The sequence below is a fragment of the Tamandua tetradactyla genome, chromosome 11 (assembly GCF_023851605.1).
Source record: "Tamandua tetradactyla isolate mTamTet1 chromosome 11, mTamTet1.pri, whole genome shotgun sequence".
NCBI lineage: Eukaryota > Metazoa > Chordata > Mammalia > Pilosa > Myrmecophagidae > Tamandua > Tamandua tetradactyla.
The window spans coordinates 44,926,051-45,070,229 of record NC_135337.1 but is presented as its reverse complement, the minus strand read 5'-3'; the positions used below and the strand labels follow the sequence as shown (position 1 = coordinate 45,070,229).

The 144,179-nt window shown below is 34.6% G+C and overlaps 2 long non-coding RNA genes and 1 other non-coding gene across 4 annotated transcripts; all 3 read left to right on the top strand.

Moving 5' to 3' along the window:
* Window positions 1-71,073: 71,073 nt before the first annotated feature.
* LOC143649498 (uncharacterized) lies at window positions 71,074-107,824 on the top strand. Of its 2 annotated transcripts, XR_013159057.1 has the most exons (4): window positions 71,074-71,460; window positions 79,015-79,099; window positions 83,858-84,143; window positions 107,209-107,824. It is a non-coding gene; the product is annotated as an uncharacterized LOC143649498 (long non-coding RNA). The 2 variants fall into 2 exon arrangements; XR_013159056.1 differs by lacking the exon at window positions 83,858-84,143.
* LOC143651133 (U2 spliceosomal RNA) lies at window positions 105,640-105,830 on the top strand. The gene has a single exon (XR_013159870.1). It is a non-coding gene; the product is annotated as a U2 spliceosomal RNA (small nuclear RNA).
* Window positions 107,825-109,706: 1,882 nt separating the features above from the next.
* Window positions 109,707-113,138, top strand: LOC143649497 (uncharacterized). Its single transcript, XR_013159055.1, has 3 exons — window positions 109,707-110,490; window positions 112,004-112,083; window positions 112,379-113,138. It is a non-coding gene; the product is annotated as an uncharacterized LOC143649497 (long non-coding RNA).
* Window positions 113,139-144,179: the final 31,041 nt, after the last annotated feature.

Here is a 144,179-nt window from a genome sequence, read left to right as displayed (position 1 = left end):
GTGCAGTTTCAATTCAACAGAAAATAACAAAAAAAAAAATATGAGTTAATTTTCTTGATGCAACTCCATATAAAATACTGGGTTGAGACCAGAATAGACATTCTATTTGGTTTGTTGACTGGTTGATGAATCAATTGATTATTATGGCAAGTGGCAAATAAATTTTGTCACTCAAAATTAAACTGAACTCTATTCCTAGGATAATCTATTACTTAGGAATAAAAAGGGGAAAATGATCTGCATATATTCAAATGCTATATATTTTGGGCCATCAGTATTTCTATTCAGCAATAACAAAAAGCAGCTTCACAGCCCAACAAGGGCAAACCAACATTTCACAAAGCAGGTCATAAGATCATTGAGACAGATGTCATGCACAGGACTCTGGGCTGTGACTACTTTTGTCCTTTCTTTAAAGAATAAAAAAGGATCTGCCATGTTTCTATAACAACTCAGTGTGGATGAGGGTGAACAGCTGGAAATGAGTCCATGAAAAAACCTCTTATCTTAACTTTTTTATTTTATTAAAAAATTTGTGGCTTTACAGAACTATCATGCATAAAATGCAGGATTCCTATATACACCCATTATTAACACCTTGCAGACATGTAATATTTGTTGCAATTGATGATAGCACATTTTTATCATTGTACTATTACTTATAGACTATGGCTTAATTTAGCATTCACTCTTTGAGTAATGTGGTTGCATGGGCTCAAAACATGTAAATTTTTGTCATATATACAATCCAAACTTTCCCCCTTTTAATCACAATCAGATATTTATTTCAGTATTATTAATTACATTCACAAGGTTATGCTACCATCCCTCCATCCATTACTAAAACATTTCCATCACTCTAAATGGGAATCCTGTTAACCTTCCAATCTTTAGCCCTACCTGGTTCCCTACTAACGTATATACCAGATTCTGACTATGAATTTTTTTTATTCAAATTGTTTCAAATTGGTGAGATCATACAATATTTGTTCTTCTGTGTCTGGTTTATTTCACTCAACAAGATGTCTTCAAGTTTCCTTTATATAGTTGCAAGTATCAGGATTTCATTCATTTTTTATGGCTGAATAATATTCCATTGTACGTATATACCACATTTTGTTTATCTCTTCGTTGGGTTAATGGACACTTGGGTTGCTTCCATCTTTTTGCAATTGTGGATAATGCTGCTAAGAACATGGATGCTCAAATATCTATTTAAGTCCCTGCTTTCAATTATTTGGGGTATATAACTAGTAGTCATTGCTGGGTCATATGGTAAGAACACTTTTCTTGAATGCTCCTTTTGCTGTTTGATCATGATGAAAACAGTTAGATATTGATGTAAAGAAGAAAATCATCCTCCCTGAAGTCATAATTTTATCTTTAACCCAGCTATCACCAGATGACCTTGATCTATACTCAGATTGCAGAACTGGGCTAATGATACTTTTAGTTTAGTGGTCCATGACAACCCCAAGGATTTTCAAATGCAGAAAACTGGACTGTGAGGCAGGAAACCTGAGCTTCATTCTTGGCTCTGTATTTTGTATATGATTTGGAGGGAGTAATTTGTATAATATATAGCTGCTATGGCTATTTAAAAATTTCTCTTATTAGCATTCGTTTTATTCCATCTACTTCCTTTATATAGAGTATGCATAATTTCAATGTAGGTTTTTAGAACACCAATAAATAAATACAATTCATGTGCTACAAAAGAAAAAAATGATATTGTATAGTGTTTCAGTACATTCATACTAGCAATTGCAGTTCTTACATTATCTTTAGTGTTTTAAAATCAGCATAATATGTTCATATCATTAAACATGTTCAATATAGGAAAAGAACAAATACTACTCATCTCATGGCTCCCTACCTCTATTCTTGTTCTTAAGAGAAATTTACTTATTAGAGTCCTATTTATAATATGATTAGTAATTAAAATATTTAAATATACTTATTATCACCATTAGATATTTTCTCTTAACTTTTTATGATCATAAATGAGGATTTAGTTTACTTACCTTATTCCATACTTACTACTTCCAATATAGGAATATCTTTCTGTTGTCACTTTTACTTACTAATCCCAGCTCACAATCATAGAGAACTTGTAAAAACTCCCACTTTTTTGAAATTGTATTATTGGCACCTCACATGTCCCTTCATATTCTCCTCCCAATTTCTATCTCTTAATCTGAGAGTTGCAGTTTTTACTTCTATACTTTCAAGGATATTTAGATTCTCTGTTATAATCATAATTACGGCATCAATGCTTTCTCTACATGTAGATTCATGACGCTAGAATACAAAAATAAAACAGTAAAAATGCAAAAATAGCACATACATTACTATGAATACATAACTATGGTTCATTGCAAAGGCAAATATTGTGATATGACTATATTAGCCTCTCTAAATTTCTAATACTATAATCCTTGCGCTACTCAAATGGGAGAGCTAAAATGGATTATCTACACTCCACTAATTGTTCAAAACCATGTCAATTTAATTTTCTCCATATTTGATTCATGCTCTTCTTGCACTGTCTAACTGTTTTTATTTGAAATAATTTTATAGTTACAGAAAATTTAAAAACATAGGTAGAGGAATCCACATACACCAGTTAGTCAGCTTTCCTAATTTTTAACAAGTTGCGTACACATAGCATGATTATCAAATCCAGGACATCACTATGATACTATTAACTAAACTATAGACCTTATTCAAATGCTACAAAGTTTTCTCCAAATGTCCTTTTTCTGTTCTAGGGGCCAATCCAGGATGCTTTATTGCATTTAACTTTTATGTCTCCTCTGTCTCTTCTAATCTATGACAATTCCTCCGTCTTTTCATCTCTTCCATGACCTTGAAACTTCTGAGGAGGACTGGTCAGTTACTTTGCAGAATACCTCTCAGACTGGGTTTGTCTGATGTTTATTTGCAAATCAATTGTGATGATTCATTTTTCAAAAGAATAACACAGGATTGATGTTATGTTCTTCTCACAGGCTTTCACCCATACCTACAAGAAACTGATATGCTCTATCATCTGGAACTTTACCCTTGATCACAGAGGTTTGTACCATGTAAAGTTGCTATTTCTCCCTTTGGGATTGATAGAAATCTAGTGGGAAATCCTTTGAAACTATGCAAATATATTTGTTCCTCTATAACTTTCAACCTCAAATCATACTTTCATGGATCTTTCTGTAATAATTATTAATGTAGTGTCTGTCCTTTGGTGGTGTATTTCTTTCATTTCATCTACATTTATTAACTGGAATTATTTTATATAAAAGGGCTGTCTTCCCATGGAATTATTTATTATACTATATATATGTATGTGTATGACTGAAGGTTATTTTATTATATGTCTTACAAGCCAATACTATCATTACTTAGTTTGCTGCTCAAAAATTTCTAACTTTAGTCACTGGTATCCTCTATCAGTTTGCTCTAATGTCCTTCTGATTGCCTTGCATTCTTTCTCAAGCATTTCATTATTTTTTAGCATCTCAAGACATTCCAGATATATCTTATATTTTCCCTGGCCTGGGATCAACTTTTCTCTGAGGTACCCAGGTTCCTTTCATTAGAGAATGGTATTTAGTGACCACGTTGCCAGCACTGGGTGTGCTCCTTGCTACTGGAACATCATCTCAGACAGATGGTCAGCAGACAAAGCTAGAAAATATATGCATGCATGCTGACTAGTCATATGTATACATCTATATTTTCTCTTTCTATATTCCATCATCTATCTGTCTAACGTCTATTCTATCATTTGTCCTCATCATTTATCCATATAACCTTACTAATATCTCCAATTTCAGACATTTGGTTCACTCGAGACCTCTTCCTTTCACTATTTGTAATAACTTTATCTGAGAAACTTGCCTCTCATTATATACAAAATAGTCACTTATTGTTCATTCCTAGTGTGCACACAATGTACTTATGGAGCTGCTGACCCATATCCCTATGAGAAAGTTTTACTAACTAGAATAGAGTGCTTCTGTACAGTTGCTTTTATCTTGTTTCAACCTTGCTGCAGCAACTACTGTAAAAAGTCTATGAAAATATGGTTTCCAAAAGTCACATAGGTTAAGTCTTTTATTACTCATCCTCTTCAGAATGGTTGTTTTTTAAAAAAAATTGTAACACAGTTAGATTTATTTATTATTGTATTTATTCTACTTTTGGTCCCCCCATACCTTGGTTGGTTATAATTATTTATTTTAGGGGAGTATGTGAATGATAATTCTGGTTCTGAGATTCAAAATTAGATAAAAATTTATACTACAAAAAATAATATGCTTCTTCATCCATATGACTCATTCAGATCTTTAGTCCTTTCTTTCACTACTTTCCATCACCCCGTATACGTAGCTGTAGTAGTTAGGTTCAGGTGTCAACTTGGCCAGGTGATGGTGCCCAGTTGTTCTGTTGTGTGAACTTAAATCATCAGCATGTGAATTTCTTCTATGGCTTATTACATCTGCAGTTAGCTGAGGGGAGTGTCTTCCATGTTGAGCGATGTTTAAAAGGAGAAGTCAGAAGAGAAACACCTCAGCACAGCTCTGAGATGCTCACAGCAGCCCAGCACAACTCAGCTCAGAACTTAGAGCCAGGTCAGACCCAGACATTTAGAGGTACAGAAAGGAATTCCTCTGGGGAAAGCAGTTTGAATCCAGAAGCTGAGAGGGAAGGCCAGCAGACATTTCCATGTGCCTTCCCATGTGACAGATAAAGACAGAAGAAAGCCAGCTGCCTTTCCTCTGAAGAACTATAAATTTGTAACTAAAGAAAATCCCCTTATAAAAGCTCGTGCCTCTCTGGTGTATTGCATTCTGGTAGCATTAACATACTAAAACAGAATTTGGTACCAGAAGAGTGGGGTACTGCTGCATTTGCAAATACCACATATTTTGGAATTGCTTTTTAAATGAATGAGAGAAAAATTCTGGAAGAATTATGAGGCACTTGATAGAGAAAGCCTAGATTGCTTTGAGGAAACTGTTGGTAGAATTATGGACTCTAAAATATCTCCAATGAGATTGGAAGGAGGCCAACCCTTGTTTTGAAGTGTCAGAAAATAAGGCAAAATTGAGTCCTCATGCTGGATGAAAGGTAGAATTTGATGGAATAATCTGGGACACCTGGCTTGGGAAAATTTTAAACTGAGTATGGAGGATAAAGCCTGGTTTATCCTTGCAGCTTAGAGTAAAATGTGAGAAGAAATGGATAGGCTGAGGACTCAACTTTTGGGTAGAAAGAAACCAGAAATGTATAGTCTGGAAAATTCTGGGCTTCCAGAAGGTGATACCCCAGAGAATAGTTCCACATGTGAGCACGTAACCAAACATGGTCAGTCATTATGGCACAAATGGGGATTGGTGATGGAATTATTCAGAAAGAATTTGTGAAAACTCATATTGTTTGATAGCTTTAACCCTTGTATGCTACATATCAAGCCAACAAATTTTTTTTGCAAGATTTGTATAAACAGAACCACTGCCAATCTGGACTGGAAGGGACAGAAAATTGGCAGATAGAAAGAAAAATAACCTTGCAGGAAGAACCACGGGAGCTAAGGTCTGAAGCCAAGAAACTTCAGACCAGGAGAGCAGATCCACCTGTGCATATGGAGGAGGTGAGTTTTTCCTGGAGGCAGAAGGTGGGCTTTCTGCCTTGATGCTCAGGAAGAGTTCTTGTGTCCCAGGCCTTGGAGAGGGTGGAACACATTCCCTGGGAATTGAGGGAAGCCTGGCTGCAACCCCATTGTTCTGAAGGGTTTGAGTGTGTGCACTGGGCATGACAGAGAATCCAGGTGCCAGCCAGATACTTGAGGAGGGTTGGGATGACAAAATGATGGTCTCCCCAATGTCCCCCAATGTTGTAACCCTCATTACAGTGTTTGGAGAGAACAGGACCACTGTGTAGGCCATTGGAAAATATGGGATTACCACTTTCTAAGGCCCCATTGATGAACAACTCGAAGACTTTGAAATCTAATGGAGTATGCCCTACAGGTTTTCAGAATTGTTTAGGTCTGGTGACTCCTGTTTTCCTTATAATTTCTTCTATGGCAATGGAATAATTTATCTTATGACTGTTCCTTCTTTATTATATTGTAAGCAGTTAATTTGCTCTAAGTTCACAGGTCTGCAGCCAGAGGAGAATTTTGCCTTAAGACAGACCATGCCTGTAACTGACTGATGAGATTTTGTACTGGTTTTTAGTTGGTGCTGTACTTGTATTGTTATTAAAATGGGTTAAGGCTTTTGTGACAATGTAATGAAATGAATGCATTTTTCTATGGAAAGATTTAGTATGTTGAATGCAGGACAGATGATCATTGTTAGGTGAAAATATGTCTGTTATTTTTATCCTCTAAAGATTAGGTATTATTTAAGGTCATGTGTGTAGTTGCCAAATTGACAGGCGTGGACTCTGTGGTAGTTAAAGTCAGGTGTCAACTTGACCAGATGATGGTGCCCAGTTGTTCTATTGTGTGGACTTAAATAATGAGCACAAGAATTTCATCCATGGCTGAGTAGATCTGCAGTTAGCTAAGAAGAGTGGCTTTCTCAAAGAGTGAGGCTTAAAAGGAGCAGTCAGAAGAGAGAGAAATAGCCCAGCACCCCTCTGAGGAGCTCAGCACAGCCCAACACAACTCTGCTCACAGGACAGAGCCTAGCTCAGAACCAGATGTTTGGAGATACAGACAAGAATCACCTTGGGAAAAGCTATTTAAACCCGGAAGCTGGGAGAGAGAGTATGCCAGCAAACCTTCCCATGCGACAGATAAAGCAGTGGAAAGCCCACTGCCTTTCCCATTGACTTTCAGAAGAACTGGAAATTCATAACTAAATAAACCCATTTATAAATGCCAAACCATGTCTGATTTATTGCATTCTGGCAGCATGAGCAAACTGAAATAGTAACCATTTTCTTGAATTTCTAGTTTATATTTCCTGTACTTCTTTTGCATGGGGAGGTAGATAAATGCATATTTTCTATATCCTCTTCTTTCTTCCAACGCTCTCATACTACCGATACTTTCTTTCCTGCAAATTGCTTTTCTTACTTATCACATGCATCTTCAGCAGAGGTCATATCACTCCCCAAGGACAAAAATTGGTTTTTGGGGGGCTGGAAAAAATCTTACTCTTTGGAAAAATGTTACTTTTTAATGTGTGAATCACAAGTTAGACAGATAGATATAGAGAGATACACAAATATGATACAAAATAATGTACATATATCAATGGTCTTAAAATTTCTTGGGAGAACATGGCTAAAAAAGAATCTTCAGGGAGTGTGTGTTAGATTGAATTATGTACCCAAATTTAGTCATGTCCTTATCCTTAATCTACATTCCATTATAGATAGAAACTCTTGAAGATGTTATTTTAAAGTTAAAATGTGGCTCAACTGAATAAGAGTGGATCTTACTCTGAATTACTGGAGTCCTTTGCAAGCAGAATAAAAAAACTTAAGACGAAGCCATGGGGAAGAGCTCAAAGTCAGAAGTCAAGAGATTTCAGAAGAGATAGAAGAGGGCCTTCCCATGTGATGTAAAGCAGGGTTATATGCCAAGGAACCCCAAGGTTTGGCAGCAGTCAGCACAGAATATTAAGGAATTTAGGGGAAACATCACCTTGCTGATGCCTCTATTTTGGACTTCTCCTAGTCTCAACACTATGAGTCAATGAATTCCCATTTTTAATCTGACTCATTGTGTGGTATTTGTGATAATAGCTCAGGAAAACTAAAACAAGTGGCAATAATGAATAGAAGTTTGAAAACTCTGATTTACAATATATCCTAATTCCCCAAATCAGTTTTTTATAGCTCTATAGTGCTTCTTTTTGTGACTGTGTTTTAGTTTACATAGCCACTCCTAAATATATGGATGTTTAGGTTGTTGCCAATATTTTGTAACTGTAAATAGTTCTGCAATAAATAATTTGCACAGAAAAACATTCATCTAGTCGGAAGTATATCTTTAGGACAGATGCTTAGATGTGGGATTGCTGGATCAAAAGGTGAAATCAAATGTAGTTTTGTAAAGTATCAAAAACTTTCCTTGGTTTTCACTAATTTGCACTCCAACCAGCAATGTGTGAGAGTGGCTGTTGCTGAACTGACTTGCCCATTACAAGGTGATGTCATACATTTTAAGTTTTACCAGGTGTTCTAGTCTGCTGGCTGCTGGAATGTGATATACCAGAAACAAAATGGTTTTTCAAAAGGGGAATTTAACATTGCCAGTTTACAGTTCCAAGGCCATGAAAATGCCCAAATTATGGCAAGGCTAGGAAAATGGCCTAATTAAGCACCAACAAAGAGGTTATCTTCACTCAAGAAAGGCCAATGAAGTTCAGGGTTTCACTCTCAGCTGGAAGGGCAGATGGTAAAATCTGCTTGCTTTCTCTTCAGGCTTCTTGTTTCATGAAGCTCCCTGGGGTGTTTCCTTCTTCATCTCCAAAGGTCTGGCTGCATGGGCACTAAAGCTTTTCCCAAAATGGTTCCCTTAAAACTCCAGTAAGCGACCATACCTTGAATGGGTGGAGACACAGGTCAATGGAAACCATCTAATCAACCGTTATCCACCCACAATTGAGTAGGCTACATCTCCATGGAAAAAATCAAAACACTCCCACTCAGCAATATTGAATAAGGACCCAAGAATTTGGCTTTTCTGGGGTACACAACAGATTCAAACCAGCATATCAGGAAAGGAATGTTATCTCAGTATTGTTTTAATTTGCATTTCTCTAATCATTTATATTGGCACATTTTTTCATATATTTGAGGTCTATCTGTGTGTGTGTGTGTGTGTGTGTGTGTGTGTGTGTGTGTGTGTGTTGTCTCTCTGTTCATGTCTTTTTTCTCATTTTTCAGTAGCATTTTGGTATTTTGCCCCTTAAGTTTTAGGAGTCCTTTTCAGGGGTCTTTGTGATATATGTTATAAATATTTTCTCCCAGGTTTCAGCTGACTTTTAACTTTGTCTCAAGTTTTGCCATGAGATTTTTTTTTATGAATTTAAATTTATTATTATTTAGTTTGTCTCTGGATTTTTTTTCAATATTTCCATTGAGACGTCTTCACACACATACAGTCCATCCACAACACACAAACGATGGCTCACAACATAATCCCATGGCCATGTATTTATCAACATGATCATTCCCAGAATATTTGTATCACTATAGAAAAAGAAACAAAAAGATAAAAGAAAAGACTCATACATCCCATACCCTTTACCCTCGCTCTCACCAACCACCAGCATCTCAGTCCACCCAGTCTTCCACCCTTTATCCCCCCATCCTTCATCCCCATCCCCATTTTCTCACTCATCTGTCCGCACCCTGGATAAAAGGAGCATCAGACACAAGATTTTCACAATCACACGGTCACACTGCAAAAGCTATACAATTACACAATCATCCTCAAAAATCAAGATCACCAGAACACAGCTCAACAACCTCAGGTAACTCCTTCTATCCACTCCAAAACACCGCAAACCAAAAAAGGACATCCACCTAATGCATAAGAATAATGTCAAGGACAACCTCTAGACTCTGCTTGCAATCTCTCAGCCACTGGGATTTTATTCTATCCACCTCTCTCGTCCCCTTTGTGGTCAAGAAGGTTTTCTCAATCCCATGATGCTGGGTTCTGACTCATCCCGGGAGTCCTGTCCCACGTTGCCAGCGAGATTTACACTCCTGGGAGTCATGTCCCATGTAGTGGGGAGAGCAGTGAGTTCACCTGCTGAGCTGGCTCAGAGAGCGATGCCACAACCAAGCAACACAAGAGGTTCTTCAGAGATGACTCTCAGGCACAATTATAAGTAGACTTAGCTTTTCCCCTGCAGGAACAAGTTTCAGAGAGGTGAACTCCAAGATTGAGGGCCCAAACCATTAAACTGGTTGTCCCCACTGCTTGCAAGAACATCAGAAATTCCCCAGATGGGGATGTTGAATATTTCCTCCTTTCTCCCCAGTCACCCAAGGGAACTTTGCAAATACTTTTCTATTCTTTGCCCAAATTATTCTGGTATATATCAGGGCATCATACTAACCTGTATAAACCAACAAGATGTCATGCTCTATTCAAGATTCCATGTAATTATGGTGTTCAAATAAATTGATGATTCAAGTTAAATTAAATAATGTGCTATCAAATAAATGTATCTCCCTTTGATCTTATACAGAAGTTGCAGTTTTAAAATATGAACCATATCATCCTTTAACCTGTATTCTCATTTACCTTAGTCCTTGTCTCTGGGCCTTGAGTCATTTTTTCCCCTGTACCAAGGTTAAAAAGGAATCCACCCATGTTTTCATCTATTTTTTGTGTAGTTTCACTTTGAAAAAATCCATTTGGAGTTTATTCTTGTGAGTGGTGTGACTAATTAATCTATTTTTTAAATCTTTTTCCAAATAAATGTCCAATTGTTCTAGCACCATTTATTAAAAGTCCATCTTTACTCCAGATATTGAGAAGCCACCTTTATCATATGCTAAATTTCCTTATGTACTTGGGTCTGTTTCTGAACTTCCTATTTTTAGTAGTTTATTTGTTTATACATACACCAGGATCATACTGCTTTAATTGTAGAACCCTGCATTAATGTCTGATCAGACTAGTCCCTCATGGTAGTTTTTACCTTTTTAGGTTTTTTCTTGGATATACTTGTATGTTTGATTTTCCATATGTACTTTAGTATCAAATTGTTCAACAGTGAATTTATATATTAAATTAGTGAGAACTGACATCTTTATAATGTTGAGTCATCCTCTCCAAAAAAGAGGATATGTTTTCATTTTTTCAATTCTACTTATTTGAGAATCAGGAGTGTTAAAAAAATTCTTCCCTTGTATATATTTTATACATTCTATACTAAATTTATTTCTGAGTATTTAATCTTCTTTGTTGCTATTGTAAATGGGTTTTTGCTACAAGATGTTATGTTCTTCTTTCTATATATGAAAGTTGTTGGTTTCATAAGTTTTGTATATCGGTTTTATATACTTTATATCCTACTACTTTCTGAATTCTTTTATTGGTTTAGTTTTGTTATTACTTTTCTGGGGTATTCTGAGTATACTATCATATCATCTGCCTATAAAGACAGATTGACTTTTTCTTCACCCATTGTTATTTCATTAATTGATTTCTCTTGTCTAAATGCATTGGCTGATGTCTTTAGTACAAGATTAATGGGAAATGTTATTCTTTGTCACATTTAATGCTTTTCAATTTGACTTGTATAGTATTTGATGTGAAGATTACTGCCCTTTTCTCCTATGTTTGCATTTGCCTGGTATAGCTTAATCCATCCCTTTATGAATTGCTTTGATAAGTGTATCTATTATATAGAGTATATATGTGCATCTTTTTTTGTAAGCCAAATTGGAGATCTTTTCCTTGGTAGATGAGCTTAGTCCATTAATATTTATTCATATGACTGATGTATTTGGTCTCAATTTTTCATTATATTTTAACCTTTTATTTATTTTGTTTTATTCATATATTTAGACTAAATTAGGTTACATTAGCTCTGTGTCATTGAATTATAAACCTTCTTCAAGAAAATCAATCACATGAATACAATTTCTTTTTTTCTTCTCTTTCGTTTGCACTACCTGCTTTCTGATCTTTTTTATCTTATTTCTTCATGTCATTTTCTTTTTCTGTATGGTTTTTCCTGTCTTTTTTCAATATTTCATTGAATTTTTTCAATGAATTTTTATATTCATTGTCCTTTTGACTCTTGAAATTTATTTTTCATGTATATTTTTGTTTCTCATTTCTTTCATTTCTTTCAAGCGTTCAATTAATTCTCTTTTTTATTTCTCCCTGTTTGGTGTCTATCTCTATTTTTCTATTTAAAAAAAAGTTCTGAATCAAGGGGCTTTCTCATAACTTCAAATGCTTTTTGAGTTCATGCAATTCTATTTGGAATCTTGATTTACTCATTTTTTTCTGCTCTGTTTTTTTTTTAATTTCAGGAAGGAAATCATATGTAATATATGTAAAACTTTGTTTTCTGATCTTCCTTAATAGCTCTGTAAGGACTTCACTTTGTTCTTTTTACAGTGTTCTACAGTATTCATTGTATAAAGCCACCCTCTTCTCTCATTATAGCACAATTCGTATACTTTAAAAGGTTTTGTTTGTCTGCTTCACTGTTTCAATGGTGGGGGAAAGGATATCAGTCCTTTAATTTTATGATTCCCTTTGGACTTGCAAGGCCCACCCTTTAAAAATTTTTCCCTCTAACAACCAATTTACAGAGAACACCTCTTTTTTTGTTTGTTTGGTTGATTGGCTGGTTTTTTGTTTATTTTTCTTCACCAGAATCTATGTGGGGGTAAAGTAGAGTTTTGAGATTCAGATTGCAGTATTTTCATTTATTTATGGGATTTACTTATATTGATTTTGAAATTTTGGCAATTTCTGTCTTTAAGCTAGGGGGAGGGCATGGCTGTGGATAGAATTTACTTTTTATTTCTTGTATTTTCATATGGGTTAGGGAGAATCTTTTTGGAAAAACTTAGCTTTTTGTTGTCCTGTGGTCTCAGCTTCCTGGAAATCTGGTCTTTTTTTCAGGTTTTTGTTTGTTTGTTTAATGTTTCAAATGTCCTTTTCTTTTCCTTATCATTATAAAAAACGCTTGCTTTCTTTAATATATCTATGCTGTTTTTCAGGTCCCTTCCCTGTGCATCCATTGCTGGTATTTTGTTTATTATTTTTTGAATCTCATAAACTTCTAAAAATTTATTTCTATTTTACAAAGTTTGCTTCATATTTAAATTGTAACTTCACTGTACAATTTTATTAGTGTTGCGTTTGTTCATTTTTTCCAAGGATTTCTAATTAACCATTTCCTTTCATTTTATTGATTGAGGTAGAATTTCCTTTCCCTGGGCATCCAATCTCATAACCAAGTGGAACGACATCCATTAAACTAATCTAACTATAACACTCTTCTCAATAACTTTTCCAGAGAAGACAAGGAGTGTCATTTCTAACAAGCACATTTTGTAGGAGGAACTCAGGATGAAGTGGCACAGTTCTTTTTCTCTTTTACTCTTCAACTCTTGACGTATTACAAAGACATACACTGAAGTAAAACTTTTTCAAAGAGCATATTAGTAAAGGTAGGTTTATTTTATTTGTTATCAGAAAGGGACTGAGGCTCAGTGACATCTGACAGAAGAAAAGAATCAAATCTGAGCTAAAGGACTTGAATGAGCTCATCAGAGGAAGCCAGAAACTAGGACACTATTGAGAAGGTGACATCCAAAGCTGCTGAACAACAAGTCCTTGTGTTGGCAATAAAAGAACCGTCTTTCGAATATAAAACCAAATGAGAGGGTAGGCACAGAGAAGGTCAGCATAAAATAGTCAAAATGTTTTAAGTGACATTTTTAGGGAATTATAGTGATTATAGACAACATGCCTGGGATGTTTATGAAATTAGACTCTAAGAGAAAAAAAGATTGAAGGCATTAAAGGGTTAATAGGTAGGATTACAATAAACACCTTCAAGTCTGGGTCAGATGTTGGTCTAATGGGAATATAATTTCTTGATAAATTCATCAAATCAGTGCAGTGAAATGGTTGAGAGCTTTATGCTTTTGAAAGACCTGGTATATCACGATTCTCCAGAGAGACAATATGATATATATATCATATTATATATATATATATGTATATATGTATATATATATATATACATGAAAATGACTTATTATAAAGAATTGACTCACACAATTGTCGGGGGCAGGATGGAAGCTGGAGATTCCATTAAGAGTGCTAAGTATTGAGTCTGAATTTCTTAGGCTGGAAACTCAGAAAGGTGTGGGTAGTATAGTCTTGAGGCAAAATTCTTCTGATCCTGGAATCCTTGGTTCTCAATCTTAAATCCTCCAAATGATTGGAAGAGTATTACCCACATTACTCAGAGTAATGGCCTTTAGTTAAAAGTGAAGTGATTGCAGATGCTAATCCCATCTATGAACACCTCGATGGAACAACCAGGCCAATGTTGGACAAAACAACCAAACACTATAACCTAGTCAAGCTGATACATAAAATTAACAGATCTGGTATGCACTGCTTTTATTTCACTGGCTAAAATATAAATCAATAAATATAGATGGCAAGATAAAAAAGTACTACGAGAAGGTATGGTAGAGTTACTGGTTCTTTACAGACTAGGAACACAAGCTTCAGAAAGATTAATGGCAACTATAGTTCAAAATCTCTAATAGAGATTCTCCAGTTGAAGCAAATATGGCTTATGGACAGGAAAGAGAAGCACCACAAATATCTAAATTTGAACAATGGACAATAATGTCTCAAATGTACCACTCTCTGAGACAAGAGACAGCATGCTTTGGTGATCAATGTACTAAAATGTACCTACTTAGGGAAGATTATATTTTTATCAAATAAATTTAGAGTTGCATGTGATGGATTCTGAAACATTGGTAGAAATTGACTGGCAATCCTTTAAGACTGACAACTTGAAAGAAAATCTTTTTAGCCTACCTTCTTTTATTTCATTACCATTATGTTTCTGTCGTGTTTGCTGGTAACTAACTCCTATATTCTGGAAACATAATTTTGTTTGTCTCACTTTTCTAAGGATAATGGATAAGCTTGCTTTTAAAATTTTGTGAATGTGGGTCATTCCCGTGAGATACTATGCATCCTTTTATTTTCAATGCAAGCCTTTGGAGTAGCAACCCAGATATTTTTGTTAAGCAACTTCAGCTGCATTAAGGGAATGCAGACAATACAGTCCCATGGACGCTTCCCAGGCATCTAATAGAAAAACTAGACTATGAGTAAACAGAATACAAATTGGAGGAGAGAATAAATGTTAGATTTTTATTTCTTTGAGTTTCAAATTTTCATTTCTTGGATTTCTAATTTACAAGTCAAGATCATTTGATTTTAGATTTAATTTTTCAGAATTTTCAAATCTGACTTTAATTTTTACTTACATTAATATTTGATTTTAATTTATCATTCATAATTTGACAAAATGAGGTTATGTTATAAACATGGGATTTCTCTATTTTTGAAAATTTTATTGTTTGAGTGTATTCAATTAATATTATTGCAGAAATTTTGATAAACTATGGGACAATGTGGCATGGCACAAAATTAGGGTTGGAAAATAGAATAGAAGGTGGAATTTCAACCTTAGCTATAGAAACGTCTTGAAATTCCTTTTATTTATGTACTCTTTAATCTATTTCATATGTTACTAGAAGATAAATTTCAAATTCTCATCACTGGGAGTTTAGAGTGATTGATACAGGAATAGAGGAAGCAGCCTCACACCTGGCTGATCAGAGTCCTCAGGTTTAGATGGGATGTACTAAGAGGGAAAATCTGGGAAATTTGGATTAGAGATAAGAGTCCCTTTGTACCCTGGATTTTTGGAATTTCAAATTCCAGCCCTCTGGACCCTGCTACATTTTGAGCTCTCAGGAATCCATTTTTGTTTGTTTTAGTCACTTCCTCACAGCAGTTTAAGTAACAGAAAAGATTTTTCACATATGTTATTGCAATTTTCAATTAAGAATTTGCTACATCAGTGGTGGTGTCCTGACTTTTCAAAATTTTCATTTTCAAAGATAATATGATTAACAGTGTGGCATCTTGATGTTCAGATATAACTGGAATGCCACACTCGTGAGCAACAATTCTTCCTATTTTGGACATTAAAATATTCCTATTTGGTTTATGATCTTATGGCTTATTTATAGAGGTTTTCATTGATTTCAAGTCTACAACTTAGGTTCCTATTCTATAAAAGCCTTATGCCCAGAAATATCTGCCTTTATTCCTGCATGTCAGGGTGGCTTATGTAATAACCCGGTGTTCCAGTTCACAACAATGTAACAGTGTTTGAAATTGGAGTCCCTGTCATTTTTTTCCTTCATATAATACAAATTAACTGAGTCAGGCCATATGCTCAACCCTCAGGATGCTAAGGTGAACAAAGAGAAACAAGGACCTTTTCCTGAGGGACCTTATACTCTAGTGACACAAAAAAGTATATATCTTTATATTAAAAAGATAATTATGGAGTGCAAGGGTAGTTCAGTGGTGGAATTCTCGCCTGCCGTGCAGGAGACCCAGGTTTGATTCCCGGTCCATGTACTTCCTCCAAAACAAAACAAACAAACAAAAATTCAACAAATGGTGCTGCAATAGTGGGATACTCACATGGAAAAAGAATGTAAAGTGACCCTGCCATACAGGATACAAAAAAATAATAATTATTATTTTGGGGTGCAAGGGGAGTTTAGTTGTGGAATTCTCTCCTGCCAGGCAGGAGACCGGGGTTCCAATTCTGGCCCATGTGCGTCTCCAAAAAACAAACAGACAAAAATTCAAGAAATGGTGCTGCAAGAACGGGTTACACACATAGTTAAAAAGAATGAGATGTGACCTTCACTTTACAGCATACAAAAAAAAAAAAAAGATACTTACATGATATGAGAAATGCTATGAAGGTATGCAAAATAAATGTTTTGCAAGAGCATCTGTCATGCAGGGAAGGGGTTTCTTCACATCTAACAGAAAGGGAAGGAGATTCTAAGGATGAAACCTTGAAGTAGAGATCTTAAGGTGATAAAGAGGGAGTCGTGAGAAGAGCTGGAGGATGAGGAGTACATTTTCAGCAGTGAGAAGAGCAAGTGCAAAAAGCCTCAGACCTGGGAACACTCAGCTGAGGTGACGTTCTATTAAAATATTTAGGGCGGGCCATGGTGGCTCAGTAGGCAAGGACACTTGCCTGCCATGCCAGAGGACCCGGGTTCAATCCCTGGTGCCGGCCCATGTAAAAAAAAAAAAAAAAATTAGCAACCAGTAGAAAACAACCACCTATAAACAACCAATATAACTATACTGATGCCTAACAACTGAAATACCTGTCTAGGCACTTGGTATATCCAGTGAACTGCATGGCTATAGAGTGGAGAGTGAGAGGAAAAGTGACAGCTACAAGGTAGGCTACACAGGGCTATGCAGTTCATGGCAAGACATTTAGATTTTATTCAAAGGACATTTGGAAAGCGCAAGACAGGTTTGTTTTTTTTTTTTTAAAATCAGAGGAGTGACAAAGTTTGATTCACATGATTAAATGATCACTCTTATTGCTGTTTGGAGAATGGCAATAAAAAGCAAGAATGAAAGTAGAGAGTTGTACTTTCTCTTCTTCAACTGCCTCTAAGCAGCAGCTCGTGCCCGGTGCTATATTTGGCCCTTTTAGCCCAAACCTGCATATTCTCTTAAGTGTTTTTAGCTCTGGGGCATCTAATTTTAGCAGAACCCACAGAATATGAGCATTTCCATATTTAATGGCACGCAGCAGGAAAGTCCCTTGAGCAAGGAAGCCTTGGAGTTTTGCCAGGCTTCCCAGCAGGAGGGCTCACTGAAAAATTACCAGGGCTGGATTTGCATCCAAAAAAAGAACCAGGCAGTAATAAAAGTCGTTCTTAAGTCTAAAGTACAAATCTGAGGATCCCACTGGAGTCAAAACATGGCAAAATTCACCAAAGTAAGAAAATCAACTTTAGAATGAATAAATGTGTATCATTTCTGTTTTGATAGCTCTCTTATACAGAACGGATGAATTAATCTGCATGGGAGTACAGAGATATTTGTTTTCAACGTCATACTCGAGTTAAACTGATTTTCTTTGCAAGTGACAACAGGGAGAATTATACATTTCCACATTCATTTTCAATATTTTATTTAATGTCATATTCCATGTGAAAAACACTGTGTCTATAGTTTTTAAACCGGAAGAACTTTCAACCTAAGATTAACAATGGGTACCAGGCGGGCGGTGCAATGGTGGCTCAGTGACAGAGTTGTCGCCTGCCATGCGGGAGACCCAGGTTTGATTCCCTGTGCCTGCCCAGCAAAAAAAAAGGTACCAGACAAATGGCTGGTTGCTCATTAAAGTAATCCCAAAAGAATCCTCAATACAAGGTTCTGGTGGCAATTCTAATACAGACTGACAAAATCTCTGTTGGACTAAGATTTAAAGGGTGTTAAATTCAAATGCATACAGACTGATACTGGTTAAAGGAATTTAAGAAAATATGTTCTAGAAGCTTTAAACTTTAAACATAGTGATGCATTGCCACTGTAGCCTCAGGAAAAATATGTGTGCCAGAAGTCAGACTCTTAGTCAGTGTTATCATATGGTTTTATTGCATAAATTTAGAACAAAGCTTTATCCAGTTTTCTGGGCTTTGGTTTTCTCTCAACTGACATCAAAACTATTCTGCTACCAAACTATCAGTGAAAGAAATGAGAGTTTTAAAAATGATTATCTGAAGGATTATGTCATTGCCAGTAAGTAGTTGAAATTATTCTGATCCTTTTATTAAAATATTTTAATTTTTATTGATATATAATATGTATCATGAGTATGCGACCTGATCAAATTTCATAAGTTGTACATTTCTGGATAATAACTCCAATATCAAAAACAGGAATTTTACCAGCACCCATAAAGACTCATTGTGCTCTCTTTAGCCTTGTCCCACTCTGGAAAAGCTGATTGGGAGTTTCAGTGGGTAGGAGAGGCTTGCCAACTGTGAACTTAAATGTGGGGTTTTCTGGCTAGACCATTGCGTTGGGGAAATGCTTCAATGACATGCCTCTTGAATTGATCGGATTTTCAGAGAATGATCCTTTAACCTCTTGTGTGGAGGGTAAACTCTTGGCTGTCAGCATACTGGGACCCGAGCTGAGAGAAGAACTAGTGGGCTCTCCCATGCACGGCTTGCCTAGTCCTTCTAAACACCATACCTTACACTCACCCTCAAAGACTTTGATAGCCCTAAGTCCAGAATTATCTTTATCATTGCCAATAATAAAATTCTACCCCAACCCTGGCTGGAATGAGATAATTCCCCATCTGTACAAAAAGGTAGGAATCTGAGATTCTGATGGCTTCTTAATCAGGCTTTCAATCTTCAATGTTACCATTTCTTTTTTCCTCACATTCAAAAATACCATTTTTCCCCCTTCAAATCTAGAGCCATTGGGAGATTCTGTGGTGTTATTTTCAATTATAACCTTCTAGTGGAGGATTGAGTTATTTAGGTCTAATGAGTTATTTTTACTTCCCCATTGTTTTTCAGGCTTTAAAGTTTTTATTATTGTCTCCCATGTTATATATATATATATATATATAAATACATATTTCTTCTTCTTCCTCTTCTCCTCCTCCTCCTCCTCTTCTTCTCTCTCTCTCTCTCTAGATATATATACATATGTATATATATTCACTTTCATTAAAGTGGGGAATGGAGAAACAAAAATAAATGTGTTCATTAATCAATATACCAGCTTTACCCAGATATTTCCTAATAGTAAGCTATTTCCTTAAGCTTTCATGTACCATTGCTAATTTTCTAAAGTCAAGCGAATACTTTCCAAAAATACTAGATAATCTCTCAGTTCCGTTTTTTATTACCCCAAAGAACTTTTTCTCATGCTACTCTGGTCTTTTCCATGCTTTCTAGGCATTCTTTATATCTATTTCCTGGGAATTCCTTGGTGTATTTTTCATGGTTTCTCAATTCTCTAATCTAGTGGCTTCCCTTTCTTTTCTTTTTTTTTTCCTCCCCTTTTAGTGAAGGAAGAACATTGTAGAGCAGGTTCTTAAGAAAGATTTCTTAAGAGATATATTCCTTGAGTCTGAGGATATCAGGAAGTACATTTATGCTGCATTTTTTCATTTTCTTTTCTTTTACTTTTTTCAGTTAGGCTGCATTTAGAATTCTATATCCCAAATCTTATTATTTTAAATTTTCAAGGTGTTGCCCTACTATGTTCAAAATTCATTTTGATTCCCTTGCCTTGGCATATTTGTTTTTTCTATATGGGAACGTTTAGATGTTCTTATCTGTGGCATTTGACATTTGATAGGCATACACATTTGTATGTTTTCAAGGTACTATGACAGATACTAACATTTTTAGTTGAAAAAATCTGTCTTGGTGCTAGTAAATTTTGTCTACTCTGGTATTATTTATCTGATAATTTACTGACTAAAATTACCATTGCTTTCTCTTTTTAAAATTACTATTAGAGGGAAGTTGATTCAATTGTATCAACCTGCATTTGTGTATGTATTCTCTTTTCATTTCTACTTCTTTATATTTTTGTTTTATATTTGGAATTTTTCCTACCAGCTAACCTTGGATTGAGTCGTTATTTTTACTAATGAAATTTTTAATTTTCAAGAACTCTTTCATATTCTTCATTTACTCTTTTTTCACAGCATCCTATTCTTGTTTTAGTCTCAAAACTATTCAGTTATTTCTTTCTTCTCTCTAACATATTAAACTTATGTTTTTGGCTTCTTCTAGAATTCTTTCTTTCCTCTGAGTAGTCTGAGAAGATACTGTTTATTTAAATTATTTTTTCTTATTGCAAGCTTTCTAAAACTGCGTAGTTATGCTGGTCTCTGTTCATATTTTAAAATGTCACTAAAACGCTGGCAGGATGTTCTGTGGTATGAGGCGACTGACTTGTGGATTTCTATGTATGTGATCAGTTGATGAACTGACATGTTTTAGATATCTATCTCTAAATTTCAATGTATGGGATTTTTTCTCTGGAACTATTTAGAGCTTCCAGAGAAGAATCCTTGAATCTCCTACCTGAGAGTTTATGCTACCCAACATTCTAAAAGCAGGGAAAGGGAAGGTACTTGTTGTGGTGTCATAATTCAGGATGTATATTTTATTTAATTCCACTTATTATTTTAATCACAATCCTCCATCCTGCCGTCGACTATGCATGAGGTTCTAGGTGGTGTGAATTAGGAGTGAGACCTTGGAGTGGTCTGTTAACAAATTCCCAGTCAGATTCCTTAGTGATAGCTGGAATCTTTACTCTCACCTGAACATTTGAATACTGAGCCTCTCAGAAGCTCAAAAAGTTGAACTGCTTTCCTTTCCTTTACATCACTCCTTCAGGCATTTATATTGTAACCTTTTTTACTCTAATAAATTATCACTCCTCCATTTGCTTTAACTCTTCAAAAAAGATTTTGAAAACTTTCCATTGTTGTTGTCTTTTTTCCTTTCTCATTTTTCTTAAACACTTCTTTACTATAATTCCAGTGGGGTGTTATAAATACTTTATACTTTATAAATAACATTTTGAAGTCATTTGCCATGTTATGTTTATTTATTTATTTATTTATTTTTTTACCAGCACTGAAGAAAGTTTCTGGTGCAAAGTAGAAGTTTAAAAGATTGATTAGCCTTTATGGGCCTGATTGTTAAAATGAGTGTTTATGAAACTACCACTAAATCTGTAACGTGATTCAGTATTGACATAATCCACTTCTAATAATGGCCATTTTTTCCAACTAGAATGCCTTTTCTCCTCTTATCTGTCTGCAGACTTTCTAATCATTCTTCAAAATGTTGACCTGGTCTCAACACTTCTAATAGGACTTCCCTGCTCTTCAAGGAATTACTCCTTATTCTCTACTATTTTTGCATATTGCATGCTGAACACATTAATTCATAATTATATGTTTTATGTCACTGAGAGCAAAAACCCTATGTTCTGCATTTTCATCCATAGAGCCTGATACACCTGACGCAGAATCAGAATTCCACAAATATTTACTAAAATGAAATGAATGGAGCGTTTGTTTTTCTGCCCCCCAGGAATGATGGTGATAGCAGACATTGGTAAAGTTGCCAGTTGATTCCAGTTATTTTATCATAAGCACAGAACTCCGGGAATGTGGTTTCAATTCCCCAAAAGGCATTTGTTATTGGTTATATTGTACAGGAGGAAAAGTGTGAGGATATTCCTACAAAGGGAATAAGGACAAATGGGAAACAAATTGTACCCTCATAAATGCTCAAAAATGTTTTCCAAGAGCAGAACTAGCCCTTCAATTGGTTTTACTCTATTACTATTGTTAGACCATCCAACAGGCCATTTGGATGATTGAGCATGTGGAGAGCTAGAGTAGATTATCTAGTTAATATCTTTTTAATATAAATATTTTCATTAGATACTACTGTGATTAAGATTCATCAATCTTTTCCTGGTGCACTTCTATTCTAAGTGTTTATATACATGTAAAATGTTTATATATAAAATGTTATAAATAAACATCTTGAATGTTTATATTGTATATATATATATCAGAATGTGATCTAAGGTCAAATGCTGCACTGTATTTTAAACAAGAGAGGATTCATCATTTCATAGAAGCTAGGAAAAATTTTACCCTCTATGGTTAGATGATTTTTAGGTTTCCACACTTACAGTGAAAACTTATTTTTTACAGAAAAAAAGCAACACCTATCCATTGTAGAAAATGTCTTTTGGTTTGGGAATAGGGGAAAAAATGAGGTGGTGAATGAAAAATGATTTGCTCCTCTGTCAACCTTCAAAGAGGTTATTTTTCTCTGGTCTGGTTGGCAATGAGATTTGTTTTGATTCAGCTCTATCAGCAACAGGCCAAAGTGCATTGTTTCTTTCATGTTTTCAGTTGCTTTTTTTTTCTCTAATTTGAAATTAATCAAGTCAAACATCAGCATTCTATACCTTTGATTGGGGGGAAGTTACAGTCTTGCCTTTTGAATTTAAATGTGGTCTGATGCACCAAGGCATGTGTGACCCCAGACATTTTTTTGCAATTAGAAAAACACAATTTATCTGAAGCTAGCTGAAAATATGCACTGCATTTCAAATGAACAGAGGAAGCTCTCTTTGCCAGGGAGACTGAGATGGAGAAAAGTTGAAGAGGTTGGAAGGAGGCTCGAGAGTTAACGGTGTAGTTAGATAATTAGATTTTCTACGTCCAGAACCCTATTCTTTGTTCTATGATTAGTGAAATACTATTGGATTGTATTTTCATAAAGTTATGTTTAAATGATGATTATTTAGTTTCAAAATGGTTGATTTCTATAGAAATGCATATTGGCAAAAGTGCTGAGATTGAGAAATACGTACCTATCTTTCTAACTCAGAACATAATTAATATTCAGTAAAATTAACAATATATATATCGGATTCTCTGTATAAGGATTACTGATACCCAACTGATTAAGTAGAAAATAAGACATCTATTTTAAACATGCCCTATTTTAACCTAAAATGTAACAACAGGAATGTCTTGTCACTAGAGGGCAGCCATAATCTATTATAGGCCGTAAACGTCGTTGGATGCCCAAGTCCAATTGTAGATGTCGAGGGCATGATTTGGAATCAGCGAGCTGCTTTTCAGCAATACTTATTTTAGAAAGAGTACACTAACATCCATGTTTAGATGAGTGATCAGATATGATCTTCTAAAAAGGCAAAGCAAACAGGCAATGAAATTCTGTTTCTGTAACTTGCATCTAAATACGTATCCTTGTTACCATCAAGAAAGACTGACTGTAATAAAAGAATACCTGAGTTTTCATGAGAAAAGTGGCCTCATCCACATTTCTATTGATTTTCTGCTGTTATGAAATCAAAGTTCCAAGGAGAGAAACAGACAATACTGAGCAGATAACTATGGCATGTCTATGAAGCTGCTCATTTCAATATTTAGCTCGCTTCAGAATGCTTGTAGATCTACTGGAGGGAGTTGGAAATCAAAAGCAAATGAAAAAAATAAAATAAATTAAAAAATATAAATAAATAAATAAATGAGCATTTTATATCAACAGATGCAAATAAGATTTTGTTACTGGAATAACTGTTCTCCAAGATAGCATATGATGGAGTGCTGCCAAGGAACACTTATACCTGGTAGAGTTTAAATCTCTTGCCTTTAAAGAGACTGTTTTACCAGGCCAATTTGAATTAAAGATAAGAGACGATTAGTATAATGTGGACATTTCGGCTTCTATCCTTTCTCTAGAACCACCCATTCACCTATTTAAAAGTCTTTTTCAGATCTATGCGGCTCAGTGTGCAATTGCTCAGTCTCTCACACTTATGCATGATCTAGATTGCCTTCTGTGAAATAGAAGAAACATACTAAAGTTGGTACACACATCCTGCTAAAGAAGTTAGGTTTTCACCCTCTGTTTTTTTCCCCAGCAAGTCTCACAGTCATTTTACATTCTTCTTGTCACAAGGGGGTCCAGTTGAAAGAATATGGAGAAATAAATGCTGCCATTTGGATGGTATAAAAGCAACTCTAAATGCATGTTTTATAGATGCACGGTCTCATGACTACAATGAGATCAATTTTCTTTGAATGAATGAGGGATGGATGAATAAATAAATGCAGTCAATACCATCTTCATATAAAGGTGGCATTTTGAAGAGGCATATATTGCCAGAGGGTACACACATGTTCTACCTTTATGTTTTCTGTGTTTCTGTAGATGCTACTGTGCTTCACAATTTAAAAATAGTACAGAATTCAGAATAGCTATTTATTATGTTATATTTATCCCAATTAATGTACATTAAAAGTAAAACTACAGTCATATGAGAGTCCACAAAGCTTTGAAAATATTGAAAACCATTACTGCGATGGATCCAAGATAAATTTCAGATATTTGCGGATAACAAAAAATAGTGTTTTTGACCTGACCTATTTATGTGGGTTCAATGCTTTGTTGTGCTGGCAATTGTGAATTTTCAGCCGCTTTGTTAAATGCATCTGATATATCAATAATTGGTTTAGAAAGTTGTAAAACGATATTTACTTTTGCAAAATTTTAATTCATTCCATGCATTTTATACAACGTCCAGACAGATTTTTTATCTATTTTTACAATTGTGCGTTTAAGTTAAATATGCTAAAGCCCAAGAACAATTAAAGTTAAGTTCCACAAAAATGGCAGTGCAGTGTACATTGAAAAGAGCTCTTAATTTTATTTTAAAAGATCTGACTTCCAAGCCTAACTCCTTTTTTCATCTATAAAATCAGGCAAATTAGACTGGCTGTGTTGGGTGGTTCATTTCTACCGTCATAGTGGCACTTGATCCCTCACTTGATTATGTGTAGTCTCTGCAAATCCCTCCTCAGTACAAGCTCTGTTCCTGATAGCAAGAAATACTTAGACATCATCCCTCCTACATAGTAGATAGCAAGAGAAACCAGCACCAAAAGGACTGCGGCTCGGTAAATATTTGTGGAAATGAAAGTGTGGCATAGGAGAACTGTCTTATTCCAGAGACAGGAGTGTGTTTCTCTATGTCTTCTACTGTTGCCCATGGAAATAGGTCTGGGACTGATATATTATATATTATGATGATTATCATTTGTATTTGTTCACTATTGAAATGAAAGCTAGCCAGCGGAATAATGAAATAAATTGAATATATTCAATTTGATTGAAATATATGTGTATGTAATTTGTTTGAAAACTTACACATTCTATTTTATGATATTTTTCAAATAACCAAAGGTCCAAGTGACTCTTCTTTTTTTTCCTCCTCTCCTCTACCCATTTTTTTTAAAGATTTCAATAATCTACTGCAGCCCAGAAAAACTATATTCATCAAACTTTCTATGTTATTAACTTTCCACTTTTATCTGATATTTTCTAGACATTTTAATTTCTGTAGTAGATGTATCTTCTCCCAGTAATATCGGCACAGGTGAGTCAATCATTTAACTTTTGAGTTTATGAAAAGTAATTATATCTAGGATATTTTCTACTTTTTTCCTTTCTATAATTATGAGAGAAAAAGTTTATAAGGGTAAAATAAATATATCTCCATATGCAAATGTTTCCTAATGTTTCTCCTTAAAGTATAATTCAGTGGAGAAACCCTTTCAGATGTAAAGAAAAGACATCTCATATTTTGTTGCACTGTATCTTTGTGATTTTGCTTTTAATTAATTCAGAAATTGAGAAGAATAATTAAAATGCAATAAGCTCCAAATTTAAATAGCTCTAATCCCTATATGACTCCAAATAAAAAAACAGTTCATTATAAAAGAGATTCAAAATTAAAATAAGTAAATTTAAAAAAACATTTAGAAGGGAATATGGTAAAAGTTTAAATATTCCTTTGTTGTTATTAAACAGCACAGGTATTTATAAGTGGATGTGGTTTAGGCTTTTAGTTTTATCACTTTGTTTTGTGAAAATGAATAACAAAATATCCAAATAAGCAATCTTTGGAATTATAAATACATATCTTGGAAAGTGACCTTCCAAATCCAATTTCTTTTCCCTGAATTTCTGCTACACTGACCATAAGGTTTAAGAAACCACTCAAGAGTCTGACAACCAACCACAGTGGCCCATCTGTCTGCCGAACCATCCCTATCACTCTCTTTTGTGTTATTTTCCCCTTATTTTCAAGACACTCCCAAGTCCTTTTAATAACTCAGTGTATTCGTGCATGGGACATAAGAGATTGTTCCTTGTGTGCCCTTCTTTGATGTGGTTGGTTAACTCGTCCTGGAGTAAGTATCTGTTCCCTGGGGATAAGATCCTGCTGGGGCCTGTCTCAAAGGAGGGAACAAATCTGTGTGTTCTTAAATCGAATGGACTAGGGTTAAATGCTGGAGTGACCCTGGCTCCTGGAGACACTGCATCCCTGACCTTCAGGCTGCTGGGCCTACGGATGACTGCTGAGCTGCTGGAGGTGTCACAGAGAGACTCAGTAGGGATGAGAATTTTTAATAATTTATGGAACTTGGCTCAGTATTGGGAACTAAACTCTTTATTTACAGGATATTTTCAGAAATTGTTGCAATATGGAAACTCTGTTAAGTGCTTTGTGGAAACATGCACAATGTTTATTATTACCAAAGGCTTGCAGTGTGCCTGTGTGCACACATGCGTTCTGTTTCCTGTGAATCTAAAGGAATATATATATATATATATATTATATATATACTGACAGATTTCATTATCTCCTTCACCATTGGGGTAATAGCTAACATTTATCCAATATTTACTTTGTGCCTGTAACTGTGCTTAGAACCTGATATGAGTGTTCTTATGTAATTCTCATTATAACCCTATATAAGTATTGTTACTATAATTATTCCTATTATACAGATGTGGAAAACAATGTATACACAGGTTAAGACCTAGACCAAAGTCACAGAGCTTATGATTGACAGAGCACAGTTTTAAACCATAGCAGCCTTCAGAGCCTGTGCTCTGAAGTACGACTGGGCATGCTGCTCATCCCTGAATATTTGCTGAATTACTAGTGCATGCCAGTCATAGACAAAAAGAATGTAATTAACTTGGAAAGTGAACTTTCCAGAGGTGGGTAGTCTACAATAGCAAAAAGATTGTTTGGGATCTCCAACAGGATTGGGCTCGCAGATGTTATTTGGAGAAGTTGTAGTGTTCTAAGATGCCATTCAGATAATTAAAAAGCAATCGTAGAATAAAAATATTCCTGGCGCTCAATAAGGGACAAGATGCCGTCTCAGGTGCTCGTTCATTTAAACTTGTTGAAAAATATCCGTCACAAGATAAAATTCCCCACCCTTGGTCTCTGGTGAGGATCAGGTATCATGAAGCCTAAAAACAATGAGACAAAATCAGATTCCTGAGTTCCAATGCAGCAGCAGCAACTACTTAGTGATCACAAAACCTCGGTCAATAATTATATTTTTAAGATTTAAGGATGAAAATCATCTTACCTGCCAATCATAGTTGCTAATTATATGATAGATTTAAAGACTATCTGACACCATAAGCTCTCCATATACATCGCTACCATAGTAGCTGTTCTGCTTGTTATTAAAAAAAATTCAGATCAAAGGGGATATTAAAATTTATCCATTCCAAACTACTACTCAATATGGAAGCCCCAACTACAAAACCCCTGGTTATACTTCTGGCCTTAGTGAAGAAGGAGATATTTCACAACTTCACAAAATATCTTTTATTCTCCCTTTTCAGGAAACTTTTAAATGTTAAATTTCTTTCACATATTGAGTTAAAGTTTGTATCCCCATAATTTCTCTCCATTCATCTGGAGCATCAAAAATTATACAATTTTCTCATTAAGGCAAATTTTCAAACATTCAGAAACCTCTGAATATTTTTGTCCATATTCTCTTCCTAGGAGAAATTTTCCCACTTGTTTTAACCATTTCTCCTAAAATATAGCTTTGAGATCCTTTCTTTCATCAATCATCATTTTCTGGGTATGTTTCAGTTTGAAAATATCCATCCATAAATGTACTATGAAGAATGAGAAATGATATTCCAGGAGTCCTCTGCTTTACAAAGAGCAATGAAATCTGGACCACCATGTTCTGCACAATAAAACCAATAAAATCCAAGAATTTGTTAAATATAGGCTACTATTTCACTTGCTGATTACTGGCAGAAGATTTAGTCAGCTGCAACAGCTGAGCATTTATACACTGAAATGTTTGTGGAAAGGATTTTTATATCTCTTGGCATACCTTTCATTGATTCCTACTTTATTTTGTGTTGGTTTTCATTTATCATCCTAATTTGTCACGATATTTCTCTAATTGCTATTCTATCAAAGCATTAGGCTCATTTCCACTCTTTATTCATTTACGTTTAACAAGTATGGCTTTTACATTTTTAATACAAGCACTAAGAAAATGTGAAATAATACAGGACTATAACATGCTTTTAGAGCTGTTTCCATAGGTGGATAGCCATTCATCAATAAAATAATAGTCAACTATGATGATTAAATCAGTTCTGTTTCTTCCTAGGTATTAAACTTTAAAATGCTTGTATCTTTTAACTCAGCAATCTCATTTCTTGGCCTAAGAGAAGAGCAGGTTTAATTCTCCTATAACATTCTCACTTCTAAGTAGAAACTCACTGACAAATTTAAAGGATTCACAGTTTATAAATAATAATCTATTGTCGTTGTTCTCTACTTTCCCATTTAATAATAAAATAAGATCCACTCATTGCTAAGGAGTGTGAAGTGTACAACTTTTTAAAAAGAATGAAGTAGATCTAGATGTGTTGGCTTACACACACATGCATATATCTGTGTGCTTGTATATATATATATATATATATGTGTGTGTGTGTGTGTGTGTGTGTGTATAAATTTCCTCCAGTTAAAAGGATGAGTATATGGTAAAGAAAGGGAGATCAAGACTCTTAATTTATAATCCATGAACCTATGCAATGTTTGAAATTTTATATAGCAGTATACTATTTTAAAAATCTTGTTGAATTTTAAGGAATTAACGATAATGATGCTTGTCTCTTGTGATTTTCCAAACACTGATGGAAATATTTGGTTGTGCAATAACAACTACATTTAACTCAGCAAACATTTAGTATTTTGACTGCAAGGTCTGAATGTAGATAATTTTTATTCAATAATTTTGAGGTATAAGGTACCTAATCAGGGAAACAGGAAGCAACAGAATTTATTTTCCCTTAATATATAGAGAAAACTACAAAGGACAGTTATTGTTAACATGAGTCTTGAAGAATCCAAGTAGATCAGTGGAGCAAGAAAATGTATTTTAGGCAGAAAAAGCATCATGTTCCAAGGCAAGGAATCATATGTGGAGATGACATACTGGGCAATAATGAATCCAGGTTGGCTAGGGTACTGGTTATTCAGTATGAGAGATCAAGGAGTGAGGATGACTTTGGAATGACAAGTTGGTGATGCAGTGGAGAGACCCTAACATGGCATTTTAAGAAGTGTCTCTTACGAAACCTGAAGACACACAGGAGGATGTTTAGATAAGAGGATAGGATCATTTATGTAGCTTTTTTGAGGGGGGGAGTTCATTTTGGGGGCAATGTGGAGTACAGATCTCAATGAATGGATCCTGGAATCATACTGGACAGAAGGGAATTAAAATAATCCGGGGAAAGATGATGAGTGTCTGGGTTAGAGAGTGGGTGCAGAGATGGAGACGAGGAGGCAAATTCATGAGATGAGTCAGAGTCCAGCTACATGTTATTTCAGTCCTTGGGGATGAAATCAATCTGAGACTGGTAATGTGAACTCAGTTAAGTAGCTAAGTGCTCTCTTACTATCTTCTCACTTATCTTGGGATTCAATTCCTTTGTTTGTCCTATACTGTCCAGTTTGAAGATCATTTTTTTCCTGATTGAGAAAACAGAAGCAAAATAAGAGTTTAGTCCTTTCAATGTCATCTACTAATATTACATCATCCAGCCTTACAAGCAGTCCTATACTTGCTCAGGATTTCTTGGAAATCATGTTTTAACTGTCTTCAGTGCTTTCCAAATGGCTCAGTTCACTCTGTGGTTTAGTCTTCTTGATCCTATTTTTGTAGGTGCCTGCCACTCTTTCAATTTTTCCCTTGGTAGTATCTTCCTAGATTCAATTTTTCCCAAGATTCCAGACAAAGAAATACCTATTAATGATCTGTGGCAAATGTCTTAGGCTTAAATCAGCTTCTTTCATTGTAAGAGAGTATTAAATGTATACCCTCTTTCTTTTGATAAGAGACATTTTTGAATGACAGTGTTAATTCCATTGCATTCTAAATATTTTTTCTATATTAGGGAGTTCTTTCCATTTTTCTTTAGAATCTCCTTAACTTATATATTTGCCCTTCATTTTATTTTTACATCTTGTTTCTTTTCTTTTTATTTTCTCAGTTCAAATTTTCTATGGTTATGGTGTCTCTCCTCTTTCTGGGATTTTTCATGCTATCATTTTCAATCTTAATTGACTCACCTTCCTCTGGATGTGCCGTTCTCTTTCCTTTCTTTCCCAGGCCACCTAATGTAACCATACTAACCCCAATACCCTTCATTCCCTTAGGCCATGAACACAGGATTCACAAGGCTTACCTTTTTGTAATAGCATTTTAGAAACTATTTTAGAACACTTCAAGACTGTTTTTCTTAGTTTCCTCCAGATAATAAAAATGTCATAGCTATTAAAATCAAAGTGTTCAACTGTTGTCACTCATAGTGATGCTATGAGATGGGAAGGCATACTAGTTTAGTGGAAATAACTCCTGAGTATGAGTAAAAAGACACTGGATTTTCCACTTAACAGGTGTATAACTTCCTTGTTTAAATCACAATTTCCCTAAGGCTCAGTTTTCTTCTCATACATAAAATAGAAATGATGATATTTTCTATGATAAATCACAAATTGTAAGTATCAAATGAAATGACATACAGAAAAATCCTTTATAAACTGTAAAATGTTATACAGGGCAGGCCGCAGTGGCGCAGAGGTAGAGTTCTCACCTGCTGTTCTGGAGACCCGGGTTTGATTCCTGGTGCCTGCCCATGCCAAAAAAAAAGAGTTATACAAATATATATAATTGTTTTTAAAGTTAAGCTCAATCAAATATTTTGTTAGTTTTTTGTTTGTGTGCATTATTGCCTGCATAAAATTTGGGGAAACTAATAAAAGTGCTTATATGATATTTTTTCTACCTGATATTTTAAAAACCAAGCTTGTTAACCTTCTTTGATTTGTTTATCATTGAGCCAGATTACTCTTGAAGCAAAGAAAATACAGTTAATTTGATTTAATTGTTAAGTACACTTTAACATATGAGATGGACTATCTGTGTTATATTTTCATGGGTAAATATCTTCTTATGGAAAAAAAAGGACAAATATAAAGTACTTTTGAAATGTTACTTTGTGAAGATAATTAAGGATATCAAAACTACTGTTTACAGATTTGATTTCTAGAATGTAAACCATCCTTCACACATAATGTTTATTCATGATGGCAATTATACCAATGGTCCAAATTCCAATAACTAAAATTTAGAATTAGGCAGGCTGCTATGAAGAGTTGATAGTTACCAAATCTATACCCCTTAACACTATGCATATCTATATTGTCTTCACTGAAATAAAAGAAGAGACATTTATGGAATTTATTGAGGATTAAGGAGTTCAAAGAGAATGACAGGAAGAAACTTGATTAAGAAATTTGGTCCTTTCCAATGAAACTGTGGAGAGACCTGAAATAATGTTCATCGAAATTACCATGTATGTCTGAGGTTAACCAGACTCAGGCTTGCAGATTCAAGCTGCAATGGAAAGTATGGGAGGACTTCAATGCAGGACCTCATGGAGGTTCTGCCTGTATGGGCTTAAGCATATGTTTCTCTACGTACTCTAGGGCACATCTGTTTTAATTTCCTGGACTGCTCAAGTAAATTCCATGAAATAGATTGACTTAAGAGTGGAAATCTATTCACTTATGGTTTTGATGCTAAAAGAAAGTCCAAATCAAGACATCATCAAGGTGACACTTTCTCCCTGAAGACTGTGGCATTCTGGGGCTGGCTGATGGCAATCCTTGGTTCCTCTGTCAAATGGCAAGGCACATGGTGGCATCTCCTGCTTTCTCCCTTCTCTTCTGGGATCTGTTGATGTAACTTATTGCTCCCATGGGTTTATTTACCTTATTTACATTTATGTATGTAAATATAAATATAAACATCCTATTTATAAGGGACTCCAGTAATAAGATTAAGACCCATCCTGCCTGATGTGGGAAAGACCTTAGTTGAAGTAATCTTATCAAAGGATCCTACTTGCAATGGCTTTACACCCACAGGAATGGATTAGATTTAAGAGCATTGTTTTTATTCTGGTATATATCCACTTCAAACCACCACAATATCCCTTTGTTTTTTAAGTGAAAAGTTAAGTTCAAAGATATAGATTCTATTAGAAAAGAGACAGGAAAGCTCTCCCCTGAATGAAGGAAAACCTGGCAAAATGAATATTACCCTGGAAGAGGGTTAGCTTCTCTGATGAAGGCAAGGGCATGCATATACATGAAGGTGAAATGTTACTGAATTGTTACAGATACACTAGAAATTTTCCTGATTTTGTCTAGGGGGAGAATCAGAGAGCTGTGAGAATCAACATTCTCATTTAGAATCTGCCAGTTATACTTCTGTGCCCATTTGAAACTGTTATGTGCCCTAGAAAAGCCATGTTCTTTGATACATGATAGTGACTCAATATTGTTGGGTGCCATCTTTTTTTATTAAATTGTTTCCATGGAGATGCGACCCACCCAATTGTGGGTAAGGCCTTTTGATTAGGTGGTTTCCATGGAGATATGTCTCCACCTATTCAAGATGTGTTGCTTACTGTAGTCCTTTAAGAGGGAATCATTTTGGAAAAAGCTTCAGAGCCAACACAGACAAGAGATGTTTGCAGATGCAGAAAGAAAATGTTCCTGGGGAAGACTTTTGAAATGAGAAGCCAGGGAGAAAACTAGCAGACACAGCTGGCAGAGAAACCCCAAATGTCATCCACCCTTTCTTGAGTCAAGGTATCTTTTTCTGGATGCCTTAGTTTGGACATTTTTATGACCTCAGAATTGTAAACTTACAACTTAATAAATTTCCTTTATAAAAGTCAAACCATTTCTGGTGTATTGCATTTCTGGCAGCAATAACAAACTAATGCAAAACTTAAGTAAAGGCTGTGTTCTTCCAGGAGAATGTTCCTTATATCTTTTCTTCTTCAAATTGACCCACACTGGGCCTTTACAAGCTAAATTCAATTTACAGCTTAGCCTCAGTGCCTTTTGTCCCCTTTCTTCTGTTTTTTATTCCCCATTCCTAGCATTCCTATTTCTACCTAGGGAAAGTGAAGTAGACAAGATGGACCCCCACATTAAGATTTTACTTGCTTTAAGCCATGCAGGATTAATTCTAGACAGATTATCTGATTTTCTGATTCCAGAGGACTGATGATCGAGTTTTGTTTGTGAAACAGAATGTATACTAATCTACCAAAAGCAGTCAAAGCAAACTTAACATCACATCACATTATGTTGTGGATTTTTTTAACATAAAACGTTCAGCAATATAACTGTATCATTTACAGTTATTACAGATTTAAATGGGATTCTGTGTCTGTAACTGATTGACAAGATCAATAATTTTAAAAGCAAAGAGTAAAAGCAGTTTGTTTTTTTTTCTTTAATTGGTTCTTCTTTGTATTATACGTATGCCTACAGCTAGATTCTGTTTTCTGTCTATGCTGATTCCTGCTATGCACTGATGACAAAATGAGAAGACAAAACAGAGAATCAATTTAAGAAAAAAAAACTATAGTTGACAAAGCTTTATAGTAGATCAATGGACTCTCACTAGTTAAGATATCTTTAGTAGCTGAGAGAAGATTTTATAATCACTCTAAATACTTTCACATTTTTCTGTCTTCGTTCTGAAATTCAATGTTTGAAGAAAATCTAAGTTATCAAAAACATCTCTTATGATATTTGAATACATCTAACCTTCGTTGTACTATACCAAACCAACTTTCCAAAGTAATGATTCAAAGATAATCCAACTCCATAAACCTCTTACACATTCCTTTGGAATACATCCACTTAAGAATGGCTTTTTCTTCTAAGACTTGGAAAAAAAGTATAAACACAGTTACAAGGAGGACATAATTATTTTGCTTCATTACTTAATACTTAAGGGAATTACTCATTTTTTTAATCACTTGTTTGTTTAAACAGGTTTCACTATAAACACAATGTGGGGAGCTGATATAAAGCAGGAACATTTGTTTAAAAGTTTGATCCATAGATCCGATATGTATTTAATTAAGATTCATTAAATTTGCATACCAGATGTAATTAGTTGTTTAAAATTCCTAATAGCATTCAGTGAATATTGTTTGAATTAATACCACACACCTTTGTTTATTAAAAAAAAATAAACAAACATTAATGGATATCCTGCTTATTCGTTCTTGTTCAAAAAGAAAAAATATTTCAGCAATTTTGCTTATATATAAAATGTTAGTAGTAAATTATTTAAAAACTAATTTAAGGCTGCAGCAAGTTTACAAGAGTAAATAATATGATCTATATTGTTCACTCAACTTTTACCTAAATATACTGGAGCTTAGGAATCTTGCTTTGGAAATGGCTATCTTTTTTAATCTAAAAAAGATACTGATGAGCTATTATGTATAGGGACTTTGTGATTCTTAGTACAGAAATTCAAAATTCTAGTGGTACCCATGCAACTTTGGTATAGTCTGACATTTAAATTCAGTGACACTTAAAAATCAAATTTTCTGAGCATACTTAGTTGGCGTTAGTTCCAAACTGAGTTTTATGGTATAGATGAATTTTCACATAGTAATTCATTATTGACTAAAGCTACTGGTTTTGAAAAAAATACAGAATATGTACACATTCATCAAATGTATATGCATATATTCATTTAAACAATCAAATTTGCATAACACGCAATCTATACAGACTAACTTTTTTGACAATACTTAAGTATGATACTTACTATGATATTCGTTTTCTCTTGAAGACACTATTTTAGTGTTTTTTTAGATAAGACCATACCTTTATGCAGTAGACTGTGATTGTTGTTAGGGAGGAATTTAACAACTGCAGATATCACATGAAATTGCTTTTGCCATCATATTTCCATAAAGGACACTGCCAAAATAATCAAGTCTTTCCCAATTTTTCATAGGTATCCATTTAGCCATTCATTCAGGAAAAGTCATTGAATTCGTACGTAGTGCAATGTTCAGAACCAGGCAAAAATACTAAATGGTTGAAACTGTTAGGGATAGGTTATAAGACTAGGTAACTAGAGGTAACTTGAAAATGGTGTTGGAAAAGATGCTGGATAACTGCTGGATTTGCACTCTCCTTTTATTTATTAGAAATTGAGCTCAAGATAATAACTTGCCCCAGACCCCACACCAGTTAAAGACAATGGAAGATATTCTAAATGTCACTTTAGTTTTCCTTCCAATTTATCATATTATTGCAACCAGTGGTTCAACCCTAAAAACATTCTTCTTGGGTAAAGTCAGCAAGAGCTTTTTGGAATGATGGATAAATTCAGCAGTATGAGAAAACAAATCAATATGCCATTGGTGAGAAATTAAAAAGATGATCCACAGTCAAAGGCATGCCATAATCAGGTCTCATCATGACAACCACAGGAGCAAACCAGGTGATCAGAGAACCAAGAAATAGCCCCAAGGGCAAAGATATGCATTGTTCTGGATGAATACCCTAGCTTTTGTATTTTTCTATTAAGCATGTTCAGAGGTCCTACAATGGAGTGGAGATATAAAAAAGCTTACTATATAATATGAATAGTGTAGCTTGAAGGTTGGAAGGTCTAATTATGAAATAGTGTGATTGTTTTCCTGGAGTAATTAAAGTGAGAGGAGCTTGCAATGTTATGAAGTTTATCAGTAAGAGAAAGATTGAAGAGTAGCTAGGAAATATTACTCCAGAACATTGAATTCTTTGAAGAAACAAGTATTTACTCTTAAACTGTGAAGCATCATTATTATAGATGGAATAGATTTTATCTAACTCCCATATTTGGGAGCATAATTATGACTTTACTGTATACTAGCTCCTCCCAGATCATTCCCTTCATGGAGTTTTTTTTTTTTCTTTGTTAGAGAAGTTGAGGGTTTACAGAAAAATGATGTGTAAAATACAGGATTCCCATACACAATTCCACCATCAATATCTTGCATTGGTGTGGAATATTTGTTACAATTGATTATACCACATTTGCATCATTGTTCTATTAATTAAAGTCCATGGTTTAACTTAAGGTTTATTGTTCGCATAGTTTAGTTCACATATTTTTTTAATTTTATTCTATTACCATATATATGATCTAATATTTCCCCTTTTAATCATATTCATACATATATATGCACATTTCAGTGTCTTTAATTGTATTCATGATGTTGTGCTACCATCACCACCATCCATTACCAAAACATTTCCATCATTCCAAATAGGAATTCCGGATGGATAAAACTGTACCATTTTAGGTTGCTAATTTATGAAAGAATGGGATACTTTTAGAATCCCCTGTGTGGATCCAGGAAGATAAATGTAATATGACCTCTTGTGACAGCAAAGACATTGATGATGGGCCCCATGGGAAGCTGTGGTCTTGAAAGTCCTCAAGGGAAAAGGCCTACTGAAGTCTGTGTGCATGGAGCGGAGACAGTTTCCCAACTCTATTTCCATTTTAGTTCAAACTTTAGGTTACAAAGCTATCACATGCTGTTGAGACCAGCTGTAGTTATCTTGGTATATATTTAGAAAAGTGTCATCATACTGTTGGTGAAGAAAATTCACTTTAGTCTAATCATTATTTAACTTAAGTAAGGTCTTTTTTTATCTGTATCTGGTTTTGTTCAGCATCTTTCCTATAGGAGAAAAAGAAAGGTGTTACAGCACTTAACTTGTATAACATGCAATGACTTCAATTTACATATTCTGAAGGCATTTACTTTGTAGTTAGATTGGGGTTTAAATTCTTCCGCTGACACTTACATGGTATGTGGTAGTGGGTAAATGGCTTAACCTGAAGATCTGCTTCCTAACTTTCAATGGATTTAAAAGATCTAACCCATACCATATGACATTTTTAAAGATCACTGTTTTTCATAGCCTCTCAGAATCATATTTTTCACACTTTAACGTGTCTAAAATTAGAAAGCATCTTCCATTTCATGGCATCTTAAAATCTCTGTCAACTCAGATTGAAGCAAATTTTTTTAAGAGTAGAATTGTTTCTGCTTCTACAGTCACTTGAGGGCATTACTAACATAATGCCACTTTAAATTTTTTTATACAATACTGGCAGGGTGAACAGAAAACCTGTGTGAGTACTGCATTGTCTTTTTTTCCTATTTAATCTATTCTCAACCCTGTTCCAAGGGCAAGATGTGTTTTTTGAAAAATTAATTTTTTATTACCTCTTTCTAGTTGACAGATTTGATTTTAGTCCACTCTTTCCTTCACTGTGTAATCTTTGATATCCCAGCTTTATGCTGTGATCTCTCATTAGATTGCTGATCTTAGTTTTTTTTCTCTTTCTTAGTAATAACAGTCAGATTTGATTATATAAAATGTGTGATAATAGACATGGAAGTGCTTAATATAGATATTAAGTCAATGTTCAGTAAACAAAAGCAATCTGCTTTAGGTTATGTGAAAATTTCAGCACAATCAAATAAATCACCATTAGAATTTTATAAAATCACTTTGTTTTCCATATATATATATATACATGTAGAAATATATGTATATATTTCTCTCTATATATATATTTCTATATATAAATATGTGTGTGTGTTGCTTTAAGCCATTTATTTTGTCGTAATTTGTTGTGCAGCAAGAGTAAATGAATGCAGTATGTATACAGGGAACTTTTCAAACAAGGAATAAAGGATCTAAGAACCAGGAAAGTTGCCAGTAATGGGAGCTGGAGTCTGGACAAAGTCAAGTATTTCTAACCAATGGCAGTTATCTGAACAAGTTAAAATGTCTGTTGACTGTCCCTAGGGATTGGTAAGCAAATAGTGGTCTCAGTAAAGATTAGGGCTCTGAATATGGGCTGGGGCACTTTTTAGAAATGCAGAACACATTTCATCTAAAGTTTTCACAACACTTTATGATATGACTAAATGGGAGATCAAAATGGTAAACAGGGATTGGTTTGTGAATGCTCTAGTGGCAAACACAATGAAAAAAGTAGAGGATTGATTTTTCTGTAGGTGTGAGCAGTCACCAAAGATTTATAATGCAGAAGAGTGAAATGACCAGATCGTGGTTTTAAAAAGAGTTCAGGTCATAAAATGGAGGATGAAATGTGCACAGAGGTATATGTGTTGTAGAGGTTGGGATAACTGGAGACAAAGACAAAAGTTTTTGAATGCTTGGAAAAAATGCAGGGTTTTTCACAATTATTCAAACAATCCAAAGTTTTCATACTTTTCTACTTTTAGGCATACCATTTCCTCTGTTTAGAATGCCCTTCTTTCTTCTTTGGTAAAATATTATTAACCTTTCAACCCCAAGGGTAAATTTCCATTTAAATATTTTGCAGTAGAACTTTATACAAAACATAGTACAATTCTCTATTCCTTGATTCTGTCTCCCCAATCACATATAAAACTGGCATTTCACCTCACAAAAAGAAGTTATGTAGAAAAAAATATATACTTAGTCTTTAATCAAAATGGTAGAATGAGAAACTTCAGGGCTCCCATCCCCTCACAGAAGCTTTGAACACCTAGTAAGAACTATAGCAAAAACATCTTTGTCAAAGCTCCAGAAACTATATAAAGGATGGTAGTAATAGAGAGAAACTGAATCAAGAAAAAGTCTACTTGAAAACCATGGGCTTTCACTTTTCCCTGGCTCCACCATCCATCACAGACTTGGTGTGGAGAAAGCATGTATTCCCAGTATAGGTCCTGGTTTTAGAAGGAGCAGAGTAACCCTTGTGCATATACTGGGAGCATGTATGCCTGAACCAAACTGTCTGATAGTGGCCCTGAGGGATTCATTGTCCCAGGATTTGCTCTGTATGCAGAATGTTCTTGGGAAAGCAGTCAAGTTAAGCTATCCGTGGCAAGGAATTACTGGCTCTAGAACATATGGAACAGTACCCTGGACTATAAAAAACTGTTTCCAAAGAAAAGGGGACATTCTTATCCATTTAAAAGTGGAAATCTAAATGGGAGAATTGCTAGGGACAAATGCTCATGCCCAAGATATGGCACACGAAAGAAAGGACCAAGGAGACCCCTTTCTTTTGCTCTGAGTTATTCTCTACTTTATGGATAACCTCTGCAGGAGGACACTTGCACAGGTCAACCTGGAAAACTTGAAAAAGGTGTTTATTTTTCCCTTTTTTTGTTAGCTGCTGGCATTCAAGTATTGCTGTGGCATAATATTAGCTAGTTACAAGCTAAGGAGCAGATGCCTCAGTGTCTAAATTCCAGCAATAAACATATTAAACATAAAAATGTCCAGGTTTTGATAAAAGAGTATAAAATATACAAAGAAAGTGGGAGTAATGACTCAGACAAAAAGGCAAAGCATTAGAAACTATGGATGAGAAGGATCAGGCATGAGATAGTCTAGAAAAAAACTTAAACAATCATTCTAAATATGCTCAAAGAGTTAAAGGAAAATGTAGAGAAAAAAAGGAAATCAGGAAAGTGATAGATGAACACAAAGAGAATGAGATAGAAATTATGAAAAGAAACCAAATAGACTTGAAGTACATAGCAACAGGAATTTAAAACTTCCTAGAGGGGGGATTCAACAACAGATTGGCCCTAGCAGAAGAAAGAATTAGTGACTGTGAAGATAAAACAATTGAAATCATCAAGTCTGGAGAATAGGAAAAAGGGAGAATGAAGAAAAGTGAACAGAAATTAAGGAACCTATGAGATACCATCAGGTATACCAATATACACATTGTGGGAATCTCAGGAGGAAAAAGGAACAGTGAGAATATTCAAATAATGAAATGTCCCAAAGTAAAGAAGGACATGAATATACAGATCCAAGATGTTCAACCAATTCCAAATAAAATATCTCTAAATAGACCCATACTGTGTTACGTTATAATCAAACTATCAAATGTGAAAGATAAAGAGAGAATTTGAAAGCCTCAAGAGAGAAGCAATGTGAGTATACAATGGAGCCTCAATAAGATTAAGTGCTGATTGCTCATAAAAAAAACATGGAAGCAAGAAGGCAGTGGGTAGATTTATTTAAAGCCATGAAGGCAAAAAAAAATTGCCAACCAAGAATTCTACAGCCAGAAAAACTGACTTTCAAAATGAAGGAGGGATTAAAGCACTCTCAGAAGAACAGAAGCTGAAGAATGTCATCACAACTATATTGGCCCTAGAAAAAAAATCCGGAGAGTTCTGCAGGTTAGAAGAAAAGGACATACTGGGCAATAGACTGAAACCTCATGAAGAAATAAAGATCCCTCATAGAGATAATGACATGAGTAACATAAATATAAATTCTATTGTATTTTTTCATTTGTAACTCCACTTCATATTTCCCAATGGGAAAATGCACAAACTGTAATCATAAATCAGTGGTTTGGAACTCAAAATATAAACAATGTAATGCATGGAGAGAACTATATAAAGCTGAGAAAAGAGTGGGATAAGAATATAGTGTATATATATATATATATATATATATATATATATATATATATACCTTTGAAGTTACTTTGGTATAAAAAATGATATTAATATGGATTTAGGATATTAAATTTAAGCCCCTTGGTAACCACAAAGAAAATATCAGAGAATATGCAAACTCACAGAGACAGAAAGTAGAGCTCAGGTACCAGGGCTGGGGGGTGCTGGGGATATATGGCATTAATGCAAAATTAATAGAAAAGGTTGCTGTTTGAGGTGAAGGAAAATTTCTAGTAAAGCAAGGTGGGGAGGGTACTGCAACAAGTGAATGGGATTAATCCTATGGAATGGCATGCTTGGGAGGTTTATGGTGGGAAGATTTATGTTGTGTATGTTTCCATAATTTAAAAAGAGAGAGAAATAACGGGAAATTAAAGAGAAAATGACAATTAAATACAATGCATGATATTGGATAGGAACTAAGAATGGAGAAGAAAAGCCTCAAATGGACATTATTGAGACATAAAAAATGAAATATAGAATGCAAGTTTTCTATCACTGTCAAATTTCTTCTACTTGAGACCTGCACTTAAGGTGATCACATAAATGAATATTCTTCTTCACAAGAAATATACATGGAAATATTATGTGTTTACGGAGTATGATGCATAAAACCTCTCAAATGTTTAGAAAATTAATAGATGATAGACAAAGTGTGAGAAAAAAAGAAAGAATGATGCAGCTAAGATGACAAAATGTTAAATTGTTGGATCTAAGCATTTCAGTGGGTGGGGGTATGTCAAGGTTCTCTATGGAGTTTTATATTATTTTTGCAACTGTCCTGTAAGTTTGAAATTATTTCAAAATAAAAAGCAAAAATGAGACATTATGTCTTTAATTATAGACTCAGAAATGCAATTCGAAACTTTGTTCAGCACCAATTGAACCCTGGTTTGAAAATCAGTTTGGTAAGGTATACTAACAGGGGCAAAAGTTATTTTAAAGTCTAGATATTATAATTGCATTGTATCACAAATGATACTGTAAAACGTTTTGCCACATGATTAATGGACTACTTTTATATTCATTCGAAGATCGGCATTTTAAAATTTCACCTAAAATTTATTGGACTTAATGTATTAAAAGTTATTAATGTATAAACAACCATTTCATCTTGACTTCAAAATTATCATCACAATAACTTGATAGCTTATAAATCCTTTTATTTTTCTTACATTTATGGTTTTACATTTTAAAATTCATAGTATTTGAGTCGTTCAAAAAGTTCTACCATGCATCAAAACATTGGTTTTGATTCAGTTCAAAAATACTTTGCTTGTCATTGAAGTCTATGAAATTTCATTTTAGTCTAATTCAAAATTGTTTATCATTTTAAGCCTGCTATTTTAATAATAATGGGTTAAGGAAGAAACAAGTCAACTGTTTTTGTTGCAATCATATAACACACCAGATAGTCCTAGCAGAAATAATAATGTTTTATATTAATATGGTGCTTTAAATTTTTTAAGGCTCCATCATAACTTTTATATTTTTTTAAAATAGAAAAAGCATTTATTACTTTTATTTTACTTGATTGATTATATTTTATCTATTTTATTTTACTTCACTTTTTATTTTATTTTACTTTTAAAATGAAAAGTGATTCCTATACATTTTAACTGATTTGCTCAGGGTCACAGAAATAGTAAATTATGAAATTGGAATGAGACTTTAACTAACTTGCCTCCTAGACCTTTCCCTATTATACCATTCTGTCTCCTAGACTTTGTCTTTCATTCTGAAGATAAAATCACTGGGAACCCCCAGTTAGTGCCATATTCCTAAATGCGGATATAAAAGTGAATCATTTGGTTACATTTAAAAAAATAGAAACAGTTCAGAAATTGTATTTAGAATCGCAGACCAACCAATAAATGTAAATTTATTGCATAGAATATTAAATTGTAATTCTATAGTACAAGGAGCACAGAAGTAATATAATGGCTTTTCAGTGATATTATACATTAAAGTAGCTCTGTGAGATGGAAATTACAGTAAATAACTATGTTGCATCTCTAAGTATAAAGTATTCTATGACAAGAGAAGAGAATAGAACCTAGTACCTTGCATAACATAACCCCTTTAGCCATATCAGCTATATCAGTAGAACATAGAACAGATGGGAAATGGGGGCTGTTCAGAACATTTTTTTCTCATTTCTCATCTTCATTACTTTCCTTCTACAGGTGAACAATGATAGCTCAATGAGACTAGAAAAGAAAACAATGGATTGGGGAGAAAATGCTCTGTCAAGTATAGTAGAACCAAACACATTTTCACCCTAATGGGCCATACTTACTTATTAAAACATTTATGGTGTTAAATCAGTATACATAATGTTGGAAGTGTTAGCACCAATATGGTGCAGAAATTATTCAATTTTTCCATGCTTTGCTCTATGTATGTCTTTTTTTTTGCAATGTGGCAAGATGCCTCTCTCATTAAGATGTAGACTATTTCTTCACCTCTTGATTATGTGATTTATTTAGACAATGGGAAAATAGCAATTGCAAGCTAAGCAGAAGTTTGAAAAGTATGCAACCACCTTTGATTCTTGGATTACTTCTGCTATCATGAACTAGCTGAAAATAGTTCCTGGAGGATTAGAGACTATGTAGAGATAGACAACAACCAAACCAAATGTCCCAGCTATCTAAACTTTCCCAGGCATCCCAATCATTCCATATACATACCTGTGAGTAAACCATTCTTACTCAACCCAGTCAATCCATAAAATATTGAGAAATAGCAAATGGTTGCATAGTCACTCTTTAGGGAGTTGTTTGTGATACTGCATACATTTATTGATCCACCATACATTTATTGATCTACCAAACTACTTGCAGATTTTTTATCTACTGGGAAATGAAAATTTAGAATTAAAAGAATGAATCTGGATGCCTTACTGATATGGTTATGAGATTGATGTTTTAAAAAATATATGCAAAACCTAAATGGAGTATATTTTCCCTAATTTTTTTCTAATTTTGCTTTTAATTATTCACAATGGTTCAATTCACTCAAATTCAAGTTGTGAGTTATCTTTGATTCCTCCTTGCAGGAAAATGAGTTATATATCCCAGGAAAAAAATCAACAACAAAAAATGTTCTTAATTTTATCCATTGCCCTGAGTATGAGCCTATTATAAATAAGACCTTTTGAAGATGTTAATTCTAGTTAGGATTTGATTAATTGAATCAAGATGGGTTTTATTCCTGTTACTGGAGGCCTAAAAGAGAAAACTATTCAGAAGTGTGAAGCTGAAAGTCATTGAAACTCTGAAGAGAAACAAGAGTATATTGCCATGTGACAGAAAGGCCAAGGAGCACCACGGATGGCCAGCAGCTAGCTCCAGAATGCCATACTTTTTAAGGAAAAAACACTGTCTTGCTGGTGGTTCAATTTTGGACTTCTTGCCTCAAAAGCATGAGCCAAGACAAATTCTTGTTGTTTAAACCAATTCATTGTATGGTATTTGTTTTAGCAGCTTGCAAACTAATGTATTCCCTCTTTCTTGCACCCTACATATTACTCACGTATGGTAAATATAAGGATTTAAATAATTTCATATAGATATATAGATGGAAAGATAGATGATAGATAAATAGATAGATGAGAAGATAGATAAATAGAGAACACCTAGAAACACTGCTTGATGAAACCCATGCTAAAATTTTTGAATAATTATCATGTAATCAGATACCATTTAATATTTTGCATGTGTTTTTTTTTTTTCATTCATGCTGTTCTATTCTTCTTCAGATCCTCAATTCTTTTTGCTTTGGATACTGCTGTAATGTAATTGTTTTTTCAGTCTTCTTCCTCACATACAAACTTTACACTATAACTCTCTTGCTCAAAAAAATCTGTGCCTCCCCCTTGATTAACAAAATGAAATCTAAATCTATGCTTTTGATTTTTTGTCTTCAAGGCCTTTGCTATCTAACACCTAATCAAATATCCTGGCTTTATCATTCTCTACTCTATATGCTTTAAGCTACAGCCCAATTACATCTCTTTCTGTTGCCCTATATACCATTTTTAGTGCCAGACTCGTAGTACACCTCTGTGTGAAAGGTCCTCCTCATGTCCAAATCTTTCCTTATCATTCCAAGCTCAGTATATTATTTTGCAGAGATTTCTATAGACATCTAGGCCACTTTGAGCATGCATGGCATTGTAGTTGAACAGTTTTTATGTATATCATTTCCTACTTGGCATTATGATTGTATTCATGTATTAAAAACTCCACTAAAGAGTCTGTTGTTTCTTTAAGAGTGTAAAAACATTATATGAAGGAAAAGTACAATAGTAGCTAGGTAATTCATAAATGTCCTCACAACTAAGAATTTCTATTTAAGGTAAACAACAACAACCACAAACAAAAGCAAAAGACATGATTCTAACCAAATCCCTATGAGAAAATATCTTCTTTCAGTGTTCCCCATGTGTCACAGTCAGGGTGAAAAAGGTTAATCTAAGGTTAAACACTATGTCATAGAATTAGCAGCTCTGTTAACCTCATGTTTTCACAAATTTCTTTGCTGGGTCTCTCTCCAGGGCAGTTGTGCTTCATGCTATTATTCAGTAATTCAGACTACTTCCATTTTCACTGCTGGGGAGAAGAAAAAAAGGGGAAAGCTGTCCAGCTATCTTTCATTACTTTACTCACAATTATTTACTACTCATGATTCATTGGCCGGTAATTAGCGAGTGGTACCCCTAAGTACAAGGAGACTAGGGTGCAGTCTTCCATGTGCCAAGGAAGGGAAGGAGGGCTGAGTATTGATGTGTACCACCTCGCTGGAAGGCACCATTGCCCATTGAGTTTAACACATTATTAACCTAGATATTGTCAATGGCTCTATCACACATCATCCATCAAACCAAAACCATTTTATTTTATAATTTTAACTTGTGTACATCTTCCATACCTTTAATTCTCTTCATCTCTACTAATGTCACTGTGGTTCAAAGTAAAATAAAATTGTCTCAGAACTAATTATTCCAAATTACTATGGCTGCATAATCAGTCACCTAAAACTTAGTACCATAAAACAATAAGCATTTTGTTCAAGGCTCAAATATCCCATGGGTCAGGAATTCAGAATTGTGCAGCTGGGATGGCTTTTCTTTTCTCAAAGATGTCTGGAGCCACAGCTTAGAAGATTCAAATGGCAAGGGACATTTCACATCAAGAGTGATGAGCTAAATGACTGGGGGATAAAACAACTGTGGCAGCATGATCCATGCTCAAAGTGGCTTCTTTATGAATGTAGCCTGGGATGACCTGAAGCCTGATCTCAGCTGGGAGTATTGACAAAACCACATATTATTCTGACACTGGGTTCTGTGAAAAAGAATTATCTGGAGAGTAAGTTCTTCAAGAAAACAAGGCAAAAGTTGCAACTTTTCTTCTGACCTGGCTTGGAAGTTATGCACCATCAATTGTTCTGCATTCTATTAACTATAAGTGAGTCAGCAAGGGCAGCCCAGACTAAAGGCGAAAGGAATGAGACTCCATATCTTGATGGGTAAGTGGCAAGATTACATTAAATTAGACCGTGTTGGAAGGTGGATATCATTGAGGCCATTTTAACCAGATCACCACTCAATAGTTACTTCCTCTGGGAGACCACATTATTGATACAACACGCAGCACTATGTTAGTCTCTGTGTTGTCCTTCTGAGAGTTTCCATTTTAATTTGTCATTAATCCCTTAATATCTAGCTTCCCCCCAAAATTAAAAGCTCACAGAGATGAGACATGGATATTTTCTCCCTTACATATCTGTGCTGGGTTGTTTCATGTCAGTTAGGCCTTGGCTGAGAATCAGAGAAGCAAAAGCTACACAGATGCAATAGGTTCCCCAAAGAGTCTCTATGAGATTCTCCACAAGTCTTACTTCAGTAGCTTAGATTCTTAAATTTCCTTCCAAGTTCTTTCTTGGCTACTTGCCTGAAAGCTCCTGGTGAAAAGGCTAATGACTTTTTCTTTGATTCTCCCACTACTTATTTCAAGACCTTCACTTTCTCAGGATCTGTAGCTTTGTTTAAGCTTTATTTCCTGTAATATATTATTTATTCCCATAATATTTATAATGGCTCTGTTTTAATGACTGACAGAGGATCCTTAGAACTTTTCCTATTGCTTGGCAAATAGTAGGTTCTTGATGAATATTTTTCAAATGAGTACAGAAATAAATGTTAGGGAGTTTAATTTTATTTGTTCAAAAACAGTCAGAGGTGTTGAGTTATATCACATTCTTTTCTCTGTAATGTTAACTTTATAATCATGTACTAAATTGAAATACAGAAATATATATTAGTACTATGATATCTCTGCAAGTATGGAATAATTCCCGAATGTCTAAAAGATTAACCCTCTAATCATTGACCCCAATGGAAATGGAACATATGAACACACTGTGATGGATGCACTGCTTTGTTATCCTACACTGCTCAGGATTATTCTGACATAACCTAAAATTTTCCATCTCCAAAGTCCATCATCCTCTGATATGCTAGAGATGTTATGCTCATCCATGAGACAATTTTTCTGACATAGCTAGTGCGATGAATGAGATTGAATGTCTTTAGCTCAGAATGAATCCTCTATCTCTTCTTAACCTTTAGCAATAAAGGAGGATTTCCAAGTCAAGGTGATTAGGTTTTCAATCTCAGATAATTCAGATCTTTATTCCACAGGGCAAAGAAAGCGAAGAAGTAAAGACAAAGAATTAAAATGTGCATTCATTATTTATTAACTGTCATTACATTTATTCACCTAGTTAAATATTCCATTATGTATTTTTGGTTGAGAAGGAGTAGAGATGTTTTTAACTGAATTGCAGATAGTTAACTACTTTTTAATTTTTTTATAAGGAAATAATATGAGCACACACAGAGTTGTGATTTACAGGAGATGATGACATTATATTCAGGGTAATCCTGTGTTTTATAGCCTACCTTTTGAGAACTATCAGTAATGAGTTTGCCTTCGGAAAATATGCTCTTGTAATTCTGCATTATCTGGATTTAACTTCGTATCTACAAGACAGGGAGATTTCATATCTGCACCTAAAACGATAAAATCTATTTCTGACTGATACATCCATATGCTCTATTTGGCTCATACTCATTCTTTCACTATCTGTTCAGCAAACATTTATTTTATCAGGCAGTGCACTAGGCTCCGAGGATAACAAAATGAGTAAAATCTTGGTAAGGCTCTCTAGCAGCAAACAATTTCTGCAGCAGACACTCCTCCCTATGTATGTATAACCACAATTACTTTCCTTCAGTGAGGAAAAAAACGCCGTCTCTGGCTCCGTGATTAGATTAGGTTTGAAGACTGCCCAGCTCGACCACTGAGATTATCTTTTAATTAATTTGGAACTAGGACTGAAAGGATATAGTTCCGTTTAGCATTTTCCTTTCATTTAAGTGGTATGTTCAGGAGAGGTGTGTAAAGAAGAAAAGGCATTTAATTACCAGCGAGAAGAATGAAGTAGACATTCAGAGATAACAGAATAAGACACACAGAGAATGCTTAAGCCTCGAAATATAACCATTTGGGTTCCTGATGGCTTTCCAATTTCTTCTCTGAGATTTCTCTGAGACCCAGATGCACATCACTTGGATCCTGTGAAGTGGTCTCTAAACTCTTGAATTCTATTAATTACCCCACCCCCTTTTTTCCCTTAAGTAACAAAAATTATTTTAACAAAGCATTCTACCATAGACAATAATTACAGCTATGTGATCAATCCTCTAGGAGGAGTATAAATGCATTGCATTAGTTAAGACATTGGTCCACATGCTTCAGAGAAAACAAATAACACTAGACTGTACAAGATAGAAGGTTTATTGTTATCTTACAAAATAATGTTCTAGCTAATAGGCAGTCCATCAAGTGTAAGGCAGTCCAGTTCACAAAGTAAACTGGGATTTCAACCCAGACTCCATTTATCTTGTTGCTCTGTGACCCCTGGGGTGCTCTTTCCATATTCCAACTGTTCTAGTTTGCCAGCTGCCAGAATGCAATACACCAGAAATGGAATGACTTTTAAGAAGGGGAATTTAAGAAGTTGCTAGTTTACAGTTCTAAGGCTGAGAAAATGTCCCCATTAAAACAAGTCTATAGTAATGTCCAATCAAAGGCATCCATCTAGGGAAAGATACCTTGATTCAAGAAAGCCGATGAAGTTCAGGGTTTCTCTCTCAAGTGAGAAGGCACATGGTGAACACAGTCACGGTTTTTCCCTTAGTTGGAAGGGCACATGGCAGACACGGCATCATCTGCTAGTTTTCTCTCCTGGCTTCTGGTTTCATGAAGCTCCCCAGGAGGCATTTTCCTTCTTCATCTCCAAAGGTTGCTGGCTCGGGGACTCTCTGCTTTGTGGTGCTGCTCTCTCTGAATCTCCCATTCTCCAAAATGTTTCTTCTTTTATATGACTCCAGTAAACTAATCAAGATCCACCCAAATGGGTGGAGACATGTCTTCACCTAATCCAGTTTAACAACCATTCTTGCATAAATCACATCATCCAGGGAGATGATCTGATTACAGTTTCAAACATACAGGATTGAATAGGGATTATTCTACCTTTATGAAATGGGATTATGATTAAAACATGACTTTTCTAGGGGGCATACATCCTTTTAAACCAGCACACCAACCTACCAGGAGAACTCCTGATCACATTTTACTAGGCAGAACCTAGTCTCATGGCAATACCTCATTGCGAAGGAGGATGAAACTGTATCTTGATGGCCATGAGATTAAGTGAGTATTTGAGAGCTTTATTTCCAAAGGGAAGATGGAGACTTTGGTTATCAGGAGGCTATTAGCAATTTGTGCTACAGTGGTGCCATTGGAACAGATTGGTGGAATGACTATATTCATTTACTCAACATAAGAGATCTCCTGGAAGAAAGGATTTTTGACTGGGTCTTCAATGATGAATTGGATGTTGTAAGGTCACAAGGAAAAGACAAGCAAGAAGAGACATAGTATATAAAGACAAGGAAGCATTATTTGAATTTCATATGGCTGGAGCATAGGCTAGGTGTGTGTTGAGGACTGAGGATGGCACGGAATGAGACTGAAAACAAAGGCCATATTGTGAGTACTTTAATGCCCTAGTAAAGAATTTGAATTTAATTCTGTGGTAGCAAGAAGCAGGTTTTTGTTTATTTGTTTGTTCATTTGTACATTTGTTTTTAGTGATGTGGTGAGCTAATTAGAATTGTTTTTAAATGACTGGCAGCCTGTGAAGAATGTATAGGAATATTTCATTTTATTGGGTTTCACTTTATTGCACTTTGCAGATATTGCATTTTTTTACAAATAGAAAGTCTGTGACAACCCCGTACAGAGCAAGGCTTTTCACATAATTTTTCCAACAACATGTGCTTCCTTCATGTCCCTATGCCACATTTTGATAATTCTTATAAAATTTCAAACTTTTTCATTATTATATCTGTTATGACGATCTGTGACTAGAGATTTCTGATGCAACTGTTGCAATTATTTTGGGGCACCATGAACCACACATGTAGAAAACAGTGAACTTAATCAGTAAGTTTTGCGGGCGTACTGACTGCTCCCTGACTGGCCTTCCCCATATCTTCCCCTCTTCCCAGGCTTCCCTCTTCCCTGAAACATGACAATTTTGAAACTAGTCCAATTAATAACCCTACAATGGTTTCAAACTGTTCAAGTGAAAGGAAGATTTGCACATCTCTCACTTTAAATCAAAAGCTATAAATTACTAAGCTTAGTGAGGAAGGCAGGTTGAAAGCCAAGATAGGCTGAAAACTAGGACTCTTGTGCCAAGTTGTAAATACAAAGGAAGAATTCTTGAAGGAAATGAAAAGTGCTACTCCAGTGAGCACACAATGAAGAAGGAAAAGCTTTATTTCTGATAATGGAGAAAGTTTTAGTGGTCTAGATAGAAAATCAAATCAGCCACACCGTTCCTTTAAGTCAGTGTCTAATTCAAAGCAAGGCCCAATTCTCTTCAATTCTATGAAGGCTAAGAGACGTGAGGAAGCTGCAGAAGAAAAGCTTGAAGCTAGCAAAGGTTGTAGCATGAGGTTTAATGAAAGAAGTTGTCTCTATATGTGATGTCTCCATATGTGAAGCTGTGTATACTCTAGAAAAGATTATGTTCTTTTAATCCATTAATGTGGGTGTAGACCTATTGTGGGTGGGACACTTGATTAGGTTATTCCAGTTGTGGCATGTCCCTGGGTGGCTCTTCCTCCTCTTCCTGGAGTCCTATATAAAGAGATAAAGGACAGAGAAAAGACACAGAAATAAAGCCACAGAGAAGCCCAGAGAGAAAACTCAGAGAAACTGAAAGAGAAAGACACACACAGGAGCTCAGAGAGGAATCCACTAAAGATAGAAATTGAAAATAGTTAAAACTGGGAGAGAAGGGAGAGATCAGCCAACATTGCCATGTGCCTGATAATATGACAGAGGAGTTAAGGATCGCTGGTAACCAGTCTTCGGGGAGAAGGTATCATTCTACTGATGTCCTGATTCAGACTTTCACAGCCTCAAAACTGTAAATTATAAGCTAATAAAGCCCCATTGTAAAACCCAACCCACTTCTGCTATATTGCATTTTGTTAGCTTTTGCAAACAAAAGCACCTTAGCATAAAGGTACAAGGTGACACAGGAAATGCTAACAAAGAAACTGCAGTAGGTTGTCAAGAAGATCTAGCTAAGATAATAGATGAAGGTGGCATGCAACAATGAAATCTTCTGTGAAACTAAGTCAATGGATGCAGCAAACTTCAAGGATGTCTTACTTTAAGAAATTGTTACTGTCACCCCAACCTTCAGCATCTACCACCCTGATCAGTCTGCAAAGGCAAGACTCTTTACAAGCCAAAAGATTATGACTCATTGAGGGCTCAGACAGTGTTTAGAATTGTTTAGCATTAAATTATTTTTTAATTAAGGCATGTACATTGTTTTTAGACATACTGCTATTTCTTAAATAATAGACAACAGTATAGTGAAAATATAACTTTTATATGGACAAAAAACTTGTATGCTTCACTTTATTGCAATATTCGTTATATTTTGGTGGTCTGAACAAGACCCCAAATATCTCCAAGGTAAGGTTATACTGGAATAGGTGTAACACTGGTGGTACAAAGGAGATCAGATCATAGAGATAAATACCATGGTCAGTATTGCTGCAGGAACTCAGTGAACACAAAATCAGCTAAATTAATTATTCACAACCTTTTTGTTAAAAATGCACTGCTCAAAAGGACAATTTCCATATGCAGAAATTTTTACCCTGCATTTCCCATTTCTCAAATTGCCTTACCTATCTAGTACTATAGATTTTGCTTCCATCAGAACATACTCATATTTTTTCAGAGTATTGCTAATAAGAATCTGGAGAAAGGAAGGAAGTAATCTGTAAGTAATGCAAATCCTACAGTTTGAATGTAATAAGCCATATATTTAATAGACAAGCAATATTCTGCCTTCCCCAGGTTTTGAATGAACCTTAAAAATCAACTAACCAGGTGGTGACAAAGTGGGCACAAAGAGGGCAGCAGGGATGGATAAAGCAGTGGGATGTGGGAAGGTGGAGAGAGCAAGGAGCCACAGGAACTGACCAAATAACAGCTGCCCAGGTCCCAGGGCGGCCAGAATGCAGTCACCTATGTGACCTCAGGAGCTTCAATTCTGTGAAGGCTAAGAGATGTGAGGAAGCTGCAGAAGAAAAGCTTGAAGCTAGCAAAGGTTGTAGCATGAGGTTTAATGAAAGAAGTTGTCTCTATATGTGATGTAGACTCTTGGCACAAGAGTCCCTCCTGGAGAGGAAGCGTGGTAAGGTCCTGTGGAGTGGGTGCTTATGGTCAATGTGCAGAGGATTTTGGGAACCCTGGAGTTAGAATGTGAACACGGTTACACATGAATGTGTTAGTTCCATGTTGAAACTCCTAACTGTGCATCCAAAAACAGCACAGAAGTTAAGAGAGCCCCAAAACACAACAGCGGGAGCACCAATGCCAGTACTCACAACAGGTCTTACATATGATGAGCTGGAAAATAATCAAAGACACATTTGTGCCAACTTACATTTGACAAGAGGGCAGAGAGAACTCAATTGGGAAAAAAGAATAGTCTCTTCAACAACTGGCCTGTGAAAACTGGATCTCCATTTGAAAAAAACAAAAAGAAGGAGGACACTTACCTCCTGTCTTCTATAAAAATCAACTAAAAATAGACCAAAGTTCTAAACATAAGGGTAGGACTATCAAACTCATAGAAGAAAATATAGGGAAGCATCTCCAGAACCTTGTGTTAGGTTTGTTGGACTTTATACTCAAAGCAACAAAGGAAAAGAAATAGATAAATGGGACTTTTAAAAATTAGAAAATGGTGTGCTCAACAGACTTCATGATAAAAGCAAAACAACGACTAACACAATGGGAGAAAATATTTGGAAACCTCATCTCTGATAAAGGTTTAGCATCCAGAATATATAAAGAAATACTCCAACTTAATGACACACACACACAAAAAAACTAATTTAAAAATGGGCAAAATATTTGAATAAACATCTCTTCAAAGAAGGTATAAAAATGTTCAGAAATCACATAAAAAGATGCTCAACATCATTAAACATCAAGGAAATTCAAATCAAAGCCACTAGGAGATAACATTTCATATTCATTACAATGGCCGCTATTAAAACAATGGAAAATAACAAGTATTGGAGAGGATGTGGAGAAATAGGAACACTCATTCATTATTGGTGGCAATGTAAAGAAGTTCAGCTACTATGGAAGACAGTTTGGCAGTTCTGCAGAAAGCTAGTTTAGAACTACCATATGATCCAGCAACCCAGTTACCACCATATGATCTAGTTACCCAATTACAATTAAAAGCAGATATTCAAAACCTTTCACACTGGTGTTCGCAGCAGCATTATTCACAGTTGCTAAATGATGAAAGTATCCACTAACTCATGAATGGGAATAAGGAATAGGACCTTAAAGCTTAAAATGTACAGGTTCTTGTTTTGGAATAATGGAAATATTCTGGCAATTTATGGTGGTGATGGTAATACAATATTTTCAACATACTTAACCACACTAAAAGATATATCTGAATATAATTAAAGACAAAAATGATATAATGTATGTATAGTAACAATATTTTTTTAAAGTCTATGGAACTGCGCTACACAAATTGTCAACCATATGTTAAAACATGGACTTTTGTGAATAGTACAATTTAAAAATGTGCTATCATCAATTATAACAAATATTCCAAATGAATGCAAGCATTAATTATAAGGTGGGATATTAGAATCTTTTTCTTATGTACGGTGTTCTTTAACTTCTCAAGTAAAGAAAAAATTAAAAACAAAAACCAAAGAAAAAATAGATGAGCAGATTTGCACCTGTGTTTAGAATGCACTTTGCTCAGGAAAGCCAAAGCACATATCAAGCAAATTGAAGACACTGATAGGATAAGCCAGCAGCAACGTGAGAATTAGATTGAGAACAGAGATTCTAAAAAGGGCAATTGAAAGAGCTACAGGGTCTTCAGGAGATGGACAGAATAGTAATGGAAAACATCAGGTCGACTATTTCTTCATATGGTTCTGGTTCAGAGTGAGAAGAAATCAAAGTGATTCTTGAAAACCCAGCATTCTCCCATGGAGAAATGTACAATATCAGCACCACCATCTCAGTGATATTGAGGACCACAACAGCCTACAGAGTGTTCACAGTGAGGATGGTTACTCCAGTACCAATGTCAAACTTTCCTTCCCTTTCTAGAATCCAGCCTGACTTAGCAGTGCCAGGTGAAATATTCACTGGGCCAATGCAGTCCAAACAATCTCTTAAATTGGGTTTATGATTTAGTCTCCTCTTTAAAAATTAAACAAAACACATCTATACTTGAACAAAAGAATCAAAAAACCTGTATTTAAGCAAATATTTAGCAAAACGTGGGGCAAAGTCTCTACAGCAGTACAAATATCTGTAATATTCATATTAGAAAAATCAAATTTTTTAATGGCAGCAGAAAAAAAATCAACTAACTAAATACCAAGCCATTTGTTCAGTCTCTTTTACAAGATGTTCAATTACTATTAGGGAACAAATATGTTCATGAGGCCCCTGTTAATATAAAATGCTGGCCCTATTTAAAAAAAAAAAAAAAGAGTAAACACAACACTGACTAGATTTCCTCCTACTTAATACAGATATAACTCCAGCATCTAGAATACTGGCTGAGACAAAGTTGGTGCTCAAAGAATGGGGGTTATGATTAGATGCATGCAAAGATCAATGAAAACGAATAAGAAAAAAGAGGTCTAGTTTCGACTAATTACTATTTAAAAAGTTATATTTTATAGCTAAGTAGCTACACACTACAGTGTTTAAGCTCCATGGGGCAGGGCATTTTGTCATATATTTACATATATATATATTTTTTCTACTGTTGTGTAACAATTTACAACAATTACTACCAATTTAGTGGCTTAAGAAAACATTATCTCACAGTTCTCTAAGAACTAGGAGTCTGGCAGGCTTGGCTGGATTCTCTGCTTAGGGGTCTCACAAGGCCAAAGTCAAGGTATCAGCAGGGCTTGGATTATATGTGACGGCTTGGAGAAATCTGCTTCTAAGTTCATTCAGGTTGTTGGCAGAGTATGTTTCCTTGAAGTTGTAGGGCTGAGGTTGCTGTTGCCTTGCTAACTGTTAGCAGAGGCCACTCTCAGCCCCTAGAGGCTGCCCACATTCCTTGGCATGGGACCCCCCCTCTTTCTTCAAGCCAAAAAGGGCAGGCTGAATTCTTCTCATGCTTTGTATCTCTCTAACTTCCTCTTCCATCACCAGCTGGATAAAACTTGCTGCTTATAAAGGGTTCACATGATTAGGTAAGGCCCATCCACATAATCTGCTTGTTCCCGTATGAACTAACAGTCACTTGGGTGATCTCTTTTCACATGCACAAGTTTGACCTGCACTGGAAAAGGAGGGGATTCTAAAGCATGAGGGTTAGAATTCTTCCTACCACAATGGTATGACCCAAGTTACAAGGGCTCCTGACATATTCATTGAATGAACACAAGAATGAATGAATGAATGGCTATTGCTGCATATGGTCATTCAGAGAACTGCCCATACAGAGAACCCCCTAAAACTAAGATCCTGTCTGCCTAGCACAAAATGCAATTGTTATTTATCTGGGACTGGCAAATATGCTTAGTATTTCACTTGGGCAAAGCACACGGTGACGCAGTTTCCTTTGGCTCTGAAATCCCATGAAGGTATCTAGAGTCTTTTTTATTCCGCTCCTGCTCCAGTGCAGAGCCCTTATTAGATACTAGGATAAGAATCCATTCCCAAGGACCCATCACCTTCTATTCTTTTCATTTCCCTTTCAGCTCTCTTCTTCTTTCTCTGAATACAGATTATTTTCTAGCTAGGCCATAAGATTCTTTATTGGATTTACTCCCAGTCTTTTGTGAAAGTTCTTTTTGAAAGCTAAAGATCTCAAGCCAGGAATAGAGCAGTTTACATACTGAGAAGAAGGGTAGAGTGAGTGGTAAAGGAAAGACCCAAAGAAGAATTAGAAATAAAGGAGGGGGCTAACATTAGTTAATACTTCTAACATATTATTTCTCCCCTATCTTTTAAAACTCTTATTTCACTTTATCATGATTACGTGTACACACATATGTATTCTCTCTCCTACACTGTGAGATCTTTAAAGACAGTAGAGATGATTGATTTACCTCTTTATTTCCAGTTCCTGGCACAATTTATAGCAAGTTCCCAATAACTGCTTGCTGAATAGATGAATAGGTGCGTTAATTAAAAATATAAAATAAAATATATACACGTTTATTATTCAATTTAATGTAAACATATGCAACCCAACAAAAGATATACAGATTTCAAAATCTAGCCAGATAGAGATATTTATTCAGCAGGGAATTTAAGGTAATTTATTCAGCAAGAAATTTAAGGTAATTTTGCCACACAACAGAATAGATATTTAACAAATATTGATGATAAATGCAATTTTTTCTACTAAAGTAGTCTTAAATATAATCAAAATACGTCAGCACTGTTTTGCTATACATTTTCATGTGCCGTTTACCAATACTCATCAAATTATTAAATGCAAGCATTCTTTCTTGGTTTCCAATTGCATCTATAATGCACTCCAAAAGTTATAAATCTGCCTTAGTTGTTTTTTGATATCTGCTAGAGGTTGTTCACATTAAGATAAATGGATTGTCATGTTTCGAGAACTGTTTAGTCTCACTTTTAGGAGACCATCTGTTCTCTGATGAATGGATCTGTGTATAAGAGTGGGCATGTTGATACAGCTTATTTTTAAATAAATGCCATATCTAATTATGTTTTCTAAGTTCCAACTTCCATGTCTCTTTTGAAGATAACTATGTAATAAGGACTCTTTGAATGGGTGCATAGTTGGAGACACACAGGGAGAAAAGGTGGAACAACCCACCCTGTCTCAAATCAACCTTACTCATCATTGAAATGAGAGACTCCGTAGTATTACAGCCCTTACATTTGTTTTCCTTTGGACCCTGTCACTGTGCCTCATCAGAAAGAGAACAACAAAATGAATAATAAAATTTTAAAACACACAATTAACACATAACGATCTATATGATTTGCTGAATTGGTGGAAATCAGTTAATTTGAGGTTTTGAGCATATAATTCAAATCATTCAAATTATAGCCCATAGCTATGCAATCAAATCACAATTATTAAGGACCTTCAGTTGCGATTTGCATTAGACATGATCAAAAAACCAACTCACTGATAGAACAACACATATAAAATATTTACTCATATTTGTAAAATAGATAAATGGATAGAAAAATAGGTGGGTGAAGTAAATAATTTGTTTTACTACATGAATTGACAATTTTTCAAAGTATTCTTTGTAGTAGAGGCCTAGAATTATGAGACTGTGGATGAGAGAAGGGTGAGTAAAGTTGGGCTTATGGATACCCATCCTTAATTCAGGAAAATATATTTTTAAAAAATTTTTGCTAGTTTTTTTTTTTTTTTTTTTTTTTTTGCGTTTTTGCATGTTTGCCATTGTGGAATCCATTCCATAGCTAAAATAGTGGGTAAACCAGTGCCCTAGATAAATCTGTCTCCCTAATATTTTTCTGCTCTGAAATATCAACCAAGATTGCAAAAATTACTTTCTGTGTACAATTCCTTTTATCTTTGTCAGAAGAAATTTAATAAAATCTGACAAGTATTTGCTACTGATTAAAAATAGAGAAAGAAAAAACTAACCAGCTCTTTACCTCATATCTGCCCAGCTCCCCAACATTATTTACAATGTAACCAACAATGTGTCCTCTGAAATCATATGAGGAAAAAAACATCTTTTAAGACCAAGATGAATAATTGTTGTTGCTGGAATCTCTGACACTGCACCAGAAAGCTTGAGAAGATATTTTGGCAACAAGGAAATGTCCAAATTAGTGTTTCCCAAATTTTCATGAATACTGATATCGTCACATAACACTAACTCTGTTTCATCAGATGAGATTTTCTGTGCTAAGTTCCTCTCCAAATGACTCTAGCTAACTAAAAGTAAAAGAAAATTCATTGACAGTAGATATTTGCAGAGTAAAAGTAAATGCTGGGGGAAAAAAGGCAGGCAATGATGACTCAGTGGCAAAATTCTTGTCTACCATGCCGGAGACCCAGGTTTGATTCCTGTAGCCTGCCCACGCCAAAAAAAAAAAATAAATAAAAGTATAAATAAATAAATATTAATAAATGCTGAAGAACCTGGCTTCATAGAGAAAAGACCAAAGATACTTCCATTTGCTAAATAATAGTAACTATAGAAACATCTCTTGTGGTCATTCCTATTTGGATGACTCATTTGTAAACTCAGTTGCATTTTCCTCTAAGTGTCTTATTCTCATCAAAAATCGAGCTCCCCATTTGCACCCTGAAAATTATCCCCTCTAATCTTCTTTAGGACTGAACTCTGGTAGTATTGTATATCTCAGAATGTTTCTCCACTAACTTTTCATTATCACTAACATATAAGCATGCCCTGGAACATCCATGTTACCAAAAAATACTTTTTTGTTCATCATTCTCCCACCAGCTACCACTTTTTTTTTCAAATTATCCTTCATATCAATACTTTTTTAAGCATGGTTTATTGTTGCTATTGTCATGCCCTCATGTGGCATTCTCCCTTTAGCCCACTCCCTTGTTTCAGAAACGAACATTCTGTAGAAACTACTTTAAGTCAAGAACATCAATAATCTCTATCCTTGAAAAAATCTCTGATCTGGCCTTACTTTGCCTCTGGGCAGTGTTTAACCTTGTCGATCATACCATTTTTCTAGAAATACATTTTTACTTATCTGTCACAAAAAAAGAGCTACGTGATGTTGTCTTAATTTACTCGCTGCTTCTTCTCAAGCTCATTTGCTGGCTTGTCCTCTCCTACTTGATTTTTAAGTGTTGAAGTTTTTGGTCATCTCAGCACTGTCTGTACACTCTCCATGCATGATTTTATCCCCTTTTGTTCCATTAATTCCTACATGTAGTTAAGTGAGTCCCAAATTTCTCTCTGCATCCTGACTTCTCCTTATAGCCCAAGATACTATATCCAGGTATCTACTTGGCATCTTCACATGTATGACCAGTTAACACCTAACACTTACCATCTGAAAAGCAGAATATTTGAACCACCCCCACTCCTAATGTGATATTTCATAAGTCTTTTCCACTTATTATCATTATATAACCCATTGTCCAAGTCAAAAATCTAGGAGTTCTTGATGCTTCTTTTTCTCTCATGACATATATCCAATTCATCAGCAAATCCTTTTGATCATACCTCTGAAATATATAAAATCCATATACTTTTTTCAGTCTCTACTACTGCCATCCAAACTATTTTCATAGTTTTTTTTGTACCTTAACAATTCCTTTTGCTTCACAATAAGGAAAATGATATTTTGGATATATTACTTGGAGTGCCACTCTCCTATTTAAACCTCTTTAATGATCTCTCATTATATGGAGAATAAAATACTTGCTGTTTTGTGTTCACCATTGATCTATCCCTGCTACCTCCCTGAACTGTTTTCATCACAGCTTGCCCTTTGCCCACAAGGTTCTAGCCCCATCAGCCTTCTTTTTCACTGACTGAACTAGACAGCATATTCTACTGCTTGGAAGGCTCTTCTCTATGATCCTTGTGCTGATGGCTCTTTCTTATGATTATTAATTTTAAGTCATATCTTCAAATAGCTATCTGTTATAACAAGCCGTGCTGGTTTGAAATAATGTATGTACCCTAGAAAAGGCATGTTTTAATTCTAATCCCTTTTTGTAAAGGTAGCTGTTTCTTCTAATCTCTATTCAGTATTGTATGTTTGAAACTGTAATTAGATCATCTCCCTGGAGATGTGATCTAATCGAGAGTGGTTGTTAAACTGGATTAGGTGATGACATATCTCCACCCATTCAGGTGGGTCTTGATTAGTTTATGGGAATCCTATAAAAGAGAATGACAAGAGAGAAAGTCAGGAGAGATTCAGAAAGAGCGGTCAAGAATGACATAGTCACAAGAAGCAGAGTCCACCAGCCAGTGACCTTTGGATTTGAAGAAGGAAAACGCCTCCCGGAATGTTTCATGAAACAAAAAAGCCAAGAGAGAAAGCTAGTAGATGATGCTGTGTTTGCCATGTGCCCTTTCAGCTGAGAGAGAAGCCCTGACTGTGTTTGCCATGTGTCTTCTCACTTGAGAGAGAAACCCTGAATTTTGTCGGCCTTCTTGAACCAAGGTATCTCTCCCTGGATGCCTTTGATTGGACATTTCTATAGACTTGTTTTAATTGGAACATTTTCTTGGCCTTAGAACTATAAACTAGCAACTTATTAAAATCCCCTTTTTAAAAGCCATTCCGTTTCTGACATATCGCATTCCGACAGCTAGCAAACTAGAACACAAGCAAATGCAAAGACTCAGTGACTTATCACAAAATAGTTTTATTTCCTGCTCAAGTAAAAATTCAGTTTCACAGAGCGTTTGCATATGTTTATGTGTACACGTGCGTGGGGGCAAGGGTTCTCTGCTCCCTGTTGTTATTCCGGGGCTTCTACCTAGCGGCTCCAACCTTTCCTAGAGCTTGGAAGACCACTCCTCCCCATACCCTTGCAGCCTTTATATCTGGCTCATATCACGACTCTAGAGAAGACAGAGTTTATGAAGACGTTCACAGGATGATTTTAATGGGCCAGGTGTGAGGTGACTTTCATCATTTTTTTCTAGACATTCCATTGTCAATCCCTGGCATAGCTGAAGACAATAGACGCTTGGAAATGTAGTTTAATGTTGCCCTGGGATGATGAGGAGAACATGAATATTGGTGATTACTATCAATCTTTGACATACTACCCAAACAAATATTACTTTCATAATATTTTATCATGTTACCTAATTTTAATTAGGATCAGAACAATTTTCATTGTGTGTTATTTAATGTTTTATCTGATTATTCCTTAACCCATGCATTTATTAATTACTATATATGGTGTTTCCTTTCAGGGGAATAAGTTGCTAGTTTATAGTTCTAAGGCCAAGAAAACGCCCCAATTAAAACAAGTCTATAGAAATGTCCAATCAAAGGCATCCAGGGAGAGACACCTTGGTTCAAGAAGGCTGATGAAATTCAGGGTTTCTCTCTCAAGTGAGAAGACACATGGCGAACATAGTCAGGGTTTCTCTCTTAGCTGGAAGGGCACATGGCAAACATGTCATGAAGACAGTGTCCTTTCTGTCTTTCTCTTTGTTATACTCTTAGTTGCTAGTTTTGATCCATGACTGGCACATATTAAGTACTAAGTAAATATTCTTATAAGTTTAGAGGATCTTGTTTAGTTTATGTTCAAGAGACGTAGGGAGACTCCAATTGTTAAACTGCTAGTAGACATTCCCTACCTTATTCCTCAAAAATATGCGGATAATTTCAGGGTTGGGGTCTTCTTGTCATAATGCTGGCAATTACACGTCTAGTCCAACTAGTCTTAACCTAGGCACGATTCTCTTTTGGGCTAATGACAATGAGAGGTACCATAAACTCTAGTAATTCTCTTTGTAAGTTTTTGACCAATAAATTATAATTTTTGTTTGGATTATGCAGGATTAGTCCTGAGGACCCCTATGTATGATAGCATTCAATAAAGGAGGAATAAGTCAGTAGGCAAAATCTGGATATACTTATTAAAAGAAAGGGAAGTGGATGTTGATCGAAAGAAAACAGGAGATATCTATGCTTTCCTTCACAAGAAATAAAAATCTGCATAAAAGAATGTAATTATTTACAAATCTAAAGGAAGTACTGTATTTCTTACTGAACACTTATTAGCAAATCTTGCCTGAAATCTGGCCAACTTGATTAATTAAATATCATTCTCTAAAGAGTAAAACAGAATATATTGTTTTCTACATATAGAGTGCAAGATTCTTTATACCAAAGACTGGAATAAAAATATTTCTCTAATATCAAACATTTTCTTTAAAAGTTCTTATATTTTCCCTCATATTGCTATTCTAGATAATCAATACTTTGTAAAATGTACAATTTTACATAGTTACTTTAATTGTGATCTTTCTGGGATTTGAAAAAGATTGTGTTTTCATTCTAATAATTGGCTTGTATAAAGGCATTTTTGGGTGATGTTCTGTGATGTTCTCATTCCTCTGAGACAAAGTTTAAAGCACAATGATAGGACAAAGCTATTTCTGAAAATTCTCTAAATTATTTTTCGTAATTTTATACCCTTAGTAAATACTTTCTTCCACTTGATTCAGTATCAAATAAATACAATTGTAAGATGGTATCCATTTATTTCACTTTACAAATGTCATCTAATAATTTTTTCCGTATTGTCAAATAGAGGTATTCTATGTAGTCTGCACTACTTGTGTTCTTAAGTGTAGGATTTGAGTATTCCCAAGACCACCCTCAGTTCCACTAACTCACTAGAGGAGAATAATGGAATTCACCAAAAGCTATGGCTACTGCTTATCACAGTATGAGGATACAAATTAAAATAGTCTAAGGGAAGATGTCCATGGGGCACTGTCCAGAAGAGTGCCACATATGGTGCTTCCAGTTGTCATCTCTCAGTAGATTCATGAATGGCACTTACTTTTCCTGACAAAAAAGTGTGGCAATAAACATGGAGTACTGTCAACACAGGACACACACTCCATAGTCATTACTGAGGTTAGCTGACATAGGCATTGTTGACCACCCACAGGGTTTGTCTTTAGTATACAGCCTCTGTGGAGGTTGAGCTGGTACCATGTGCCTGACTTTGAGTCTAGGTGATATTACCTGGCCCAAAGCCTCCACCATAAATCACATTGGTAGACTATCTTATGTGGACCAAGGTCTCCAGATAAACAAAGATATTCTTAGGCAGAATATTCGGAATTCTTAGGGATCACCTTCCTGGAGCATAGTACTCTTCGGGTAAGACCAATTCTTTACTCCACATTAAGCAAATGCTAATGAATAAGACATAAACTCTAACCTCAATGAATTTTTAGTTTAGTCAGAAAGACAAATAAGTCAAAGGGAAAATACTAAAAATATGTATGATAGGACACATAGGCTATTATGAAGCTCATTTAACTTTAGATTGAAGAGTCAAATTACAGTGTTAGTAAAAGCAATCTTTGAGTTAAATACCGTTTGATGAGCAGGAGTCCATTGCACAAAACCTAGAAGTGAACTGCAAAATGATCACTTCAAAGGAATAAAAGATGAACATACATACATGAACAAAACAACAGACATCTGAGATGTATAAACACTAAAAAAAAAAAAAAGAAAACCTTCAGAGCATGCTACATCTTATACCAGCAGAAACACAAAGAATTTTTCAAAGACAGAAAAATCTAAGCACTGAGAACATGAGTATGTAGTATGAACAAAGAGAAGATAGTGATATTTAAAAACATCAAAGTCAAAACAACCTAATTACTTCTAGGGGAGAAGTGGATAACCTAAATATAAGGAATCTGACTGAAATCAGACTTCTGTATATAAAGGAGAGGTGGGACAAGGAAAATAAAGCAAGTACTAGGTATCTTTAATTGAATGTCCAGTAAAATAATCATGTGTACACGAGTTTTAAAAATAACAGGCAAACAATATGTGAGACAATTTGGCAAACCAAGTCAAAAAAATAACACTTGCACTAAAGAAAAAATAAAATTAATAAATAGGAGATGGAAAAAAAAATGCTATGAGGAGCGGTGCGATGGTGGCGCAGTGGCAAAATACTCTCCTGCCATGCCGGAGACGCGGGTTGGATTCCTGGTGCCTGTCCACGTGGAAAAAAAAAAAGTGCTATGAGAAGTAAGGTTGAATAAAGAACATAATTGAGTTTACTGTTTCCTCAAAAGTCAGTGAAAAAAAAGACAAAGTACACCAATAATAACTGAAAACTAAAACTCTGTGCACCAAAGAAAAATAAAATTAATAAATAGATTACCATGGTGAGGGGAAAAGACAGAAATCAGAGGTAGAGGGCTCTATGGCCAGTTTCAAAAGAAGAACATAGAAATGGAAAGCACCAGATCACACAGTGGCAGGAAAAATGAGCAGAAAGTATGGCTATCAGCAATGGTAGTCTACAGTAGAGAAGAAGCATAATACCGGACTTTAAAACTTGAAAAAAAAATCTGTTTGCAATATGAAAGACATAAAGGGAGAGGGTAAATGGACGGTAAATTTAAATAAAAACATAAAAAAAGACAGTAGAAATAGTTTTCCTGCCATACCTGCTGTTACATAACTGTAAATATGAGAAACCCTAAAAAAGAAAGATACTCAAATATACTTATAAATAAAACTTAGCAATATGGTATTCAACAGTGGCTACATTTAAGACAAGTGGATGAGAAATAGTGAAAATGAAAGGTTGAAAAATCTATAAAACAAATATTTTAAATGATAGCTGAGGTAGCTAGTATATTATTAGTAAAAATAAAATTTTAGATAAAAATAATCATAAGGGAAATACAGCTGTTATATATTGGAAAAAGTGAACAAAGGAATAAAAATATAATAGTCATAAACATATGAACTGAACAGTATAGGTTCAAAATATGTACAACCACTGAGGGAACTGCAAAGAATTTCATATATTAAAAAAAATACTGTAGTTGTCACATATTCATCTTGAAAACTGATAAACCAAGTGGAAAAAAGACTTCCACACTATAGAAAATGCAATACCTTTAATTAATGTACTTAGTCTAATGGTTACAGAGAGAACTACAAACACATCATCCAGAAAATATAAATATTTTTGAGCAAACACAGAAAATTCACAAAAAAACTAAATATTTACCAGATTAGCAAAAAAGCCTAAAATACTCCCTAAATCAATTTGTTTAAAAATTATTTCCCACTACAATGCAATAAAACAAGAAATCAATAACAAGGCATGGCTTAAAACATGTCAAGTATCTGGAATATTTTTAAATATAATATTAGAGAATTCTTGAAAAAATTATATAAAGCATATTATCATAGACTTAGAGATGAATAACGATGAAATTTTTACAGTCAAATTATGAAGTGTAGAATACAGCATTGCTATGAGTTGTGTTTACCATATTAGAAAATAAGAAAGCATACAAATAATTAAGAAGAGCAATAAAAAATAATCTAGATAAATGTAAAAAGAAGGTAACATGAGCAAGCAAGATGGAGGAAAGTAGAAAAGATAGGGCAGAAATCAATGAAAACAAAACTAAAAATTAAAAATTGAAATATCTAAAATAAATGCTGATTCTTTCAACAGACCATAAGACAAACAAATCTCATACAAACAGATATTTAAAAAATGGATAGAGGATTCCAACAAAGAATTGAATATAAAATAGGGTGAAGAAATACATATATTACAGATAAAATAATGAAATTGTAAGAAAGAATAAAAATAAGAATTATGCATAAGCAAAAGAAACACATTTTCTAGGAAAAAACAAATTACCAAAATTGGAACGAGAAGATATTAGAAGCTAGAATAGACCAATAATAAGGTAAAAACTGTAAATATCCTACATTATGTCTACCATGCCACTAACAAAAAACAAATCAGGCCCTCATGTTTTTGTGGGATATTCTAAAATTTATCAACAGCTAATCTTTATTTAATACAATTATTTCACAAAATCAAGAAAAATGACAAGGGGAAGTTATATAACTTATGATTTATTAAGTATTGTGCAAGAAAAGAAAGCCAATAATAAAATATTAGCAAAGAAGTATATTCCATTACTAAGGATGAAGGACTAGGTACTCTGTCCAATTTCTCATCTTGAAAATGATTAGAAGAATTGTCATTTAAAAGACTTATTATTCACTTATCCATACATAATAGACGCACATGCACAAGCAAATTCATACACATAGCTGGAAGAGGGACAGGAATCTATTTTAAGCCTAGGATCCTCTACAAATGGCAAATACCCCAGGGTTATTCTACCATGGGTGAAGGGGAAAAAAATCCTCTCCTACACAAAATGTGCCACATATGCAAGACAGAGTTGACCGCTATGAGGAGGAAATGCAATAATGCAGACAAAGCTCTCCCCCCCAACACACACACACACACTCAGAAAGCTCAGGAACACACAGCTTACCTAAGTCTGAGGTTGAATCAGGAAAACAGAGAACTCCACCCTCCATTCCCTACCACCAATGTATCATACACCAAGTAGCAAACATCAGCAGCCTACTTCTGAGGAAAAGAAAAGGTCATGGTGAGGGATGCATTCTGATACAAGAATACAGTTATCTGAGAGCCAAAGATGGAACACAAAGATTCCAGGCACAAGGCATCATTCACTGAGGATGCATGAAGTCTGTGATGCTTTGAAGGTAACCATAGCAAAACCAAGGAAACCCAAATCAGCTCACTTCCTAAATAAGTTAGCACAACCCCTCACACTAACAGCAAGGCAGAGAACCAGGTTCATTATCAACATTATGTATATATGCCTCAGTCTCTTCTGCCCACATCCGCAATGTCTACCATTCAATCAAAAATTGTGAGACACTCACAAAATAAAAGAAAGAAAAGGGGGAAAAAAACACCTCATTTTCAAGAGAAAACCCAAAATTGTTGGTCACAGAAACACTTTTTCCCTCTATTTTCTGTTCTTTAATAAAGTAATTCCAATTTATGGTCCTTGTAACCTCAGCATGAGCATTATTTGAGAAATTGTTAATAATGCAAATTATCAGGCCCCATTTCAGAACTTAATAAATCAGAAATTTTTGGAATAGAGCCCAGGAAATCATGTATCAGCCAGATTTTTAGATGGTTTTGATGTACACAGATGTTAAGAACTGCTGTGACAGAAGAATTATAAGGTATTTTGCCTTTATTTCCTTGCAAATGGGAATATCTTAAATGACAGGGAAGGATTGCGTTAATATTGGTATTACCAGTCTACCACAAACTCCAAATGAGAGGGAGTTTTTTCTTCTGGGTTTTTGATCTTGCCACTGAAAATCTTACTAGCTCTATAAAAAGGGAAGTTATGGTGGCTACTACCCCTTCCATCTATTTATATGATAGATTTCTATCACAAATGACTTGTTGGAGAATTGTGATCCAATCTTTCAATAAACTCATTTAAAAGAAAACGTTAGTCGTATGATTTCTTCACATTGCAAATTACCAATAGAAGATAGCTTTTTAAAAGTGAAATAAATGTTAAATAAATAAATCTTTCCTCAGTTTTGGATTTCCTTTCCAATAGTTAATAGTGATTTCTTTCCCAGAAACTTACTAGTTTTATAAGTACTAGAGATTGCTCATAATATTTAACATCTGGCACATATGTTAGGAGGCAAGCAGCATTTTAAAGTAATTCATCAATCATGATAAAAAAGGGTTTATTGTACCATTTCATGAACTCAAATGGAATACGTTTCATTTTGATATTTAATCAAATCGAGTAAGTTATAAAGTTACCGAAAATAGCAGCTTACGTGTAAAAAGAGTCTCTAATTAAAAATGCTAACTTTATCAATTAATTTAATGATCAGCATGCCATATAATCTTTTAATATTGGGAAGAATATATATTATAAAATTATGCCATTCAAAGTCCTAGAAGAAAAGTATACACATTATTAATTTTTTGAAAGACAGGTGAAAAACCAGTGTAATGTTCATCAATTTCTGCAGTATATTCATTTTTCCTTCTAATAAAAGATGATGTTGGGTGGCCACGGTCACTCAGCAGGCAAAGTTCTCACCTGCCATGCCGGAGACCAGGGTTCAATTCCCAGTGCCTAGCAAGGAAAAAAAAAAAAAAAAAAAGGTGTTGCTGTAGAGATACAAAGGGTTATACTCATCTGAGAAATTTCACATGTGATTTTAAAATATGGTTTACACTAATTAGGGAAAATACATGAAATATAAAAATTTGAAAAGATAAAATCCAGTTTAGTGTGTACTTATTGCTAACCCACCATGTCAATTATAAATGCAGATAGCATCCTATTTGAATAATCAGTGCTCGATTTTACCACTTCCCTTCCTTTCTTCCCTGCCAAGTTGTTCTGAGACCTAAATAGAGATGGGTAAACATTCATTTTTTAAATCTGATTTTAAAGACCAATACTCCTCAGAAGCAGGAATAGGAATATCACCACCATAATTTCTCATTGTTGTCTTTCCATGTTAATAAAACATTTCAAATTTTAGTAACTTTTTACATTCTTTCATACTATAGATTTTCCCAGATCTTTTAGGGCAGATGCCTTACAAATGTTATGATAATGTAAAAGACTGCTCTCAGTACTATCCAGTGAGAGAAATCAACAATGTTATTCGGAAACAGCTGGTAACTACAGGAAAGAACTACAAATTGGCCTTAGGTATTAGCCTATTGAAACAAGGAGCAGCAAAACAAGGGAGGATGCTGAGGGAAAACACAGTTGCAGCTGCACTGGTGGGAAGGTGCCTTAGGATATAATGATTAAGAAAATAAAAAAGATCCCACATATAGAAAAACCAATAGAGTTCTCAGAATTAGGGAGCTATTCTCAGAATTAAAGAATAAAAGCTAGGAGTCTGGTAATTTATTAGGTTATAAAATTTCTCTTGCAATTTATTTGGGAATTCTAAGTAACAAAAGGCAGTGATATTTAATATTTTGATTAATAGTTTCTTAAATCAGACCATCTTGGTATAGTGTTAGAGAGTGTTGCGTATCTTCATTTAACATTGTTTTTTTCCATCCACCACTCTATTACAAGGATGATAGGAGGAGAATAGGGGGGTTTCCCAAATGTAAATATATATTGAGTGCTTATATGTAAATATATAAATATATATAAATAAATAAAATATATTAAACAAAATATATATATAAAAAATAAAAGTTTATGAAAACTTTTCAGCCACCCTCCACTGAATCTAGAAGAAAATCTAAATCCTAGAATGTTTTCTGTGGTCCTTTACAATTTGAGCCTTAACTAACAGTCCTAGCTTCATTGCTTTTTCTTAAGTTTACAATATAGTCCAGTCAGATTAAATCTTCGCAATTTCTAAAACTCACCACTCTTTTCATGCCTGCCTTAGCGTTACTGACCATCTGTCCTTCTACTTTAGAAAGACTTGACAGTCCCTCATTTGCCTATTGAACTTCTGCCCACATTTAAAATCCATTGCAAAAATTTCCTCACCTGCGAAAGTTTACTTTACCCATTGAAGTAAAGTTGAAATCGTTGTTCCTATGATTAAAAAAAAATCCATTATAGCCCATGACACAATTTTGTATTTAAATTTGTGTCTTCTTTATGAGATTTTTAAGTCCTCTAAAAAGGAAGGGAATGCGTCTTCTATATGTATTCTCAATACATATCAAAATGCTCACCACATTAAAAAAATACTTATTGAAAGAGAAGGAGGGGATATCCAACTCACATCCTAAAGAGACCCCAAAGAGAAGATGAATACCTAAATCCAGAATGGAGCAGTGCAGATTTTAAACAACATTAAGATGAATTTTATTTCAACAATTATATTACTATTCCATATTAGGTGTTCCTTTCATTCAAGAAAATCATTAGTAATTAGTAATAGGAAAGTATTTTAGCTTAAATTATATTGAGAAAATATAGCATAGTGTTTAAAAGTCAGGAATATAAAAATACAGCAATTCTTATCCTAACTTGTGTATGTATCCTATGCTGTGACCTTGGAGAAGTTTTTAAACTATCAAGGTTTCAGATTCTTCATATGTGAAAATAATATGAAACACAGCAAACTGATAGTTACAGAGTAAGCTCTTAATATCATTAGTTGTTATTTCTAGCATTAATCTCTTATTTGTCATTAAAAAGTCAGTTCAGTCCATTTCTATCTCACATGAACTCTTTAAGATTTTCCAGTAACCCACACTCATTTGGTTTTTATTTTTCAGACAGGCATGAGAATAAAAATGGTGAACTAGTATTCTCAGAGATTATTTTTGTTCTACAGTGCTTAGGAATGTATCCCAATGATACAATATTTGAGAGTAAATTTAAAGAGAAGTAAGGACAGGAAAACGATTGCTCCAGTTATATATATGTTTATTTTCATACTCTATTGCTGTTCACCCATTTCAAGGGTCAAGAAAATATACCCAGAATTTCTTAATTTCTCTTACTCTTCTTCTCTACTCATAACTTTTCCTTCAGCTCCTCATCTATTTTCCTTCTTGTTCTCTCCCTAACCCAATGGCAGAAGGATTACAATGCATGATGTGCCAATTTGAAAGTGTTGTGTACATCAAAAAAGCCATGATCTTTAAACCTGATTCAATATTGTTGGGTGGGATCTTTGTTATTAAGTTGTTTCCACGGAGATGTGACCCAACAATTGTGGGTGGGACCTTTTCATTAGATTGTCTCCACCCATTCAAGGTGGGGTTGCTTCCTGGAATCCTTAAAGAGAGAACCATTTTGGAAAAAGTTTCATAGCTGACATAGACAGAGATTTCAGAGATGTGGAAAGAAAATGCTTTGGGGAAGCTGTTTGAAATAAGAAATTAAAGGACCAGCAGATGCCAGCCATGTGTCGTCCTCAACTGGCCTTTCTTGAGTCAAAGTATCGCTCCCTGGATGCCTTAGTTTGGACATTTTTATGACTTTAGAACTGTAAACTTGTAACTTAATGAATTCACCTCTTAAAAGCTGTTCAATTTCTGTTATATTACATTCTGGCAGCATTAACAACCAAAACGTGATCAAAGTCGTGTAACAATATCAGAATTTGTTTCAAGGGAGCCATTGTTTCCATTTCTTGTCTCTATTGAGTAAGTAGATTCTTTATTAGCTAATTAATTACAGTGTTAAATGATAAATTTTGCATGCAGGCATATTAGTAGAGATCTGTAAGGTAAAATAGGTAGGCTTTGTGCATTGCTTACTTTTATACTGTTGTTTTTCTTCTAATCTCATAAAGAATAAAGAAAAGGCACATTTATTATGAATAGTACTTATTTTGGCAACCATAAATTGATATGTCAGTTGTAGCCTTTTTATAGCAATATGACAAATAACATCAGAGGGTGGCCTCAGGATAAATTAATCTATCAAATTCCCAAGCATCTGAAATAAAAGAACTACCCCAAATAAGAGATGCAAATTAATGTCAGCCTCTTTTATTTTATATTGAATGGCATTTTATGTTTAATGACTAAAGCTCATAGAAGGAAAACATATGAAAAATGTAATGTTATTTTTTTCAAAAAATGACACACATCAGACTCTTAGGAAATCAAAGTGCAATATATCTTAAATCATAAATGCTATGTAATCAATGTTTTGTATTAAAGATTATTTTAGATGCCATATTTTAATAAGCACAGTACTAAAGATAAGCTATGAATAAAATCAATTTTTATTTCAAAATTGTGATCATGAAATAATCTCACATAAATATTTCCTGCTGTCTTTCTAGCCTGCTAGATAAGCAATATAATCTAGAATCTGGATTTTATTTAAACAATGACAACCTGTCCTATGTCTAGTCATTGAATTAATGGATGTGTTCATGTGGATGAGATGGAACAGTGTGAACTAAACATTAGTACAGTTGTATGGATTGGTGACACAAATGTTCATTGCAACAATGCATTATTAAATGACCACATACAAAGGATATGCCAGAAAATGAAACTGTGAAAACTTGAGTTCTATTTTCTAGAGGTTTTCTACCTGGCTGTATTGAACACATATAAGAAATTAGATGAAGACAGCCATGTTATCCTTAGTTTCCAGACATTCAGGAACGAATGGCTGAATTAGCTGAATGATAGAATCAGAATTTTGAAAGATTTCAACAGGCATAAAATATGAGCCAAATCTAACAACATTAAATCTGAACATAATAAATTTCAACAACTACATATATTCTGAATGGCCTTCTTTGTAAAAGCAAACAGACTCTTGGGGTTAAAAAAAAAAAAGGCTAAGAAGCATCCTTGCCAGATGGAACTTCTGCAGTATCCCTGACTCCAAGTGAAATTTCTTCTATCACTCTCCTAGTATCTTCTTCCATCAGTCTTATTATACTCAAGGAGTGTGACGCTCCTGAGGCTCCCATTGTAATTGGAATAGAGCTGTTTTCCCTGAATATTCTGAACAGAGAAGTGATCTTTGAGAATGTGCAAACACATTCATTTAACGTTAAACTAGAAACAATAATTAAATATATATATATATATATACACATATACAAAAGTATAAAAGAAGCAGTTTTCCAAAATTCAAGTTTCAATCCCTACCATAGACAACTTCATGGAGAAATTGTGTCTCTCTCCGCCCTTCTAACTCCTACCTTTCCCTGAGGAAGCACCACTTTGCTTTTTGCCAAATTTTAAAAATTATTCTGGGCATTTTATTTGCCCACATGGCACCTTATAGAGTGCTCTCCCTGGATGCTCTCAACTACTTTTCAATTCTTCTGTGGTTCTTCTTCTGCCAGAGAAGAAAATCCCTGCCTAGATTGACGGGATAGATTTTTTTTTTTTTTAGGTGGTAAGTGTTTACCTGTTGCAAGTAGGGGGAGGGAACATAAAATTGTTAAAGAGTGTGGTTTAGAGTAACTGCCAGGGAGATGAGACTAGATAGGTACTACAGGAGAAAGCCATGCATTTTTAGTGATACTTGTTGTTTTAGCTTCCTAGATCAAACAATCTGCAATAAATTGGCTTACATAATGGCAATTCATTGCCTCCTGATGTTGCAGCTAGGATAAGTCCGAAATCATTGCCTCATTGAGATGATGTGTTTCTTCGAGAAGAACATGGTATTCTGAGGCTGGCTGCCACCAATACTTGGCTTTGGCTTTTGTGTCACGTCGCAGTGCATATGGCCACTTCTCTTGGCTTCTCTGAGTCCTATGTCATTTTAACTCCTTTCTATGGCTTTTTTTTTTTTTCTGTATGACTTTCTCTCTGTTTAAAAGGACTCCAGTACTCCAGATTAAAGCCCAAACTGATTTATTTAGGCCATACCTTAACTGAAGTAACATTTTGAAGTGACCTTATCTGCAGTGGGTCCACATGCACAGGAAGGTACTAAGTTTAGGAAAATGTTTTTCTGCGGGTCCATAGCTCTAAGCCACCACAATGACCTTCAGTGATGTGGAGATACAATAAACATATGTTTTAAAAAGATCCACTTTGTAAACTTTCTCACAAAATCTATTAGTAAAGCTACTGCTTTGTCATTTTAATTCTCCAACATTATTTTCTGCTGCATTAACTTTTTTATTTTATTAAATGAATTGAAAATAAAGTTCCCTAAATAATTCCTAAACTGTTGCTATGAAATTTGAACAAAAGCATCCTTGAAATTTTTTACCAAGAGGACTGCTTAAAGAAATTAAGTATATCTCGATGTGCCTGAATGGTGTTTAAATGGTGCATATTTCCCTTGATCTGAAAATCTATGGATTACTGTCTGATGCTTGAAAATCAAAATATTTCAATAAAATAAAATGAATGTGATAAAAGCTAATAGGCTTAAGACAAAAGTCTCTATTAAAAAAGTAACAGTAAAGATTTAGGACAAGAATATGAAAATGATTTAATCATCCATGCAATTGAATTTTCTAATGGATACATTTAGAAGATTATTAGATTGGAATTGATTTTTAGGTTAGGAATCTTCAGTAAAAGATTCTCTTTAAGGTTAAAATAAAAACACACAGAAATATATGCAGTGCAATACAATACTAAGTTAAAGTTTTAAAAAATGTAATTTTTTTTTAGCTGAAGTTATTATTTCTTTCATGTAAGAAAAGGAGACCCAATTCGTGTTCAGTCCAGAAATCAGCCATTTGAAAAGTTGTCTGTTCAATCACAGCCATTAGAAATGAACTTCTTATGGTGTAAATAAAGACATAAATTTTTACACATTAGATTGAGAATGTTCTTGACCCAAGTTACCTTCCTTTGCCCTCTGGTCTGGGCCAGAGACAGATGAATTAATTAAGTATTATTACTCTAGAGTTAAGAAGACTGAGAGGAACTTAATAATTCTTTATAGTTCGTTCAGGTATTTGACTGCTTCCTCCCAACTTCTAAGTAAGAATTTGGGGGCCGGATATTTGCCTATTGTTTATCTGAATTCCAGAATGAAACCTGAATAGAAGATGCTTCATATATATTTATTGACAAAAGATAGACATGCATGAAGGATCATCTGTGAAATTATAGGAACAAACTAAAGAAATACGGATAAAAATTATGGAAGTTTTTTCATAGAAACAATGATTGTTAAATTCTTAAATTTCTAACTAGGGTTTTGGAAGTCTCTGTTGTTATAGGTCTTGGAGATAATTTAACCATCCAGCTTGGCAAGCTTGGAAAACAGACTAAGAACAGAAAATATGAATTGATAAACTATTGAACTTACTCTTGAGGACCACTTCATGAGAATTCTGCATTCTTTCATAGCCTTGACCTCTATCCAAACCACATCCTTCCAAATTCATCTCATGCATTAATTTTTACCCTTGGATTTCCAGTATTGTTGGCTCAATTGAATGATAATGTGGACATAAATATTCAAGTTAAACATCAGCTATACTGATACGATAATGACTCCTAAATCTAAACTCCAACTCCGACTTCTCGAGGACTGCAGACCAACATTGCCAACTATTTAGTAAAAATCATTGCTTAGATGTCCCCAGGAAGCTGAAATAAAACTCATTGCCAGTCCTCCTCTCCCCACTCACACAGATTCTTGCATTTTGGTATCTTTTTCAATACAGGTAACATCACTATCAGATTAGAAACTTCTGAAGTTTGCATGACTTCTTTCCCTCTACTTCATCCTTGTAGCCAGTTGGTAACTTTGTCAAATCTACTCCCCCTTTCCATTATATTTCCACAGCCTTCATGCAAGATTTCCTCATCTCTCCACCAAAGGATTACATTGGCTTCCTAATGGTACTCCCGTTCTCCAGTTCTTCCTCATCATACTATTGTCTACATTACTTCTAGAAAGGTTTTTCTAAAATTAAAAGTTTTATTATGTCTCTACCAAAAAAAAAAAAAAGAAGAAAGAAAAAACTTTCAATGATTCTCTTTTGCCTATGAGAAAATGTCTACATTTTCAAGAAACCACACACTTTATCACTTGTAGGCATCAACAATCCTTTTTGCTTATCTTATATCACATTTCACTTTGAAATTTTTTTATGCTCTTAGCATAATAAATAAGTATTTCCATATATGCTGTGCTGTTTTTCTTCTCTAGGCCAAACTATGCTTTTCTTCTGTCTCTCATGACAATTTCCTCAATTTTCATCTCTTATTCTTGTAGTGTTTATCCCCAAATTCTAGATTGAATATCAATTTTCAATGAACAAATTATAAATCATCCATCTTTCAAAGTCCATTTTGCATAGCTCTGATAAAGCTTTTATTCCACTCTGTCAATTATTTGATGATGCACTTCCTTTGCTTCAAGAACGTACATTCTTTTGTATCTGGAGGCTTAACTTAGATTTGTATCCTTTGCTCCTAGCATCCTCTGTTCCTTGGTACTCAAATTTCGACATGAGTGAATAAGTGATGATGAGTTTGAAGAAGAAAGATGGTTCTAGGCATAGGACAGTAATTAATGCTGGTTTCAACCCACTTGATATAATATGGCAGCAGGTATACATATATCCTAGGTAAATAAAGATGTGTATCAATTGAGAGATATATCAAAGCACAATTTTTTTAGGGTCAAGCAACCAGGTTCTATGAAGTTACATACTATAACCCTAAGTCAGGGTAGTTTCATTAACACTGAAACATCAGATAACTGACTCCACTTGATGTAAGTGGCAATAATGCAAAGCACTTTGATCCTAATTGAAATGAAGCATCAAATATTGGGTCATGACATGCCATCTAATCAAAGACTGTAGTGAATATACAAGTTCTTGGCAATTTTCAGAATTACTCAGTGTTTTGATTTGTTAAAGCTGCTGAAATGCAGTGTGCCAGAAATGGGATGGCTTTTACAATGGGGATTTATTGACTTACAATTTACAGTTCTTAGGCAAGGAAAATGTCCAACTTAAAGCATTAGGATGATACCTGTCTCTAAAGACAGACAGCTGGCAACCAGGACACCTTTGTCACATGGGAAAGCATATGGCTAGAGTCTACTGGACATTTTGCTCTCCCATTTCCTTGCTTTCAGCTTCTGGTTCCAGTGGCTTCTTCTCTGAGCTTCTGTGTGTCCTCTCTTAGCTTCTCTGGGGCACCCATTTTGAATGGAGTGGTTCATATCCAACAGAAATATCCTAACCAAAATGTGCCAACCATAAAGCTCTCCACCCACAGGAATGGATTAAAAGAAATGGGCGTTTTGTGGGGTACATAACAGCTTCAAACCACCACATCTGGTGAGGGAGAATCTTCTATTTCTTTGGGATCTCTGATATCAAAATGATAAGGATACTATTATTAACTAAGTTAAATGTATATTCAAATTTGGTATTGTAAATTTTCTGTACTGGCATCTATGCATTGATAAAATGGATATTATACACTACAAAGAACCCTGTAAGCTCATACTTTTACAACCATCATTGTCTAATGAGAATTTGCAATATCATTTATCCTGCATTCACTAAAGTGATTTGCATGACATATAAGAGCAAGTGGTATGTTTATTCCTTGCTAATAATTGTATTAGGTTTGTTTTCAATTTTAATTTAAAAAAATGAATGAATAAAATATCAGTGTATTTATCTAGTATTTCTTTAGGACAAATTTCTAGAAATACAATTACAAGATTAAAGATACGCATTTATTTCAATCCATTAATATATGCTGCCATATTTCCTTCAAAAATAATACACAAATGTATTTTCTGTACAAATACCAAAGAATGTTTGCAGATGAATGCTCCCAATATTTATTAATATGACTTTGATACAATGTACCATTTTGATTGATGGTATTAATGTTTTTTACATATTTTCCTAGTGTATGGCTGTTTATACTTCTTGTTTTACGAAATCTCTATTCATGCTCTTGATCCATGTTTTCATGTATTTTTATATTTTAAAATTATAAGTTTATGGAATTTATGTTGTATATGTTTTTCCCAGTTTGTTGTTTGCTTTTAGATTTAGTTTTTCACCTTAATTTTTGAAGTTTTTTAGTGGTCATGAAACTTGAAGAAGCAGTAAGCACATTATCACATTTCAGATTTACTAAATATGATTCGTAGTATCTGCCAAAATTTTCCTGGTTTAGTTAGCTAAAGTTCTGCAGATGGATAATCATATTTAAGATGAAATAATGCACTTCTGGATACTTTGTTGATGTTGGATATTGAGACAGTCAAAGGTAAATTCTTTCATTCATCAAAAAAAAAAAAAGAAAAAACCTTGTATTAAACTTTTATTGAATTCTAGTACCTCCCACTTTTGCTGTGCTGAAAGTTGTGTAGGGCTTAGCCTCTATGAAAATAAATTTACTTTGACATATACAATGTATGCATATAGGATAACTGTGCTGGTTTGAATCTGTTGTGTGCCCCAGAAAAGCCAAGTTCTTTCGTCCTCATTCAATATTGCTGGATGGGATTTTTTGATTGTTTCCATGGAGATGTGACTCATCTATTTGTGGGCGGTAACTTTTGATTAGATGGTTTCCGTGAGGACGTGTCGCCACCCATACAAGGTGGGGGTTGCTCACTGGAGCCCTTTAAGAGGGAACCTTTTTGAAAAATGCTTTTAAAGCCCCGAGGTCCTCCTAAACAGACCGAGCCAACAGAACGGACAGAGCCCGGTGGAAGCCACTAAAGATTTCTGGAGAGAACCCAGCAGATGCCAGCATGTACTTTCCCAGCTGAGAGGGAGAAAACCTGAACATCATCGGCTTTCCTGAACCAAGGTTTCTTTCCCTGGATGGCTTAACTTGGACATTTTCACAGCCTTAGAATTCTAAGCTAGTAACTTAATAAATTTCCCTTTTAAAAATCTACTCAATTTCTGGTATATTGCATTCTGACAGCTTGCAAACTAACACAATAACAAAAAAAAAAAAAAAACAAAAGCAAATGCAAAATAATTTTATTTAAAACAATACATGAGCTGAGGATGTTTTCAATATAAGTTAGAGTTGAATTCCAAATTACTGAATGAATGTACAAGAAACCTGTAAATTCCAAGCAAGTAAAGAATAAATATCTTACTCCACTATTAGAGACTCTTAAAATGTCTATAAAAGCACTTAGAAATTATAGTGAAATAGCATAGTGAAAATATTAAATTCTTTATGCTTTAATAACTTCAACACTCATCAAACAAATATTAATCATCTACCTTTTATGCTGTTTGCTAGGTATACAAAAACAAATGAGACAAAACTTCCTCCCTCAAAGATGGCAGCAGAGAGATACGTAATTGAATATCTGCCCAACATCATTGTAAGTATATAAGAGGAGTTCGATTTGGGGTGATAAGAAAATATAGAAAATGAAATGCCTAGTTCTTCCTGGAAGGGGTAGGAAGGAGGAGAGTTTTAAGTGAAGACCTTCTTTAGGGTATGATGGGTAAACAAATTATTGAAATATTAAAAGTAGATGGTATGCAGCTGCAGGTGGGGATGGCTGATCCAGGAGGAAGAAACTGTGTCCAAAATTTTCTAATTTGTAGAAGTATTAGGCATTAGTTGCCTGGATTTGGGGAGAAATATTAGCTAGAATTAAAGATTTCAGTTATCTGCAAAAAGTCAATAGTTGAAATCATAGCAATGGATAAAAGTCCCCACATATAACAGAAGAGTGAAGTGAGAAAGGAACTCACAGCACTACCAAAAGTAAGTGGGTCAAAGGACTCTTGCACAGGAGACAAATAAGGAGTGGTGTGTGGTTTAAAAAGTAAAAAAAAAAAATTGTAAATATTGATGTGGCAGAAACAGAAAAGTAAATACAAAAAACACACACCAAAAAAATACAAATTTTAAGGAGAATACTCAGTTTTGTCTACCTCTGAAGCTAAAAAGAAAAATGTAGCCTTGGTATTAACCAACTATCTACACATACATCTTAGACTAATTTCTCATGCATCAATTTCCAAAAATTCTTTTCAATTCATTTGGAGCTTTGTGTTCAGATTATTTCAACAAAGCACAAAAAAAGACAAATGAAAAATGATTACAAAGATAAAGCATTGCGGTGTGTCTTTATTGTCTTCATATTTAATATTGATCTATGGTACTCCAATAGCAGAATTTCCTTGCCCAGGAAGCTCAGTGTTATTTAAGCATTAAGATTGATGTCAACAAACCTTCCCTACTGTTATAATAAGTTCTCTTATGTACCATCGCAGTCATAGAAAGTTAATACTTACACATGAGTAGAATGGAATAATGACATTCCAGATTTATCAGTGTCATAAATTTATAAATATACAACCTTCTGCTATGAGTCAATCACTCTTCTTTATTCCTTGCATTCCTTTAGAGTTAAGTACAAAGAAACTGGATACAATTTTAATACTGTTAAACCTCTGTAAACATTTTCTTACAGCAATCAATGTACATATTCTAGTAAATCAAATTTCCCTACATTAGGAAAGAGTTTAAATGCTGATTTTATGAAGAGCCATTAAGGACACACATCAGGTATATGTGATTGGGGTATAAAATTGATTTATTGAAATAAAAACAACTCTGCATTTTAAACAAAAAGAAAACACTTCTTCATATAAATATTCTTGTGATGCAAGTCTATTGTATTACAGAAATACAAACAATATAACAGATTTTATGTGATGTCATGAAATATTTATTGCACATATATAATTCTGTATGCATCATAATAAAATGTTTTTCCAAATACAATATGTAAAATTCACACGGTATGATTCCCTCTACTTATATATTTCTTCTATTTAATTTTATGAACATATCATATGAAATCTTTATTTATAAATCCTGTTATAAACAATAGTACACTTTTGAGCTAATAATATGATTCTGTACAAGAAAAAAATACAGTTTATCTTTCTTGCAAAAATATTCTTTTAAGCCTTTGATGAAACAAATGTCAAATTAAAATGAGTAATGTTTTATCACCTATAGTGGCACTCCAATTTATTACATAGCTGTTTAGTGAAAAGAAATCATTAAAAGTCACCCATGCTGCCCCTCCTTTGTCCTTTCTTGCTCATTCAAGAAAAGCAGCTGCAAAGAACAGATCTTTAGTTATGCTAAGGAGTTTTGTTGTCTCTATAGATATATTTAATTGTCATATCAAGTAAGAGCCAAGCAATAGAGAAAAGAAAAAATAAATTTCACAGCAGCTGCATTTGGGAATTAATTGTAATACATTAACTATTTTGATTTGTGCTCATCAGACAGTAAATTTCACAGATTGTTTTCAGTATGGTGTAATCAATAGCCAAGTTTTAAATTATCATACCAATTTTTAGTTGAAATCAATTACGTTTTCAAATAAAGGAAATGTTTGTGAAATAGTCTAAATTTTGCATAGAGTCATAAAGTAGAATTGATTCAAATTCCCACATCAGTTTGAACAAGTGTCTCTAAAGCTGTCTGCCAAGTCTAGCTTCATTCTCAAACATAACGACAGCTATACAACTTCATCAAAATTTCTAAGTATGCTGAAGTATGCCTAAAACCTCTTTTATTCTTTCATAACTCAGCTTAAGTTTTATTGGATTCTCTAAAATCTTTTGTACAACCCAAGCTAATAATGGAATATGGAGCTAAATGATAATAACTACTATTTATTGCATGCTTATTATGTTTCAGGCGCTTTAATTACTTAAGGTAATGCTTCCAAAAATCTTTAAAAAGGTAATTGTCTATACTTTTCTTATGAGGAAATGCATAATAAGAGAAATAAAACCATCTGGTCACTTTTCATATTTCATAAATTGTGGAGCTGGACTAAAAGCCCAGGTAATTCATTCATTCAACAATGGAGGGTGTTTCTTTGTGACTATCATTAGATGGTTATACAGATTCGTAAGACAGGTCCCTGCCCTCAAGAAGTTAAGAGTATGTCTGACACTAAAGCTCCTTTCCTTTATCCTGGGTCATAATGCCAACATGAGGCAAATTTGACCTCACGTTTTGACACATAATTTGGTAACCACTTATTTCATCTACGGAAATGAATTCTTATGCAATAAATTTAAAATGAAACTCAGGGGGTTGGATCTATGCATCGGAAATGATCAGACTACTTGGAAAATAAGTGCTTTTATTCCTTCCTTTTTATAAAAAGATTGCACCACTCAAGGGGGAAAAGTATCTATTTAACAAATCTCTCTTAGCATGATACCAATGTTAAATGTAAATTAAAAGAATGATAGGTTTTGCTATTTAAATTTTAAATATTTCCAGGTGTTAAGAAAAGAAAATACTGGAAATATTTCTACAACAAATTTGACAGCCAAAAGTTTAATGTTTAATGCTTAAATGATAATTTTGCCTTGGAGTTTCAACAGAATCATTTTTTAGTGCAATAACATTTAACTAAGTAATTTTTTATGAAGTCCCACCATAGGGGAAATGAATGAGAATCCCAGGAGATTGGAGCAGAGGTGGAGGTAAGCCGTGTCTGAAGATAAGGGGTTTCAAGGGTAATTCTGATATACAATCTCAGTCAGCAGTAATTAACATGCAAAATACGTATATATCAGAAGAAAAATAAAAGTTGAGCAAAGTATATGAACAGGAAATCAAAAAATGAAAGACACTTGTGCAATCAATAAGTCTTAGAAGAGGCTTAACTTCTTTAGTAAACAGCTGCACGGAGACACTGGTGTGGGTTATAAAGAAACATCTTAAGGGAAAAGGGTCGTTCCCCTGAATAGGCTCAGTTAAGGACATCTAGTATTCTCTGCCAGAATATACAAGGGTTATAAAGCTTTTTAATTTTTAACTTGCAAAATTTTTAAATTTTTATTTTCACCTTATTATTTATATATTACTTGAATAATCAGAAAAAGAAATAAAGCTATTTGTTTATTAATTTATCCAATGAATATTTACAAAATATTTATTGAGATACTAACACATATCAGACATTGTGTAAAGTTCTCAGGTATAAAATAATGCACTGCTTACTTTTACAAAACTTTTACTCTAGAGGGGCGTACAGACATCTACTCAATTATTTAATTAACATTTATTTAATATTGTCATTTTAGAGAAAGTTATATCCCACATTAAACAAACAATCACAGAAATAAATATATAACTGCTTTCAGCACTAAATATTATGAAGCTAGTAAGCGAAGGGATGAGTTGAGTGATTATTACAAGGGGTCTTACTATTTCACAGAGATTCTGTCCAGATGGCAGGTTAAAAAGCTCTATAAAGTAACATTTAAGCAGAAATTTAGGAAGTAAGTAGTAATTCCCAAGTGAACAAAGAGAAAATGAGAATTCTTGGCTCAGAAACAGCAATGTAGAGGGGTGTGTGTGGGGAGGGGGCCTGGGTTAAATAAAAATAGTTTGTTTTTTTTCCCCCTGCTTAGGCAGGCACCAGGAAATGAACTCGGGTCTCCGGCATCGAAGGCGAGAACACTGCTTGCTCAGCCACGGCGGCTTGCCCTAAAAAATAGCTTTATTTGAAGATTCAAAAGAAGGCCAGTGTGTCTACATTGAGTGAACATGGAAAGATAAGGATGGAAAGACAGGCAAAGACAGGTCTCTGTAGGGTCCCATAAAGCATGCTAATAATTGTGAATTGTATCCTAAATAAAATAGGGAGCCATTGATAGATTCTGATGTAAGGATTGTCATGACCTGATATTTAATAATAATGACGATGATGATGAAATTATGATTAAATGAAAGCTAATAACATTAGCAATCATAATAACTAATATTTTCATGGAAGCCTTACAATGTGTCAGGTTATGTGTTGTGTATTAGGTATTATCCCCTTATTTCATGCTTCCAGGAAACCTGTAAGTTAGACATTAATATCCCCAGTTTACAGGTAACAAAATTGAGTTCAGGGAAGTTGTTTAACCTGTCCAAACCACACAGATAGTGTCTGAATTAAAAGTGAAAGTCCATCTTATTGTAGACCCTAATTCATGCTCTCTGACTCCAAATCAGAACTCTTTCAAGAATACCACTGTAAACAAGTAATTAAAATGACAATTACAAAAAACTAATTTGGGTGCTTTCAAATCCTCAGCACTAGCTCTGGCAAGCAGAGGAGTATGTGTGATGGAGTTGAAGCTTCGGGGAACCTCACCTGCAGGGTTTTTTCTTAGGGAGCTCCTTATTGTACACCCACCTCGATTGTACAAGAGCCGTGTAGACCTTAATTGTGATGCTGCTGCTGAGTCCCTTCTGATGAAAAAAACCAATCAGGTGAAAAAGGCCACTGGAGGAAAAGGAAGGCCCTGTGGAAGTTTGCCGTGGCACTTGCAAGTGGCAAGGATGACAAAGTTCTAGCATCCTGAGATCCTAGAAAATAAGTGAGTTATGATGATCAACTCCAATGAAAAGAGTGTTTTCTCTGGGAATGGTCACAGGGAGAAACTAAACTACAATGCAGGCTAGACAGGCTCAACTAACCCCATCAGTTGTCAGAGCCCTTCCACATTGGGCTGAAAATTCAGGCTGTTGTGCCCAAGAGGCCATCAGTCATTGGGTATAGTTCCCTCCAGGAAGGTTGTGACCTGGAGCGAGGAGACACTGCTGCTGAGGCAATTCCCCGAAGGGGGCAGATAGCCAAAGGTCCTCCACTATCACCTCCTAGAGACTTGGAAAAGAACCGTGACTGCACATCTCCACTCTGTCCCTTTTCTTTATTTTTTCCTTTGTTTTTTCCTCAGCATCTTTTCATGAATATTTCCAACATTGTCTTTCATATGAATCATTCCCTCTTAGTATGAAGGTTATTAATGTGCCGAGCAAGCTTCCATCCACAATATGTGGTTGCCTCAAATCAGGCTACTCTGTCTGTCTTTCACTCTTCTGAGAGTTTTCTCAGCCTAGAGGATGTCATTTTCTTACCTGCAGACTGACGATCCTTTTTCACACCTCCCAGAGAAACATTTGCTTATTCAAATACCTATTGGTCATCTCCTAGGATTAAAGCACTGAATTTAGATAGAAGAATCTCCTTCAGGATCCATTTAGGCATCTCACAATTTTATTCATAATGTTTTCCTTTTCTTAAATCTCTTTTAATATTGTGTGAAGGGGGCTGGGAAGGATCAACTGTGATAGTACCCTATAGATTAATATAATTAAACTACCAGACTTTATAAAACCTGTAGATATATGACAATCAGAAAGAAGGGAACTTGCATTTTATGAAACCTACTTTTCCTTCTCAGGTGTCTCCCTTTCCAAGATGATTCCTTTCATTTTAAGATTTTTTTTTCAGCTCAGCCCTGAGAGCTCCTCAGGAGCCAGTAGTGACATTCCCTAAGTCCCTCCTAGATATTCCCAAAGAAAACTCATATATACAGAACTCACAGTCAGTATAGGGGCCTAGAGATGAAACATGAGTCTCTCTGTTCAAATTCTAGCTCTACCACTGATGTGTTTTGGAAACTTGGGAATAATATTTAATTTTCATGATCCCAAATTTCTTTATATGTAAAATTAGCATGACAATAATTCAATTTTGGTAAAATTGTTATAGTGTCTGTAATCCAAGACCTGTTGTGAGGATTAAATTTTATAACATGAAATACTTTGAACTGTGCCGGCTGATAGGAAACCCTTTGCTTAAGTATTCTTTATTATTTTAAAATCCATCCAGAAATTGGTCTCCAGAACTACCTCTTCACTAGCACAAAGTAGGGCAGTACACATAGGCACTGGCTCACATGTCAGGAGCCAAGGACTGTGTGAACTCAGTACAAAGTAGACCAAGACAGGTCCAATTTCAGTCTGTTTGGGAGTGGTAGTTTCGTAGTATAAAGACATACATAATAGTAGACAATTTCAAAATAAACTCAATGTTAATAACTGATGAACACAGAGTTATAAATACTGTATGAGAAACAAATAGGAGTGCAAGCAGGAGAGAAAGTAGGAAGTAAAATTCTGTTAGAGATGAAGGAATGGTTAAGAGTTGAGTGGGGTCAATAGAGATAGAAAAAACTGGGCTCCTTGGAGATTTTTTCCCAGGAAGCAGAATCTACAGAACTTATACTTGAGAGAGGTCACAATTAAAGGAAGGGAGAGTGGAGACAAGAAGGACAGGCATTGACAAAGGTATTCTGCAAAGTGAGAGATAGTAGGACTACTATCCTCCTGTCCTTCCTGATTGTTGGTTGGGGACTGCTCTCAGGTTCTAGTGACCACCCACATTCCGTAAGATCCCCTCTCCATCTTTCAGCCAGCACCAGCAGCTTCTTTTCTACTACCAACAAGTTTGGCAGCTTTGGCAGAAATTCCCATTTCTCAGCTGGAGAAAGTTCTCTTTCAAAGAGCTCGTGTGATTAGATGAGGCCCACCCTGAAAGTATCCCTAAATTAAGATCAGCTGATTAGTTACTTTAAGTAAAGTACAGCTTTACTTTTTTTAACTTCACAAATACAAAACTCCCTTTTCTGTGTTACATATCATAACCCTAGATATAATACCTCAACATATTCACGGTCCTGGGTGTAAACATAGGAAATCATGGAGGACCATATTAGGATTTTGCCTGCCACAAAGTCAACAGGGTCTCTGTCACAACTACTCAATTTTACAGTTAAAGTCTGAAAGCAGGCAGGGAAAATATATAAATGAATTTAAATGGCTGTGTTCTAATTAAACTTTATTTATAAAAACAGACTGAAGTGCATTTAGCAAATGGACCATAGTTTGCCACTCCTGGTCTAGTCAACAGTAAAAACATAATTCTCTTGGTAAAAATAGATTCACATTAAATACATATTGAATTGGTTCCAGTTGAGTAAATTCCAGGAAAGGGTGAATTGAATGGAGAGAGTGACGCTCTGCAGCTACTAGCCTAGTACTGGACTCTGGCCTGGTCTAGACCATACCCAGTGGGCTGCTGTACTCAGGGAGAGTGGGAGTTGTGGAAAATAAGTGGTGCAAGAGCACCATCTACTTGAAAGACTGGAAAAATGCAATCTGGCAAACTGTTTTTCTACCCAGGCTCTAACAGCCTTCCGAAAGACTGCCCTGGCTTGGCTGGGAATTACTGATAAACCAAGTGCCAGAGGACACTGTCAGTGCAAACCCAAGCAACAATAAAATCTTAGACAAGCAAGGGAAACCAACTTTCAAAATAACATTGTCAAGATAATTACATGCAGTTTGCACGGGTAGTTTAATGGTTAGAATGGCTGCCTTCCATGTGGGAGACCTGGGTTCGATTCCTGGGCCACGCACCAAAAATAATAATAATAATAATAATAATAATAATAATAATAATTAGATGCAAAGAAATCACAGATAGATATGGTCAAATCAAATGATGAATGTAAAAAATCAGAAGAGACACAGAATTTGGAACAAAAAATCCATGTTCAAATAACTTCAATGAGATGGTCAAAGAGATAAAGGATATCAGTAATACATTAGAATAACATAAAAAAATGTGAAAGAATAAATGGACTTTCTTTTAAATATAGTAGACTTTCAGAAATGAAAGATACTATAGATCAGATCAAAAGTATGCTAGAGGCATATAAAGCAGAAGAAAGAATAAGCAAAGTAAAGGACAGAGCAACTGAATTTGAATGCACAAAAGAACAAACAGAGGAAATAAAGGAAAAATTGGAATTAGATCTCAGGGAAAAGATTGACAACAAGAAGCACACAAATGTAACAATCATAGATATCCCTGAAGGACAAGAGAAGAGTAAAGGGCCAGCAAGATTCTTTGAGGTGATAATTGCATAAAATTTCCAAACCATTATTATAAAAGACATAATTATGCAAATCAGAGAAGCCCAATGTATTCCAAACAGAATAAATCTAAATAGACACAATCCAAGACACATACTGTACAGACCGTTAAATGCTGAAGAAAAGGAGAGAATCCTGAAAGCAGCAAGATAAAACTGATACATCAAATCAAGGGAAGCCACATAAGCCTAAGTGCCAACTACTCATCAGACACCATGGAAGTGAAAAGGTGGTGGCATATTTAAGATCCTGAAAGAGAAAAATTGCCAGCCTAGAATTCACTATTCAGCAAAGCTGCCCTTCAAAAGTGATGGAGAGTTTAAATTTTCACAGATAAATGCTGAGAGAATTTGTTAACAAGAGACCTTTCTTCTAAGAAATGCTAAATGTAGTTCTACCAGCTGAGAAAATAAATAAGACAGGAGAGAGAGAGGTTTAGAGAGGAGTATAGATATGATTTTCAGTAAAGATAACTAAAAGGATAAAAAGGAAGAAAAATATTAGATCTAACAAATAAAAGTCAAAAGATAAAATAGTTGAAGTGAGGACAGCTTTTACAATAACACTGAATATTAATGGCTTAAATGTCCCAATAAAAAAGGCGCAGATTGACAGAATGCATAAAAATATATGTTCCATCTAAATAGTGTTTACTTAAGACTCACTTTAGACACAAAGAAACAAATATGTTGAAAGTGAATGGATGGAAAAAGATATTCCATACAACCAATGACTAAAAAAAGGCAGAACTAACTATACTAGTATCAGATAAAATAGACTTTAAATGCAAAAACATTATAAAATATAAAGAAGGAAACTATACATTAATAAAAGGTCAATTAATCAGAAAAAATAACAATCATTAAATTTATGTACCTAATCAAGGAGCTCCATAGTACACGAGGCAAATATTGATAAAACTGAAAGGAATAATAGATATTTCTACAATAGTAGTGGGAGATTTCAACACACTACTCTCTTCAATAAATAGAACATGCAGACAGAGGACCTAAAAAATAGATAAATCAGTAAATACCTTGAGTTGAATGAAAAACAAGAGTATAACATATGAAAACTTATGGGATACAATGAAGGTGGTGTTGAGAGGGACATTTATAGCCTTAAACACAGACATTCCAAAGAAACCAGATAAAGAGCAGCTAACTAACTCCAAAGCAAGCAGAATAAAAGATATAACAAAGATTAAAGCAGAAATAAATGAAATGGAGACAAAAAACCATAGAGAGAATCAATAAAACAAAAAGTTTATTCATTGACAAGAATAAAATTAACAAATCCTTATATAGACTAATGAAGTAAAAAAGAGAGAAGATGCATGAAATAAAATGAGAAATAGGAAGGCAGTCATTACCACAGACGCTGAAAAAAAAGATGACTAAGAGGATATCATGAACAACTGTATGCCAACAAACTAGACAACTTAGATGAAATGAACAATTTCTTAGAAACCTACAGCCTATACTGAATCAAGAAGAAATAGAAGACCCAATAAACCAATCATAAGTAAAGAGATAGAAACAGCCATCAGAACCCCCCCCCCCAAAAAAAAAACAGAGTCAGATGACTTCACAGGGGAATTTTACTAAACATTCCAAGAAGAATTAATACCATTCCTGCTCAAATTTTGCCAAAAAAAAAAAATTGAAAAAAGTTTTACCTAACTTATTCTATGATGCCAACATCACTTTAGCACCAAAACCTGATAAAGATACTGTAAGAAAAGAAAACGAGAGACCAATCTCACTGATGAATATAGCTGCAAACATTCTAAAAAAAGTACTTGCAAATTGAATTCAACAACACATTAAAAGGATTATACATCATGACCAAGTAGGTTTTATTCCAGATATGCAAGAGTGTTTCAAAGCACACAAAAAAAGTAATGTAATACAACTTATTAATAAATCAAAGGGGAAAAAAGTCACATGATCATCTTAGTTGACACTGAAAAGGCATTCAACACAATTCAGCATGTTTCCTTGATAAGAATACTTGAAAAGGTAGAAATCAAGGAAACTTCCTCAATATAGTAAAGGGCATGCATGAAAAGACTCAAGGCTAACATCATATTCAATAGTGAGAGACTTTTCATTTAAGAGAAAATAATGCTCACTGTCACCACTGTTATTCAACATTGTGCTAGAAGTTCTAGCTAGAGCAATTAGACAATAAAAAGAAATCCAAATTGGAAAGAAAAAGGTATAATTGTCATTATTTGTAGATAACATGATCCTATATTTGAAAGATCCTGATAAAACTACAACAAAGCTACTTGAGGTAATTAGCAAATTAAACTAAAGTGGCAGGATACAAGATAAACATGCAAAAATCAGTAGTGTTTCTATACACTAGTAATGAACTATTCAAGGAAGTAAATTTAAAAATTGCATTTATAATAGCAACTAAAATAATGTCCTTTCTAGAAATAAACTTAACCAAGTATGCAAAGGAACTGTACATAGAAAACTACAATACACTGCAAAAAAGAAACAAAGAAGACCTAAATAGGTGGAAATATATTCCATGTTCATGTATAGGAAAGCTAAATATCGTTAAGATATAAATTCCATCCAAATTGAACTATAGACTCAATGAACTACCAATAAAAATTATAACTACCTACTTTGAAGAGTTGGAAAAGTTAGCTATCAAATTTATTTGAGAAGGAAAAGGGCCTCAAATCGTGAATCATAATCTTGATTTTAAAGCTTATTATAAGGTCAAAGTCATCAAACAGCTTGGTATTGCCATACAGATAGACATATTGATCAATGGAATTGAATTGAAAATTCATAAATAGAAACTCAGACCTATAGTCAATTGATTTTTGAAAAGGCTCCTCAATCCACTCAACTGGGATAGAATAATCTTTTCAATAAATGGTGCTGGGAGAAGTGGATATTCATATCCAAAAGGATGTACCTCATACCCTACACAAAAGTTAACTTAAAGTGGATCAAAGACCTAAAGAGAAGAGCCAGTATCATAAAACTCCTAGAAGAAAATATATGGAAATATCTTCAGAACCTACTTATAGTAGGTATCTTCTTGACCTTGAACCCAAAGCACACGCAATGAAAGAAAAAAATAGATAAATGGGAACTCGAGATTAAATATGTTTTTGCTTCAAAGGACTTTGTCAAAAGGGTGAAGGCAGCCAACGCAATAGGAGAAAATATTTGTTAACCACATATCTGATAAGAGTTTCATATTCAGTATGTAAAAAGAAATCCTACAGCTCAACAATAAAAAGACAAACAACCCAATTCACTAATATTAACTAACCAGAATATGTAAATGTTTTGCATTTTATGTAGTCATAAAACATTGAATATAGGTTACCAAGAAATAGATTGAAGCTGGACATGGGGAGTGGTTGCCTATTATGTACAGAATTTTTAACAAGATTGAATTTAAATGTTTGGAAATGGGTAGAGGTGAGAGTAGCTTATTATTAAGCTTATAAGTAATCATGCTGAATTTTCAGTAACTTTGATTGAAAGGTGTTGTTTAGAGTCATATATGTCACCAAAAGGAAAGATAGAGGTTTAAGCATGGGATTATATAGCAGAATGAACCTTGAGGTGGATGTTAAGATTAACACTACGAATATAAATAAGTTCCTTCATGAACTAGTACAAATCAATGAACACAAGACTTAATAATAGATTATCTTATTAATAGATTATTAATAATAGATTAATAACAGGTATATGGGGGAAAACACCTATTGCAAGCTACAGACTATATAAGATATAGCAGCAATATCTGTTAATGTCCTTTCATCAACAGTAACAAGTGCATGACACCAATACAGAGCTCTGTAATAGGAGGGAATAAGGGTATGGGGTATTTGGGGTTTTATTTTATTGTTATGTCCATATGTTATTTTTATTTCTGGAGTTTTATAATGGTTTAAAAGTGAATGTGATGATGATTGCACAACTAATTGATGACACTGTGAGACACTGATTGTCTACTTTGGATGGACTATATGGTATGTGAATATATCTCAATAATATTTCCAGGAAAAAAAAAAACATTAAATGATAAAATCTTAAGTATAGAAAACAGGTCACCACAGGTCATGGCTTCTGAAGAAGATGGTAGCTTAGGTAATAATCTAGAAGTAGACCCACTCTTCCCATAGACACAGTCAGTGCACAGGAAGAAACAGTCTCAATCAATGGTTCTTAGTTGCCAGAGTCCAGGGGAGCACTGTACAGCACCCAGGAAAGAGTGGGACAGGTAGACTGAGAAGCTACAGCAAAAATTGTGAATGAATCACTCCAGCGGCAATGGCCAGCACCCATCACCAAACCTTGAGGTTTGTCTCCTAGATGGTCTGTGGCTGGTAGCCCCACATAGGCAGGTTTGAAGCCTTTTTCTTCAAAAAGGGTAGAAGCACTCGAGTGATGAGTACAGCTTCTGATGGGCAAGTTTGGACTGCTGAGTTCTGGCTGCTCAGAATAGCCATTTTTTCAATGTTGTCTTGTGGATGATGAAAAAATACCACCACCACCCCTTAGGGCTGTGGACAATGGTTTGTCTAACAGTGTCATCTGCTGGGTTGGCCAGGAAAGGACACCTTTGGGGAAGCCTCTAACTTCTTTTCCTTTTCCTGATCCTTTCCCCAGTGTCCTTTGGAAAAAAGTATCACCCCCTTCGTGGGTCTCTGGCCCTGTTATGATTGGCTAAACAGAAGCAATTCAAAAAGTCTAGAATAAATTGAACCAAGTGTCAAAGAAGAGCCTTAAAACAAATTCAATCGTTAATAAAACCGTAAGCAAGATAAACAGATATGCCCATACATCAGAAAAAAACAAACAAACAAACAAACAAACAAAACGATTACTGGCCATCCTAAGAAATGGGAAGATATAGCCAAGTTAAAAGAACAAATTAAAAATTTGGAAGAGACATAGAATTTAGAACAACTAAACAAAGACCTTCAAACAAATCTAAATCAAATCAAGGATATAAAGGAAAATATGCATAAAAAAGGGCATTAAGAAGACACCAAGTGGGCATAAAGAAGAATTTGAAAGCATGTAAAATAAAATAATAGAACATATGGGAATGGAAAGTAAAATAGAAGAGATTTAAAATAACCCAGATGCATACATCAATAGATTTGAACAGGCAGAAGAAAGTTTCAGCAAATTAGAAGACAGGGCATCTGAAGTCTTACAGACAGATGAAAAGAAAGAAAAAAGAATGGAAAAAAATTGAGCAGGGTGTCAGAGAATTGAATGACAACATGAAGAACACAAATATGTATGCCATAGATGTCCTTGGAGTAGAGATGGAAAATGGGGCAGAAAGAACATTTGAAGAAATAATCGCATAAAATTCCCAACTCTTATGAAAGATGTGAACATACATATCTAAGAAACTTAATAAAAATAAATTCTATTAGATCTACTCCAAGACACATATTAATCAGAATGTCAAATTTCAAAGACAAAGAGAAAATTCTCAAAATAGCAAGAGAAAAATGATTCATCCCATACGAAGGAAGCTCAATAAGACCAAGTGTGAATATCTTCTCAGCAAGCATGGTGACAAGAAGGTAGTGATATGATGTATTTAATGCTCATAGAGAAAAACTGCCAGCCAAGAAATTTTATCAGCAAAGCTTTTCTTTAAAAAGGAGGAATAGTTTAAAATAGTCACACTAAACAAAAACAGAGTTAATAAGAGACCTACCCTACGAAAAATACTAAAGGGAGTTCTGCAGGCTGAAAGTAAAAGACAGGAGGGAGAGGCATGGAGGAGGGTACAGAAATGAAGATTTTCAGTAAGGGTAACTAAAAAGGTAAAGGGAGAGACAAAAATAATATATGATATATATAAAAGCCAAAGGATAAAATGGTTGAACTGAACACTGCCTTTGAGTAATAATATTGGATGTTAATAGATTACATTCTCCAATCAAAAGACACAGATTGGCAGAATGGATAAAAAACCATGGTTCAATTATATGTTGTTTACAAGATAATTATCTTAGACTCAAAGACACAAGTAAGTTGAAAGTAAATGGCTGGGAAAAGATATTCCATGGAAACAGCAATTTAAAAAGAAGTGGTTAGCTATATTAATATCAGACAAAATAGAATTTAAATGCAAAACTGTTATTATAAACAAAGAAGGGCATTATGTTTTAATAAAAGGGGCATTCCATCAAGAAGAAATAGCGATCATATTTATGCTCATAACTAGTGTGCCTCAAAATATGTGACGCAAACTCTGGTAAAACTAAAGGGAGGAATAGAAATCTCTATAATAATGGTTGGGGATTTCAATACACTGTTCTCATCAATAGATAGAATTTTTAGATAGAGGATCAATAAAGAAACAGAGACCTTCAGTAATATGATAAATGAACTAGACCTAACAGACATATACAGAACACTGTACCCCCAAAACAGAAAAATATGTGTTTTTCTCAAGTACTTACAAATCATTCTCCAGAATAGACCACATGTTAGGCCATAAAACAGGTCTCAATATATATAAAAAGTTTGAAATTATACAACACACTCTCTGTAATCATAATGGAATGACACTGGAAATCAATAAAAAGCAAAATATTGGAAAATTCTTCTTTTTCATTTCCAAATTTATGGACACTAAATAACACTTAAAAATTCAGTGGATTAAAGAAGAAATTGCAAGGTAAATCAGTAAGTATCTTAAGATGAATGAAAATGAGAACACAATGCATAAAAACTCATGGTATACAGTGAAGACAGTGTGAGAGGAAAATTTAAAGCCTTACTCGCCTGCATTAGAGAAGAAATTGGTAAAATCAAAGACTTAACTGCACACCTGGAGGAACTGGAGAAAGAAAAGCAAATTAATCCTAAAGCAAGCAGAAGTAAATAAATAGCAAATATTATATCAGAAATACAAGAAATTGAGAATAAAAATCAGTAGAATCAACAAAACCAAAAGTTGTTTCTTTGATATCAATAAAATTAATTAAAAATTTTTAATTGACAAAAAAAAGGAGAGAAGATGCTAATAAATAACATTAGAAATGAAAGGGGCTGCATTACTACTGACACTCCTGGAATTAAAAGGATCATAATTAGAAACTAGTATGTTACTGTATGCCAACAAATTAAACAATTTAGTTGAAACGGACAAATTTCTGGAAACAAATGAACAACTGGTACTGACTCAACAAACCAATCATAAATAAAGAGATTGAATAAGTCATCAAAAACCTCAAAAGGAAAAGCCCTGAACCAGATGGATTCACAGGTGAGTTTTACAAGCATTCCAAAAAGAGTTAATACCAATCCTGCTCAAATGTTTCCAAAAAAATTTGAAGAGGAAGGACCACTACCGACCTCATTCTATGAAGCCAACTTTACCATAACACCAAAGCCAGATAAAGATCCTACAAGAAACGACAATTGCATACCAATCTCTCCAATGAAGACAGGTGCAAAAATCCTCAAATAGATACTTATAAGTCAAATCTGACAACACAGTAAATAATTGTAAATCATGATCAAGTGGGTTTTATTCCAACACAGTAAATAATTGTAAATCATGATCAAGTGGGTTTTATTCCAAGTAAGGAAGAATGGCTCAATGAGGTACACCACATTATCATCTTGACTGATGTTGAAAAGGCATTTGACAAAATCCAGCGTCCTTTCTTGATAAAAACACTTCATAAGACGGTATAGAAAGAGTCTTCCTCAATATGAAAAGCCCACATCTATCATCATACTTAATGGTGAAAGAGAGAAAACTTTCTCTCTAAGATCTAGTATAAGACAAGGATGCCCACTGTCACCACTGTCATTAATGCCAGAAGTGCTAAGTAGAACAGTTAGGCAAGAAAAAGAAATAAAAAACATCCAAATTGGAAAGGAAGAAGAAAAATTTTCACTATGTGCAGATGACATGATTGTATATTTAAGAAGTCCCCCAAAATCTATAACAAAGCTAGAGCTAATGAATGAGTTCAGCAAAATGTCAGCAAACAAGATCAACATGAAAAAATCATTAGTGTTTTATACACTAATAATGAACAATCTGGAAAGGAAATTAAGAAAAAAATTCCATTTCCAATAGAAACTCAGAAAATCAAATATCTAGGAATAACCTTAAGCAATGATGTAAAGGAATTATATGCAGAAAACCATAAAACATTGCTGAAAGCAGTCAACAAAGACCTAAATGAAAAGGCATTCTGTATTTATGGATTGGAACATTAAATATTGTTATAATGCCAATTCTACCCAAAATTATTTATAGATTCAATGCAATCCCAATTAAAATTTCAACAGCCTGCATTGTAGATATGGAAAAGCCAATTATCAAATTTATTTGGAAGGTTAAGGGGACCCAAATAGCCAAAAACCTCTCCAGAAAGAATGAAGTTGGAGGACTTACACTTCCTGATTTTATATCATATTATAAAGCTATAGGTTTCAAAACAGCATGGTACTGGCATAAAGATAGACATATTGATCTACAGAATTGAATAGAGAGCTCAGAGATAGATTCTCAAAGTTATGATCAGTTGATTTTTGACAAGGCTGCCAATGGGAGATATCCATATCCAAAAGATTAAAAGACTCTTTCCTCATACCATACACAAAAATTAATTGAAAATAATAAAAGGTCTAAATATAATAGCCAGAACCCTAAAACACCTTAAAGGAAATGTAGGAAAACATTTTCAAGATTTTTTGATGGATGGTGGCTGGTTAAACTTTGCACCCAAATCACAAGGAATAAAACAAACAAACAAAAACAGATAAATGAGATCTTCTCAAATTTGTATACTTTAGTCCTTCAAATGACTTTGTCAAGAAAACAAAAGGCAGCCTTCAAAGTGGGAGAAAATACTTGAAAACCACATCTCTGGCAAGGGTTTTATATCCAGAATATATAAAGAAATCTTACAACTGAACAATAAAAAGACAAACAACCCAATTTAAAAATGGGCAAAAGACTTGAATAGACACTTTACCAAAGAGAAAATACATAGCTTAAAAGCACATGAAAAGATGTTCAACATCAATAGCCATTAGGGAAATACAAAATAAAACCACAATGAGATATCATTTCACAACTAATAGAATTGCTGCTCCTAAAAAAATAGAAAACAGAAAACTGTAAGTTTTAAAAAGAATGTAGATAAATAAGAGCACTTATTCTCTGCTGGTGGGAATGTAGAATTGTGTAGCTACTGTATACAAACAAGTTTGTCTATTCCTCAGGAAGCTAAGGAGAGAATTGCCAAAAACTGCTAGGGGTATACTCAGAAGAAGTGAAAGCAAGAATGCTAACAGACATTTGCACACAAACGTTAATAGTGGCATTATTGCCAAAATATGGAAACAATCCAAGTGCCCACCAACTGATGTAAGGATATACAAAATATGGTGTGTGTGTGTGTGTGTGTGTGTGTGTGTGTGTGTATTCAAATATAGGAACAAAAGCATTTAGAACATATAAATATATAATAGAGTATTACTTAGTAGTAAGAAGATGTGAAGTCCTGATGCATGAGTCAACATGGATAAAACTTGAGGACATTATATGGAGTGAAATAAGGCAGATACAAAAGGACAAATATTGTACAATCTCACTAATAGGATGTAATTATAATGAGCAAACCTATGGAGTTAATACTTAGGATATAGATCACCAGGAGATGGAATGGAGGTAGAGACCTTGGAACTGATTCTTAATTTGTGCAGAATTTTCGTAAGGTGAATTGTAAATGTTTGAAAATGGATAGAGATATGATGGTAGCACATTACCATGAGTGTGAATTGTGCATGTTTTCTGGTTGGAAGGATAACTTTAGGGTCATGTATGTCACTAGAACTAAAATTAGAGGATGAAAGATGGGCTGTATAGCTTAGTGAACCCTGTTGTGGATAATGAATGTGGTGAATAGTCCAAATATAAGAATGCTCTTTTCATGTATGAGGAAAAATGCACCAAAGGCAAACTGTGGACTATAGTTAGTAATATTTCAATATTCCCTTATCAGTTATAAAAGAGTACTACACCAAGGCTAAGTGCCAATAAAAAGGGGGATATAAGGTGTATGGGGCTTTTCTTTTTTGAGCAATAAAAATCTTCTAAAATGAATGCACAACTCTGTGATTATTTATACCAAGAATCATTAGTTATATATTTTAGTTAGATTGTACAATGTGTTGAATGAAAATGCTTTTTTTTAAAAAAAAAAAAGGTTCACAGTAATTATTTTGTTTCTGCTTTACATGTCTCAGAATAACTGGCATTTGGTCTGGGTTAAAATAAATCCTAAACATTTCTATTTGTTAGAGCTAGAACCACCTTGTATGTGAAATTCCTGTTTTACTAAGTATCAACTTTCTTATTCAAATATAGGAACAAAAGCCTTTAAAACATAAAAATCAGAGTAGTAATGAAGTTAGACTAGCCAACTTTCAACAAAAATGTCCTACGTGGTAATTTTTTAATTCGTATATAAAATAATTTGAAGAGAAATAATTTAAATAATGAAAATTTTAATGAAATGTTTGCTCAAAACTTTCCATTTTTTTAAGGGTGTGAAAAGTGGGATAAACAGCTTTTCCTGAAATAGCAGTAGCTTGGCCCACTTTATAGGTAAAATTGAAGGACCATGAAATTAATTTAACTTCTTTGGGAAGGTACTCTATATGTAAACCACAGCGTGGTTGAACCTGCAGTAGGGTATTTTTAAGTGAGCACTCCAGCCAGCTAGGAACAAAGAAAGACTTGATCTTTACACAACAGACTCATAATCATCATTCTTTTATACACACATTTATTCAGTTTTTATTATGATCCAATTCTGTGCAATGCACTATTTCTGAAAAGGCAAGAAGGAAATAAATGATGGGAAAACAGAATGAAAAGGGAAGTAGGGAGAAAAGAATGAAGGAGGAAGAGCAGGAAGGACAAAGAGTAGGAAAGAGCAAGGGGAGAATGGCAGAGAACAAGAGAATGGAAGAGAAGGTAGAAAGAGGGACATTTTATATATGGCGTTCTTTCTCTCTTAGCTAGTGGCTCACTGACTATATCAAAAACTACAAAAACTTGCTCAGAATAAAGAAAAAAAGTACCAACTTCTGGGGAAAGGGCAAAGTTTGGGATGCTTGTACAGAAAGTTGCCCAGTTACTCTCTGAAATTTGGGTAGAGGTACTAGGAAGTTGAGGTTAGATTAACTCTATTGATGTTATGAGACAATTTTGAGACCTATATGAAGTCACAGGTTAAAGAAATAATTTACTGAGGAAATGCTTTTTCTCTCCAACATGTTTTAATTATAAGAAGAACTACCTTCTTAATCATGGAAATGTTGCAAGACATTATAGTAACCAGAAAAGTCAATGTTGGAGAATGAATCATGTCCCCCACAAATGGCATGTTCAGGGCCTACTCTCTGCTCCTGCGGGTGTGAACTCATTTGTAATTAGGACCTTTGAAGATGTTGTTAAAGTGTGTGCAAACTGAATGAATTTGGCTGAAGTCCTTATAAACAAAGGAAATTGGCCTTCAAAAGAGAAGCCACTGGGAGCAACAATAGAAGTGGAAGTCAACACAGCCCAGAAGAGAAAGCAAAGTCACCACTATGTGTCTCGCTTCGTGAAGGAGAACCCAAGGAACCACCAAGAATTGCTGGCCTGCCAGAAGATACCAACCCATAAGGAGCAAACCGTATAGCCTCTGAAGCCAGGAGCCAATAAATTCCTGTTGTTCAGTTAAGGCAACCATTGTATGGTATTCGTTTTAGCAGTCATGTAATTTACATAGTCAAGGTGTAGAATGATATTTGTTCCTGGTGCCCACTCTGGAAATTACACTCTGTATTTGTCCGTTCTGGAGGTCAAAAGTATGAATCAGTGAGCAGTGGGTTGAAGCCACTAACTCTGGCTAATGAGAGCCAATTGTCCTCATTCAACTCCATGTTCAAGGGCAATTAGCAATCAATCAAAACAGGAGAGTTACACTATCAAAATTAGCCAAAATTAAAAATCAGGGCTTTTTTAGCCTCTAGAAGCCAATTTTGAGCATTTACTATCACAAAAAATGTAAACAATAGACTTATTAAAGTCTCTTCCATCCAAATGTTCCCACATATCTGTTGTTTTTTACTGATTAGTAAGTAATAAAATGGAGAACTTCTCATTCAGATCAAAATTATTAACCAAAATGTTCTTCCTGTAGGAAATATCTAAGAATGTGGGATGTTGGTGAAAAGATGAGATATTAAAAAGAACTAATGTGCTTCTAAGAGTTCAAGAGATAATAGGAAAATGAAAATTTAAATATATTGAAAATTTTGCATCTGTAGTTTATTTTGGGATTATTTATCTCAGTTTCATCTATGAAACCAAAGCTCATGGAAAAAGTATTTATAAATAACTTCTCTCAAAGATGAAGGATAAGAAAGTATACAACAAAGAATTGGCTAAGTCTCAAAATTCACACACATTCGTTCATTCTTGCAGGGGGTGAGGGCAGCGAATGTATGCAAGTGCAGAATCAGAAACCATTAGAGATGCTATCTAGAACTTTTGGAAGTCTCTAGACATTGGAATGTCCAAAGATATTTTAGACATTGTCCTTGACTCTAAGGAAATACTGACGTCATCTTATGGCTGAGAAAACAGGCTTCTCCAAACTCAATGAGAATTCAAATCTCTGTCCCTTGAATCAACTTCTATAGCAATTTCATTAAGTGACACTTAAAATTTGCGTATATGTTCTGCACATTAAGTATATTCCAGATTCTTCTTTTGCACATTGTGAAAACTGGAATATGTGCAAGTATCTCATAATTTTTACATTATAAATTCAAAAGGCTGAATTCCAAAGTAAAGGAGGATGTGGAAAAAATAGTGGTCTATATGTGTAAAACTTATCTAAGATAAAAATGTAGATCTCTGGGGCTCAACTACAGAGGTCTTTATTACATAGGACCAAGAGAACCTACATTTTTAACAAGCAGAGGAGGATGTGAGTACAACACGAGTGATTCTTATGCCTGTTTTGAAACACAGATGAGAGAGTGTATCTGGACTTTCTACCTTTCTGTTAGGTGAAAGCAAAGCCCAATCTCCCTGCTGAACACTGAGGCAGCTGCATCTCCACCCCCCCCAGGGCCAAACTGTCCTTAGACTGTATTCCGCATTTCACAAAAGAATGCCACTTAGTACTGGGTCTTTAGCAAAGGGTTACACAATGACTAAAAGTTCCCTCTTCACTAGTCCAGGATGGGAGTAGGGTCGTGGAAAGGAGTAATCCTAACTGCATATAACAATGTCAGAAAGGAATCTTGTTATGTATTCAGATGCAAAATTTTCAATATATTTAAATTTTCATTTTCCTATTATCTCTTGAACTCTTAGAAGCACATTAGTTCTTTTTAATATCTCATCTTTTCACCAACATCCCACATTCTTAGAGTCACTTTAATGAATAAATACCATGGTCAAAGTCCAAATAAGATGAAGAAAGGATTTATTTGGTCTCATGATGAAAGGCAAGAGGTCAAATACTAAGAGGCAATTATCTTCTTTAAGTCATCCCAATTAATATTCCTCTATTCTCATATATAACACAAACTAATCAATAATAAAAGCACTTTAAAGTATTTGGAAAGACATTTAATCTTTTAAGACTGCATTTCCAATTCTGTAATTTAAGTAAGATTTTAAGAAGAAACAAGAAAGTAATAAATTTGAATATCATTGTAAGAATAAATAGGTATATAAAGAAAAGGAGTTTTTCCTTTAAAGAACATATTGGTTGTTTTTTTTGTTGCAGAACATTACATGTACCCCCATTTACCCAAGGATTTGGTTGCATAAGGTAATTAGAATATAACAGAATTATACCTCTTGGAAGAAACATATGGTTTACCATTATTTGAGTTTTTTCATTTTCCAATAAATAAAATTATTCTATGTGTAAGTATAAATCTTGCAGGTGTAGCACAGAAAGAATCATGAGTGTTTTTTTACTTTTTTCTACAGATGATAATATATAAACTATCAGGAAACAATAGCTGGAATTTTTGTTCTGGTGATTTAGTGTGGCAAAACTAACGGTGAAGGTAGAAAATCTACTTGCAGGCAGAAAAAAAAGACAAACTTGGTGTTTACTGAAATATACCAAGGAATCTGTGTGTGCACATAGTGGAAGGGTGATAACTAAACATTTTCAATTTTCTCATGAATAATTATCCACTTGGCTGCTGTCAAATATTTCAAGCATCACTTAATGATACAACGATTTTTCTGGAATTCCAAGGAAGGACACCCTTGTGGAGGGCCAAGCACAATCAGTTTTGTGATTTACAAATTAAGATTAAATAATAGCAAAATATCTCCTAGGAAAAGGAAACAGCAGTTTATTTTTCTACATATGAGAAAATAGCTAAATCGAACTTTTTTTTTTTTTTTTTTTTTTGCTAAATCTACCAAGAGAGTAGAATAAAAGGCTAGTCTCTAAAGGTTTGAAGGTTATGTATTCAAACCTGGTACTTGTGCTTTGAGACAGGTATTTATACAATATTGTCACAAAATTCAGAACTTCAAGAAAAAAATTACTGAGCATATTCTACATTATAAAATTATACAGGCACCTATACCAAGAAATTTTATGTCAAGATTTTACTCTAAGGTAGGAGTTCAGCAATCTTTTTTTCTGTAAAGGGCCAGATAGTGATATTTTAAATTTTGTGGGACATATCTACTCATTTTCTCAACTCTGCTGTTGTAGCATGCAAGCAGTATAAACAATATGTAAACAAATGAGCATGGCTGTGTTGTGATAAAATTTTATTTACAAAAACAAGCAGCAGATTATAGTGTGGCAATCACTGTCCTAAGGAATTAAGCAGAGTTAGCAAGATTTATTTAGAGTTATTCTGCATGCTATTCATGATAACCAAAGATTAAATACAAGTAAACTAAACAATGAAATAGAAATAAATAATTATTACAATTCCAACAAAATGGCATATTATTGATCTGCTTATACTTTTTAATATTAGGTGAATAAAGAAGAATATTCAATTACATATATAGTATGAAAACAATTTTATCATATACAGAAGTATGAAATATGCATATCTTTAAAGGAAATTTATAAAACATTGACAATGTTGTTTCTGGGTGGAAAAAATTCAGAAATTTTATTTTCTTCTTCATTATTTTCCCTTTGACCCATATTTCTACAATGAGTAAATACTACCTTTGTGATAAGAAAATACATGCTAAATTAAAGCTAAATTTAGTACAATTTAAATTTAACAAAACAACTAGTTAGTTTAGCTGTTTTAATTAATTTAGCCATTTACTGGATTTCATAAAACAATTAGAAAATAAAAGTTATTCTGGGAATTTAGTTGAATTATCCAAAAGAAAACTTATGTAATAGAAAAATAAGCCAAAACCTAAGTAATATATGGAACATCTTCATGTAATAAGATTGACAATTTTCCCAAAATTAACGTGTAAATTCAATATATCAACAAAGCTCAGAAATGGTTTTCTTGGAACTTTTTAAAAAAACAAGAAACCCCAAGATAATTTTGAAGAGGAAGAAGAAGTTTGTTCTTCTCACTTTATATAAAAAATTATTAAAAATTATTATAGTTCAAAAGGGGCGATAAAGACCCATGAATAGACTAATTAATATCCTGGAAACAAACTCAAATCTATAGGAAAACTTGCTATATAATAGAAGGTTGATCATAAATGACAAACAGAAATTATTAAGAAAGCCCCGACCCTATTCTTTTGTTCTCTGAAATACACCACCTCACCTGCCATTTTTTTAACCTTTTTTTATGGCATAATACAACATACATACAAAAAAAAGAAATAAAAAAGCAAGTTTTCAAAGAACTCTTCAACAAGTAGTTACAGAACAGATCCCAGAGTTTGTCATGGGCCACCATACCATAATCTGAGATTTTTCCATCTAGCTGCTCCAGAGCATTGGAGATTAGAAGGAATATATGTATTATTTTTCATCACTTTTTTCTTTTTTGTGAAAATTATCATATATACTAAAAAATAATAAATTTCAAAGCACAGCATAACAATTAGTTGTAGAACAGATTTCAGAGTTTGGATGGGCTACACTTTCACAATTTTACATTTTCACTCCTACCTGCTCTAAGATACTGGAGATTAAAGGAAATATCAATACAGTGATTCAGCAATCATACTCGTTTGTTAAACCCTACCTTCACTGTATACTCCATCATCACCTTTGATCTTTCCATTCTACTCTTTAGGGGCATTTGGGCTATAGCCATTCTAAATTTTTCATGTTTTAAGGGACTGTCAGTAATATAGGGTGGGGAGATGGAACTAGCTGATGTTGTGGAGAGACTGGGCCCTCTAGGTTTCAAGATTTATCTGGTCCAGGGACCCATCTGGAGGTTGCAGGTTTCTGGAAAGTTACCCTAGCACATGGAGCCTTTATAGATTCTTATATATTGCCCTAGGTGTTCTTAAGAATTGGCTGGAATGGTTTTGGTTGGGATTTGGCAAATTATGATAGGTAGCAATGTCTAACTGAAGCTTGCTTAAAAGTGACCTCCAGAGTAGCTTCTCAACTCTCTTTGAACTCTTTCTGCCACTGATACTTTATTAGCTATACTTCTTTTCCCAACATTCAGTATGGAATTGTTGATCCCATGGTGCCAGGGCCGGACTCATCCCTCAGAGTCATCTCCCACACCACCAGGGAGATTCTCACTCCTTTAGATGCCATGTCCCACGTAGCGGGGGAGGGCAATGATTTCTCTTGCAGAGTTGGGCTTAGAGAGAGTGAGGGCACATTTGAGTAACAAAAGAGGCCCCCCAGAAGTACCTCTTAGGCATACTATAGGTAGACTATGGTTCTCTGCTACCTACATATATTTGATTTGGTTTTCCCCAATGTCTAACACAGTATCAGGGGATTCCTTGATGGTAAAGTTTAATAGATCCATATTTTTCTCCCATCCCTCAAGGGACTTTGCCAATATTTTTTGATTATCTGCTTAATACATTCTAGGTGTATACAGACATTACATTAGCTATACAGAATTAAAGAATTAGCTATACATTCTTATTCTTGGCTCCCTGTGTTTCAATTAGTTAAATGAGCTATCCAGACAGGTTCAGTTAGATTATATGCTACAGAAAATTTAGGTTCCAGACTAGAGAAAACTTTCTTCCTTTTGTCTCAAAGAGTAGGTTAGGTTCTAAAATAGAGACAATGTCTTCCTTACCCCTGTGTTCTGAATTACTTTAATCCTTATATGATCAACTTTGTTCTTATCTCTGAATACCAGGTTATAGATATATAAAACAGCCTATCAAAATGCAGAAATAATAATTTTTGGACTAAATGCGCCTGTTATAAGAACTTACAACTAGGTCCCTGTTTTCTTATAAGCATTTTCTGAAGGAGACCGTACGACAACTGTTCTTTCGTTTCTGGCTTATTTGTCTCACCAAATTTCTCTCAGGTTCATTCACAATGTCGTTTGCCTCATGACTTTGTTCCTTTTTGTAGCAGTACAATATTCGATCATAAGTATACACCATCGTTCACCAATCTCCTTCTCAGTCAGCGCATCCTTCAGCCACCTGCATTCATTAGGCATCATGTATAATGTCTAATGTCCACAGTCCATCAACGCTCTCCATTTTAGATAATTTTCTTGTTCCCAAGAGAAAGATAACCAATAAAAACACCCTCATGAAGTAGGAAATCTTAAATCTTGTCACTCCCCCCATTATTTACCCCTGCTGTTGCTGTGGGACTGCTGATGCTTTCTTGTTAAACATAGTCCAAACCACCCACATTTTTGTGCTCCAGGAAATGGTGAACCGCAAAGGGTAATCCTGCCCACAAATAAACCCAGGTAAGCCTGGGTTACCTGGCTTCTGCAGCTTTCCTAATGACTCTCTTAAAATGTTCTCATAGTTTTCTTTTTTGGCTTTCCTATAAAACCCCAGGCCTGCATCCTCTGTTTTGAAATACTTCTCATTAATAAACATTTCCCCATCGCTTCATGGCCTTTTGGCTAAGATCAAATGTAGTGTCTGTTCTTATCAGTTTGACATCTGGTGCATCTTAGATCCGGGGACAATATATTAAATGGATTTTTGGAGCAGGGAGATGGGGTGGGGGCTTGCTCCGTCCACTCCACGCATCAACCTGGTGTTGCAGTACTTCCAGGAACGGTGCGCAAAAAAAAAAAATAAAATAAACATTTCCCCAATTGTAATAACCTGATAAAATCACCTCCTTAATTATATGGGGCATTTTGCCTTTCTCTAAAAGTAAAAGGGAGAAATATGGATCATTCAATGTATGGGGTTGGACCATTGGTGACCCCTTATAGGTTCAAAACAAAATAAAACAAAACAAAAGTAAATAAAAGTAACCTTTCTGCGGGGTACAAGGGTAGTTCAGTGGTAGAATTCTTTCCTGCCGTGCAGGAGATCTAGGTTCAATTCCTAGTCCATGCACTTCCACAAAACCAAACAAATAAAACAAACAAATAAAAAAGCAAAGAAACAAAAATTCAACAAATGATGCTGCAATGACAGGATACTCACATGGAAAAATAATGAAATATGACCGCACCCATACAGCACATAAAAAAAATAAAGTATCTTCTCTTCGCAACATAGACACATTTGCATGGGAGTAAGGCATTTTGTAAAAAGTAAAACTTTAAATTATTTAGGAGAAAATAATATACTTCTGGCCTTAAGGTAGGAAAAGCTTTCCCGAATCAAAACTCAAAAACACAAACTAGAAAGGCAAAGAGTGATAAATTTGAGTCTATTAAAGTTAAACCCTTGCATTGTAAGAGATTCTGTAAAAAACGAGACAGTGAATAAAATTGAATGGGAAAATCACAGTGGCTTTGTTATATGGTTTTCTATGGTTATTTTATGTCAGAATTATTACAAAATTTTTTTTAAAGTACGTTTGAAGGTTTGTCTTTGGCAGTCTTTGGCACTGGGATAGGTTGCTCAAACCGCTGAAAGCTCTCAGCCATGAGTCACAGGCCCAGCCCAGATCAAGCAGTGGCCTTAGATGGTGTTACAAGCCGAATGTTGTAGGAGCCTGATATTGAATGATCCTGGGGGACACAATAGTCCAACTTACCCACCCATAGCACCGGTGCTGGGGACACTTCCTCAGAAGTTTCCTAAGTGGCCTTGGTTATCTTTCTGGGTCATGCCCAACCAGTGGCAGTGCAGAGCCCTGGACAATTAGCCAGGTCATCCCACCACAGGAGACAGCAGGCCTTGTTCCCTCTCAGCAGGCAGTAGAATATTCTCTTGGGAGTATGGCAACAGCTCCAATGCCCAGATTCTTTTAAAGTTTGCTCTTAGAGATAATGAAACAATATATGTGGAAGGAATATACAAAAGAAAAGCTCAGCTTTGGGAAAGAATGTAGAAGAGGAAGACAAAGAAGCCTTCTCACTGAGAAAATGAATTCAGTGGTACAAAAAAGAGAATAATAAAACTGCCCCAGATTTGTATATCACTGTTTCTTCCTGAGAATGCTGAGGGATTTCTCATTCTGTTTCTTCGTTTTGTCTTTGTAAACAGATACCCTGTGAAGACCAGAGTTAAAGATCTTTGAAGTTAGAAAACTGTGAGTTGGAGGTTACAAACAGTATCTGTCTTATTGGCTTGAAATTGATATTTGTCTTGGGGCAGATCTCCCTTTACTCTGAGAGACACAACTTGGGTGAAGCAGACAGTTATGTCCTGCAAATATTAGGCAAATAAAGTAAGTTCTTAAATTGTCCTTCAGAAAACCCTAAATCAAGGAAGCAATCCACATTAAGGTGTTTCTGTAGTAAATGAGAAGTGGCTTGTTTAATACTATAAATTGTATCTATAAGGCAGTAGCTCTTTGTAGAGTATGTTATTTGAATTACTTTTCCAAGCTGCTGTGTCAAATACCACACAATGGGTTGGCTTAAACAACAATCAGTTATTGGCTTATGCTTTGGGAGGCTGGAAGTTCAAAACCGTGGCCGGCAAGGCCACCCATTCACCCCAAGATCTGTAGCAGTCTGATGCTGGCCTGCTGAAGCCCTTGGGTTTCCGTGACTTACATCTCGTCTTCCTGTCGCATGATGATCTCTCTCTCTCTTTGGGTCTGGTTTCTGCTGACATTTGATTTTTCTTCTGGTTTCTGGCTTCTGTTTGTGTCCGAATTTCCTCTCTTTATAAACCTTCCAATTCTACGATTCAGATCTACTCTGATTAAATTTGGGCACAACTTCACAAATTATACCATACTCAAAAAGTCTTATTTACATATGGCTTCACATCCACAGGAACGTGGATTAAAATATAAATATGTCTTTTATGAGGACATGAGTCAAACCCTACATTAGTTTAGTTTAGTTTTTGTTTTTTTTTTTTCTGAATCTGGATTTAGAATATGTTATGCTTCAAATTTATGTTATTTGTTGTGTGTGTGTGTGTGTGTGTGTGTGTGAGAGAGAGAGAGAGAGAGAGAGAGAGAGAGAGAGAGAGAGATTTGGCTTAAGCAATTGTTTTGCTTTCATTGGCAGCCTAAACATTACTTAACCAGAACAGATATTCAGATCTAACTTTAATCTCTTAAAGTCCAACTGATTGAAAGGCAATCAGAAGGAGTTGGAAACTGGAAATTGTAAGCTCTGGCTGGGCACAAATATTACTTTTACTTGATTTGTTCTTGCCTCAAAACCCTGCCCTCTGATTTTTATTTAGGATTGGGAATCACTGGAGCTTTGTAGTTCATAAAATGTTTGACAAAACAAAGGTTAAATTGAAAATCTGTGAGGCTTTCTTCCCGGAGAAGTGTGTCATAGAAAGCAAAACAAAACAAAACAAATCAAAAACATTATGTGAACATTATAACCATGTATGCAAACCTGAATATTATTCATCATTGACAAGTTATGCATAAGGTGGCAAAATTTCTTCTTCTTTTATTGAAATTATGGACTGACAATCAGCTTAATAGTAACACATGGATGATTTTACAGAGACTTCAGCTTTGATTATTTTTCCTCAAAAATTTACATTAAACACAAATGACACTGTAATGCCTGAAAGTATATTAAGTAATACATTCAAGAAAAATAAATGTCCCTGTAGAGACTGTCTAATAAAGATGTACAAGCATTTTTCCAGGAAATAAACCACTTAGAAGTAAACTTTTATAAAACATCTCCCCAAGATCTTTTATATTTTCTAATGATTTTAAATTAAAATGCCTTGGTAAAAATCAGGGGTTATCTCTGGCACATTTATTTTGTAGAAATAGAGAAACAGAAGATGCCCTGATTTACAGTGTGATGCTTGCAAGGTTGATTAAATGTAAGTGAAAACCCTTGAGCATAGCAGTTAACTCTTCACTCTACAAATTTTGGAAGTTCAAACAAAAGAGTGAACTGAAACAGAAATGATCAATGGTCAAATACAATAAAACATAAAGCAAACACAATAAAAGGCATTGAATCCTCATATTTGATTTTCTTTCCTCTACATACCCTGAACTATTTTTCTGGTTTCATCTTTTAAACATCAGAGACCAAATTCTAGTTCATAGTCCCTCAGGTGACTCAAGAAAGGGCAAGACATCCTGAAATTTTGCTCTTTGTCTTATTCCAAACTTTTTTTCTATCTTTGTCCATATTGATGAGATAAGTAGCACTAATGAGCTCAATGAAATTAACTAGGGCATTTTGTTTTAGGATTAAATATAACATTTCCAACTTTTCTAATAGTTTTTGTCTCTACACTGATAATTGATGACCTGTGAATGCCATTGATTGTCTTTCTTTTCAGATTAGATAGCATAAACTCTGTATGTAAGAAAATCGAACTTTGAACAGCAGTTGTGTTCCTTATAATGGATATGGTGTGTACTTGTATGGTTTCACTTAATATATAACATATATAATAAATGTATTTCCATGTATTTTATATGTTTAAATATTTCTGAAATATAATTTATATATTTTGTTTAGATAAAAAGAAGTTTTTTTTTCATGTATGGCAATTTTATGAAGAAAACTTTTTATTCTGAACATTAAGAAACATCCAATTATGTACATATATTATAGAAGATATCAGTTTTCATAGCAAAATCACATAAATAAGGCTTATTTAGAACTTTATTTTTAAATTAATTTACAATATCCTGGAGTTAACTACTATAGCCAATGTAATCATTGATGCATGATCAATCCACAGTTCTTTCTGGAAGGTATATAAAATTCTGATAATCATTTAGATACTATACTTGTTATCTTTTGGTTCATAACAATGTACCCCAAAATTTAATAGCTTAAAACACCCATTCTTGCACACAATTTCAATAAAAAATTTGGGCAGCACTCATTAGGATCAGCTCATTTCTGCTATATGGTGCTGTTGGCTGGGTTCAGTTGCCAAGGGCTACAGGATTTAAGATGGCCTCTGTGTCAGTTTGAATCTGCTGTGTGCCCCAGAACATTAAACCATGCCCATTAATGTTCATTCAATAATGGTGGGCGGGATTCTTTTTTATTGCTTCCATGGAGACGTGACCCATGGAATTGTGGGTGGTAACTTTTGATTAGATGGTTCCCATGGAGATGTGTCTCCATGCATTCAAGGTGGGGCTGTTTATTGGACCCCTTTAAGAAGGAACCATTTTGGAAAGAGCCACCAGAGGCAAGAGAACCAACAGAGCTTACGCAGCCAGAGACCTTTGGAGCAGAAGGAAAACACACCCCAGAGAAACTTTACGAAATGAGGAGAGTGAGCTCGCTGATGTTGCCGTGTGCCCTCCCAGCTGAGAGAGCAACCCTGAACTTAATCACCCAGTTCTTTGGAGTCAAGGTAACTTTCCCTCAATGCTTTAATATGGAGATTTTGGTGGCTTTATAGCTGTAAACTTGCAGCCTAACAAATTCCCTTTTTAAAAGCCGTGCCATTTATGGTATATTGCATTCCAGCAGTTTACAAAGTAAAACAACCTCACTCACATTTCTCCTGTCTGTGTTGGGCTGGCACACGTAGATGAGGATTGGCTAAGAGACCTGAGCTGCTTTTCTTTGCCAACATTTTTTGAGATGTCTTATATATCTCAGGCTTTGGTTCTTGTCGACAGGACCTCTCTCTGTTCTTGGTTCTTTATCCCACAGAGCCTCTTTCTCCACCTGGCCTCTCTGCAACAGCATGGCCTCCTCTACAATAGGACTTTTTTTCATGGTGGCTGTGATTCTCTTGAGTGAAAGCAGAAACTACAGTCTTGTTAAATTTTGGTCAGAAGTCCCAGAACAACACTCCCAGTGTTCTATTGGTAACAGAAAGTGACAAGACTAGCACAAATCAAAGGAGTAGGGAAATCAATTCCATCTCTTCATAGTAGGACAGCAAAGGCATGATTTACTGTGAGGTATGATTCATTGGGAACAATTTTAACACTTAATACTTTCCTAGATTTTAAAAACTGAAATGAAATGTATTATTTTTTGGAGAAGTATTGTGTGGTTTAGGTAAATATCTACTGTTTTGCTTTATTTATTTATTTATTTATTTATTTTTATCTGCTTTCAGGCTATGAATTTGGTAGAAAACATTGAATTGTATTGCCATTTTAAGCACCGACTTAAGTCTTATGAAGCAAAAACAAATGCTCAAACTATTTTTAATTAAAATGAAGCATTTGTAATATTATAAAGGAGTAATCTAATTTAAAAATAAATAGAGAGTTGAAAATTCATAAGTATTCAAAAACAGTTTCTGGCTTCTTTTTCATCTCCAACTGTTACTGTATATTAAGGGAGATTTTCCTACAATCCTTCTATTGTCTCCCCACCTTTTCTTCTAAGCAATGCCTTTAGTGAAAGTATTTCTTTTCTTAGCATTTTTTTTTTTTTGTAAGTTGTGCTGGTTTGAAAGGATGTAGGACCCTGGAAAAGCCATGTTTTAATCTAAATCCGATTTCATGAAGGCAGAATAAATAATCCTTATTCAATATTGTATGCTTGAAACTGTAATCAGATCATCTCCCTGGAGATGTGATTTAATCATGAGTGGTTGTTAAGATGGATTAAGTGACGACATGTTTCCACCCATTTGGGTGGGTCTTGATAAGTTTCTGGAGTCCTATAAAAGAGGAAACATTGGGAGAATGAGAGAGTCAGAGAGAGCAGAACAGAATGACATAGCCACAAGAAGCAGAGTCCACGAGCCAGTGAACTTTAGAGATGAAGAAGGAAAAACGCCTCCCGGGGAGCTTCAAGAAACAGGAAGCCAGGAGAAGAAGGTAGCAGATGATGCTGTGTTTGCCATGTGCCCTTCCAGATGAGAGAGGAACCCTGACTGTGTTCACCATGTACCTTTCCAGATGAGAAACTCTGACTGTGTCTACCATGTACCCTTCCACTTGAGAGAAACCCTGAACTTCATCGGCCTTCTTGAACCAAGGTATCTTTCCCTGGATGCCTTAGATTGGACATTTCTATAGACTTGTTTTAACTGGGACATTTTCTAGGCCTTAGAACCGTAAACTAGCAACTTATTTAATTCCTCTTTTTGAAAGCCATTCTGTTTCTGGTATATTACACTCTGGCAGTTAGCAAACTAGAACATAAGTTTAACTGTGATACTTAGTCTAGTGTTCTTTTAAAACTCCAAATTTCAAGTAGAATGTAGCAATTATGTAGTTGTTCTTTTATTTATTCCTTTCATAAAAATTTATGAATCATATGTTCTGTTTCAGGTACTGGAATTAAGGCATACTGCTTGAGCTCAAAGTTCTTCCAGTGTGGAAAGCAAACAACTAAACACTTAATTGTTATACAACATGAATGCTGCTGCCCTTAGAGTCAAAACAAGGTCTATTGAACAAAAGGAGAAGGAGGAGGAGGAGAAGGAGGAGGAGAAGGAGGAGGAAGAGGTGAAGAAGAAGAGGAGGGACTCTGTCGCAAAGGATTTAGGCAAACACTAGTGACATGACTGGACCCAGGGTAGAACTCAGTAGGGAATGTACAATGGTTAATGTTGGTGCATACATAAGTTCAAGACAATAAATAGGAAAGAAGTATAAAAATCTCGGTGAGCAAGGAATACCATCTCTTCTTATGCCATTATTTCCTGCCAGGTTCAGCTTGGACATCTTCCTCTTTTTCTTCATTGAGCTTCCAAAGCTACCAGGTGATGGAGTGGAGACAACAGTTTCAATTATTTATACATTTATGTTCACTGGAAATTGTTGATGTATTTCCTTGGGTTTTCCAATAACATGGTCCAATCAGATAGCAGGAAAGTACCCCTTGTTAAACTAAAAGGCATCTTAGTTTGTGCTTTCTTTTGGCTAATTCCACAGTGTTCTCAGAACAGAAAATGAAATTTTGGATACTCACCCACACAGTTGGAATATTTCAGGCTCTGCCTCATGGTCTGTCTCCAGCCTCTTCTGTTTTATTCTTGGGCCATCAAGATGGTATGGGAAAAGCTTTAAAGGTACTACCCTCTATATAACCAGGTAATTATGCAAGGATCTCTCTGCTCTTGAATTTTCAATCATCCAGAGGGTTTCTAACTTTTAAGGGTTAGAAAACAAGAGTAATAGGTATGGTCTCCAAGACACTTGCTAGAGACTAAGGCTATGCTCTTCTCTCTCTCTAACCCTCCTTTTCCATCCCCAGGATTGAATGACTTTTACTGTATGTAAATAATCACAAATCCCCTGTACCTATTACTTAGATTAGAACCTGGGTGGATACTTAACACTCCAAAGAACAGATGCTTTATATTTAGAGAACTTTTCCTCTCAAAACTATAATCATTGCTTTCTATGCTTTTGAATCATAAAGCTAAATATTAGCTACTTATTTTTCCTAAAATTTCTGTGTAATAGCCCTACCTCCAGGATAATAATGGTAGAAATTCCAGAGTTTTAGGAAAAGAGAGGAATAGAGCAGACTGAGGACAACGTGGTGAAGGAATAGATAGAAATTAATTGGATAATATTTTACAATCTAATGTAGGTAGATTCTAATAAGGAATGGGTTGGTCAACAATATTTGAGGGAATATAGTGGCATGATGGAAAGACTAATGAATACAGCATGACCCTTAGGTAACTTGATGGTATCATTATTAAACTAGACAGCAGGAAGAAAAGGAGGTTTGTGAAAAGATGATGAATTATGCCAGATCTCAAAGCACAGTGATTTTGTCAAAGGCTGAGCTGAGCTACCGGGTGTCAAAGGCAAATGATTAAAACAATAACCAAGCCAAAACACAAGTAACACTGAAGCTTTTAATCACTTACTGTACTAGAATTAGCAAGGAGGTAAATTGGAGAAAGACACAAACTGTCCCCATTCCATTTTCCCAAGAAATTGCATCAGCCAGTGAGGGCCAGATGCACTAGCACAGATAGGACATGTCACTGCTGAGGGATCCCAGAACAAAAAAAATAAAAAATAAAATCTACTGCAGTTTTATTTTACCAGGAGCGGGGAGGATAGGGAAGAAGGGAGTTAAGAGTACTACTAAGTAACTCCAAAGGGCATCATCAGATCGTACCCTAAAAAGCTTTCCTAGTTGAGATGATGAAGACTACCCATTTATTAAAAATCTGCAGCATATCACATTATGCAGTATAAATCAACATAATGTGATGTGATCTGACATCCATTTAAAAAAGTGCCTTTTTTGCTTCTGCTCAGACCATATGTTCAAATTATTAAAAATACACACAAATGCTTTAAAAAAAAAAAAAGAAAGAAAAACGCAATTTCAAGCTTCTCTCAAATAAGCCATCTTGACTTATGCAGTGTTTGGGAAGAAAGCTTTTTTTCTTCTCTTGGTCACTGTATTGCTTGTTTTAGAGATTATGTTTTGAGTTTTTGCCAGGAGAGCTTTTATAAAGAAACACGCATGCACACACCCACACACACACACACACACACACTATATATGCAAAAGGTACACATCTGTCAAAAAGTTGGGTGTTAATATATAGTGAAGAAATTATCTTATTTGTAGAATATTTAAGCTTTCTTGCAATATCAGAGGTTATTTTTAGTAAAAGGTTCTGACTGTTCTACCTTATATTGAACTTCTAATCTCAAAATATGAGCCCTCAAATATCTAACTGTAAGTGACTGTTCATTGTTATTAATTTTGACCTGAATTCTGTTTACTGAGCAATCTCCAAAAATCTGCTCACCCATGGGTAAATAGAAGCTAAGCTTTTAAAATAAATTATCATTCAATGCAACTTATGGGAAAACAGCCAAGTTGGCAAGTTAAAACACATACACGCACACACACACACACACGCACACACTCACGCTGGAACATCTTGACTGGGTTGATGACATGACAGCATTGTAGTATACTACCAGCTGGGAGCTGGCTGGGGTTCAGAAATGGACTCAAGACAGTGGAAGCAGAATGCAAAAAGAGGCAGCTTTCAACTAATGTGGCTGCTTTGTTAAAACCAGCAAGAAGACCATTTGCTACAACAGCTTTTCCTCACTCTGTCCTTAGCTGATTTCTTGTAGGCAACAGAAAAATGTGACATAAGGGGATACAAAGGCATGTAAAATAATACCAAACAATCTGCTCAAGCTTCCATTGTGGTCTCCAGGCCTATTTCTCATCTTGCTCTGGGTACCACCCTCCCCGAGCTGATGCAAGCGTGGGGTTCCTGTGGACTTCCAAGGGGCCTCATGTTTGTAACAGGCTAAAGGGTGGAAAATAGAAGGCGAGGGGAGGGGCAAGGCAGTTGAATCACTACCAGTTGCTTGGCTCACTATCATTTCCTTAAATAAAGATCAATGGAATATTAGCTAAAATTCCAAAATAACTCTTTTATAAGGGTTTTTAAGCACACTTTTGCCTTTTTAAGGTCTCTGCATGTCTGTATTTTTTTTCATCTCTTTTTAAGCTGAGAGAATGCTGAAAAAGCAGGGAATGGCCATGCATTTAGTACTTTTTGATCTAACCAGCAACATAATGCTCTCAAAATCTTGCAAGATAGCCCTTTCCCTCCAGACTTGCAGTTCAGTTTTGCAAACACCAGAATTCCCATAGTTTTGATGAAGTTCAAGTAAGCATCCTCTAAACTTCAGTATTTACCTGGACCACTGTGAACGTTGCATTTTTTTAATTCACCCAGAACTAATTACCTTAATATTTTGTGATAACAAATACTGATCTGTAATCTTTCCTGGGGAAAAAGTCCAAATTTCCCAGAAGAAGTAGCTTTTTATTAATACCCTTGAAGATCTTGAAACATTGGGTATTGTTGTGTCAGCATATCTGTGTATCCTGTTTGGGCAGAAAAATTAACTACATGGCATTACTGATACAGCAGGGGAATTTCTGAGGTCCTTTGATGAGAGGAAAGTACAGCTTTAATGAAAATTTAGGTTTGTTTCCTTCCCTTATCCTTCCCATCTCAATTTATATTGTAGTATCTCTGGCCATTAGGAAAGAGAAGGAAATAGTGTGAATTTCTTAATAGCTAAATGAGGCCTGAAATAGACCTACAAATATAAAAGTCTATAATCCTAAGCATAAAGAGAAATCAATTCCTTCCAATGTTCTTTTAGAAATAACACTTTATCTAACCATAATAATAAAGATTAGAGAAGTTTATGTGTTAATTTAAGAGCTAAGCATTTTTAAAAATTACTTTTAATCGTTTGTTCTTCATTAGCCATGAGAACTAAAGTGTTGAAAATCTCAAAATCATTTATGAGTTTTTATGTTTGGAGTACAGTATGCCCTTATTTGTAAAGAATGTTAATTAATACTTACAATCTAAAATATGTGAGGTAAAATAAATTCTAATTGTTTTAGCAGTGATGTAAAGAGCTATCCTGTATCCAAGTGTTGATAACTTCTCAAGAAATCAGCCCTCAGTAGCTCAACAGACTGAGTCAATTTACAGTCATTTCTCTTATCATGATTTATGTTTTCTTCTTTGACATAATTTCTCTGATGGGATATCTTTTACCTTTACTGACATCTCTTTCTATGATCAATGGTCTTTTTGCTTCTCATTTGCACTCTTATATTTCTCCTTCACTCTCTCTGCTCATGGCTTGACTTCACTAATTTGGTTCTAATTCTTATAATTTCAGTCTTCAAAATTAATACCCAGATTATTAATAATAACAATACTGGTAGTAAGAGTTATGACAATATGATTTATTGATAATTTATTTTATGTGAAACACTGTGCTTGATATTGCAGGGTCTCATTTAACTTTCCTAGTAATTCCATAAGACAGGTGTTATCATACCTACTTAAGGGATGAGGGAACCGAGGCTCAAATTAAAGTAAATTCAGCAAGTTCACATGGGCAGTGAATAATAAAGTCTGAATTTAAACCTCAGTTTCTCTGACCCCAACATATGATAACCACCACTAAATTTGATTCAGCTATTTTAGTGCCATTTAGTGTTAAAATTCAATTGCTGGGCGGGCCACAGTGGCTCAGTGGCAGAGTTCTCGCCTGCCATGCCAGAGACCCGGGTTCGATACCTGGTGCCTGCCCATGTATTAGAAAAAAAAAAAAAAAACATAAAAAAAAATCAATTGCCAACGTATCTCTTTATCCTTGAAGAAATTCTGAGGTAATGCAATTTCAAAACTTTGATGCATTAGAGGAATCTTCATCTGTCTATTTTTTTTTTCTGGCATTTTCCTCGATTTGTAAATCAGGCTTTTTGAAGAAACAGTGGAGTGATATCCAATAGGTCAGAAGACCTAACTTTAGTTTTCACTTGGTTACCTCAGAAGTCCATCCACTGGTATTTCAGATGAACCTTTAACCCCATGTCCCAGAAAAACAGTAAGGTAAAGATTTACCACAGACTGAGGAAAGGGGGACATTCTACCTTGCATAAGGCATAGGCATCTTCGCTCACTCCTTTTGTATTTATCAGTATATTATTAAGTATTGCTGTTTTATAATATGAACATATAGATTCTTCTAAATGGAAGAATCTAAATAGATAAGTATTGTGATGTAAAATCCTGTGCACCACGCAAAGGTTCTTTGCATATTGTATGAGAATAAATTTGACAGATTAGTCAAAGTTAAAGAGTTTTATATTTTTTCTTTATAAAAATTAGTATTCAAAAAATAACTTCATTTTAATGGTGAGTGAGAAGGTAGTTGATTTTCCACAAACCTCTGCTATGAAAGAGCATTTTGAAAAGGGACATTCGTAAACGTGTCCACATTTAGATAAGAAAAAATATTGTATCAGCATGCTTTAAAAACCTAGCATTCTCATTATCCAGTTTGAATACACATCTTTCATATGAATTGTTGCAACTGGCATTGAGCATATTTATAAAAACATGAAAATATGACACTATCTAATTTGCAAAGACTTCAGAGGAATGCAAAACCTACTAGTTGATTTTGACAAAATATTTGCATAATTAGTGGATGGGACTGAAACATACGGTTCAGGACTTAGCAAACGAAAGCAATGTGCATCTTTCTATTTGGGTTAATGAGTTTCTGTGAACTGACTTTTTCAATAATGATAGCCATTAAAACAATAAACAGAGTATCTAAATAAACAAAATTTAGATTCAGATCTTAAAATCTAGCAAATGTTTGAGTCCAGATTTTTATGAAAATGGTTTATATTTAATCATGCTGCAAACACCAAACAATTTCAATAACTTCAGAAAAGTTTATAACACCACTAATAAATAGAGTAGAATAACATTTTCTAAAGCTGTGATTAATTCTTCTTAATGTCATCCATTTTAATTTCATGTGTTTGTGTATATTATACATGGATATAGTGCCATAATAGTACATATATACCTTCTATTTATTTTTATAAGCATATAATTATTTGTATATCAAAAGGTAATTGACTTATTTTAACTGCAGACATTAGTTTCTCCTTCCCCATATTTGACAATAACTGCCTCTTATGAGCTCTTCATCTCTCTCCATCCTAGGCTCTGTTTTATAAAGACTTGCCACAAGCTCTCTCTACTGTGCTCCCCAAACTTAAAAGAATTCCAACAGAGAGTGGACTGTGGGTAGTGAGAGCAGAGTGAGTGTTCTGTAACCCGCCTCTAACTCCTTCCTTCCTCTCAAATACTTCATCTCATTTCGGGATATGGAGCAGAGAAAGTCAACTAATTTCTATCATATTATGTTTAACTACAATCTTTGCAGTCTCTCATCAACCCTTGAATTTATAGGCAAAGCCAGGGATTATTACTTATTGTCTTTTTATTTTCTTCCATTTTCCAGAGAAAATAAGAACCTGGTATTTTCCGATTTAAATGGTCTATACGAAAGGACAGAATTTACCAATTAATGTGGATGTTATTGTTTCAACTTGCTTGTACACACTTCACTTAAGAAATAACTACTGTAAGATTATTTAAGGAGTAAAATCCATCAGGAGACAAGATCCTCCTGGATGATTCACAAAAAACCGTGCTCCGGAATTTATAAGGCAGCTCAGCCCACCCCAGGGTAGGGAGCCAAAAGGCAGCCAGGTATCAGGGTAAAGCAACCTGGAGTAGGTATGCTTTGATACCAAAAAAATAATAAAAATCATGCAAATTGCATGTGCCAATGTGGCACAGATTTTAAAGAATGAACCCTCAGGCCCTGAAAAAATTAATGAGTTCTGCCTCTCCTTTCTGTGACCTTTTAATTAGGTTTTCATGGGAATTTGTTTTCTTTGTTTGACTCTGAGCTATTCTAGAAAGAGTCACAGTGGGATGGTGAATCAGCAAAACTGCTCTCATGGCATGGATTGTGCATTCTACCACTGAGATGCTGTCTCCTGGGCACTCATAAGGTCGTGACCTAGGCAGATTCCCATATAAGAAAAGTATTGTCTTAAAAATATCCAACCTAGGGTCCCTCTTTCTGTGTGTTTTCCCCTTTTACAGTATCTTTCCTCAAAGAGCTTATTATTCTCATTATCATTCATTCCACCTTCCAAATCCTGTTTCTATTAGCAGATCATATTAATTCATTCATATGTCGCGTAACAGCAGAAAGTAGGGGAAAAAGCAGGGAACCTAATGTCAGAAAAACTGGTCTAAAAATCTGAAATTGTTCCTTACTATCTATGAGACTGAGGCCAAATCATCTTTTTTGTGTCTCCTCCATTCCTTATTTAATACTGGGATTAATAACTCCTGCCTTGATTGAAAGTAGCAATCTATGCATATTGTTTCCCAGCATCCATTCCACTCTTTTCCTTATCATCCACACTTCGGGCACCAGTAAACTTTGAGTAAAGGGTAAAGTTACCCTTCTCCAGTCCCGAAGTGGGTTCTGGCTTGGTCTAAACTTTTCAGGTTATCTCATTCCATTTGTCACCAAGACTGGCAACTGGACAGACAGTAATTGAAGACTTTTCAGACAGGCCTAATTCATCTCACAGGGATTGGTCAATTTGTCCTTTTAGTAGTGAACATCCTTGGGAGAAAAAAATAACATCTACCTTGGGAGCTAAAGCAAGTATATCTACTATCCAGTATAACAAAAGTAATGTCTCACTCTGGGACAAAGTCCAGCAAGCTTTCTATCCATTATGAAATATTTTCCTTATGAGGGGGTTCCTATCTAAGGAAAACCCAGTGCATATGCAGGCATTGAGTAGACCTCTTTGCTTTGCTCTGTGGGAATTGGGTCTCAGGGAACCAGCACAAATCCTGATACTTGCTTCTGCATAACAAATTACCACAAACTTAATGGCGTAAAAAGACACCCATTTATTAGCTCATAATTTTTTTAGGTCAACAGTCCAGGTAAAGCATAGCTAGATTCTCTGTTTAGGGCCTAAAAGGTGAAACTAAAGTGTCAGTTGGGCTCATTTCTTTCTAGAGACTCTGGGGAAAAGCATATTTCCAGACTCATTCAGGCTGTTTGCCAAATTTATGTCCTTGTGGCCAAAGAGCTGAAGTCTCTATTTCCTTACTGGGGGTTGCTTTTAAGTTCTGGTGTTTGCCCACATTCCTTGCTCCACATCCTTATCCATCTTCAAAACCAGCAACAGAAAATATATCTCACATCAAATCCTTCCTGATTTTCAAGTCTTTGATTTCCCATCTGATCTCTAGACTCAGATTATAAAAGCTCATGTAATTAAATCAGACCTCCCTGAAAAATCCCCCTATTTTAAGGTTAACGAATTTGGGATCATAATTACATCTGCAGAATCTCATATTCATGGGTTCTGCCCACATGGGCAGAGGGGAGGGGAGATTATGCAAGAGTGAATGTCACTGAGGGGGTCATCTCGGAATTCTGCCAACCTCTAAGTCCCAATATTTGTCATCTCTGATTTCAATTTTTAAGCAACCAATAGAAATTGGGTAACAAAACCAGTTCTCAAAATGACACTATGCTGGGATAAAAATAATGAAATTAATTAGAATAAAAACTTCATTTGATATTTATTTTAAGAGATGAAGGTTTTGAAAAATATATCATACAAAGAATGCTGTGCACTGTAATGAATAATATCCTCAGCAAAATTCTCACCCTGAACATTGTGATAAGATCCACAGGGAGATCCATCCTTCGACACAGACTAGTGGAATCACACCAAATTACAATACAGTAGATGAAATTCTACAAAATCTCATTTTAAAGTGTCACCATGCTTTGCCAATTAGATTTAAAGTTAGATAGATGTTAAATCAGTGGCAGGAATAGCAAGCTGAAATCATTCAAAGACTAAGCATGCAGAATAATAGGAAGACATCAGGGAATGGTGACTTCTGAGGCACATTAGAAGGAGCATGCCCAGCTTAATGACATTTCATAAATCCTGTTTTAAACACTACACCAGAAAAACAAAATGTATCTACATATTTCAATGAGACAGGATGCACGTTCTGATTCAAAACCCTTAATATATCTTCACGTAATTCCAGCAATCTCCTGTATTACTTACTTCAGTTGAACTTTAAACTTGCAAGTTCAAGATCAAATGCCTTGAAAGTGAATGAAGTGCAGTTATCAATTAAAAGCCAGATGCAACTTTAATAAAAGGATTATTAGTTTTTAATTTTGTTCTGGTTTTGGCAATATTATTTCTGTTCAAAACCTGTTGACAGTTATATTATTAGGTTGACTAAAAACTGTTGAGCTATTGATGAAATTACCTCTTTTGTAAATCTACTTATGAAGAATAGAACTGCTCATTTTCTTGTAAGCAAATTTGTTTAACAATTATTAGGAGTTCACATTTAAATTAAATTACATATTAGTTTTAATAAGTCATGTGTCATAGTTTCTAAGGTTGGGCTGAGTTGAGTTGTCAGAAATGGAGAGTTTCTGGATTTAAAATAATTTTGATGCTGAGAAAATACATGTTTATGTGTCAGTCCATATTATTCCTCTGAGATCAAGACTCTGATATCTAATGGCTACTTGAATTCTTCTCTTACAATGCTACAGATAGCTCAAATTTAATGGCGCCCAGTAGCCTTCTTTATTTTCCCTTAAACGTGACACCACAAGCGGTCTCTTATTCAGTAAAAGGTACCTCACCTAGGCAACGGTTCAAGCCAAAAGCTAGTAGTTATTTCTGGTTCCTTATTTTCTTTGACTCACCATGTCTAATTAAAGATCAAATCCTGTCTACATCCAAAACATGGTTTATTTCCATGAATGTTGCTCCATTTCCAATGCCGCCATCCTTGTTCGGGTGATAACTTCTCACATCTTGGATTGTACAACAACATCCGGGTTATTCCTATTTCATTCTTGAGTTCCCCCTTTTATTTTCTAAATTCACTAAAATTTGTCTTCCTGCATCTCAGATACCACCACCCACCTACTGAAAACTTTTTAATGGCTTCCTTTTCAGACCAATCATGATTCTACATCAAGGTCTTTGCATTTGCTGTTCTCTCTGCCTGGAATTTCCTCCCCTGGAGATTCACTTGGCTCTACCTCATTTGTTTCAGGTCATATTCATGCTCCCTTCTCAGTGAGATATTCTGCAATCACATATCTAAAACAATAACCCCCATAGACCTCCCTACTTTGGGCTGCCATTAAGTCTTCTCTCCATCTATATTTTACTGATTTGCTTTGCTGTCTCCTCCTCAAGAATATAAGCTCAGTGCTAACAAAGCTTTCCTCTGTTTTGCTCACTGCTGGACTATTCTTCATTCACGCTATGATTACTCATTCTCATCCTTTAATGCTCACTTCAAATACAATATATCCTGAGAAAAGTCTGTTCTGATCATTCCATCTGAAATAGCTTCACTTTAATGTATTATCTAGCTCAGTCATTTTTAAAAAACATACATCCTAGCCTAAAATCATTTCCCTTGGCTTTATGTCCCCATCAATTAGCTCAATATTTGTCAAATGATTGGTGGAATAAATGAATGAAGTAATGAGTAAAGCATATAAAGTTATAATCATGATTAAGTAAAGATTGACCTAGGAAAAAAAATTACATACAAAGAGCTTTGATTAAATATATAGATTTTCAAATCCATTTATTGCCTTGTTTTTTTCTAGTAGTACACATTATTTCTTCTAGCAATCAACCTTACACACAAAAATCATATGCACTAACTTTTGGAATGAGTTCCAAAATTAAAATCTCATTCTACTTCTTATTAGCTGTGCAACCATGGACAGTTCACTAAACCATAATTTCTTTATTAATAACTGAGACAATTATATCCTTACTATAAGTTTAAATGTGGAAAAATTCAATTAATGGTTTTGTTTTTATTGTTAATAGTGCAAAAGCAGGGTGCTCATAGAAGTTGGTGAAAGATATTTTGAATAAGAAATAAAGTACATGCACACTCAGCACTAAACACCCCAGGGGTAGATAAGTTACAAAGATTAGGGTTTGCATAATTGGTATAACTCATAGTTTGCATTAACCTTAGGAAGGGCAGCCATTTTTTATAGGTGTTGAGAATAATGTTAAAGAATAACAAAACCTAAGCCCTACAATCATGAAAGTTAGCATGGATTATTAAGCTAATTAAAACACTGGGACTCCGGAGACCTGAATTTTAATACACATTTTGCCACTAACTTATAATGTGACCCTAGGCAAGAGAACAGGTCTCTTTATTCTTTGCTTTCTTCATCTGGGAAGTGAACATTACCTTACAGAGGTGGTTGTTCTGCATAGCAATGAACTGATGTAAAAGACACCACAGAAATGACATCCTTATGAAAATTTTAAATGAGTAAAATAAAGGCAATGCAAAATGGTTAAAAGAAATCTGCTGTCTGCTGTTAAACTTATTAAATCTTGTCTCTTCAATTGGTTTAGTGTTCACAGGGGGGAGAAGGGATCATTTTGGTTTTTGTTATTTGGTTTACTCCCCCACTTCTCTCAGCCACACTCCCTCAAACAGCATCCAAAAGTAAGTGATAAAATTGTTCAGAATTATTTATGATAATCAAATGTTAACTAATATTATGTCTTCACCAATTGTGTCTTAAAATGTGAGGTCTACAGAGTTACCTCCACCAGAGCTCTCTTATTTATCATTCTTTAATTAAAGTTCTGATGTCTCTTTCTACTGTTACTTTTGGCTGAGCCCCCCCAAGAAGCATAATTTGGAGATAATACTATGGTACAAGATGATGGACGAGTTTAGCACTCTTTGTGCTAAATGCTGTACCAGAATATAAAATGTATGTATGTCATCATATTGTAAAATATGGACTTGGGTTTATGATAAATTAGCCTATCTGTAGACATTGCAATTTTCTATGCAAAATTAATTTATTTTACCTGCCAAATTACTGTACATTTATTAATCTCTGCAGGTTGTGCATCCCATTATTAAGGAGAACCTTTCTGTATGATAGTAAAGTGATTCTTGATTGCTATTTTTGTATTATTTTCCTTCATAATTAAAAAAAAAGTCAGATCTTGCAAATTTGTTAGAAATTTGCAAGAAATAAGAACAGGAATTCTAAGAACCCGAACTCTTTTATGAAAAATATTACTAGATGATTAGGAAGGAAAGGTTTTCATTTACGCACCTTTAACAAATGTATTTTCTTCTCTTTAGAGAAAATTTAAGTTAATATACGTAAAGCCCAATGTATGCAAGGGAATCTAGATCTGATACCCATCATTCCAGAATGACACATACCTCTCTCTCTCGGAGACTAAATTTCCTTTTCCTGTTTATTCACACTTAGATGCTTTATTGTGATGTGGGTATAGGTTACTTAATTGGGCATATTCTTTGCATAGTATATGATCTCCCTTTTAAGCCATACGAATCGAGAAAATAATGCAAACTTACAGAATCTGCATGAGAATATTTGATAACTGTGAATTATGTGGAAAAAGAAAATTAAGGATGATTTTAAGGTAGTTACTGGCCCTAAAAAATAATACAGAAAATAATAGATCAGCTTATTCTACTGCAGCAGATTTAGATTTCTGTGTATCATAGATGAATACATATTCATTTGGTAGTGTGGGCTCATTAATGAATTGTACCTATTTTGAAGAAAATTCTGACATTCCTAATATTACCACAGAGTTTGTAAAATCATAATATAATCCAATACTGTTCTGAATATTTCCTGTGCTTTATCAGAAAAAACAACCTCAAGTACTTATATATCCCTCCAATTTTATTCATTTTTATTAGGTTTACAGTCCTGGCAGAGCTTAGAAATTCTGGAGTGAAGCAAGGAATACCTGTTACTAAGGTATTCTAAAAATTGTTGGTTTCCTTTGCTCCTAATAAACTAATCTATAAGAACATTGACTTTATTTGACCTTCATGCAAATGTTGCACTCTGAGTATGAAATGTGGGATGACTGTCTCTGTAAATGTTTTGTTTGAAAATACAGTCTAATAACATTGATTTATGGTGATGTCTAGTCACAAAACCCTTATGAATACTACATTCAAAATGAATGGGACAGTGACAGTACATCATTCCGGAGAAGGGGAACAGCTCTGTTATCTGAATCATAGATACACATAACTGATGTCATTTAAAGCACATTAATATTAAGGAATATAGGTTACATTTTAGAATTACTCAGTATGCAAATACTGCATTTCAAACATTGCATACTTAGACAACAAGGGAAGATATACAGCAAAGATTTTAAGCATAATGAAAAGGGTCATTGACTTTTAATCCTATGAAGTTATCAATAGCTATATTCTCTGGCTAGTAATGATTTTCAATGTAATTTTTTTATTATTCCAAAATCTTCTAGCTTCTTAAGCTCTCTGTAATATTATGCCCCAAGAGTGGACAGGGTAAAAAAAAAGGTTGATGTTACACAAACATTAGGAGGCAGTTTAACACAGCTCGTTAGTTGAACTGACCAATAAGGGAACTTATATTTTAACAGCTTTGCTGGCAGGTGTTCCTGTTATCTTGGTAAATGCTACCTGTTTTACTCAATAATGGAGATAATACATTGGAGTTATCCCAAAACTGTTTGTAAAAACTCAAGTAATAAAAGCTCATTGTAGTTTATTTCTCTAGTGCTGCTTTATGCTAAGTGCCTCCAAATATATTTGCTTTTGAAAATGTCCGTCATTTTAGGCCAGAGGAAAAAAAATTAATTTTGAAAATGGAATTTGATTTCATATTATATGCTTTGTTAGAGACATTATCTGTAGTTGTTTTTTTTTCCTAGCCTTTCCACAGGTCATTAACAATGTAAGCAATCCACTAATAAATATGTTGTCTTCTACATTTACAGTAAGTAATTATAATAAAAAGAAATACTGCATTTTCCTATTAGGCTTTCAGATATTACAGGATCTCCTCTGATTATGTACTTTTAACCTTAGAGCTTTTACAGATTCAAAAAAGCTTAGCCTCTGGGCAAGTTAAATCAGCTCACCACATAAAAAAATGACATTAATTAGTTAAGCATAATTATCTTAGTTTGGCCATAAAAGAGTCTTTTTTTTTTTTTGTATGTTTGTTCTGGTTTATATTTTATTTTCCACATTGAGAGCATTATAAAAGGATAAAGTAGAAATGCAAACATGCAAATAAGAAAGTTAAAAGAAGCAAGAAGAATGAGACTACAATGCCATCATAACTGAAGTTCTCCTGCTGATCTCTGACCAAGATTTATCTTAGATTCAGGCACATGAAATAGATGTTCTTAATTTGAAGACTGTCACATATATCATCAGAATGGTTGTCATTCATTCTATGTTTATTCATTTTCCAATGAGCCATTATGCCAGGTATTGAGACTACCCCCCCCCCCAATAAAAGGAAAGAGACGCTGACCTCCAGGGACTCAGTGGAAAATGGAAGATACAGACATGTAAACCAATAAATGTGGAATAACTGTAGATTTACGAATGCTATGAGTAAGGTGATAGGACAGCATGTAGGTGTCAGGCAATAGCCTAAGAAGAGCACTACCATAAGATTAGTAACTGCTGATCTCTTCAGGGACTGAGAACATATACAACAGAATTTAAAGAATAGCATTAATGTAAACCATTATTCAGAATGCAATTTGCCCAGCGATGTCCTTTTATTACTGTAGGTACAGTTGTCATAACTTTTGGGGTCTCATCTGATGAATGTATTGACTATCTTAAGGTCAAGCCTATGAATACATTCACTGAAAAATAGAGCCTTATAGTCTTTATAAACAAGAATGAGATTAGTCATAATAATTCATTAGAAATAGGACAATGGCTGATCTTTTCTGTAAATATTTCCATAAGCAATGCATGTTTTAATACAGACAGGATGTAAATGACATCTTAAAATGAGGAAATGATTCTACTGTATATTCAAATTTACCCAATTCATATTTATTTTCTGATATGACCTCAAACTGGAATAATTTCTGTCAGCAGCCATGGAAGAATAGAGGGTAATTTAAAATACTCTGGCAAAGTCTTTCTAGCAAATCATGCATAGATTACAAATAAATGAGAGTAATACAAACAAATGTTGAAGAGATAGACGACGAGCTCTCAAAAAATAAAAATAAAAAAATAACAGAACTTTTAAAATCTTTTTAAACAAAGAAGTGAATATTTAAACAACAATTTGACACCACTTTTATCTTATAATTAAAATGCATTAGTGAGTAAAGGCCAGGAAAATTGACATTCTATTATCTTACTGGTGATGTTGCAAATTGGGGCAGCTATTGAGTAAAGCAAATCAGAAATATTTTCCAGAACTTAAAAATGTTCATAGTTTTGATCTAGAATTCAACATGCAAGCCTCTACAACAACGCACACCAATTCCAAGATACCAAATCTGTATGTGGTAAAAATTTATTAATGCAATATTAAAATTTATTAATGCAGTATTGACAAATGCAAGCAAATGTAGGTAAAATACCAACATTTATTATATTTTGTTACTGCTGCTATTATTAATATAACCATCATTAATATCTACTGAAACTCTTAGTGTGTGTAAGGCACCCTATGAACTTCTCATAGATTATGTAACTTGATGAAGACAAAACCTCTCTGCTTTAGTTATTTTATATATTCAGATCTTTTGGATGGAAAAACAGAGGCTCATTAAGGTTAAATTAGTCATTTAATATAATAAACCTAGTAAGTGGAATAACCAATGCACAAGCTCATCTACCTGTTCAGAAGCTGCACTTGAAACACCAGTGCCAGAATGTGTGGTAATATTTAATGCTCATAGGAATGCAATTTATGTATTACATTTACAAGCTTTGGAAAGATGCCAGGTTCCTAGGTACACAGTTCGCAATAAAGTCCAACATTATATGACTCTAGATGTAGATTTTTCATCCCTGAATTTTGTTGCCTTTGAACACAGGCCCTACAGAGCATGATGTTGTTAGATATTCTGCACTTCATATATCCACAGGGATAGATTGTGCACTGCATCTTTGATTAGATGAGATCAGATGTGATCTAATTTATAATTATTTAAAATGTAGGAATAAATATATGGAGGTTTGAAAATGATCATCTTTAACTGTTCATTAAAAAGAACAAAAGGCAGAAAGTAACATCATCAATATGGTGTCATAAGATGTCTCCTGGAAAAGTCTTTCTTCAGAATCAGCTAATAAAAGGACAAATTCTACTTAGAATTCTGGAGGAGGGCAGACTGGAGAAGGACTCCTCAAATGCTGAATTGAAAAAAAAAAAAAAAAAGAAAAGTATCAGATAGGAAACTTCTATCCTGAAGTACAAGTCCTATTCCACCCTCTTACTCAGTCCCATGTAGCTTGCGACCCAGTAGGCAGATCCCACCCTCCCACTGGGAACACAGACGGTAAAGCAACTTACAACAGAGTTGGAATCCCATGCATTTTCAGGTACAAAGACTCAGATGCACAGAGACCCAAGGAAGTACACAAGCCACTGAGGAGTCCTTCATGTAAAAGATCTCCCTGGGAGGAAAAAGAGAGAGAGATAAAGAGGAACAATGGCAAAACAGCAATTGCTAAGTAGTGTACTCAATCCAGTTATCATTAGCTGGACCACCTAAACACAAAACAGGCTTTTCTAGTGTGATCTACTTTTCTGGACTAACCCTTTCAGTTGGCCAGGGTAGGACACTCTAAAGGGGAAGAAACCAGAGGGAGAAAAGCTTCAGAGAGGGGGGGAAAAAAGTGGGTGGGGTGGGTTAATCTGAACTCCTGTAAGACAGGAGATTGTTAGAACTGAAAACTGTGCAGAAAATGGGTTACATACTGAGAGAGAGAATCTAAACAAATCACAGGAGCTAGGTAGAAAATTGTACACAAAAACAAACAGACAAGATCAAGACTCCTAGAGAAGGAACAGAAGAAAGAAAGCCTTCTCCTAGAGGTAAAACAATTACATAAAAACAGTGATCTTAAAAATTGTACCATATACCCAGAACAAGAAGCAAATGAAGAAGAGCTGAAAAAAAATTCTGATCAGTTAAACTTGGTCTATTTCAAAGGTTCAGAAGAATTTGGACCAAGCATCAAAGAAGAAATAAAACCCTATAGCCAAGAGGAAGAAACTGATCTTCAGAGTTACCTCATTGAGATAATCAGATGCAAATACATCAGCAAAAATGCATAAGCCATTCTAAGAAACAGGAACATATGGCTTAGTCAAGAGGACAAATTAAAACTTCAGAGGAGATGCAGAATTTAGAACAACTAGTCAAAGAAGTCCAAACCAATGTCCTAACTTAATTCAAGTGGATGAAGGAAAATATGCATAAAGAGATAAAGGATATTAAGAAGACAATGTGTGAGCATAAAGAAAAATTTGAAAATATCAAAAGAAACATAACAGAAATTATCAGGATGAAAGACACAATGGTAGAGATAAAAAATATACCAGAGTCATACAACAGTTGGTTTGAACAAGAAGAAGAGAAAGTATCAGTGAATTAGAAGGCAAGACAATCAAAATCATACAGTCAGAAGAATTAACAGAGAAAAGAGTAGAAAAAATTGAGCAGTGTCTCAGGGCTTTGAGTGACAAGATGAAGCACTCAAAATATGCATCATGGGTGTCCTAGAAGGAGAAGGGAAAAAGAGCAGGTAAATATTTGATGAAACAATGGCTAAAAATTGCCCAACTTTTATGAAAAATGTAAATATACATGTCGAAGAAGGACTATGTACTCCAAACAGAATAAATCCTAATAGGCCTTCTCTGAGACATACTAATCAGAATAGAATGTCAAATGCCAAAGATAAACAGAATTCTGAGAACATCAAGAGGAAGGCAATTCATCACACACAAGGGATTCTCAGTAAGACTAAGCTTCAATTTCTTATTGGAAGCCATGGTGGTGAGAAGGCAGTGGTATGATATACATAGGGTACTGAAAGAGAAAATTTGTCAGCCCAAAATTATTTACCTGATAAAATGGCCTTCAAAAATGAGGAGGAGTTTAAAATTTTAGCAGATAAATGGAAACCTAACAAAAGATCTGCCCTACAAGAATTACTAAAAGGAGTTCTACAGGTTGAAAGGAAAAGACAGGAGAGTAGCTTGGAATAGTGTGATGAAATGAAGAATTATCAGTAAGGGCATCTAAACAGGTAAATGCAAAACCCAATAGAACTGTATCCTTAACATAAAACTCTACTCTTTAATTCCTATAAGAGGGCAGGCAATGGTGGTGCAGTGGCAGAGTTCTCACCTACCATGCCAGAGACCCAAGTTTGATTGCCAGTGCCTGACCTTGAAAAAAAAGATAATTCCTACAAAAATACAAATACAGTTACAAATACAGTTGAATGGAAAAAAAAGGACTATTTACTTATAATGGGCATGCAAAATAAAAAGTGGTAAAGTGGGACAAAAGCAACAAAAAGAGGAGAACAGAGAGATATGAGAGCAGAAAATCCATATACTATTGAAGCTAGGTTGGTATTATTTCAGATTAGCAGGTTAGAGATGTAGGTTCTACAGTATAAACTCCCAAGTAACCAAAAGAAAGTATTTAAAAATTCACAGAAACAGGAATGAGAAAGATAATTGAAAAAAAACAACCATACAGAAAAGGAAGTTGCAGTAAGGAAAACAGACCAAAAAAAAAAGATATGACATAAAATTCAAAGGATAAAATGGCTGAAATTAGTACTGCCTTTACAATAGACACATATTGGTGGCAGAATGGATAGAAAAAGCATGATCCAATTATGTGTCATTCACAAACCCTTAGTTAGTTAGTTACAAACTTCTTAGTACCAAAGATACAAATAGGTCAAAAGTGAATGGTTGGAGAGAGTTTCAATGAAAATAGTAACCAAAAAAGAGCTGAAATGGCTATGCTAATATCAGAAAACTAACCTTTAAATCAAAAGCTGTTATAAGAGACAAAGAAGGACATCATATATTAATAAAACGGCCATCCACCAAAAATAAATGTTATAAGTATGTATGCACATAACCACAGTGCCCCAAAATACATGAGACAATCACTGGTGAAACTGATAGGAGAAACAGGTAGCTATTTCCAAAAATATTTGGAGACCTCAATACAACACACTTATCAATAGATAGAACATCTAGACAGAAGATCAATAAGGAAACATAAAACTTGAATTACGTGATAAATGAAACATACCTAACAGACACATACAGAATAATGTACCCTAAAACAGAAGGATATATATTCTTTTCAAGTGCATTCTCCAGGATAGACCACATGTTGGTCCACAAAACAAGTTTCAATAAATTTTAAAAGATAGAAGCTGTACAAAGCATCTTCTCTTACCATAATGGAATGAAGTTGTAAATCAATAGCAGGAGAAGAACTGAAAAATTCAGAAATAAATGGAAATTTAATAACACACCCTTAAACAATTAGTGAGTCAAAGAAGCTATTGCAAGGGAAATAAATCAAAAATCAATACGTTGAGGTGAAGGAAAATAAGGACACAACATATCACACCTTATGGGATAAACAGTGAAAGCAGTGCTGAGAGGAAAATGTATTGCCCTAAACAATTACATTAAAAGAGAATAAAGAGCTAAAATCAAAACTTAAGGACACACCTGGAGCAATGAGAAAAAGAGGAGCAAACTAATCGCAAATCAAGCAGTAAGAAAGACATATCAGAGCAGAAACAAATGAAATTGAGAAGAAAAATCAATAGAGGGAATTAACAAAACCAGAATTGATCCTTTGAAAAGATCAATAAAATTGGCAAATCCTTAGTTAGACTGACAAAGAAAAGAGTAGAGAAGACGCAAATGAATAAAATAAAACTGAGAAGGGGAACATTACTATCAACACCCAGAAATTACAAGGGATATGAACAATTATTTGCCAAAAAATTAGGCAGTCTAGATGAAATAGACAAAGTCCTAGAAACACACAAACAGCTTATGCTGACTCTAAAAGAAACAGAGGTTCTAAACAGACCAATTCAAGTAAAGACATTGAAACAGTCATCAAAAGCATCTCAACAAAGAAAAGCCAGGAGCAGATGGATTCCCAGGTGATTTATACCAGTCTTTCCAAGATTTTATACCAATACATCTCAAACTCTTCCAAAAATTTGAAGAAGAGTGTTTTAGTTTGCAAAAGTTGCCAGAATGCAATATACCAGAAATAGAATGGCTTTTTAAAAGAGGAATTTACTAAGTAGCAAGTTGACAGTTCTAAGGCCATGAAAATGTCCAAATTAAGGCAAGGCTATAAAAATGCCCAAATTAAGGCATCCAGGAAAAGATACCTTGGCTCAAGAAGGCCAATGACATTTGGGGTTTCTCTCTCAGTTGGAAAAGCACATGGAGACATCTGCTAGCTTTCCCTCCAGGCTTCTTCAATGGCTCCCCAGGGGTGATTTCTTAATATATCTCTGGCTGTGTGGGACCTGTTGGTTCTGAGCTTCTTGCAGAATGGTTCTCTCTTAAAGAGCTCCAGTAAGCAACTCCACCTTGAATGAGTGCAGACACACCTCCATGGAAACCATCTAATCAAAAGTTATCAGCCACAATTGGGTGGATCACATCTCATGGAAACAATCAAAAAAGATCCCACCCAGCAATATTGAATGAGGATTAAAGGACACAGCTTTTGTGGGGTACATAATAGCTTCAAACCGGCACCAGGGGAAAACTACCTAGCTCATTTTATGAGGCCAACATCACACTAATATCAAAGCTAAATAAAGATACTACAAGAAAAGAAAATTATAGAACAATTACTCTTATAAAATAGATGGATTTTTGCATCTGTATTCATAAGAGAAATTGATCTATAACAAAATACTTGCTAATCAAATCAAATATGACATTAAAGGAATTATACATAATAATCATGTGAATTTTAATCCCTGTTATACAAAGTGTTGCAACATAAGAAAGGCAATTAATATAGTATACCACATTAACAAAGTGAAGAGAGAAGAAAAAACATGACCATCTACATTGATGCAGAAAAGGCATTTAAAAAGCCAACATCTATTTTTCACAAAAAACATTGAGGAAACTAGGAATAGAAAGAAACTTCCTCAACATGATAAAGGGCACATATGAAAAACCCACAGTTAACATTTTACATAATAACTGAAAGCTTTCCCCCTCTAAGATCTGGACATCGCCCACTGTGGCCATTTATTCAACATTGAACTAGAAGTTCTAGCCAGAGCAGTTAGGCAAGAAAAAGAAATAAAAGTCATCCATGTTGGAAAAGAAGAAGTAAAATATTCACTATTTGCTGATGACATGATCCTATATATAGAAAGTACTGAAAAACCTATCTCAAAGCTAATAGAACTAATATACATGTTCAGCGAAGTGGCAGTTTACAAGGTCAACTTGCAAAAATCACTAGGGTTTCTACACACTAGTAATGAGCAATCTGAAGAGAAAATCATGAAAAGTTCCATTTACAATAGCAATTAAAGAATCAAATATCTGGAAGTAAATTTAACCAAGAATGTAAAGGACTTATACATAGAAAATTTTAAAATTTTGCTATAAAAATCAAAGAAGACCTAAAGAAATGGAAGAACATTCTAGGTCCATGTTTTGGGAGACTAAATATATTTAAGATATCAATTGTACCAAATATAATTTAGATTCAATGCAATCCCAGTCAAAATTTCGATAGCCTACTTTGCAGAATTGGAATGTCCAATTATCAAATTTATTTGGAAGGTTAATGGTCGCTGAATAGCCCAAAAAACTTAAGAATGATGAATGAACTTAGAGGACTCACCCTTCCTGACTGTAAAGCATATTATAAGGCTACAGTGGTCAAAGCAGCATGATCCTGGCACAAGGATAAATATACAGACCAAGGGTATAGAACTGGGAGTTCGGAAATAGACGCTGACATCTATGGCCGATTGATTTTTGACAAGGTTGCCAAGTCCACTGAAAGGGGGGAAAATAACCTCTTCAACAAAAGGTACTGGCAAAGTGGATATCCACATGTAAAAGAATGAAAGAGGGCTCCTATTTTATACCTCAGACAAAAATTAATTCAAAATGGATCAAAGACCTAACTATAAGAACCAGGACTGTATAACTGCTATAAGAAAATGTGGGAAAGATTCTGCATGATCTTATGCTAGATAATGGTTTCTTAGACTTTACACCTAAAGCACAGCAATTACATGAAAAAAAAAAAAAACAGATAAATGGGATCTCCTCAATATTAAAACCTTCGGTGCTTCAAAGGACTTTGTCATGAAAATGAATGTAATATGAGAAAATATTTGGAAGCCATGTATCCAATAAGGCATTAATATCCTGAACATATAAAGAAATCCTACAACTTAACAACAAAAGACAAACCACCCAATTAAAGAATTATTCAAGCAAAAAACTTGAATAGACATTTCTCCAAAGGAGATATTCAAATGCCTAAAAAACACATGAAAAGATGTTTACCACTAGCTATTAGGGACATGCAAATTAAAACCATGCTAAGAGATCATTTCACAGCCATAAAATGGCTACTACTGAAAAAACAGAAAACTACAAGTGTTAGAGAGGATGTGGAGGAATTGGAGCAAATATTCATTGCTGGTGGCAATGTAAGTGCTTTGGAAGAGCGTTTGACAGTTCCACATGAAGCTAAGTATAGAATTATTAAATGACCCAGCAGTCCTACTATTAGGTGTATGACCAGAAGAATTGGAAACACGGACTTGATAAGATATTTGCACACCAATGCTCCTAACAGCATTATTTACAATTGTCAAAAGGTGGAAGCAACCCAGATGTCCTTCAGCCAAAATGTGGTATATACATATAATGGAATACTATACAATCATAAAAAGAAATGAAGTTCTATGCATGTGACAGTGTAGATGAACCTTGAGGACATTATGCTGAATGAATTAAGCCAGACACAAAAAGAAAAATACTGAATATTCTCACTGATATGAACAAATTTTAATGAGCAAACTCATGGAGTTAGAATCTAGATTATAGTTTATGGGGGAATAGATTGGAGTTAGAGAACAGGGAGTTTATATGTATCTCATACAGAATTAGGAGTATATTTAACAGCACTGAATTATAAATAAGTAAATGTTGCTAAAAGGAAATATTTTTAGGTCATATATGTTACTCAAATAAAAAATAAAAAAAGATAAAATATAGGATTGCATAACACAATGAAAACTACTGCAGACAATGGACTATGGCTAATGGTGCAAGAATGTTCTTTCATGAATTATAACAAATGAATGATAACAATACAAGGAGTTAATAAGGTGGTGGTATATGGGAAAAAATACATCTAGTGTAACCTATGGATGAGAGCTTATAATACTATTTTAATAATCTGTCATCAATTGTAACAAAGTTAACCACTGTTAATAAAAAATAGTACAACTATAAAATAGTGCTAACATCAATGGTGGTGGAGTTTTATAAGCAAACCTTGTATTTTGTGCACAGTAGCTCTGTAAACGCATGACTTCTGTGATATGCTTTTAAAGGAGGCAATGCAACCTTCCTTTTAAAGGGATGGTCTAGAGAAAAATAAAATAAAATAATAGGATGGAATATAGGAATCCTGTATTTTGCATTTGATTGTTCTGTAAACTCACAACTTCTGTAATAAGGGAAAAAATGCTAAAAAAATGACAAAAGACAGTTTTAGACAAATTAGAATTATAGTCTTCTAAAGTTCTAATGTTATGGAGAGGATAATAATTTATGTTAGACTTTTTATAAATTAAGTATGCAGGCTGTAGTTCCTAGACTAATATAAGAGAATAATATTTAAAATGTACAATTAAAGAATGCTTGCCTTACATGTGAGAGACTCCCAGACCATGCACCCCTCCCCCCAAAAAATGTAAAATTAAAAAATTGATAGAATGAAATTATAGAAAAATAATTATTCAGAACAAAGCAGGAATTAGAGAAGTGAAATAAAGTAGATGTAAAAAACAAAAATAGAACAGTAAAGTGGTGTCAATTTTTAAATGCCAGTAACTATCTAAAATTAAATGGAAAAACACTACATTCTAAAGCAAAGTGTGTCTGGCAATTAGTCTACCAACCAATTATTGGCTCCTTAGTAGAGATACACATTAAATATAAAGACTCAGAACGTTCAAATCCAAAAAGTTAGGAAAAGGGCATGCAAACATTAACCTAAGAAAGACCTGATTAGCTACACAAACATCCAACCGAGTTATCTTTTAAGCAGAAATCACAATAGACTTACAGAAGAGAATTTCATAATGATCGTGGGTCAATTGAACAGGAAGATAACATAATTTTAAATCTTTATGCTTTAATAACATGATTTTGAAAAGTAAGGCAAATATTGACCAAAATAAAAGACTTCTGAAATTGGACTTAAAATTAATACCTATAGGGCTGGCCACAGTGGCTCAGCAAGCAGAGTTCTCCTCTGCCATGCCGGAGACCTGGGTTTGATTCCTGGTGCCTGCCCATGAAAAAAAAAATTACTACCTATAAAAGAAAACATTTGTAAACTGGACTATATTAAAATTAAGAACTTTTGTTCATTGAACGATATCATTAAAAGAGAAAACAGGCATGCCACAATATGAATGAAAATATTTAGAATGCATATATTGAACAAATTTTCCTATAGAAAATATATTAAAAAACTCCCACAAACCCATAGAAGGTATATTATAAATATAGGCAATAAATTAAAAGGAATGTTATAAACTAGGATATCCTTGTGTCAAGTAAATACATGAAAACCTATGAAACGTCATTAACCAGAATGCAAATGCAAAGTAAAATCATATAGAAACACCAAACACCTAACATTGGGATGATGATAATAAAAAACACAGAATATGCTAAGTTTTAGATAGGCTCTTGACCAACCTTAAACCTCATTCACTGTTGATAGAAGTTTACATTTGAACAAATTATTTTATATAACTGTCAGTATTTGCGAAGCTGAATACACACATATTTTATAAAACAGTAACTCCACCCCTAGGAATCTAACAGAATTGTGTTCATATGTTCACTAAAAGATATCACAAAAATGTTTGTAGCAACATTATTAACCATCTGACATGAAAATAATTAAAGTGTAATATAAATAAATATAATGTATTTATTGTACTATACAATGGGATTCTACAAGGCAATGAGAATATATACATTATAACTACATAGAGCAACATAGATGAATATCAAGAACAAAATCTAAATAAAAGGAAGAAAAATTAGAAAGTATGTTGAATGTGGTTCTGATTATGTACAGGTCAAAAAAGTCTTGCTAATCGTGGCTTATGGGTGTGATTAAAAGGGAGTGAGAGGGCTTTGGGCTTTGGTGATATGTATTTTCTTCATGTGAGTAGGTGGGCATGTTTATTTGGAGCTGTACATTAATGATTTATTATTATTTTTCTTTATTTATGTTATACTTTGATAATACCTTTTATAAAAATCCATTAATTACATTCATTTCCAACAAGGATTAGATTAGTTGGCTTCAGACCAATACTGCTATTCAGAAAAAATGATAAACTGAACAAAATAAAAAAAAAATTTTTGTGAAGTCATCTGGTCATTACCAGGAAGAGATTGTGGGCCAAGATCCTGATGGGAAGACAATTCAAACATAGAAAGTTCAGCCACTGGAATCACTCTTTCCCACAAGGTGACTGCCCATTTGGACAGCACAAGCTGAGGCTTACAAATGCTAAGCAGAGCTTTGGAAGTTTCAAGGGACTACTGGGACAAATGTTGGTGTAGAAAGCCTGCCAAGGAAGTAGTGAACTTGTAATAACTCCATGCTTTTAGGTGGAGAAACAAAGGGGGTAAAGAAGTAATAGAGAATAGTAAAAGTTCAGACTTTGCAAACACTGAAATTCAGCTTCAAATGATCTCAATCCCTTATTACAGGGTTAACCAAACTGTGACCTGCAGCTACCTTTGCATGGCCTACAAGCTGAGAACGGTTTTTCATTTTAAATAATTTAAAAATATAATAATTTTGCATGTGAAAATTATATGAAATTCAATTTCCAATGCCTGTAACAAAGTATTAATGGAACACAGCCACATATTCATTTTTTAATATATTAACTATGACTCCTTTCACACTGCAACAGCAGAGTTCAGAGTTGCAACAGAGATCATATGGCCCACAGAGCCGAAGTTTACTACTTGGCTCAGGAAAATTTTGCTGTCTCCTGCCATATTAGTTAAAAGGAATTTGACCCAAGCCTTGTTGGCAATCAGAGGCAAAAATACATCTTCACCCTTTCTCTACAAATTTTCATATACAATATTCAAAACCCAATCAAAACTAATGACTTTAGAAGGCAAGACTTGATTGAAAATGAGGAAAGAAAAAGATCCAAAAGTTAAAGTTACCGGAATTTTTAGGCCCAAACTTTAAAAGTAATTATTATAAATATGCCCTAGTAATGAAAAGACAAAGTGAATAATAATAGCTATTTTTATTATTATATGAATTAATAATATCCTAGCTCTTGAAAATCTCAATGAATAACATTCAAGTCATGCAGAGTAAATTTTTTCACTATAGTGAATTAAATTAGAAATTAATAACATGCCATACAAACACTTAAATATAAATGAAACTAAAAACGTAGCTTTACTCCAGTAATGCAAGATTAGTCTCACATTTGAATATTAATCAGTATAACTCATGACTATAAAGGAGAAAAATATCTTATGATCACAGGAAGAAATATAGCAAAAGCACTTGATGAAATTTAATTTACATCCATGATAATAAACAAACTCCTAGCACCTTACGAATAGAGGAAAACTTGTTTATCTGATAGAAAGTGTCTATCAAAACCTATGCAATGGTGATATATTATTAAAATTTCCCCATTCTGTGAAACGAAACAGTGATGCCTGCTACCACCACTTCAACATTGAACAAAAAAAGGTCTTCACGCATGCAGTGAGGCAAACCACACAAAAAAATGAAGGTATAACAATTGCAGAGGACAAAGAAAAGTTATCATTTATGGGAAAATTGTATAAATAGAAAATATAAGAGAATCTACAGATTAGATATAGTAAGTAAAATCAGCTAAACTGCTAGATTTGTCAATAAAAAAATCAATTGTGCATCTATAATTGAGTACAAATAATTAGAAAATCAAACTTGAAAAGATAGTATCTAAAGCAACATTAAACAAAATAAAATAGTATAGGTGAAACTAACAAAATTTGATAAATGTTGGCCAAAATCTCTACTCAGATAATTTTTAAATATTTTCAAGGACAATAAAAGAGGCAAACAAATGAAAATACATTACACGTTCATGTGATAGAACACTGCTTATACTAAGTAATATCATTGTCCCCAAAACAGATCTAAATGATTTAATAATTTAGTACAAACTTAAAGAAATCTTTGCAGGAATTTTTTGGGTGGTTGGAGTACAGGGACATTGATACTTGATTCTTAAATGCATCTGGAAATTCAATGACCAAGAAAACTGGAGATAATCTTGAAAAATAAAATGAAATAAAATATAATGATATATACCTTTAGATATCAAACTTTTTTGATATCTATATACTACCCTAAATAAATACCACCCAGTATTAAAAACTACAGCAATTAAGAGAATTTAGTTTGATAGAAAAATGAACACATAGATAATAAAAAATACTGGAAGATAATTCAGGAAACTTATTTCATAAACTTGAAATAGGGAAAAATTGGATTAACATAATAAAAATAAAAGTAAATATGTAGGAAAAGAAGGACAAATGAAAATATTTAAAATAGGACTCTCTGAATGTCAAAAATATACTTAAATGAGGATAAAATGTAATTACAGAATCACACCAGAAATTTGCAACACCTGCACCCACAACAGACTCATAATAAAAATATATAAAGTAATCCTAAAAATCAATAGAAAAATACAGAAACACAATTTAAAAATAGAAAAAAGTGGTTAAAGATTTAAGCAGATCCCTCTCAAAATCAAATATATACATAAACAAGTAAGCATAGGGAAGTGTTCAATCTCATCAAAAATCTAGGATTTAAATAATTGACATAAAAATGAGCAGCCACTTCCGGAGAAGATGGCGGCTTAGTAAGACGCGCGGGTCTTAGTTCCTCCTCCAGAAAAGCAACTAAAGAAACAGAAACAATACGAAACAGCTCCCGGAGTCACGACAGAAACCAAAAAGACAGCGTACCCCATTCTGGAACAGCTGAACGGGCAGGGAGAATCTGCTGCGGTGAGATACCCGAGGGGCACGTGTTTTCCCGGCTGGGGCGGCTGGCGACTGGGGTCCCCTCCACGCACGTGGCTCCCCGGTCTGACTGGGAACGTTGGATAGCGGGGCCCTCCCGTCACGCTTGGCGTTTTGGGCCAGCTGGGCAATTAGGACCGGCACTTTCCCAAGCCGCGGCGGCCAGCGACCCCCGCCTCCACGCGCAGTTTCCCGGGCCGACTGCCGTGCAGACAGACGAGCGCCACGAGTGCCACCTACTGGGCAGGAAAAGAAAAACAGAGCCCAGAGATTTCACAGAAAAAGCTTTCAACCAGCTGGGTCCCACACCCAGGGAAATCTGATCAAATGCCCAGACACCAGCAGAAAATAATGGATGACGCTCGGAAAATTGAAGATATGGCCCAGTCAAAGGAACAAACCAATAGTTCAAATGAGATACAGGAGCTGAGACAACTAATGCTGAATATACGAACAGAAATGGAAAAACTCTTCAAAAACCAAATCAATAAATTGAGGGAGGACATGAAGAAGACATGGGCTGAACAAAAAGAAGAAATAGAAAATCTGAAAAAACAAATCACAGAACTTATGGGAGTGAAGGACAAAGAAGAAAAAATGGAAAAAACAATGGATACCTACAATGGTAGATCTAAAGAGACAGAAGCTACAATTAGTGAACTGGAGGATGGAACATCTGAATTCCAAAAAGAAACAGAAACTATAGGGAAAAGAATGGAAAAACTTGAGCAGGGGATCAGGGAACTGAATGACAATATGAAGCGCACAAATATACGTGTTGTGGGTGTCCCAGAAGGAGAAGAGAAGGGAAAAGGAGGAGAAAAACTAATGGAAGAAATTATCACTGAAAATTTCCCAACTCTTATGAAAGACCTAAATTTGCAGATCCAAGAAGTACAGCGCACCCCAAAGAGAATAGACCCAAATAGGCGTTCTCCAAGACACTTACTAGTTAGAATATCAGAGGTCAAAGAGAAAGAGAGGATCTTGAAAGCAGCAAGAGAAAAACAATCTGTCACATACAAGGGAAACCCAGTAAGACTATGTGTAGATTTCTCAGCAGAAACCATGGAAGCTAGAAGACAGTGGGATGATATATTTAAATTACTAAAAGAGAAAAACTGCCAACCAAGACTCCTATATCCAGCAAAATTGTCCTTCAAAAATGAAGGAGAAATTAAAACATTTATAGACAAAAAGTCACTGAGAGAATTTGTGACCAAGAGACCAGCTCTGCAAGAAATACTAAAGGGAGCACTAGAGTCAGATACGAAAAGACAGAAGAGAGAGGTATGGAGTAAAGTGTAGAAAGAAGGAAAATCAGATATGATATATATAATACAAAAGCCAAAATGGTAGAGGAAAATATTATCCAAACAGTAATAATACTAAAAGTTAATGGACTGAATTTCCCAATCAAAAGACATAGAATGGCAGAATGGATTACGACCCAGCAATACCACTGCTAGGTATCTACTCAAGGGACTTAAGGGCAAAGACACAGACGGACATTTGCACACCAGTGTTTATAGCAGCATTATCTACAATTGCAAAGAGATGGAAACAGCCAAAATGTTCATCAACAGACGAGTGGCTAAACAAACTGTGGCGTATACCTACGATGGAATATTATGCAGCTTTAAGACAGACTAAACTTATGAAGCATGTAATAACATGGATGGACCTAGAGAACATTATGCTGAGTGAGTCTAGCCCAAAACTAAAGGACAAATACTGTAAGGTCCCACTGATGTGAACCGACATTCGAGAATCAGCTTGGAATATATCATTGGTAACAGAGACCAGCAGGAGTTAGAAACAGGGTAAGATAATGGGTAATTGGAGCTGAAGGGATACAGACTGTGCAACAGGACTAGATACAAAAACTCAAAAATGGACAGCACAATAATACCTAAGTGTAATGTAACTAGGTTGGAACACTGAATGAAGCTGCACCTGAAATATGGTTTTTTGTTTGTTTGTTTGTGTGTTTGTATCTTTTGTTTTTGTTTTTTTCTTTTTCCTTTTTATATATATATATTATTAGTATTATTATTTTAATTCTCTTCTCTATATTAACATTCTATATCTTTTTCTGCTGTTTTGCTAGTTCTTTTCCTAAATCGATGCAAATGTACTAAGAAATGATGATCATACATCTATGTGATGATACTAAGAATTACTGAGTGCATTTGTAGAATGGAATGATTTCTAAATGTTGTGTTAATTTCTTTTCTTTTTTTTGATTAATAAAAAAATTTAAAAAAAAAAAAAAATGAGCAGCCAATATATAGCCACCCAAATGAACATAATTTTGAAAATTGGCAATAATAGGTGTTGTCATGAATAGAGATGAATGAGAATTCTTACAAACCAGTGGTAGCATGCAAAGCCATGCAATTTCTGTGAAAATCTGTTGGTGATATCAATGAAAGATGAACATATGCATACAATTTGCCCTATGATTCTACATCTAAATATACTCAAATGTGTATATTTGCTCAACTATGTACACTATTTTCAAAGTGGAATATTAACATTTTATTTATTACAATAGCATAAATAAATGCTAACATTTTATGTAACATAATACTATATGGCAATGACAAGAATAAACTAAATCTATTCAAAACAGCCTGGATTAAGCTCAAAAATATAATATTGAATAAAAGAACACAGAAAGAAAAGAACATTTATGGTATTTATATATATTTATATATGTTCCAAAAATAGGTGAAACTAATGGTATCCTGGAAAATGTGTAGCAATTGCATCTCTGAATAAAAAGTATATTCATATGCATGTATGCATATCTATTTATATATGTATACATATATGTTTATATCTTTATATATACCAGAGCACAGCGCTTATTATACATTTTACTATAAATAAATGCTCAGCTATTATCTGAATCAACAAATAAGTCACTCGTATCATTGATGAATGAGGATAAATATCAAATGAATACTGATTGATATTTTCATTTACATTAACAAGTAAGAAGAAATCAAAATAACAAAGATATTTCAGAACAGCATCACTTGTCAATAATTTGAGAGCCTGTGGTGGTTTGAAGTTGTTATGTATTCCTGAAAATACTATTTTCTTTTAACCCATTCCTATATGGGCGGAGACCAATTATAGGTGGATCATCTGATTAGGTTATATCAGTAGAGACGTGACCCTATCCAAGGTGGGTTTTAATCCCCTTACTGAATTAGTCCTTTATAAGGGGATAAAGGACACAGGAGAGGAGACCCAAGAAGCTCAGAGAAGAAGCCAGTGGAACCAGAAGCTGAACACAATGAAACCAGAAACAAAGGACCAGCACACACCAACCATGTGCCTTCACGTTTAAGGT